Source organism: Carcharodon carcharias, chromosome 17, assembly GCF_017639515.1.
Source record: "Carcharodon carcharias isolate sCarCar2 chromosome 17, sCarCar2.pri, whole genome shotgun sequence".
In the NCBI taxonomy this organism is placed as follows: domain Eukaryota; kingdom Metazoa; phylum Chordata; class Chondrichthyes; order Lamniformes; family Lamnidae; genus Carcharodon; species Carcharodon carcharias.
In genome coordinates this window covers 2,237,594-2,381,772 of record NC_054483.1, presented here as the reverse complement: position 1 = coordinate 2,381,772, position 144,179 = coordinate 2,237,594, and the positions used below count along the sequence as shown (strand labels likewise).

The 144,179-nt window shown below is 46.3% G+C and overlaps 1 protein-coding gene across 1 annotated transcript; it reads left to right on the top strand.

The window, feature by feature from the left end:
• Nucleotides 1-27,550: 27,550 nt before the first annotated feature.
• Nucleotides 27,551-122,927, top strand: pax8 (paired box 8). The gene is made up of 9 exons (XM_041210195.1): nucleotides 27,551-27,786; nucleotides 29,627-29,824; nucleotides 31,277-31,362; nucleotides 50,664-50,792; nucleotides 99,332-99,504; nucleotides 102,008-102,131; nucleotides 115,549-115,650; nucleotides 121,198-121,284; nucleotides 122,851-122,927. The coding sequence occupies exons 1-9, from the start codon at nucleotides 27,551-27,553 to the stop codon at nucleotides 122,925-122,927; spliced, it is 1,212 nt and encodes a 403-aa protein (XP_041066129.1).
• The last annotated feature ends 21,252 nt before the right edge of the window (nucleotides 122,928-144,179 follow it).

Genomic DNA, 144,179 nt, shown 5'->3' with positions numbered 1-144,179 from the left:
GGTGGGATGGTTCATAACAGCAAGGAAGTGTCTTTTGTTGAGTTCATGTTTGGTGAATTTTACACTTTCGCGGCCGAAATCAAAACTCACGGCCAGAGCGCAGAACTAAAGCGTAGGTCAAAATGATTTTCACCACAGCAAATAGTTTTCAGTTAGTGCTGAATTTCAGCATGGACCTTGTGTAAGTCTGTGTGAGGAGGGGAGAGGACGGGGGTCTTTTAAAGGTAACCAATTAAGTGAAATCATCGGCTTTGTCAAAAAAATAATATTTGTTTTGTAAGGGATTCAGCAGCCCAGCGTTTCCACTCTGTTGCTTCGGTCTCTGTGATATTCCAGCCTCTGCCTAGGTCTCATTAAGAGCCGGATTGGGCCCAGTTTGTGTCAGTAGGTTGTTTGAATCTTGTTGAGATTTACACAGATGTAACATCACTGAAATCAGGGAAGGAGAAACAATGAATTCGCTCCCCCCACTTTCTTCAACCCCCTCCATTCAATCATTTATTCGTTTGCTCGCTGATTGATTTATTAGCGTCGTGGATGCAAATGACATTTTAAGATGGCACCTTCTATTATTGCGCACGGTAAGATCCCACCGCATTTAATCGATTGCAACGGTAAAAAAAAAATTCCCGAAAGCCGAGGGAGTTGAGCGGGAGGTTGGATTGGAGCAAACTCCCACAAGTGCAGAATCTGTAGGTTTGAAAGGATTTGTGAGAGTTTTTTTTTCCCCTCCATTTTTTTTTTTGGTCAGCGGCGATAAACAGTTTCGTTTAAAGCAGAACAATCAAAGAATGAAACAATTCGGATAAAGGAATGTTCTCTCTGACTCCAGGGAGAGTTGCGCAGGGTAAATGCCGCTGTTAACAGTTGCTCGCAGGGTAGTTAACCGGCTGAGAACTGGATGGACTCAGCACTGACTGAACGGGGAGGTGGTCTGTGCACCAGGCTTCGGTTCTGTACGGGTTTAGGAGGGCTGACTGACCTCTTTCAAACGGACAAATTGACGCTTCCGATGCCGTTCCCCGGGATGTGTCCGGTTCTAGTCGGGCACGGATTTGTTTAAATAATCTGTAATGGATGAAAACAAAAGCGGACCCCCTAGAGGGGAGGGGAGGGGGGGGGGCCCTCAAGGCTGCCTTTTAACGGATGAAACAGGTTCCCTGGTGTTAGCCGGCTCCAGCTCCTCTCCTGTTCATATTTAAACTATTAAGTAACACAGGTAAGGCTAGAATATATCTCAACCACACAATAATAATAAAAAAGATTCAGAGCCTTCGTCCAGAGGCAATTGGAAATAGAACCGGCTGATATCTGGGGCAGAATAAATGAACCGAGCCGGTGTGTGAAAAGGGGGAAAAATTGTGGCTCCATTAATAGAAACATAAGATTCATTTGGCGAGATTAAGTACACGAAGCGGGGTGATGCTGATCTATTAAACTTGCACAATGCTTGGTAATAAATATCCCACCAGGTTGATGTAGCCACTGTTACCCTGGGTACACGGAAATTAATCAGCGGTCCTTACATTTCAACAGAAACAGTCTTTAAACCTCGTTACAAGTTGTAGAGATCCTTCTGACTGAATTGTTGACGGGAGTATTAATCGGCAGGCGGGTACTGGACTTATTTTTGCCTCGTTTAAGGGAAACGAATGTGAGCGTGAAATGAAAGCCTGCGTTCGGACAACGGCCAGAGATGTCCCGGTTTCCAATGTGCGAATATTTCAGGCCGAAGGAACATCCAAACGCGGTGCTGGTTGTGGGCGCTGGACCCACATTGCCGGCTCAGTTTGACCCTCACTCCGCGGCACCCACAGGATCATTTCTAAATTCTACACGGAATTCTCAGGGACAGGAATGGAGTGTTTCCACATCGGTTTGAAGCTGTCTGCTTCCCGGGGCCGGCTCGGTGCCGCCGTCACATGTGATTTAACCGGACTTGCCTTATTTGTTGGTGACTTGCCTGTTGCATTTTGTGGAATTTGCAATCAGTGGGGATGTTGGTAAGAGAGATTCCAGTTGGCCAGGTTAGATTGTTGGGAAAAGTAGACAGGGGCAGATAGTCAGGATATCTGGAGTGCAGCTCAGAGCATACACTCAATCGAATTACCTGGATTCATTTCCAGCGTTTCCAGTTCGTTTCCCCAATGCACAAGTTCTGCTTATTCGGTGTTTAGTTGTCAGGATACTTGGAATTCCCCCTTCGGTTGTAATTAATGCTCATTTTTAAATGTGCGTTTTCCCAATTACAAATGGGTTTGATTGAAAATGTGCGGGTTTGGGGGGTGGTGAGGGGCGGTGTTAGAGTGAGTGGGGTAGGTGAGCCAGATTTTGTGTTTGTAAACTGTTAGAAGGAGGGGGATAGACCTGTCCTCTTTCTGATAGATCCCGATACTCGAAAGCTGCAAACTCTGGCACTTGGTGTGTGTGTACATATGTGTGTGTGTTTTTATATATATATGTGTGTGTGTGTGTGTGTGTATGTATACATAAATGTGTGTGTATGTGTGTGTATATCTATGTGTGTATGTAGATATATGTGTGTATATATGTGTGTGTGTATGTGTGTATATGTATATGTATATGTGCGTATGTGTATATGTGTGTGTATATATGTGTGTTAGTTAATCGTAAACAGTAGTTATTTCAAGAGAATGACAAAGTGATTTACCAGCACCCGGGGCCCGCTTTGTATGAGAACAAGCAGGCAAATTTTGTTTGTGTGTATATATATATATATATATATATCCTGTTTACGAAAGCAAACTGTTCAGGTACCGATTCGCCCTAAATTTAATTCCAACCTCGAGCGGGGTTAGAATGCGGATCCGTTGGCAATGCTCATTTTGAAACCTGCAAACTGGTTCAGCTTCCAGAGGTATTTCAGTAAAGTTTACCTCGGGGGTAAGGTCCACTCTTTGGCTCCCCAGCTTCTGAAGGGGGGGGTGGGGGGGGGGATTGTTTTAGAACATTTGGGTGTTGTCTGCCCTGCAGCCTAACCGAATAACATTCGTCAGCCGAACAGCGCTAGCAGATAAGAAGCAACGGTCCTCTTTGTTTACCTGTTAGAAATCGGAAATAAACTGGCAGGTGCCGGGCTGCCGAGTAGGTCAGTCGGCACCTGAAGGCAAGCAGACAGGTTAGCGTTTCTGGGGAACATCCGGAACTACTTTCGGCACTCGGCTTCGCTGAAACGAGATGCTGATCGACCTTGGGCTCTCTACTACTCCCTACACTCGAGCGGAGAGTTCGTTAGCTGAATGGAAAGTTTAACTGACCCCCTTCCCAGTGCGGGCAAAGCAACAAGTCTCGGCTGCTTCGGGGGCACAAGTTCCTCAAGATCCCTGCTGGAAATTCCCAGTTCTTGGATCTCACCTTCTAACAGTTGCGAATTCTCCTCAAGAGGTCATTTTCAAAGCGACGTCTCTCGCCATTATAGAGGACAGGTGCTGTTACACACACGCCCTCAGCTACTCCGAGAGGCTTCGTCTCTCCCCACAGGATTTAAATGTAATTAAAATTTAATATACAACCTGCAGGATCGCCGAAAGTCGTTCACTGCACGAAAAATAATTGCGAACAATACAGTTTGTACCTGTACAATAATCCACTCCCTCTTAATATCCAACGCGCTGTGACAGTCTAAGACGGAAACTGCTCTCCTAACCCGTTAGAATAAATATCCGTGGATTTGTGGGGTGTTTATGAACTATAGAACAGGGATGGGTTATCAGGAAGTATAAGTGTACATTAGATTGAATATAGTAAGGAACCAGAGAGCCTGTACTTAGAGTCGATGACTCTAATCTCCTGCTGTTGTCGGTCCACATCTGGCATTTAGACAGCACATTGAGCTGGGCAAGGAGCTGAGAATTTGGGGATACCACATCAATTAAAAAAAAAGGATAAATGAGCAATTCGATAACGTGTTTATAAGTATCTTGTTATAATATAAGTGACACGCGGCTCTAGGCAGGCTTTAGGGCCGGTGTTGATGTGGATTTGAAAGTCAATCGCTGAAGTTTGACCATGGTCTCAGTACAGTCCATGGGGGCATTCCCTGCTTTGCTCCCTCTCCTTCGGTAAGCGGCACCTTCAGCGCCCGGTAGTGCTCTGTGCCCCCAGCCCCCTCAATGCGATGCCCTCGGTGTAAGAGAAGCGGCTGAAACGTTACTTTTCGAAAGATAAACGAATACATGCGGGGAACTGGGAGGCGGTCGGATGTGCAAGAGGAAGGGGCTGGGACCTTTTTGGTCCCCAGTTCTACACGAGGTCGTCCCGGACTCATTTCAGGACAGAGAGACGCCGGCACTTCAATGCTTCTCACGTCCAGATTAATTAGCAGTGCCATCCTCCCTCTCCCCAGCACCTCTCCATTTTAATTTGCCAAAAGCAGTGAAGTTTTGGAAAGGGTTATTCAGACCAAAGAAGCCTTTCTGTCGGCAGGACACACCGCCTGCAATTTCACTGAAACGAGATTGAGGAGTGAGTTCGGGTTTGGTTACAGGAACAATTCTATTTAGCTACGAGAGATATAAATCTACACACACCGGTATGTTTATTGCGGGGAATGTGGTCGCACAATCCAAACCCGCAGGGTTCGGGTAGTCATAGGGCTATGCAGCACAGAAACAGACCCTTCGGCCCATTGTGTCCACCAAGCGCCTCTCCTATTGGATTTATTAAGGAATCGCACAGGCAGCAATGGGGTTTTAAGAATGCGTCGGGCGGAAAAAATAAAGTTAAAAACAAAAAAAAAGACTGCGGATGCTGGAAATCCAAAACAAAAACAAAAACAAAGTGTCGGCTGCACCAAACAGATGGAGCAGGTGTATGAGGTGGGCAGGAAGTGTGGTGTGCTGCATGCCCAGGGGAGACTCTCTCTCTCTCTCTCTCTGTGTGTGTGTGTGTGTGTCTATTCAGGCCGGCTCCTGCTGCTTTTCCCCTCGGGTTCTGGTTTCTTCGCCAACCCTCTGATTTCTCAACCTTGCGACGAGACAAGTGACAAGTGTCAGGTCAACCCAAGCCCCCCACACCGCCGCCCCCCCCACCCACCCCAACTTTTTTTTAATATATATTTTCGTTTAATTTCCGCCAGGCTATTGAAATGGAAATCAGTCCAGCCGCACAGGAATGGGTTAACGAGGCAGCGGCGGTGGCGACCAGTGAAGTAGAGAGGAAGCGAATCTATCAAAGTGAGAGTAATTAGAGAGAGAGAGAGAGAGAAAAAAAAACAAGAGGGTGGGGGTTGTGAGCAGGGAGAAACAGAGCGATAGAGTTGGAGGGAAAGAGAGCAAGAGAGACAGATGAACAGATATAGCAAAAGCAAACACAGAGGAAAAGACAGAAACAGAGACACAAAGAGAGAGAGAGAGAGAATGGACTGATAAAGGTGTCAGGAAAAAGATAAATAGTGAAAATAAATGAAATAAAATTCAGGCCGGAAACATATATAAATGGGAAATAGAATCATAGATTGACCCAGCACAGAAGTAGGCCATTCGGCCTATCGAACCTGTACTGGCTCTTTGAAAGAGCTTTTCAATTCGCCTCACTCTTTCCCATAGATGCACCAATTTCCCTCTTCACGTATTTATCCAATTCACCTTTGAGAGTTATTATTGAATCTGTTTCCAGCACCTCTTCAGGCAGATCACAATAACCCACGGGATACATTTTCCCCCCTTATCTTACCTCGACCTCTTTTGCCAATTATCTTAAATCCATATCCTCTAGCTGCCACTGGAAACAGTTTCTCCTTCCTTATCCTATCAACGCTTATAAGGAGAACCCTAGAATCTTATTTTTAAATTATTCATTTAGCCCAGATGCAGTATTACAGCAGATTCTTAAAATTTCAGTTTGCATACCAAATCTTCATTCAGCTTCTCCCATTTAACTTGGGGTCACCACAGTGCTGGTTGATCATTTTTCTCCCTGTCAGTCACCCGCTGGTCTCCAATCCCACTGCCTTTAAGCCTCTCGCCACCGCATCTTTCCACTTGGTTTCAGGCCTGTCTCTTCTTCCTGGCAGCCCCATCTCCATCATTCACCTCACCACATTTCCTCTCTCTCTCTCCACAATAGAGGACCATAACACTTCAATCTCTTCCCTTTCTTTGCTGCTCCCACAATCTTCACCGACTCCCTGATGTGCCGGTTTCTGATCTTGTCCTTTCTTATTACTCCACACATCCATCGCAGTTTCCAAATCTCATTAGTATCCAGTCGTTGTTCCTCTCTTCTTGGTGTTGGCCAAGTTTCTGAATTATATAACAAAACCCGTCTCACAACTATCTTGTAGATTCTTCATTTCAGCTTTAGTGAAATCTTTCTGTCACCTAACACTCCACTGCATTTCTTCCAGTTACTCCAAACAGAGCTAATCCGTTGCTTTATTTCCATTCCCATACTTCCACCTTCTGCCACCACTGACCCCAGGTACCTGACTCCCTCCAAGCCTTCACTAAAAATCTTTACACTTCCACTCCAATCCTCTTCCGCAGACTCAAACTGAGGCCATATGTTGGGTCCTTGGTCTAATGATCTTCCCATTCCATCTTCCAGTATTTTACTCCAGACATGTTCTCATTGTCCCTGCCACATAGCTCAATGTGAACTGCAAACATCGTTGGCCATGGTGCTTCTTGTCTCGCTTTCTCAGCTAAAACACCCATGGCCATCAGGAAAGGGAAAGGGGTCAGACCCGATCCTTGGTGCAATCCCGCTTTAACTTCAAAGTTGTCACTCTCCCTTGCCACAATGCTTGATTCCCTAATAGCAAGGAGCTGCAATCCCATCACTATTTGAAGAAAAGGTGCGATCAGCTTTCTCAGTGCTGACTTAAGCCTAATGTCAACCAACTTCATGTAAATTTTCTATTTCTTTTGGACCTAATTAAGCCAAGGGGTAAACTAGCAGGGCAGCATTTGCAGATAGCTTAGGAGTTTGATTGAGTATGGGCATGGTGTCTTCTCTGGCAATGTCCAGCTGAGGTTCGAGGGTCAAACCTTGTACACAGCCAGGGAAGGCTTGTGGTGGCTTTGGGGTGACACCATTTCATGGAGCTTGTTCTAGGTCACAACCATCGGGCAATCAGCTCACCTCACTGGCTGAATATCTTTTAATGATGTGACAAGTAAATTCCATTGGAATTCTTTAATTTTCCCCTTGATTTCCCCTGACTCCTTCTTCTCCTGAAGTTATTGATGTTCCAGAGTCTGATTCTACAGCTATGGATGGATCTCCCATAAATTGCCAAGTGACCATTGGATGCATGTAGCTTCATTAGGTAGAATCTGACCATGACCTGGACAAGTGATCAACACTAGATTCCCACACCCTGGCTGATTTCCACCCTCTCCCCTTTCAAACCTGGGCCTATGGCAAACCTCTTAAGGCCAGATAATTGGGCACAAGGGGTGCAGGGCCAGCAGGCAGTCCAAGCTGGAAGGGGCTGCAGAAGATGCCACTATCCTGCTGCCAGGGTTTACAGGCGGTGAAGCAGCTTCCTCAATATGTCCCAGGTGCAATACTGAAGGAGGCTCCACCTCTCAAGGGAGAGCGTGACCTCCATTTGTCAAATAATCGGGCCTGAGATCAATTCCGACTGTGTGGGTGGACACCCCATGCCAGTGACTCTGAAGGTCACAGCGGCCCTCAACTTCTATGCTTCTGGCTCTTTCCAGGGGTCAGTGGGGGATCTGTGTGGAGTGTCCCAACCAACTGTCCACAGTTGTGTCAAGCTGGTGACAGAAGCTCTGTTCAGGCAGGTACTGACCTTTATTCTTTACCGTATAGATGATGCCAGCCAGGCTGAGTGAGCCAGAGAGTTTGCAGTGATTGCTGGGTTCCCTCGTGTCCAGGGTGCTATAGACTGTACACATGTGGCCATCAAGGTGCCAGCGGATCAGCCGGGTGCCTTCGTCAACAGGAAGGGCTTCCACTCCATGAACGTGCAGATAGTGTGTGACCGCAAGATGCTGATTTTGCCAGTCTGTGCAAGGAACCCAGGCAGCTCCTATGACCCTTATACCTCAGACACTCCCAGGTGCTAAGGCTCTTCAGTGCACCAGCCCGAATGGATGGATGGCTGCTGGGTGAAAAGGGCTATCTGTTGAAGAGGTGGCTCATGACACCTCTCCACCACCCAAGAACAGAGACAGAGAAGCATTACAATATAAGTCATGCCTCCACAAGGGCAATGGTAGAGAGTACCATAGGTCTTCTCAAGTTGTATTCCGATGCCTGGACTGTTCAGAGGGAGTGCTACAATACCCCCAGAGCGGGTGTCACTGATAGTGGTTGCATAGTGCACACTCCACAATCTGGCACTGGCAAGGGGGAACCCACTGGAGGAAGAGGATCTTGACACAACTGCACAGACACAGTTGATGAGCCCAGATGTGAGTCAGAAGAGGAGCACAGTGAGGAGAATACTGAGGGTGTGGAGCCAGACCTCGGTAACCTCCGGGGAGGCAGGGACACCAGGGACGCCTTGATCCAACGCTCCTTCACTAGGCTGCCAAATAAGAGCTACCACCTCATGCCAGGGCTGCTGCCTCCATCCCAGATGCCCAGAAGGACCCGTCTATTTGAAAGCAAGGAACATTCAGTGCCTGTGCAATAAAGTTCAAAGCCACACGTGCCCAGCATTACATACTGGCGTACCCCTCACCAAAAAAATCAAAAGCATACTCAGGCCATGATGACAAAAACAAAATTTATCTCATTTTGACAATTCCAAACTATTTACATAAACTTCTCTGGTCTTCATTCCCAAACCAGTATAGATAAAGTAAATATAAAATCACTCCTGACTTGTTCCTCTTGTGCTCATGGTGCCCTTAACTTGTGAGTTAATTTGTGGGAGCTACGTCCATGTGTGCTGGCACTGGCAGTGGAGGCAGCCAGCTCACTCTGCTGCCCTGTTGGCCTTGATGACCTTGGTGATCATCCCCTGGCCAGTGGAGCCTGTGCTGGCTTCGTCCGGGAGGGAGCAGCCACTGCCCACCTCCCCAGTCACCACAGCCTCATCAGATGCCAACGTCACTGGCAGAGGGGTGGAGGAGCTGCTGCCATCTTCCAGAGCGCCCTGGGAGGAGCCGGCAGGGATACCAGGCAGGTCCTGTACCAATGTAAGGTCACCCTGGACCTCCCTGCTCACCATTGATGGATGGGCACCTAGCTGGGATACCTGAGTGGTCATTGCCTGTGCGAGGGCTTGCAGGTCTGAGTGAAACCCCAGGAACCCCTCATTCTGTCCCTGGATCTGACTCCCTATGAGAGCCACCACTCTCTCAATGGAGGAGGCAGTGTGCTCAGCCAAGAGGGTCAACACAGTGCTCATGCTCTGCATGGATTCCTCCATAATGGAGACCATGGCTACACAGATCCTCATGGATCTCTGCCAGATCCTCCCATACATCCCGCTGGACATCCAGCTTCTGCCACCTAATGGATGACTCCAGAGGCTCATTGTCAGCCTTCAACTGAGCATCACCTTGGTCCCCAGCAGCCCTCCCACTGCCGGCGCCCTGGGCACTCTCTACCTCCACCTGCACCTCAGGTGAGTGTGAAGTACCCTCACCAATGTGCACTGAGATACTAGCTGCTGAACTAATGCCCACTGAGGTGCTGGTATCTGTGCTGGTGCTTGCTTCAGAGAGCGGGTGTGACACAGGTGCAACAGAAGCTCAGTGGTCCTCCAGGGTCATTGGTGGCCCTTCGGTGTCTGGAGAGCGAGTGCATGATGGTGAACTTAAAAGGGAGAACAAGGACATGTCTTCAGTTCAAGTCATCACACTGGCACTGTGCATGCCAGGTACCTTGCTGAAGACACTGGAGATCTGCATCATGGTGCTATTGTCTTGCAATGATCAGTGGTGACTGTAGGTTAGATGCTCACATCAGTGAAGAGACTACACTAGAATGGTTGCACAATCTGAAACTCTTACTGTGCTCTTTCCTTAGTCTGGCATCCCCGCCTCTCCACACCTGGTTGCATGTAGAATCTGCTGGCTCTCAAGCTCCAGGGTATCTTGCTGAGACAACAGGAGGTTGCAGAACCTGCTGAGCAGCAGGAGGTTGGGCTGCCCTTTGCCTATACGTGCCCTCTCTGCCTGGTTATGACTTGCCTTCTCCTGAAAGGACAGAGAAGTGTTAATTAGTTCACTCGCTACCTCCAGTGCCATTGCAGCCTGGCCAAACCCACCTGAGGTACACCTCACAGGCCACACCTGAGTCGTGGCCCTCCAGCCACAAGGCACTCAGTCCAAGCAGCCAGGGCTCACTCCCTTGGCCAGCTCCAGCGTCATGGACAGTTGGCACTCAGACTCTCGCACCCCTGAGGTCCACAGTGGGGCCAGCCACACCCTAACACTTCCGCACACTGACCCATGCCAACATGGTGCTCACCCTTCCTGAGGGCAGCAAGTCTTTGAAGTGCTTGCGGCACTGCACCCATGCGCACCACACCATGTCGTGGCTGCTCAGCGTTGGTGCCAGCTCCTCTTATGCTCTTTTTGTTAGGTGCGGCGGCCTCCCCCTCCCATCTCTGGGGACAATGGTGTCCCTCCTAGCAGCCATTGCCCCCCCCACCCCCCCGCAGGAGGACGGTGAGGCACCTGTCGCAAAAGCGAGGGGGGGTGGGGGGTCGAGTGCCCTGCCCGCCTGCCATGGACTTGCCCTCCTGCCTGCCATGTCCAGCCACACTCGGCTCCATTGGGAATGCTGAACACACACACTTCCATGACAGCCTTCCGGCCTGGGCCATTGTTAAACCAGCCGCTAGGTTGCCATTGGATCCAGCGGCCGACAGGATACCATCCTCCCTGCCCCTTCCCAGCCAGTGCAGAGTCGCATTTCACACTGAGTGGGTCTTAATTGGTCCACCAATTGCGACGGGAGGTGGAATGTTTCTTGGCTGCTCCCAGGCCTACCCACCCAACCACTGCAAAACCCTGCCCACAGTGAGAGCGCTGTGTGCAGTCCTGGTCATCATATTATAAAAAGGATATAGCGGCACCGGAGAGGGTGCAGAGCAGATTCACAAGGATGATCCCAGAAATGTGTGGGGTTACATATCAGCAAAGGATTGACAGGCTGGGTCTCCTTTCTCTCGAAAAACGGCAGCTGAGGGGGTGACATTTAAAACTCTGAAAGGTTTTGATCGAGTGGATACAGAGAGAATGTTTCCTCTTGTGGGGAAGAGCAGAACTAGAGGCCATCAATATAAGATCGTCACCAAGAAATCCAATGGGGAACTCAGGAGAAACTTCTTCACCCAGAGAGTGGTGAGAATGTGGAACTCGTTCCCACAGGGAGTGGTTGAAGTGAATAGTATCGATGTATTTAAGGGGAAACATATGAGGGAGAAGGGAGTAGAGGGTTAGGATGGTAGATTTAGATGAGGAAAGATGGGAGGAGACTCAGGTGGAACATAGACACTGGCATGGACTGGTTGGATTGAAAGGCCTGTTTCTGTGCCTTTTCAATCCTCTCCAACCTCCTCCAATCTTTCCTCATCTAAATCCCATTACAGCAACTTGACAATTTGAACTCAGTTGAAATAATTGGAAATAAGAAGCTGCTATCAGTAATAGCGACCATAAAGCAATTGGTTTGCCGTTTAAAAAAAAACAACTGATTTATTCATGCTCTATAGGGAAGAAAATCTATCACCTTTACTTAGTTATCTGTCCTTCTACACGACTCCAGTCCCACAACAATATGGTTGACTCGTAATTGCTCAAGAATTGATCTCAGGAGCCGCTCGCTTGTCTCAAAAGAATATTACAGTGGTTCAAGCAACCTTCTATTAACTAGGGATGAGCAATAAATGCTGGCATTAGCACATCCTGAGGCTTAGGTTATGTGGTAATTAATTTAAGAACAGCATTATCAGAGCACAGGCAATGGGATTTCATCCACCCGCACTCTGTAGCACAGGAGTTTTAAGAATCGAGGGAAAATCACACTGTTTTGCCTTTATTACTTTACCTGGTTTTGGAGGAGAGTCATATTAGACTCAAAATGTTAACTCTTATTCTCCCTAGTGGATGCATTGGTGGTTATCTTTCAAAATTCTGTAGACTCTGGAAAGGTTACTGCAGACAGGAAAGTAGCGAATGTAACCCCACTTTTTCAGGAGGGAGGAGAGGGACAAGGAAGGGGGAGAATGGAGAACAGCAGAACTGTTTGTCTGCTGCCTGTAGTCACAAAAATGTTAGAATCTGTTATAAAGGATGTGATAACTGGACATTTAGAAAAGAATAGTAACATTGAGCAGAGTCAATATGGGTTTATGAAAGGAAAATCATGTTTGACAAACTTGTGGGGGGTTTTTGAGGATGTTATTTGTAGCATTGATAAAGGTGAACTAGTGGATGTGGTGTATTTGGATTTTCAGAAGGTTTTTGATAGGGTCCCATATAGGGGTTAATAAGTAAAATTACAGTGCATGGAATTGGGGGGAAATATACTGGTATGGATTGAGAATTGGTTAACAGACAAAAATCAGAGCACAGGAATAAATGGATCATTCTCAGGATGGCAGGCTGTTTCTAGTGGGGTACTGTAAGGATCAGTGCTAGGTCCACAGCCATTCACAATCTATATAAATGATTTGGATATGGGGACCAATTGTGATAATTCCAAATTTGATGATGATACCAAAGTGAATGGGAATGGAAGTTATGAGGAGGTTGCATGGAGACTTCAGGAGGACTTGGATAGGCTAAGTGAATGGGCTAGAACGTGGCAATTGGAATATGATGTGATAAGTGTGAAGAAAAAACAGAAGGCAGAATATTTCTTAAATGGAGAGAGATTGGGAAGTGCGGGTGTCCAAAGGGCCTGGAGGTCCTTGTTCATAAGTCACTTAAAGCCAGTATGTAAGTGCAGCAAGCAATTCAGAAGGCAAATGATATTCTTGCCTTCATCATGAGGGGATTTGAGTACAGAGGAAAGATCCCTTGCTGCAGTCATTCAGAGCCTTGGTCAGACCTCACCTGGAGTATTGTGCACAGTTTTGACCCACTTATCTAAGGAAGGATATACTTGCCATAGAGGGAGTGCAATGAAGGTTCATCAGACTAATCCCTGGGTTGGAGAGATTGTCATATCAGGAGAGATGAGGAGACTGGGTCTGTATTCCTTAGAATTTCAAGAATGAGGGGTCACCTCATTGAAAATTACAAAATTCTTACAGAGCGTGACAGGGTGGATGCAGATTAGGTATTTTCCTGGCTAGTGAGTCAAAAGCCAGCAGATTTAATCTCAGGATAAGGGCTAACCATTTAAGACTGAGTTGAGGAGGAATTCCTTCACTCAGATGGTGGTGAATATTTGGAACTCTCTACCCCAGAGGGCTGTGGAAGCTCTGTTCAAGACAGAAATATCAGAACAGAAAGTCAAAAGATTTATGGAGGCTAATGACATCAAGAGCTTTGGAAATAGTGCGAGAAAGTAGCATTGAGGTAGATGATCAGTCCTGATCTAATTGAATGGCGGAGCAGGTTCAATGGGCCAAATGGCCTACTCCTGTTCCAATGTTCTCCACAGATGCCACTAGACCTAGTGAGATTTTTGTAGCACTTTGTTTTTATTTCAGATCTTCAGGATCCACAGTATTTTGCTTTAACTTTACCTAGAATCTTATTCTATGTGTTGATTTCTCTTTCTTTGAAGACATTTTTCTTGATTATGTATCCTATTTCTATTCTATTTTGAGAATTCTATTCTGTTTATATCCTATTTTGAACCTGTTACACTCCTGCTGTTTAATATTCTGCGTTAATCTTTTTTATACCCTTAACAATCTTTTAAACCTCTGGGAGATAGCCTCTCAGGAGTCTACGTTCCAAGCTGGAAAGAAATAATAGGGGTTGGGTTTTGTGGCTGTTCTCTGCATTACATCAATGCCTTTCTTGTCTCTCAGTGGCCAGGACTGGATACAGTATTCGAAACACAGCCTGACTACAACATTATAAAATTTGACCCTTACCTCCTCTAGAATTTATTTCTATTGTTTTGACTATGGAGTTCAACATGATGTTGGGTTTGTTAGTTGCTATTTTGCACTAGTCAGACGTATTGTTACACAGTCTCTTAAGAAAGACTCTTGCAACAACAACAGCACAACTCATATTTATGTAGTAACTTTAACATGATGAAACTTTCCAAGGTGCTTCACAGGAGCATTATGAAACAAAGGATGGCACCAAACCACATAAAGAGATGTTTGATCAGATAACCATCAACTTGGTAAAAGAGGTAAATTTTAAGGAGTGCTTGAAAGGATGAAAGTGAGGTAGAGAGGCAGAGTAGTGCAGGGAGGCTGGGGAGTTTGAGGCAGAGGCATGATTACCAATAGTGGAATGATTATAATTGGGAATGCACAGAGGAGTGCAGATATCTCAGTGGGTGGTGGGGCTGGAGAAGATTACAGAGATAGGGAGGGGCAAAGCGAATTTGAAAGGTTGAGAATTTTAAAATCAAGATGTTGTTTGACCAGAAGCCAGTGTAAGTCAACGAGCACAGGGGTGATAATAGAACATGACTTGCTGTGAGTTAAGACACAGGCAGTTGGGTTTTGGATAACCTCAAGTGTATGGAGACCATTCACATTCAGCTTTATTCTCAGCTATTTCAACAATGACAGATGCATGTTGCCTGATTTTTTCTTCCTGTGTACCATTTTACATCTCTCTGCCTTAAATTTCTTCTGCCCATTTACATATTTTGTCCAACTCACTGTAGTTTCTAACTTTTTAAATTCATTCACGAGATGTGGGCTTCGCTGGCTGGGCCAGCATTTATTGCCCATCCCTAATTGCCCTTGAGAAGGTGGTGGTGAGCTGCCTCCTTGAACCACTGCAGTCCATGTGGTGTAGGTACACCCACTGTGCTGTTAGGGAGGGAGTTCCAGGATTTTGACTCAGTGACAGTGAAGGAATGGCGATATATTTCCAAGTCAGGATGGTGAGTGACTTGGAAGGGAAATTTTAGGTGGTGGTATTCCCATCTCTCTGCTGTCCTTGTCCTTCTAATGGTAGTGGTCGTGGGTTTGGAAGGTGCTGTCAAAGGAGCCTTGGTGAATTCCTGCAGTGCATCTTGTAGGTGATACATACACTGCTGCTACTGCATGTCGGTGGTGGAGGGAGTGAATGTTTGTGGATGTGGTGCCAATCAAACGGGCTGCTTTGTTCTAGATGGTGTTAGGCTTCTTGAGTGTTGTGGGAGCTGCACTCATCCTGGCAAGTGGGGAGTATTCCATCACACTCCTGACTTGTGCCTTGAAGATGGTGGACAGGCTTTGGGGAGTCAGGAGGTGGGTTACTCACTGCAGGATTCCCAGCCTCTGACCTGCTCTTGTAGTCACAGTATATATATGGCTGGTCCAGTTCAGTTTCTGGTCAATGGTAACCCCCAGGATGTTGATAGTGGGGGATTCAGTGATGGTAATGCCATTGAATATCAAGGGTCAAGGGTAGATGGCTGCATCTTTTAATACCACAGCCCTATCTACCTTGATATCCTCTACAACTTTAACCAATTCACATTGAATCCTGTCACTCATGTAACATAGAAACAGTAGCATGGTCCCAGCACAGAACCCTAAAGCAAGTCTACCTCATCCATCCCACAGCCAGCCCACTCTGACATAACTCCCCAACAAGTATCTTAACCTTCAACTCATTTCTTATCCATTCCAAGATCTACCCCGAATCCCTCCAGCTCGGAGTTTAATTAATAGCTTTGCATGTGGAACTTTGTTAACAGTTTTTGGAAGTCAAGGTACAATGCATCATGGCACTTTCCATAAACCATTTCGATTGCTACTTTCCCAAAACATTAGAGGTGGTTTCTCAGATCCTTCCCTAGTCCATGATTGCTGATAACTCTGTTATATGATTCTATTCTCGTGTAGAGGTTTACTCCTGATAATCAATTCCGTTATTTTACATGGAGTGGAAGTAAGACTAATATATGCAAGTTAATGGAAACCCAGATGCAGTTAAGACTCCATGGCATGTAGTCAAGTGAGCACAGGTCAAAACACTCGGATACATCTGCATCAGAGGATTGCTAATTAAGGGGTAAAAAGTAGCTTCTACCTTATTTGATTAAAAGAAAAAATGGATATTTTTTTTAAGTCTGTTCCAAGAGAAATATTTGAAATGACGCTTACATGATTCTGTACACCCCTAACATCTCTGTGCCAGGCTGTTTGCAGCCCAACTTAAAGACCAATGCCCAGGAATTTTTAGGTTATTTTTGTGGAGTCCAAGAGTAGCAGAAATGCTCCTATTGGGCCCACAAAATATATATGACCCCACCCAGCCTTTTCAAGAACCCCTCCGGGAACACTTCTTCATGCGGAAGGCAATGGTCAAGAATCAGAGGGCACAGATTTAAGGTGAATGGCAAAAGATTCAAAGGCGACATGGGGAAAAAACTTTTTACCTGCGACTGGTTGGGATCTGGAGTGCACTGTCTGAGAGTCTGGTAGTGGCAAATTCAATTGTGGCTTCCAAAAAAAATATAAACAATTACCTGAAACAAAAGAAAAATGCAGGGCTATGGGGAGAAGGCTAGGGAGTGGGGCACGATGAATTGCTCTTGCAGAGACCCAGCATGGACACCAAAGGTCAAATGGCCTCCTTCTGTGCTGTATCCATCCTATGATTCTCTATGTTTCAAGTCTAAAGCTTGATGCAACAAGACCACAATAACTGAGTGCTGTATGACAAAGCTGTTTTTTCAAGGGTTATAAAGCTAGCAACAAGTTACATGCAGCAAAGTCAGTGGTTTCTCTTCCATTACTCCATGTCTGCCATTGACTAGATGGGACCACTGTCCAAATACGCAGTCCTAATGCTGAAATCAAAAGTCTCCTACTCTTAACTCATTCTCCTCATTTCCCTGTCATCTGAGAAGCTGAAGTTTGGTGTTACTCAATCTATTTGCTGATGTACCTTATTTTTCATTTATTCTTTCATGGGATATGGGCATCGCTGGCAAGGCCAGTTGTCTGCTCAGCTATTGCGCAGGGCAGTAAAGAGTCAACTACATTGCTATGGGTCTGGACTCACTAATCGGCCAGGCCAGTTAAGGATATCAGATTTTCTTCCCTTTAGGACATTAGTGAACCAGATGGGTTTTTACAACCATCAATAATGCTGCTACAGTCATCATTACTCAGACTAGCTTTAGATTCATTAATTGAATTTAAATTCTACAAGCTGTCATGATGGGATCTGAACCCATGCACCCAGACCATTAGCCTGCATTGCTAGACCAGTGAAAGTACCACTACACCACCATCATCACTCCTCCTACCTTCTGTTTCTTCCAACCTTGCTGGTGCCCAGTCCAATGGGTGTCAATCCTTTACCTCAATTTCTCAACTAAACATAACTTGTTTGGGTACACCAACAAAGTGAACCAGAACTGTGGGAGCCAATCATTACTTCATGTTTGACCAGGAACCATTAGCAAGCTGTAACATAAGCAGGAATTTGACCTATAACCAGAAGCAAGAGGAGTACCACATCTGGAGCTCCATGTGACCAGTCTCCAGAACCACGGAAGCCAGTGACCAGATCTCCTCGTTGGGTTTTTGTTTCCTCTGCAGTGAAGCACATAATGTTATGAGAGTAATTTTTTGGTACAATGACGTGTGACACTTTAAACACTCGAGCTATTCATGAGTGCACTTACTATATCAACAGCCTTTCAGATCGGTGACTTCAGTCACTTAAAACCTACCAAGTCCAGAGAGAGAAAGTGGCTTGCCATGAAAGTTTTTCTTGTAAGTGATACCACTAATGAACTGATTGCTTCATTTTGGCTGACAATTACATTTTAGAAATGCTCGCAGGTCAGCCAACAGTTTCCTACCCTTTTCAAATGCTGCAGGAAAGGCTCGGTGTCATATCCGTGTCCTTTTTACCCTCCTCCCCCAGCTCATCCATCATTCCCTTTCCTTCAGCTATGTACAATGCTTGTAGTTTTGACAATGTATGAATATATATGAAGATTTGTGGAGAAAAAGTCAACTGCCTAAGGAGTTTGTTCCAATGCTGCTCAAGCATTTCTTTTCTGGTGTGAGAGGGTGGGGTTTGACTGAAAAAGGGATTGAGATTTTTTTTTAACGCAGATATACGTCCTGAAGAAAATCACTTAGGGAGGTGGGAGGGTTTGGGTGTTTAGAGAGAAAATATGGGGAAAGCAGCTTTCAGGGTAATGTAGTGTGAGGTGTGTGGATGTTGGATTATTATTTCTGCCAAATGACTTTCAGAGATTCCAGATGACCCTCAAATCTTTTATTTTGTATTACGAAGGTTACAGAACATTTTGTGCAATTGGGAAGATTTGCTGGGGCACTGGGATTGTGTGAGGATTCCCTGGGTTTATTGGTATAGTTTTACACAGGCTGGGTTCAGTGCCTGTGCTGCTCAAGGCCTTTTGCTTATGCCCTCCTCTCAAACAGAAGAAGGGGAGCTGCTCATGTAGGTTGACAATAAAGTGTCCTTTCCCCTTCTCACTTTTCTGTTCAGTGGTACAACACACATGGATAAACCAAATGAGATGTGAGTCAAAAATGCCTGAAGCAATAAAGTCAGTAAATAACATCCAATAATATTGGTATTGAGCATCAACAGCCTGGAGAACCTGTTGACTCTTTTATAAACAAATTATACAGATTGGCTTAAAGCTGTCACAACAGTGATCTTAAGTCAGAATTCATGAGGGACAGAATTGTTGTTAGAGTGGCTGACAATGCCCTTTCTGACACACTACAGGCCAAGGAAGATCTGACTATAGAAAAGGCCATCCAAATAGTCAGGGAGTCTGAAATCCGCCAACAGCACCTATCTATTTTACAGGGTGAAAGTGAGCCAAGGTACAGGTCAGCCCCAACTGTTCAGTGAGTGAAACAACAGAGGGGCAGAGAGACTCCAGGCGAATGAAGTCAATACCCAGAGAGACCACAAGAGGGTGGTAGACTATGACAGCGCTGTGGAGTCAAGCGATCTCACAGGCGAGAAATGTCCAGCAATCCCTGTGCAGTGTTTCAACTGCAACCGCCTGGGACACTTCAGAAAGCTGTGCAAAGCTTAGACACCCAGGCGGGCAGAGGACCTCAAGACAATCATGAGATTGAGATACTGCACCAGGAAGAGAGCCAGCTGTGCATCTTGTTGCAGTCAAGGATCCTGAGTTCTCTTTTTGGAGTGCGGACATCTCAGTAAATGGTCACCTCAGCAACCTACAATTGGACACGGGAGCCGATGTCATGGCCCTCTTGGAAAAGGAACTGTGGCTGAGAGACCTCTGGCTATGAACGATGGACATGCCACTCTATGGGCCTGGAGAAATCCAACTTCCGCTCATAGGAATGATCCTAGAACCTCTAAGGCATGGAGACAAGCAGATATTCAAAGTCATGTACATCATCCTTTCTCTCTTGAGCGGAGATGCCGGTGTTGCCCTTGACATTCTTAAAATGGCAGAAGCAGTCAAGACAACTCTGTCATCAACTACATGGAAGTGCAAGTTCCTGAGAGACCCACTAGTCAAGAGACTCTCAGCTGGGACAGCAGCTCCGAGTTGTCTCCACTCTCCTCAGAGCTAGTTTTCCAATTTCTTTGCAAGCAGCAGAATCTCCTCCTTGGTAAGACCAGCCAAATCTTCAGATAATCACCACTGTATCTTGAGTGGAAGATGCACAGGAAAAGGACCAGCAGCAGAAAAATGGGCCCCATCCCCAGACTCCAACAGTTGCTGTAATCTATCTGTAAATACCACAGCACAGGCACTGAAACCTCCAGCCAAAGCGCAAAGCTGCAAGATAATGCTGGAGCAGGGAGCTAACAACCACACCTCAATGAGGCACGGACACACACAGGAGAACACAGTGTCATGATAAAAGCCAAACTGCAAGGTGAGCCCACTGACGAGGAGCATCCAAACAACAGGGAGAGACACCTTCAACTCCCACAAAGATCACAGTGGATCACATGGAAAAAGCAAAACTGGGTCCGTACCACAAATGAACAGAGTGAGCGCTCTCTCCGGTAAGAAAGGGACAAGCCAGCGGTCCCTGTGCAGAGCAAGTGAGGAGTTGACAAAGAGAAGTTCAACTCCAAGGAGCGGAAACAGTGTATCAAAAGTAGGCACCAAGTGCCGGAAACACAGGCTACAACTCAAACTCCAAATCAACAAAGGTTGTCCAAATCAAGAGAGCCGATCGCTCCTCTGAATGTGACCAGAATGAGACCTGGATAAATTGTCAAGCCTCCAGACTGTCTGAGTTTATAAAGTCAGAGACTTGACGGGGTGGGGGTGCGGTGGTTAAGGGGCAGTATGATTGCAATGTAAATACATTGGGGAAAGATTTGAGGGGGGGGGGTTGTAGTATAAGAGTATCTGGCATAGCAAGGGTTAATGTAGGCCTGGGAAAACAGTACCACCCACAGTGTGATGTATAGAGACACGTAGTCTGAGACAAGGGTCAGTTGTAGACTGCACAGATACCAAATAGAAGCAAGCAGGGAGTTAGCTCATATCCTGGGCTATACACAGTATATATACACATAGTTATATGTTATCAATAAGCACTTAATATTCAACTATACAAGATCAGAACTTCTGCATGAGATCTACTGAACATGCAACACAATTCAGAACTCCTGCACACTGAAACAAGAAAACAAATAATCTACAACTAGATTTTAAAAAGAAGCCACCTTTTATTTATGTTCCACATTGTGAGCAGCATTAATGCAAGGGAACACTTTGATTTCAGGTGCCCAGTCTCACCATCAAGCTTTCCCACAGCAGGTACATCATGGGTTAGAGAGAATAAAGCTCCCTCTACTATTATCCAAAGTTGTACCTCAGCTCCAACCTCAGGAGAATGCTCCTCACTATCAGAGATATTTTTCTATTTTCCACATGAGGTTACCAATTAGTGTTAGAGTGACGCAATTTTACATTACGACAATAACTCTGAACAGCACTTGGTCTATACAGATAATGTGAATGCTGATGCTGAGAACCACACTCTGCTTTCCTCGATCCTATTTCCACTAAACTGCTGACCAATGTTGACTCCTGTATTAGCTGACAATGGGACATCCCTCTCTCTTAGAACTGTTTCTCTCCTTCAAATCAACTACCAGCATCCCTCTCCTCAAAACTGTGATCCTTCCATCCTTGCAAACTGTTGTCCCATTTCCAATTTCTCATTCTCCAAAGCCTTTCAATGTTGATGCTTCCCAAATCTATGTCCGTCTTTCCCGGACCTCCATGTTTGAATCCCCCCAGTCAGCTTTCTGCCCCTGTCATAGTACTGAAACAACTCTTATCAAAGTCACAAGTGACATCCTATATACCCTAACTCCAAGTCCTGGTCACCCTTTGTCCCCTGTGCTCGCTGGCCTACACTGGCTCCCAGTTGAGCAATACGTCAATTTAAAATTCTCATCCATGTTTTCAAGTCCCTCCATGGCCTCGCCCCTCCCTTTCCCTGTAATCTCCTCCAACCCTAAGGTGCTCTGAGATCTTTTCGCTCCTCTTGAGCATCCCTCATTTTTAATTACTTTACTATTGATGGCTGTGCCTTCAGTTGTCTAGGGCCTTGAGGCCTAAGCTCTGGATTTCCTCCCATAGACCTCGCTGTCTCTCTTTACCGTCCTTGAAGATGTTACTTAAAGCCTACATCTTTAACCAAAGCTTCTGGTCATCTGTCCTAATATCTCTGTATAAAGCTCGGTGCTAAGTTTTATTTGATAATGCTCCTGTGAAGCACCTTGGGATGTTTAGCTACATCAAAGGAGTTACAAAAATGCAAGTTGCTGTTGGGTGTGAATAATAGTTATCAGGATATGTATGGAATTGCATGAAAATACCTATTAGGATAAACTCAGTTTCCATCCACACTGGAGATTTGTAGCCTCAATAAAATGCTCTGTAACTCTTTAAACGCTTACATAGACTTTAGGATTTGCTGAGAATGATTAATTCATTTTGATTCACGGAAACTATGTAGAAAAGAGTTAATTTTTAACTGTGTGCTGCTAATGGGGAACTTGTGCACAGGGAGCACACTGGAAAATTAGCCCTACCGACTGCCCACATTTGCTGAGTTCTAGTGCACATAGCTTTTAGAGATCAGATATTTTTAGTAAAATGTCAAGTGAAAGATATTATTATGTACAATGCTGAAATATGGAATCAGGGTGTGGAGCTTAAGCAGAGAATAATGGATGCTTGGGACTGATTTACTTAACTATGATCTATCGACATCACAAATCATTGCTCAACAATGTGATTGGGGGAGAATTTTATGGCGTATTTGCAGATTGGGGAGGGGGGGCATGTAAAATAAAATAGGCGATTAGCTCACCGCCTTCCTGCCCACTCCTGAACTGTGCCTCATGTTACAGTGGGCAGGTGAAGAGTCAGCCAGCCCACCTGCCCTTTGACCCTATCGAGGCCCTCAACTGGCTAATTATTGACCACTTAAGGACCACCTCATTCCACCTCCACCACAATAATACATGTAGCTGGGGAAGGTGGAAGGAGCTCAAAGGAAGTCAGCCCACTCCTTCTGCAGCTCGGACGAAAGGTAGGAATGAAGGGGGTGCCTCCTCTGGGGTCTCCTGTGCCCATTGGGGCAGCTCCCCAACATGATGCCCCCCCCCGTCCTTCATGCCTCTCCCCCTGACCAATCAGATTGGCCGGCAGCTGTCAAGAGCAGGACTTCCTTCCCTTGAAGGATAAAAGTCCGACTCTCATCCTGTTAAAGCGTCACCAGCGTATTATTGCTGCAGGGCTGCCCTTTTCAAAGTCAACGAGCTGAGACCAATTTCTCTACCGGGGAAAGCGAGCAATATGTCCCTCCCCGTAAACTTTGTCCCCAGATTAAAAACTACAGCTCCCTGCCTGCCACTATATTTTCCTAATTTTTAGTGTTTTTAGTAATTGATGGGGATTGATGATTATTTGCCAGTTTCCTCTCTCCTCCACTAGCCACTGACTATTGGTGGGCTGCACTCCCATAGGCCTTTCCAGTACCTTATCCAAGTGGTCATTCTGACCACCTGTGCCTATGCTGTCAGTAATGGCAAGCTTTTCAATGAGGGAGTGTCACAGTTGAACCTACTCCCAACTTCACCTGATGTCTACACACGAACAATTTACAACAGGGTTGGCTAGATGGAGATTGGCTAGATGGAGGTAATGTGAAGACTGAATATTGAAGATTGTTCACTACGATCCAAGGATACACCAACACCCACTGGCCACATTCGCAAACTAACATTGACCACTTAGGCAAGGCCCTACAAAACTTCCAGCATTGTGGAACCAAACCCCATCCCCCAACAAGTAGTTCAGCAACTTTTCAGGAGTGGATAAAAATTAGAGGGGTGAGAAGAGTCTCAGAATTGCACAGAGGTGATTAAATCTGTTTAGGTAAACTAATAAAAAGTGGGATGAGTGAGGTTTGATCAGGCTGAGAGTGCATCCATAATTATATCACCTTCAGCATATTGTGATGCTTTCCTTTCAAAACTAATCTCCGATCGTTTAATGTTCAGCTCTACACTGGACAACCAACTTAACTTGTGACCTCATCATTAATTTTCCAAATCTATAGCTTTGTTCAATAAAAACTACAGCTTTGTTCCAAAGCTACACTTTCCACATCAGTGACATTATGATTACATCTATTTTTCTGGTGCGTGTCAATGCATTATTGTCATTTTCCTGCCCCACCTCTCAGATACTAATGCTTTCAGCTCCTCAGTAAAGTGGTCAGCGTAACACCAGTTTACTCCTGTAACAGGCATTGGACTGGGCAAATGGCTAATTTTATGAGGAAATTGCAAAGTGTCTTTGTTACTGACATATTCAGACTGCAAATCACAGTGACAATAACACAAATATGTTGATAATGGTCTGTCCATCATCATGCTGTATGGGCAAGGTGGCTGCCTAAAGTTGCAACTTCCTTCTCTCTACTTTTGTTCTCAAAACAGCCGATGCCTGATGTTCAGTAGCAAAGACGTGAAGGAGGGTTTGAAGAGTTAGGTTCTCCAACCTAGTCTGGCTTGTGATTGCTGAAGCCAAACTCAGAGGCGAGGCAGCTCAGTGGTCGGAGCTGCTAAAGACTGGATCTGCCACTAGGAGATCAAATCATAGGCCTAGCCAACTCCTCAAAATGTTCTCAGTCAGTTGAGACGGACACTTGCTCGTTGTGCTAATGAATGGAACTCCCTTATGCAGGGTGATCAAAGGTCCAAGAGGAAGCCCATATTACAGTTTATTTTCCAAAGCAAGTTGTGAGGAGGACACAAAGAGTCCAAAAAAGGGATAAAGATAAGGTTAAGTGAACGGGAAAAAATTTGGCAGAGGGAGTAAATGTGGAAAGAATAGAAAGGCAGAATATTATTTAAATGGGGATCAACTGCACAATGTTGCAGTACAGAGGGACGTGGGCTTCCTTGTACATGAATCACGAAACCTTAGACCAGAAATTTCCGACCCTGTTGGGGATATGAGGGGACAATATGGAGAAAAGGCAAAAAATTGCCATCGTGAAACCAATTTGAGATTGTTCGCTTCACCCATCAATGGGTGAGTCGCATTTCCCACTGCCGCACATTAGGAATATTATTTTAATACATTTGCATCTAATTATAATCCCTGCTCGCTGGAATCATCCCCCCCACATCAAATTTACTGCCCACATCAGCGTAACTCCAGAGTGGCGAGCTTCATGGCTGCCTTTAAGAGGTGTGTGCCTGGTGACCTGAACTTCAAAGGGAGATCAGAGGCATGTGCACATCACCTTGTGCAGCGCTCGCAAGCATCACCCGTGGGACATCAAGAAAGACATGAAGGCATGAAGACAGGCAGAGAGAGGGTAAGCAGGGCACCTGCCAGGCCAGATGAGAAGGGTGCCTGGCATGTGTGGGTGGTGAGTTGTGCCATGGATGGGATGAGTCCAGAGCTGGAGGGCAGATGAAGCTACATGTGAGAGAGTGAATGGTGATGTCCCTTGAACTGAGTGAGTGAGATCCCTATGGACGTGTGATGAGTTTGGGAGTGTGTGAGTTGAAAGTGATGAGAAGAGTGACTTACCCTGGTGGAAGGGAGGAGATCATTCATCCTCTTTTGGCACTGGGTGGCTGTCCTCTTTTGCAGGGCATTGGCACTGACCACCTCTGCCACCATCTCCCACGCTGGATTTGTCACCTTGCTTGCTTGTCTTCACCCAGGTAGAGTACTTCATGGTGGACCTGCACTGCTTCCAGTAGGCACCCAAGGGAGCGTTGCTGAATTTGGGAGCAGCATGTCTCCTCCCTTTGGCAGCCATGATTTTGCAGAAGCTTCTGGTTCCTTAAAGGGTGCTAGCTCTGTGCAGGGGTGCCCTTTAAATATGGAGCGCAGGTTACTGAAGGCCTGAGGTGACATTGGGCCAGGCAAATCAGAGGCTGCCCCACCAGTGATCCGGCATGTTTCCAGGAATGCATTATTAATGAAGCAGGATGTGTCGGGAATGGGACCATTTTTAAAAATTCATTTATAGGATGTGGGTGTCGCTGGCTGGGCCCAGCATTTATTGCCCATCCCTAATTGCCCCTTGAGAAGGTGGTGGTGAGCTGCCTTCCTGAACCACTGCAGTCCATGTGGTGTAGGTACACCCACAGTGCTGTTAGGGAGGCAGTTCCAGGATTTTGACCCAGCGACAGTGAGGGAGCAGTGATAGAAGAGCAGCGAAGTCAGGATGGTGAGTGGCTTGGAGGGGAACTTCCAGCTGGTGGTGTTCCCAAGTGTCTGCTGCCCTTGTCCTTCTGGATGGTAGCAGTCGTGGGTTTGGAAGGTGCTGCCTAAGGAGCCTTGATACGGTGCAAGAACCCATCATTGTCGCCGTTGGGTTAAAATGTCCTTTTTCCCTCTGGCTACCACACTTTGTGCAAATCTGGAACAATTGCGCCCTTAGTTTCAGGTACAGCAAGTGATTAGGGAGGTAAATGGAATGTTCGCCTTTATTGCAAAGGGGATGCAGTAGAAGATGGAGAAGCCTTGCTAAAACTGTACAGGGCATTGGTGAGATCACACCCGTGGCTGAATTTTACACCGGGTGGGGGGGGATTTTACGGTCCCACCAAAGTCAATGGACTTTAGGGCAACTCAGGGCTGTAAAATTCCACTGCACCCAGCCCCCTCCAGAGTACTGCATACAGTTTTGGTCATCTTAGTTAACATGGACTCATATTGGGGACATTTCAAAGAAGTTTCATTAGGGGTTGATTCTTGGGATGAAGGATTGTCTCATGAGGAAAGTTTGAGCAGGGGTGGGCTGATACTCATTAGGAACTTAGGAAATAGGAGCAGGAGTAGGCCATTCATCCCATTGAGCCTGCCCCGCCATTCAAACAGATCATGGTGGATCATCTACTATCTGCTATCTCCATAATCCCTTGATACCATTAGTCTCCAGAAATCTATAGATTTCTGTTTCAAACATGCTCAATGGATGGGCTTCCACAGCCCTCTGGGATAGAGAATTCCTAAAATCCACCACCCTCTGAGTGAAGAAATTCCTCCTCATCGCAGTCCTAAATGGCCTGTCCCTTATTCTGAGATTGTGTCCCCTGGTTCTAGACTCACCAGCCAGTGAAAACATCCTATCCACATCTACTCTGTCACGCCTGTAAGAATTTTGTAAGTTTCAATGACATCACCCCTCATTCTTTGAAACTTTAGTAAATACCAGCTCAGCTTCCTCAATCTCTCCTCATAAGACAATCCCAGGGATTAGTCTGGTGAAGCTCCATTGCAACCCTCAATGGCAAATTCGCTTGGCTGTTTAGAAGAATGAGAGGTGATCTTATTGAAACATAAAAAATTCTGAGCAGGCTCAACAGTGTAGTTGTGCAGAGGATGTTTATCCTTGTGGGGAAATCTAGAACAATGGGGCACAATTTCAAACTAAGGTGTCACCCATTTAAGACAAAGATGAGGAGAAATATCTTAGTGTTGTTAATCTTTGGAATTCACTGTCCCACAGAGCAGAGGAGGCTGGGTCATTGATTCTATTCAAAGCTGAGTTTGACAGATTTTTGATTGACAAGGGGGTCGAGGGTTATTGGGGGGGTGGGTGGGGGGCGGGGGGTAGACAGGGATGGAGGGTTGAGGTTACAGTCAGATCAGCCAAGGGCTTAGTGAATGTCAGAGCAGGCTCGAGGGGCCAAATGGCCTACTGCTGCTTCTACTTCCGATGTTCCCCTTTCAGGCCAGAGAAATGTTTAGCAGTGGGCAATCTGCAAAGGTGGGGGGGGTGTGGGGGGTGGGTGGGGGAAGCAAATGGGGAGAGTAATGGATATGCTGTACTAAAGGAAGATTTGTCCAAGGCTGGGTCTGAAAGGTGAGAGGAAAACAAGAAGACCAATTTTCATGTAATGTGGAAAATAATCACGGTAATGCTTCACATCATGTAATTTAACAAAGGAAAAATACTGTACCCACAATGCTCGTGAAAAATAACTTCAGGCAGCCAACTAAATCAGGTCTAAATGGACTGTGCTCTTTCCTTTCAGGACACGGTGGAATAAATCAACTGGGAGGCATGTTTGTGAATGGAAGGCCGTTACCTGATGTAGTAAGGCAGCGGATTGTGGATCTCGCACATCAGGGAGTGCGACCCTGTGATATTTCCCGACAGCTCAGGGTCAGCCATGGGTGTGTCAGTAAAATCTTGGGCAGGTAAGAGTCAGCATTCTTCTAGAAATTAACCCCCAGTGAAATTAATATTCTTTAGTTGATGAATGATGGAGAAGGACAAGTCCCAAAGTATTGGCCACCAAAACCTGGATATAACACCATATTCAACGGTAAAGAAGCACATTGGGTGTGAATCCCAGTCTGTGCCAAGCCAGTCTGATCTCAAGTGGGGTTAGCAGTAGGAATGCTACAACTGGCCCTACTACTCTTTGGTAGGGAAGGATAAAAGCCAGCTAGAGTTTCCCTTCCAGAAAGCTAGCCAGTAGCCTACTAAACCCAATGGCCAGGATTACTGGATTGATGAGTGTTGACAATGGGCTTGGTTGTGCTGATTCTGTTGTTAAATTTGCTGCCTAGAGTCACTGTTTCATGAATAATTGACACTTAGGTGTGAAGTGACTGGAGGAATGCCTGCTGAGTATTTCCAGCATTTTTTAAATTCACTCACAGGACATGGGCTTCACTGGCTAGACCAGCATTTATTGCCCATCCCTAATTGCCCTTGAAAAGGTGGTGGTGAGCTACCTTCTTGAACCGCTAAAGTCCATGTGGTGTAGGTACACCCACAGTGCTGTTAGGGAGGGAGTTCCAGGATTTTGTCCATGTGGTGTAGGTACACCCACAGTGCTGTTAGGGAGGGAGTTCCAGGATTTTGACCCAGCGACAGTGAAGGAACGGCGATATATTTCCAAGTCAGGATGGTGAGTGGCTTGGAGGGGAACTTCCAGGTGGTGATGTTCCCATCTATCTGCTGCCCTTGTCCTTCTAGATGATAGAGGTCACTGGTTTGGAAGGTGCTGTCGAAGGAGCCTTGGTAATTCCTGCAATGCATCTTGTAGATGGTACACACTGCTGCCATTGTGTGTTGGTGGTGGAGGGAATGAATGTTTATGGATGTGGTGCCAATCAAACGGGCTGCTTTGTGTGCCTGCTCTTGTAGCCACAGTATTTATGTGGCTAATTCAGTTCAGTTTCTGTTCAATGGTAACCCCCAGGATGTTGATAGTGAGGGATTCAGTGATGGTAATGCTACTGAACGTCAAGAGGCAATGGTTAGATTCTCTATTGTTGGAGATGGTCATTGCCTGGCACTTGTGTGGTGCGAATGTTACTTGCCACTTGTCAGCCCAAGCCTGGATATTGTCCAGGTCTTGCTGCATTTAGACATGGACTGTTTATATTTTAGATTTTCAGCATCTACAGTACATTTCTCTCCTATTATAGGCTCCATGCTGAGCATTTGTAAGTATGATAAGTTTTAATTTGAAATGAAAAAATATTTATCAGTCAATGCAAAGTATAATTTTTCTGTTATCAAAGCCCATTTTTGTGGTTAGAAATAGCACATTATTGTAGATGAATTGATTGATGCTAATTTATTGGAAGCTTTTTTCATTTTTAAACATGAAACTAAGAGCCATGCACCAATAGGATTTGTCGCTGTTAGTTCAAGATATTGTCATTTGTTCATGGGATTGTTGTTTGTGGTGCTTGTGATGTTGCAGTCTTTTGGGTGCTGCTGTCCAGATATTGCACAGGGCCAGGTTCAAAGAATTGGGGCTGGCTGCATAACATGAATGACTAAGTTGTGTGTAATTGTCTGACAAAGCCATGGTTGTAAGGTGTATCATACTGAAACCAGAGCTTTCGATGGACTTTATAATTAGAGGCATAGAGAACAAAAGCTAAGAAGTTTTGCTAACCTATATAAAACTGTTCAGCTCCACTGTGACTAAAGTTCCCAATTCTGGGCACATGAAGGCTGTGAGGGGGAGATCCAGCCATATGCTGTTTTACCCTTTGACTCTGAAATGTGTCACAGGTACTACGAAACAGGCAGCATTATGCCAGGAGTCATTGGGGGCTCTAAGCCCAAGGTTGCTACACCGACAGTGGTGGAGAAGATCGCAGAATACAAGCGGCAGAATCCTACAATGTTCGCATGGGAGATTCGTGACCGGCTACTTGCAGAGGGAGTATGCAATAATGACACAGTGCCTAGTGTCAGCTCCATTAACAGGTAAGAGTTGTAGGTTGCTACATCTGAGGGAAAATCTATTTTTCTGTCTGTGAAATTCATGCTTAGAAAGATGAAGGTGGTCAGAGCTGAGGAATGGAACGCTTTCCACTTGAGACTGTCAAATACATCCAGGTCAGACACAGCAGGGATTAAACACTAAGGTAAAGCTCTCTCCACAGTTTCCCACCAAATACTCCCAGGTCAGTTAGAGACAGAATAAAGCTGCCTCTACACTGCAAAATCTGATCACAGTCCAATGGCACCCCGCTGAAAAATGTGTCTGGACTGAGTTGGGCTTGGTTGTGAATTGGCTGCTAATTCTCACTTCCGAGACTTACACAAGATATTGCCACTGCCCATGGAATCCAAACCCCAGCAAGAGTCTTTCAGGAATGGAGAGAACCTGGAAAACAATGACATCAGACCTGTATATATATGGTTGTGCTTTAAACGTTTAATAGTCGTGAGAAATCTAAAGTCTAAATTCCCAAATTATAGAATAATTATAGCAGAGAAGGAGGCCATTTGGCCTGTCATTTCCCTGCTGGCTTTCTGCAAGAGCGATTTAGCTAGTCCCACTCCCCATCCTTTCCCCACATCCGTACAAGTTTTTTCTCTTCAGGTATTTATCCAATTCTCTTCTGAAAGCCCTGATGGAACCTGCCTCCATTCCCCTCTCAGGCATTCGAGGTCATTGAGTAAAGACGTTTCTCCTTATGTCACCTCCTTTTGTGATCACCTGACATCAATGACCTCAGGTTTTCCATCTTTCCCTGAATGGAGACAATTTCTCTGCAACTCCTCTGTTTAGATCCCTCAAGATTCTGAAGGCCTCAAATAGGCTGCTCTATGATATTCCTCCGATAAACAAGTATAGATTGAGTCAGCTCAGCAAAAGGAACAGTTTCATGCACAATGACTGTCAGGTTGTGGGAGAAGCATTTCAACTGCTCACTGCCAGGATTTTTGCTCTATCTTGTTATCAGTCCCTACGTGATCAAACATTTCAGTTTGGTAGATTAACGTGTTTCAGGCCCTGTGTATTCAGACAGCAAGAGTCAAAGATTTCCATTGAAAATGAAATCAGGTGGCAACCATCAAACCCAGTGCCTGAAATGGGCAAAAAGACGTTGAGTCTGGTGAGATCCGTAATTGGTTCCAATGGCCAGTACCATTGTTATTAACTTGTCTCAGCTGAGTGCCAGTGCTGGTTACAGTCTACATGGAAGTGAAGTCTTCCAGCTGCTACACAGCAGCAGCCCTTTCTGTTGCTAATAGAACAGGATTGATGATGAGTAAGGAGACATCTGCTCATGTATCTTCTTGGCTTAAGTGCAAGAGAATGTGTGACAGAAGCAGTGAAAAATAAGGGGAAAGAAATAAAGAATAGGAACAGCAGCTTAATAGGAAGAGCAAAATTGGAAAGCTAAATAATTCCCTTTTCATTGTCAGAATTATAAGAACCAAAGTGCAGCAACCATTCCATCTACCTCTCGAAGACCATTCTGGTACGAGGCTCAGTCCTGGACACACGCTGGGTAAGCAAAGACCAATATTTTTAAATCACAGAGATAGCCAGCACACCTTCTGGTGTATTTTATTCTCGAAAAATCACATCAAATTGTTGTTTGTTCTGTGACGTGCTCATAGTGGAGTGTTTGTTCTGTGTTGTGCACACTGTGCAATGCTTTTCCTGTGAAGTGCGTGCAGTGTGGAGGTGTTCTTGTGATGTGCATGTGGTGCAGTGTTTTCTGGTGATGTGCGCTTAGTGTAGGGTTTTTCCTTTGAAGTTGTGCATGTGGTGCATGTATTGTTTCTCTTTTTAATGATGCACACAGGCCGTCGACATTGTAGCTGAGCTAACTTTATCAATAAGACATGAACACATACCTGCAGTGTCTGAACTCTGTCGAGATAGGCTCCAACATGTGTTATCTGATCTTCAACCCCCAGGTCAGGTGACTCTGTATATAATACAGAGTACTGTACAGTATCTAATACTGAAGTCCACCATCACAATCAGTTATTACCATGACATTTCCTTTTTTAAAAAAACTTTTATACAACTCAAGGACACAAAGTCTCTTATCTATTCTTTCTCTGTTTTGATCAGTCTGTTTTGCCTTTTATTCTTGTGGCTTTTTTCACAATTCTTTCACTGGATGTTCTAAATGGTGACAGAGGTGATCTTGAAGGACAAGGGGCCTTCTCCAGCTCTGCGCCACTATCACCCCTCTGATAGTTTTCAGGACTCTCAGGCACTGTCAGGTTATCTGTTGCTTCACTGGTGCGTTCTGGTTTTGGACCTTCAGCTACGCTTCCTGGTTCAGAGCAGGGTCACGTTTTATTTATTTTCCGTAAGAATTTCCAGCTTCTCCTGTACTGTTGTCCGTTTGGAGTCTGCACCATGTAAGACCTTGGTTCTCCTGTGATCCTTGTGGCAACAGCAGGATTTCAGATCCCGTCATGCTGAATCCTCTCTCTCTCTCTCTCCCATGTTCAGGTCAGGCAGAGGTCAGGCGCCTCGATCAAAGTCCGGCTTCTGCTTCTGCTGTTTCAGTTTGAGCAGGGTCCTGCACGCTGTAGTTCACTGGCTGGCGTGCAGTTGGAAGCTTGGTTCTTAGTCTTCTCCCCATCAGGAGCTGTGCTGGAGATGATCCAATGCTCTCCAATGGAATATTCCTGAAACCCAGCTGAGACCAGGGGTCTCTTCCATCTGCCTTTGCCTTCTCCAGCAGGTGTTTTAAGGTTTGCACAGTGCGTACCACCATTCTGGTGGATTTTGGATATTTGGAACTTGACGTTGTGTCAGTCCTGTGCAAATCTGTGAAACTCAGTGCCTGAGAATTGTGAACCGTTATCTGAGATGAGCACTTCAGGTAGGCCGGGCGAGCAAACATCGATTTTAAATGATTTATTACAGTGATGATCTTACTTCCATTTCTCAGCAGCACAAACTCAAAAAAACTTTGAGTAATAATCTACTTCTAGCAGGTACTCACTGTTGTCAAATGTGAACAGGTCCACTCCAATTTTCTGCCAGGGCCTGTCTGGAACACCGTGTGGTTGAAGTGGATCTTTTTGTGATTTACTGTACTTTTGGCACACTGCAGACGTATTCACCATTTTCCCGATTTGTGGTCCCATTCCAGGCCAATACACCACATCTCGAGCTCCTCTCCTGCATGTTTCTGTGCCAAGGTGACTTTCATGTTTGCGCTGCAGCTATTCCTTCCTCAGTGTTGCCGGAATTATGATCTTTTCTCCCTTGAAAAGTATTTCTTCTTCTGCTACATGAAGTTCCTCATGAAAGTCCCCGTGCTCTTGTACAGCAGAAGGGGCTTCGCTCCGGTGTGTGGTCCAGCCAGTTCGCACAGTCTGCTGCAGCTTCCTCAGGGTGGGGTCGTTCTTGGTCGCTTCCCTGATCTCATCCAGTTTGGTTACAGCTACAGGTAAGTTCTTTGTCAGCTTGTGAACCTGTGCTTCTGTTTCTTTATCCTCCTCCTCCCTGATGGGTAGGTATGCACGTGACAGAGTGTCTGCGATGTACTGCAGACGCATTAGTAATCTTTGGATTCTTGGTGGTGCACAGTTTAGGGTCTTTTTAACTATAGTTTCCAAAGGGGTATGATCATACTCTACCTCCAGGTCTTTGCCATAGATAAACTGGTGGAAGCGTTCTAGGCCAAACACAATTGCTAGCATGTCATTTTCTATTTGGGCGTGCCGCTGCTGTGTTTCAGTCCTTGCCTTTGAAGCGAATGCCACTGGTGCCTCGTTTTGCAAGAGGTCGGCTCCCAGGCCAGTCTTTGAAGCGCCCACTGAAACACCTGCTTCACTGCTCTGTGGGACACGGCTGGAACTGAATTAACACCAAAAGGTAAGCATAAAAACCTGTACCGCTGATATGGTGCACTGGAGGTACAGAGATATGAGCTGCGTTCATTCAGCTTGATCTGTCAGAAGCCTGAACTCGCATCCACGACTGAATGGTATTTGGCATCAGCTAGCTTACCTGTGATCTCTTCCAATGTGTGCAGCTGGTGATGCTGTCTTTGTACTGCCTGCTTTAGGTCTCTGATTTTTCTACAATTACATTTGGATTAACCCACTTTGTCGGTTTGCCAATTTTCTTGATGATGTGAAGTTTCTCCAGTCTGTTCAGCCCTGCTTTCAGTCAGACTCTTGGAATTACTGGGGCTGAATTTTAACCCCCCCTCCCCCCCACCGTTTCGGTGGGGACAGGGCTGTAAAATGCATTGAGCCATTATAAAACCCATTGAGTTAAGAGGGAACGTAAAATCCCACTGTCCTAAAATCCTGCCTCTGGTATTTTCCTGAGCACATGTATTTTGGTGTCATGGTGTGATCAATCTTGATGATGTGTTCTCCTTTCAGGCAGCCTATTCCCTGGAACATGTCTTTATACTCGCTCAGGATGTCATCAGTGGTGACAGTCATTATTCTCTTGATTAGCTTTAAGTTTTCACAAGCTTTGATTCCAAGAATAGGTTTTACATCAGTTTTCACCACTGTGAATGGAAACGCTTGAGGCTGTTTTTTTATAATTCACTTTAAGTGTGCACTTGCTTTCTACTGCAATTTTTTCACTTGTATATGTAGACAGCTTCATTTTTGTTTTAGTTAGCTGTTTTTCTTTGCTTACCTTACGATACGGGCTTATGAGAATGACATTTGCTTGTGCCCCTGTGTCAAGCTTGAAATTCACTAACATACTGGCAATTTTTAAATCGACCTTCCATTCATCTTCTTTGCAATTTGTTGTTATTGTACCAACGAGAAGTTCCGTCTCAGTGTCTATGTCATCATCTGCAATCGTGTGCACTTTCTTCGATTTACACATCTTGGCCAAGTGATTTAGTTTATCACAGTTCTTACACTGATTTCTGTAGGTTGGACAACTAGTTGGTAAATGCTCTGTTCCACATTGGCTGCATTTTGATGGCAGTTTTATTCTTTTTACCTTCAGGCTGTCTGTTTGTTGCTTCTGTTTAGCTACATCTAACTGCTTGACCGTGTGTGGCTTGTAATCTTCTGTCATCTGTTTATTCTGCCATTTTGTTGTCCCTGCCACTCTGTAGATACTTATTGCTTTCTTCAGCATGAGATCCACTTCTCTCAAAAGCTGTTCTCTCTCAGAGTTATTTGCAATCCTGCAAGTTATCCTATCTCGGATGAGTGATTCCTCAAGCTCTCCAAGTTCACACAATTTAGCTCGGTTTCTCAGATCAGTTATGTGCTGACATGTGTGCATGTAAAAAAAATCGGTACCTGTCATAAGTGATGTTTTTCTTAGGGCTGCAGTAGGCTTTGAATTTTTCCATTATTTCTTTCAAGTCATTTCATTTTTCATCATTTTCAAATGTGAAATTGATATAGAATTCTAGGGCTTCTTCCCCCTGCTCTGTAAAGAAAGCTGGAAGACTGTACCTGCCCATCACTGTGAGGTACAGTTCAAATCGCTGCCAGAACCTCTCCAGTTTTTGGTGAGATTTCCCTCCAAACTGAGCTCTGTCGGTGGTTTCAGATCCTCCATTGTTGCATCTAGTTTAGTTCTGATAACATGTCTTGTTTCTGTTTTTAATGGGGCACACAGGCCATCGAAATTGTAGCTGAGCTAACTTAATTGACAACACATTTTCCTGACATGAACACATGTCTGCAGTGCCTGAACTCTATCAAGACAGGCTGCAACGTGTGCTACTTGACCTTCAACCCCTAGGTCAGGTGACCCTGTACATAGTGCAGAGTACAGTATAGCATCTAATACTGGAGTCCACAACAATAATCAGCTGCTATCATGACAGTGCAGTGTTTTGCTTATGATTTGTGCCTGTTGCAGTGTTTTCCTGTGATATCGTGCATGTGGCGCAGTGTTTTTCCTGTGACGTTGTGTTACATAATGCAATGTTTTTCCTGTGGCTTTTGAGTGTTTGGTGCAGTTTGGTGCGTGGGGTGCAGTGTTTTTCCCTGTGACATGCGCTTGGTGCAGTGTTTTCCATGTGACATGCTTGTGGTGCAGTGTTTTTCCCTGTGACATGCGCTTGGTGCAGTGTTTTCCATGTGACATGCGCTTGGTGCAGTGTTTTTCCTGTGACATGCACTTGGTGCAGTGTTTTCCATGTGACATGCTTGTGGTGCAGTGTTTACCCTGTGATGTGCGCGTGGTGCAGTGTTTTTCCCTGTGATGCGCGCGTGGTGCAGTGTTTTCCCTGTGACATGCGCGTGGTGCAGTGTTTTTCCCTGTGACATGCTTGTGGTGCAGTGTTTTCCATGTGACATGCTTGTGGTGCAGTGTTTTCCCTGTGACATGCGCTTGGTGCAGTGTTTTCCCTGTGACATGCACGTGGTGCAGTATTTTTCCCTGTGACATGCACGTGGTGCAGTGTTTTCCCTGTGACATGCGCATGGTGCAGTGTTTTCCCTGTGACATGCGCATGGTGCAGTGTTTTTCCCTGGGACATGCGCGTGGTGCAGTGTTTTCCCTGTGACATGTGCATGGTGCAGTGTTTTTCCTGTGACGTTGTCCGCATGGTGCAGTGTTTTTCCTGTGACGTTGTGCGCATGGTGCAGTGTTTTTTTGACATTTTTGTAGAAGCGAGTATAACAAAAAAATCCACATCTAACCACCTGTGAGTCTTAAACTTTCAAAACATTACAACCTCCATGGTGTTATATATGTTATAGCAGATTGGAGAACGAGGCCCAAATGGACATTTTCCTTTTTAGCGTTTCACCTTATCCACTATTCAGTAAGATTTGAAGTGCTGTTTCTAGGTTGTGAGGATAAAAATCCTCTGTGCCTTTAGCGGGGTTTCCAAAGTGAGACTGACTTGGCAGGTTGGGCTACATGCACACTGAGCCCAGGCTTTCAAATCACCAGAGAACCCAGGGGAGCTCTGCTCGAGATGACTGGCAACACTGTGTGGCTGTATTCCAATAGAAACCAAGGTTCTATTCTTGGCCCTTCATTTACATGCTACCCTTTGGAGATATTATTTATAGACAAATAGTCAGTTTTCATAAGTTTGCAGTGGGCACCCAATTCTACATCCCTATCACCGTGTTGATTCCACAACCACCTCTGCGTTGTTAGGCTGCCTATCTGACATCAAGTCACGAATGAGCTGCAACCTCGTCCAATGGGTCACTGAGAAAACTGCTCCCAGCTAAAACTCCACACCATTGCTCCTGACTGAGTTCTTCTTTCCAGCCAATCAATCAAGTTGAACTAAATATGGGGCTTTGGTCTCCTTTTCTGTCAGCCCTCCTAACCAAGACCACCTACTAATAACTTCACAAAACAGACCCTCTGTGATCCTACCTCGCCTCACTCTCCTGAAACTTTTGTTACCTCGAGATGCAATTTCACAAATGCCCATTTCAGCTCCACCTACACAAATTCCAGTTTGTTCCAAAAGGTCACAGTAAGATGGCTTGCCCCCACTAGCCTCCACTCACGTCCCCCTACCTCTTAAACCATAACTGACCCAAGTCCTCCAACTCTGACATCCTGACATTCCTTGCTCCCAATCTTCCTCAATCTGAAACACAGGTTTCAGTCATCACGGTTCTAATACCTGCAACTCACTTCCAAAACCCTCTCCCTTGCTGCTTGTCATGAAGCATCTCCTCAAAACCTATCTTTTTGACTATATCCTTCAGCCGGCTCTCCCAATTTTTCTGCATGTTTGAGTATCAGGGCTTGAGTACAAAAATCAAGGCTCACATTTCAGCGCGGCATTGAGGAACTGTTGCATGTGGGAAACACCGTCTTTCACAAGAGACATTAAAACCGAGACCCCACCTGCCGGCTGGGTGGGAGTAAAAGGTCCAACGTCACTATTTCGAAGAAAAGCAAGGGGATTCTCCCTGTTGTCCCGGCCATTATTTATCCCTCAACCAACATCACAAAAAACAGATGATCCAGTCATTATCATGTTGCTGTTTGTGGGATCTTGCTGTGTGCATATTGGCTGCTGTGTTTCCTACATCACAACAGTGAGTACACTTCAAAAAAGTACTTAATAAAGCACTTTGAGGCATCCAGTGGCTGTGAACAGCACTATATAAATGTAAGCCTTCCTTTTTTTTATGGTTTGTTCTCTCCTACCTGAAGCACCTTGGTTATGCTAAAGATTAATTTTCAGCATTGAAAGTGTGCGCTGTTCCGGGAAAAACACTAAATCTCATGTTCCTGTTTCTCTGATTTATCACTGAAATCAACGTTACCGGTGTGTACTGGCCCCCAATAAGAGCAGATTAAACTTGCTGGTACAGATTGGTGCTTTTTACAGGTGCAGAGTAAATTTATAGAAAGACAAGATATATATCAGAGGTTGTAAGCCTGGAAACTCCCAGCACTAGCAGTAGATTCTTTTTGGGCCATGATACTGATTGACTGCCAGAAAGACCCGGATCTGGAGTGACTTGTGACCAGAGACACTGCAAATTGATCCCTCTAGTCAGGCCATACAGTTCTTTAACAAAAACAGCCTGTACGTAATAACAAAAGTGAAGAATTTATTAACATTCATTTTGATGGCAATGGGTTTATTTAATAACATACTTTTGAGTTTTTCCTCTTTGACAGAATCCCACTGTACCTTGGACAGGACAGGCCCCTTCTCTAGCAAGGGACCAGAAGTTTTAAAAAAAATTTACATTTCCAAAAATAGATGATTGTTATGTTTTAAGTATAGTTTAACTTATTTTTTTAAATACACTATGTCAAAACTGCCCCTTGTTCTGGGCATTATTAGGGAACAAGTGATGAAAAGTACATCAGATAACATATTTCCATCATTTGCCTGGCACTCAAGTATATCTGCACATATTTAAGAGCAGGAGGAGCCCATTCAGCCCCTCAAGTCTGTTCCGCCATTCATTTGGATCATGGGTGATCTGTATTGTAACTCCATTTACCTGACCTGCTTCCATATCCTTCAATAACCTTGACTAACAAAAGCCAGCAATCTAAGGTTTGAAATTCTCAATTGACACTCAGCAGCAACGACTTTTTGGGGATATTTCCACTATCTCCTGACATGGCAGCTTTGGCTGCCTTTGTCCCTGCCACCCAGAGAAAATAGTTTCTTTTTATCTACCCTATCAGATCCTTTAATCGTCCTAAATATCTCAGTGAGATCACCCTTTATAGTCATATTCTGTGCAACCTGTCTATATTTTTAACCATTTGTAACCATGGTACAATTGTGGTGAATTTGCACTGCATCTCCAACAAGGCCAATATATCATGCATATAATGTCCCTTACAACAGAAAACACCTAGAATTAGAGAGTTGTGATGTGGGTTGGGCTAAGAAATGTGTCACTCACAGAGAGCTGGAGAGACCAATCCATGCTTGTAACAAATATTGATATATTTGTATCCTGCATGGAATAGAAGTGATGTTCTGAGATCATTTTGTGCTCCCCAATAGCTAAATAGGGTACAGTAACTGAGTACAGGCAATTAGAACTGGTTGTTTAGAAGTAGTACTGAGCCTTTGCTGAAACCTAGGAAATCGGACGAGTACAGAACTTACTCAGTACGCTGTGGAATAAAGGAACCTTATTGCACTGACCACAATCCTCCAGTTCAAGCTCTGGGTGACTGAGAAGAGCTGCCAAATAGAGGCCTGAGGTGTTTCCTGTTCTATGGTTGTATGTTGTCTCTACTACTGCCGTATGACTTTCTACATTCCAGAGCACCCTAATATTCCACTTGGTCCCAAGTCTTTACCTAAAGGCATTTACAACAATAGTTACACGCTACCCTTCTGTTCCCCAGACTTTACAAATTCAGACCACCTGGATGCTTTACGACTCTTCCAGATCTCATTCTTTGCAAGTTCGGAGGAGTGGTAGTCTCAGCTGCTTTGGGTGACTTTGTTGGTCTGAAGTTGAAGTTGCAGTACTTGGTATTTCAAATACTTGGGTGTTAATATCTGGTTCACTTCTTGTGTTCCTTAGTGTTGTAATTTTCTTTGTCGAAAATCTGTCTTCCTTGGTTGTATACCATGGATTTATCAAATATATGAAGTAGGAGGAGTAGGCTACTTGGACCCCTTGAGCTTGCTCCGGCATTCAATATGATCATGGCTGGTTGAATTTTAACCTCAAATCCACATTCCTGCCTGCCCCCAATAACCTTTCACCCCCCCTGCTTATTGAGAATCTATCTACCTCTACCTTTGCTCAACCATCTTTTAAGGGAGAGAAGTCCAAAGTCTCACAACCCCCTGAGAGGAAAAAAATCCTCCTCCTGGGGAGACACCTTATGTTTAAACAGTGACCCTGAGTTTTAGATTCTCCCACAAGAAGAAAGAGTTTTTCCACATCCACCCTGTCAAGTCGCCTCTTACTCTTCTAAACTCCAGCAGATACAAGTCTAGACTGACCAACCTTTCATCATAAGACAACCCTCCCATTCCAGATATTAGTCTAGTAAACCTTCTCTGAACTGCTTCCAATGCATTTATATATTTCCTTAAATAAGGAGACCAATACTGTATACAGTATTTCAGATGTGGTCTCACCAATGCCCTGTATAACTGAGGAATAACCTCCCTAATTTTGTATTCAATTCCCTTCACAATAAACACTAACACTCAATGAGCTTTGCTAATTTCTTGCTGCACCTGCTTACTAACCTTTTGTAATTCATGCACTAGAACACCCAGATCCCTCTGCATCTCAGAGCTCTGCAATCTCTCACCATTTAGATAATATGATTTTTTATTCTTCCTGCCAAAATGGACCTCACATTTTCCCACATTATACTTCATTTGACAGATCCTTTCCCACTCAATTAACCTATCTATATCCTTTTGAAGCCTCCTTATATCCTCTTCCAATTTACTTTCCTACCTATCTCTGTGTCATCAACAAAATTAGCAACCATACCATCAGTCCCTTCATCTAAATCATTTACATAAATTGTAAGTAGTTGAGGTCCCAGCACTGATCCATGTGGCACACTACTTGTACCCACCCATCCTGCCAATCAGAAAATGACCCATTTATGCATACCCTATGTTTCCTGGTAGCTAGCCAATCTTCTATCCATGTCAATATAGTACCCCCTACACCATGAGCTTTCATTTTCTGCAATTAACTTTGATGTGGCACTTTATCAAATGCCTTCTGAAAATCCAAGTACAGTACATCCGCCAGTCCATTTTTATCCACACCATATGTTACTTCTTCAAGGAACTCCAATAAATTGGTTAAACATGATTTTCCTCTCATAAAACCATGTTGACTCCGCCTGATTAACTTGAATTTATCTAAGTGCCCTGCTATAACATCTTTAATAACAGCTTCTAACATTTTCCCTATGACAGATGTTAAGCTAACTGGCCTATAGTTTCCTTATTTCTACCTCCTTCTCTTTTTGAATAAAGGAGTTACATTAGCTATTTTCCCATCCACTGGAATGTGCCGAATCTAGTGAATTACAGAAAACTAAAGCCAACACATCAACTATCCCCTTAGTCACTTCTTTTAAGACCCTAGGATGAAGTCCATCAGGACCCAGTACTTGTCAACCTGCAGTTCCAACAATTTGCTAAGTACCACTTCCCTGGTGATTGCAATTTTCTTGAGTTCTCCCCTTCCTTCCAGTTCCTGATTTACAGCAATTTCTGGGATGTTACTCGTATCCCCTATTGTGAAGACCAATGCAAATTACCAGTTCAATTCATCTGCCATCTCCTTATATTCCATTATTAATTCCCAGGCTCACTTCCTAGAGGACGAACCTTCACTTTATTAACTCTTTTCTTTTTTAAAGATCCATAGAAACTCTTACTATCTGTCTTTATATTTCTAGCTAGCTTTCTCTCGTACTCTAATTTTCCTCTCCTTATCAATCAGTCATTCTTTGCTGTTTTTTATATTCTAAATCCAATCTTCCAAATCCAGTTCTATCTTCTGACCTGCTACCCATCTTTGTGCAATTGAATGTCTTTTCTTTAAATTTGATACTATTTTTAACTTTTTCAGTTAACCACAGATAGTGGGTCCTCCCCTTGGAATTTTTCTTTGTTGGAATGTATCTATTCTGTGTATTCTGAAATATCCTCTTTAATGACTGTCATCGCATCTCTATTGACCTATCCCTTCAGCTAATTTGCCAGTTCATGTTTGCTAGCTCTGTTTTCGTGCCCTCATAATTGACCTTATTTAAGGTTAAAATACTAGTCTTAGACCCAACTTTTGTCTCTCTCAAACTGAATATAAAACTCAATCATATTATGATCACTGCTACCTTGGGGTGCATTCACCATGAGCTCATTAAGTATTCCTATCTTGTTGCATAATACCAGGTCTCATATAGCCCAAATGGCTCCAGAATGTGCTGAAATAAGAAATTATCCCAAAAACATTCCATGAATTCGTCATCTACGCTACCTTTGTCCATATTATTGTTCCAGTCTATATGTAGATTAAAATCCCCCGTGATAATCACCGTACCTTTCTGACAAGCTCCCACTATTTCTTCTTCAATACTCCATCCTACCATGTGATTACTGTTAGAGGGCCTGGACACTACTCCCACATGTGACTTCTTGCCTTTATCAGTTTTCTTATCTACCCACACCGCTTCTATATCCTGGTTTCCAGAATTTAGGCCATTCTTCTCTATTGTGCTAATGTTGTCTTTAATTAACAGTGCCACCCCTCCACCTTGTCCTAACTTCCTGTCCTTCCTAAATGTCACATACCCTTCAGTATTCAGGTCCCAATATATGCCATCCTGCAGCCATTTCTCTATAAAGGCTATTAAATTATGCTTAATATATCTCTATTTGCACTATCAGTTCATCTGTTTTGTTTCGAATGCTACGTGCAATTCAGATACAGAGCCTTAGGTTTTGTCCTTTTATTATTTTTGTAACCTCTATCCTTATCTGTTGATTTATTCTTAGATTTCTATTCTCTGTACTGTCTGTCCCTCTCTGTCACGATCTGTTTATCATTTCCCATATTAGTACCTTCCTCTCTTACCTTGTCTCTATTCTTTGATATACCACATCTTTCTACATTGGATTGCTTGCCCTCACTATTTAGTTTAAAACCCTCTCTATTTTGCTATTTATGGGGTTTGCAAGAACACTGGTCCCAGCATGGTTCAGATGTAGACTGTCCCAATGGTACAGCCTCCACATTCTCCAATACTGGTGCCTTTGCCTCATGAACCTGAACCCACTTCTCCCACACCAGTCTTTGAGCCATGCATTCATCTCTCTCATCTTATATGCCCTATGCCAATTCGCACTCACGTAATAATCCAGAGAATATTACCTTTGAGGCTCTGCTTCTTAATCTGGTGCCTAGTTCCTCATACTGACTATGCTGAAATTCTTCCCTTGTCCTGCCTATGGCATTGGTACATTTACAGATATGCCAGCTTCCCAAAGTTTGAATCCAGGATGCTTAATTTCTTCCAAGAAGCATTGTCGGATTTCTTTGTGTGGTTCATCTATCTCATGGACTCATTTGGGATTCTCCGCACATCTTGCAAATCTGAACCTACACATCTTTCCAAAGCGTCCCTAGGTGGTTGCAGCAAAAGTGCTGCACAGTGGTTGCTGGAGACTGCTCGCATTGTGAGGTCTTTTGGTGCCACAGTGCTGACATGGTCTGCCACTATCTTGTGTTTTGCTTGGGTATTGCTCTCCTTGTCCTGGAGTCTCTATCCCTTTCTGTTGCTTCATGAGCTGGACTGTTGGGGCTGCTCTGTGCCATGGTTTAATTTTGCCACGCAAAATGGATTGGTTTTGCTGGTAGACGTCCAATTGTCTGACTATTTGGATGGCTTTTTCCAACGTTAGCTCTTCTTTAGAGTGGAGCACATCCAAAAGAGTATCATTGGCTGCTCCCACTACTGTTTTTGGTCCCTATGAGCTATGACTTAAGGCCACCATAATCACAGCTTTCAGCCAATCTGTATAACTCATTTATGAAAGAGTTGATGGGTTCCCCGGGCTTTTGGACTCTCTTGTTATATTTTGCTCACTCCAAAATTTTATTGCTTCTTAATTTAAAGTAGGTGTCTAAGGGTTTCAGAACCTCTTCAAAGTTATCGCAAGATTCACTTGTTTCTTGTCTGGCAATTATGTTGTGGGCTATTGGACCTACTGAATATAATAGTGTATTCACTTGTTCAACCTCTGTTTTCTTATTCAAGCCTGATGCCGTCATATATCTTAAAAATCTTCTTCTCAAAAATTTCCAATTTTGCACCTGGTCTGGCCCTTCCATCTGTCTTGATTGGTCTGGCAGTTTTGACTTACCATCCATGGCTATTTTCAGCTCAGGAGAGTTCAGTTTTAAAATTCTTCCCACACTTTTTGGGATTTGATGAGCTTCCCTAGTGGTTATGGATCTGTTTTTCAATGATTCTGCAGAAAACCTTTTGAATGAACCATTTTGGCCAGCTAGTTGCATTCCTGAGCTTGGAGAACTGAACTGAAATGGATTTTTTGCTCTGACTTGTGTTAAGATATTTTCCCTTCATACACAATGCAATGGCACCGACAATGGGTCCAAGCTTCAGCGTTCTTCAAGCCACATTTGTTAAACAATTGGTGCTGCACGATTATTGTGCTGAATTAAAAAGCTTATTTCAGCCGGTGTTTTTTGAAGCTTGCTCACCCTTTTGCGATCTGGCTAGGTTCTTTGACTCTGCTTTCGATCAGGTCTCGCAACAAACCTCTACGTGCTCTGGTGGAGTTCTTTGGTGCTACACAGTGGATCTTTCTTCTGCACCTGTAATGGAGCTTCTTAGGCCATCACCAGCAGTATATTCAAGGTCATCAAACTAGGCGCACTTACCTCTGGTCAGACTCCAGTTTCTTTACTTCTTCATTCTTAGGGATTTTGGGTAAACAGACCATGACAGGAAGGGACAGAGAATACAAATCTAAGACTAAAACAGCAGATAAGGCTAGACATTACAAAAACAGTAAAAGGACAAAACTAAAGGCTCTGTATCTGAATGCAGGTTGCATTCAAATCAAAATAGATGAAAGGGGAGTGCAAATAGAAATAAATAAGTGTGATCCGATAGCCATTACAGAGACATTGGCATAGGATGACATAGATTGGGAACTGAATATTGAAGGATACATTGATAGTTAAGAAGGACAGGAAGCTCGGAAAAGGTGCAAGGGTGGCTGTCTTTATTAAGGATGGTAATAGCACAATAGAAATGTATGACTCAAGTTCAGGAAACCAAAATGTAGAAGCCGTTTGGGTAGAGATGAAAACTGACAAAGACAAGAAGTCACTTGTGAGAGTGGTGTACATGACCCCTAACATTAACCATATGGTAGGACAGGGTAAAAAAGAGGAAATTATGAGAGCTTGTCAGAAAGGTATGGCGATAATCATGGGGTATTTAAACCTATATATAGACTTCAAAAATCAGATGGGCAAAGTTATTCTAGATGAGGAATTCATAGAACATTTTTGGGATAGTTTCTTAGAAGATCACGTTTGGGCACCAACCAGGGAGCAGTCCATACTAGACCTGGTATTGTGCAACGAGATAGCTTTAATTAATGACCTCACAGTGAAGGCACCCCTAGGCAGCAGCAATCATAATATAATTGAGGAAGACATTCAGTTTGAGGGAGGAAGAGTGGGCCTAAGACTAGTATTTTAAACTTAAATAAGGGCAATTATGAGGGAATGAAAGCAGAGCTAGCTATAGTGAACTGGCAAAGTAGGTTAAGGGATAGGTCCATAGAGATGCAGCTGCTGTTATTTAAGGGGATATTTCAGAATACACAGAATACATTCCCATGGGAAATAAAAACTCCAACAGGAAGACCCACCATCTGTAGTTAACTGAAAAAGTTAAAGATGGTATCAAACTTAAAGAAAAAGCATAAAATTGTACAAAGATTGGTGCCAGGTCAGAAGATTGGACAGAATATAAAGAATGGCAAAGAATGACTGATTGATAAGGAGGGAAAAAGTATGAGTATGAGAGAAAGCTAGTGAGAAATATAAAGACAGCTAGTAAGAGTTTCTATAGATATTTTAAAAATGAAGAGTTAATAAAGTGAGCTTTGGTCCTATAGAAAGTGATTCTGGGGAATTAATAATGGAAAATAAGGAGATGGCAGATGAATTGGACAGATATTTAGCATCCGTCTTCACTATACAGGATACAAGAAACATCCCAGAAATAGCTGTAAATCAGGAAACGGAATGGAGGGAAATCAGGAAAATTAAAACCACCAGGGAAGTGGTGCTGAGTAAAAGTTGTTGGAGCTGACAAGTCCTTGGGATGGATCTGATGGACTTCATCTTAGGGCCCTAACAGAAGTGACTAGGGAGATAGTTGATGCTTGGTTTCAGTTTTCCAAAATTAAGGAAAGGTGGAATATAGTGAATGTAGCTCCTTTATTCAAAAAGGGAGGGGAACTGAAAAGTAGGAAATAACAGGCCAGTTAGTTTACCATCTGTCACAGGGAAATGTTAGAAGCTATTATTAAAGAAGCTATAGCAAGGCAGTTGGAAAAATTCGAGGTAATCAGGCAGGGTCAACACGGCTGTGAAAAGGAAATTGATTAATTCGAGCTCTTTGAAGAAGTGGCATATGCTGTGGATGAAGGGGAATCAGTGGATGTACTGTACTTAGATCTCCAAAAGTCATCTGATAAGGTGCCACATTAAAGATTATTGCAAAAAATGGAAGTTCATGGTGTAGTGGGTAACATATTGGCATGGATAGGAGATTGGCTAGCTAACAGGAAACATAAGGCATGCATAAATGGGTCACTTCCTGATTGGCAAGATGTAACAACTGGTGTGCCACAGGGATCAGTGCTAGGGCTGCAACTTTTTACAATTTTTGTAAATGACTTGGATGAAAGGACCAATGGTATGGTTGCTAAATTTGCTGATGAGGCATAGATAGGTAGGAAAGTAAGATGTGAGGAGGACATAAGGAGTCTACAAAAGGATATAGATAGGTTAATTGTGTGGGCAAAGGTCTGCCAAAGGGAGTATAATGTGGTATTCTCCTAACCCACAATGCAAGGCTTCACTGTTAGCTTGAGCCATGATGATGCTGGTCTAAACCTGCATAAAGACATTGCAAGGGGCTGTGAGCACCTCCATGTGCCTTTCACAAGGGGATTGTACAATTCGCCCCCAGTCACCCAATGGTTCTGCTGCCCCCACATTAATTTGTAGTCTGAACCCAAGGGGTGAAAGGGAGGATTTGGTAGCACTTTCATGCTTTTGCATTCCTTGAGTAGGCCGGAAGGCTTCAGAGACTCGATCCCAAGCGTCTCAATGGAGCAGCTGCTGAAGGGTCTCAGCTGTGGAAGAACGCTCGCTTTTGACAAGATTTTCGAAGGGCGTGGACACTTCCCTGACCCCCACACCCCCCCCCTCACCCCCATCCCTACCCACCCCCGGTATGTGCTTGAACATTGCCTGTAGCCTGTGCTGCCTTGTCACCACCCCCCAACCCTGCTCCATACTGAATGCCAGCTGGGAAAAAGCGACATGCCTGTGCCCAATTCACCCTGCCCTCCCCACCACCGCCCCCTCCCCCCAAGCCCACCATCCTGAATGTGCCACGGGTGATGCCCACAAGCGCTGTGCCAGGTTGGGTGCACTCACCTCTGAGTTCCCCTCGATGTTCAAGTTGTCAGGAAGGATGCTCTTCCCAAGTCACACTGAGGTGGGCGTTAAACCTGACATGGGGGGTTGGGGAGGGGGATGATTCCGGCCTGAAGGGCTGGTGACGAGACGTGAAAGTGTTGAAATTAGGTCCCCGACATGTGGTGGAGGGAAACGCGGCCCCCGCCGTTGACGGGCGGAGTGGACGATCGCAAACTGGTTTCGTGAAACCGGTTTCTGGGCCTTGCTGCCTTACTGTCCCTGCCCACCGCCCACTGCCCACCGCTCACCTTGGTGCCCACTCCTCATGAAGGTGCCCACCACTCACCATGGTGCCTGCTGCTCGCCATGGTGCCCACTCCTCACCTTGGTGCCCACTCCTCACGAAGGTGCCCACCACTCACCATGGTGCCCACTCCTCACCAAGGTGCCCACCACTCACCATGGTGCCCACTCCTCACCAAGGTGCCCACCACTCACCATGGTGCCCACTCCTCACCAAGGTGCCCACCACTCACCAAGGTGCCCACTCCTCACCAAGGTGCCCACTCCTCACCATGGTGCCCACTCCTCACCAAGGTGCCCACTCTTCACCAAGGTGCCCACCACTCACCATGATGCCTGCTGCTCGCCATGGTGCCCACTCCTCACCTTGGTGCCCACTCCTCACCAAGGTGCCCACCACTCACCATGGTGCCCACTCCTCACCAAGGTGCCCACCACTCACCATGGTGCCCACCACTCACCAAGGTGCCCACCACTCACCATGGTGCCCGCTACTGACCATGGTGCCTGCTACTCGTCATGGTGCCCACCACTCACCATGGTGCCCGCTACTGACCATGGTGCCTGCTACTCGTCATGGTGCCCACCACTCACCATGGTGCCCGCTACTGACCATGGTGCCTGCTGCTCACCATGGTGTCTGCCACTCACCATGGTGCCCACTCCTCACCAAGGTGCCCACCGCTCAATATGGTGCCCACTCCTCACCAAGGTGCCCACCGCTCACCATGGTGCCCACTCCTCACCAAGGTGCCCACCGCTCAATATGGTGCCTGCCGCTTGCCATGGTGCCGCTGCCAATGGGACTGGAAAATCCAGCCCAAAATCTTTGAATATTTTTAAGGCAGGGTAGATAGATCTTTGAAAGGCAAGGGGCGGGTGGTGTGGAGGAGGTTCTAGGAGGGAGGTGTGGGGTTGAGGTGACAATCAGATCAGCCATGATCTTATTGGATGGCGGAGCAGGCTCGAGGGGCCGAGTGGCCTCCTCTTGCCCCTAATTCGTATTTAGCATCACCTGAGTGGGGTAACCATACTGTTCTGAGAGTGAATAATATCCTTCCATTCTGATGGCACCTAGCAGTGAGACACCATCCCCTTCCCACCACCTCATTCCTCAGTAATGGCTCAATGGGTGAATGTATCACCTTGTCTGACAGTGAGTACAGATAGGGTTAGGCAGTGAGTACAGATAGGGTTAGACAGTGAGTACAGATAGGGTTAGGCAGTGAGGACAGATAGGGTTAGGAAGTGAGTACAGATAGGGTTAGGCAGTGAGTACAGATAGGGTTAGGCAGTGAGTACAGATAGGGTTAGGAAGTGAGTACAGATAGGGTTAGGAAGTGAGTACAGATAGGGTTAGGCAGTGAGTACAGATAGGGTTAGGAAGTGAGTACAGATAGGGTTAGGCAGTGAGTACAGATAGGGTTAGGCAGTGAGTACAGATAGGGTTAGGCAGACAGTCGCAACAGTTGATCAGCCTAATATTTAGACTGCAATGAAGATGGTACCTGGGTCAGAGGCTCTCAATCTTTTAGCTTCCGAGTCCTCCCCCTCTTGTGTTAGAAATATTTCACTGACTCCCAATGCCACTATTTCTTCTCTGCATAAAAAAAAGGTCATGTGTACAATTAAACAAATGTGTTTTATTATTTTTGTTTTCCTTAACGCGAGACTTGGCTGATTGAATTAAGGTGGGCTAGCTGGACTATCCCTGCCATCATTAACGTGATTTAGTGGTGAGGCGTGAGGACCCACATTTTGTTCACACGCAATAAGCTTAGTCAGAATTAGAAGCAATGCTCCCAAAGCATTTAGTGGGCAGGCTACAGAGAAACCCGGGCACACGGTGACCATGACACTCCTGAGCTTGTGACAGTGTGGGAAATTTTCTACAGCTTTCATCGTAGAATTATGGATAACTCATGTGTCTAATCCTGGGCATTAGCAGAGATATCTATAATACAGACTTTTACCTAACAGATAAAAAAAAAATCAAAACTCTGAAAGGGGTTTGTTAATTTTTGATTGCTGGCAAGTTTAGCGTTGGTGCAGGATACAGTAGAGGAAGACAGAGGAAGATAGAGGAAGTTTAGCGTTGGTGCAGGATACAGTAGAGGAAGACAGCAGCCATGTTTGCAATACACATAACGTCTATTGCTGTCAATTAAAGAAATCTTTCTGTACGTATCCAGATTGCATTCCAACTGTTATTAATTTGAAATCCTAGAAATCCAGTTTTAATAAAAACAGAAGCTGAAAAATTATACTTTATAGGCAGATTAATTCATTGTGGTTCCCGCCCCCCCCAGCTCTGATTGTATTCTCCAGACTCTGTACCAGGTTCCTGTGTATTCAGCTCCCAGCTGAAGTCAGCCCTTGGGTCAGGGTCAGCACTTCAACCCACATGGCTAAATCCGCATTGTTGAATTCGACACCAAGGTGTTGCGCTGACTCCTCATCCACCTCAGTCAGGGTGAGAGGTTCCGACCGCTCATGTCAGCCTGTAGTTATGTTGTGGCTGCACTGTCGCCTGGCTGCACTCAGTATCTGCGGGCTGGAAAAGTGGCTGTGCTATAGCTGCGGAAGATCCTACCGATTTACGACAGGGGGGTGGGGAAGGTGCTTAATCCCCTGGGGGCTGTGGGCTTCACAGCTCCGTCTTGCCACTCTAACTAAGGGTGCAAAGGGCAGTCAGTGATAACAGGTCATGCTGGGCAGTGGGCAGTGTGAGTAGGATCTTTATCCTTGGCGGACCCCTTGACACTTTCCTGTGGGCTCCTAGGGGGTTGTGGATGCCACCTCCGCAGTGAGAACCCTGCCTCGGGTAATTGTGAAGGAAACACATTTTAATCTTTTAACTCTGTGCTCTTTTTTTTTCCAGTCCCCAACTCAACAGTTACACCACCTGAATCTCCTCCAACCAGCGACTCCCTAGGCTCCTCCTATTCCATTAATGGTCTTCTTGGGATTGTACAGTCTGGCAATGAGACCAAGAGGAAAGTGGCTGAAAGTAAGGAAACCGGACTGGGGCTGAAGTGAAATGCACCAAGAACGCACTCTTTACTGTGATTTCTCAGTCAGATTACTAACTGCTGCTGACAGATCTGCCAGTTTATTTCTTTAAGCTTCTTGCAAAACTGATGCTGTTAATATGGTGATTCCCCTCATGGTATGATGTGCTGCCTTAAAATGAGCCAATCATAGCCGGACAGGGTGTGGGTTTGAACTCTTGCCCCAGACAGCTGGGAGTAGGGCGGACCCCCCCAATTCTCAAATCAGAGCAGGAGCAGGGTAGGGAAGAAGATGTGAGCTCTGATTACAAACTCTGAGCGACCTTTTATACCTAACGTCTCCAGCCCATTGCCACTTAGAAGGAACAGGGGGATATACACTTAGACATTTAAAAACACAAAAGGACCAAATACTGCAGATGCAACAAGTAGTTAGGATTGGTACTGTACCGCTCAGTTGAATGGTGGACACAGATTCATTGGTAACTTTCAAAAGGGAACTGGATATATACTTGAAGGGAAACATTTACAGGGATATGGGGAAAGAGCAGGGGAGTGGGACTAATTGGAATCTCTTTGAAAGAGCCAGTGCAGACACAATGGGCCGAATAGCTTCCTTCTGGGCTGTACAATTCCATGATTCTATATGTTCATATTTATGAATCTTCCTTTCCTGAAAATGTTGACTCTTTGCTCGGGTACAGGGATCCTGTATGATTTCTCCTTCTGTAGTTTATGGGCATAATGTAATGCTGCCTCTCTGGCTAAGATCAGCGAATACAACAAATACATAGACAAAAGATCAAAGCTGAGGCTAAGCTAGTTGGTATGGCCCTATGGTCCAAATGGGGCAACATCTAAGCGCAGCCTGTAATTCCGATAACATCAGTGGCATGATACAGTGGGTATGATGCTGTGTGTAGGAGAAAAGGGCACAGGCAGTTTTAACTTTCAATCACAGTAACTATCAATGACTCAAGGGGAAATTAGTCTGATGATTAAGTGTGGGTTAATGAAACATGTTCAATTTAACTGATCTAATCCTTTGCGTCAGTGGCACTGGCTCAGAATTGCAAATAACATTTAATGAAAGATAGAAGGGAGTTTCCTTTCTCTTGTACACCCAGCCTATGTTCTGTAGGTTTTCTCTATTGTCCTGCAGCTTTATTCTGAGTAAGTGTCCATGTCTATAACTCTACATTGTGATCTTCAGTATTAGAATTCCAGAAAGTAGTTTTAGCTGCTGGTTTATGAGTGATAAGAAATAAACCAGGTGAAAGGCGAAATCCCCTAGTGCCCTTCAAAAGGTAAGCTACTAGACCTCGCCCTCACCAACCTACCTGTCATCGGATGCACCTGCCCATGACAGAATTCACAATCGTACAGTCCTTGTGGAGACAAAGTGCTGTCTTCATCTTGAGGATACCGCTGTGCTAAATGGGATAGACTCAGGACAGATCTAATAGCTTAAATCATTCATGGGCAGAATTTTCACCTTGTTGAGTGGGTGTGCGCCCCACCCACTCGAGAGTGAAGTGACACGCGTTGGCGTTGAGCGAGTGCCCCGATGTCAGCGCGCAGTCACACGGTGGTTCAGTTGGTGGGCGCGCTGCCAATTCCGCCTGTTTAGAGTATCAGTCGCTAGAGTATCAGTTAAGTTAAATTTTTCACTGCCTTGTCCGACCTTACAGTTGGCGGGCAGGCGAAAAGGCCAAGCGGCCTTTGCATTCTTTTTTGGAAACCTCATCCACGGGCGGGATGAACTTTCCAACATCAAACAAAAATAAAAATAATTTTTAAAAAAATTTCACTTCTAACATGTCCCTGTTCATGTGACAGAGTCACATTGAGGGGGCATGTTTCATAACATTTCTCACATCTTGGTTATTTTTTTTTGAAAACTCTTCATCTCCCTGAGGCAGCTCTAACCCTCAGGGAGATTCCCAAGAGCACACCCACGTGCATATGCGAAGCTCGTTCTTGCCCCCCTCATCCACCTCCACCACCACCACCACTCCCCCACCCCCCACAAACCCGGACAGGCAGTGCTGAGTGCTGCCACTCACATTTTACACTGGGTGGGCCTTAACCGGCCCGCCATTGTGAAACTGCCTTCCAACCTAGAACCACGGACAGCAGTTGGCTTCCTGACCACCCCCAGCCCAGCCCGCCCGACAAGGGCTAGATTCTGCCCCATGAGTTTCTGTGGGCCATCAGCAGCAGTATCCAACAACAATCTATAACCTCATGGCCCAGCATATCCCCCACTCTACCATACCACCAAGCCAAGGGATCAACCCTGGTTCAGTGAGGAAGTCGAACAGCATGCCAGGAGTAGCACCATGCATGCCTAAAAATGGTGAAGCTACAACAGAGGACTGCCTGTATGCTAAACAGCAGGCGACAGACAAGAGCTGAACGATCTCACAATCAGTGGATCAGTTTGAAACTGCAGCCTGGCCACATCAAGTGGTGGGTAATTTAGCAGCTACTGTATCTACTTGTGCAAAGGTCATTTCTAAGACTAAATTTTTAGCCAAAAAGTAGGGGGTCCACTTTTAAGTGAGTAACAGTATAGAAGGGTTGAAATCCACCCTTTCCTTTCATATCACTATCGCAGAGTTCCAGGTCGGAGTAGCCTAAAATGAGTCCAAAAGTATTTTAGTATTGAATTTTTATTTATATATAAATAATAACCTCCGCGGAGTTAGGCATTAGTTTGTGTACACTAAATTAACCAAATTTATCAAATTAATCAAAAACAAAAGCCATTTGCACACATTTATACAATTCCTTTCAGCTTTTTTATAGTACAGAAAAGAATGCTACTTAGCAGCAGAGCATTCACTGAATGTGTATTAAAATCCATAAGAGTCGCCCTCCTCCTCATGTTCAGGAGCAAATAAAATGTCTCAATCTGCTTCTCGAATGGCATCATCATTTGGATCATCAACATCATCATTATTTTGTGGTATGGTTTCAACGACGAATAGTATTTGGATCTCTCTTTGGGTTACTTGTGACCTAATCAGTATTAGGAAGGTTTCTCTTTACTCATGAGTGACTTAGGTCTGACTCAGGTAGCTTCTTCAAAACTACTTTGCTTACACGATGTAGATGATAAGCTTCTAGGTAAGTACACCTTCTTTGTGTAGAGACTATTCCATCTCTCTACCGAGTCTCCAGCACTGCTGATGTCACTGTTACATCATGAAATGTCACTATCTCATTTCCACAGCTATTAGCCATTATGCTACATCTCCTTCAAGTAAATCTCAACTTTTTAAATAACAATCTTAAGCTATTTTCTTAAATTATTTACATTACATTTTCAAACTTTTGTGACCTCCTTTGCTGGTACAGATTCTATCCTACGCCAATTCCTACTCTTTCCCCCCCCAACCCCCCCACCACTCTATCGCCCCCTGACCCTCCCACCAAGCCCCTGGGAGAAAGGCTTCAATCTCCCACAGTATTTTTGGCTCTTTGGGTGGACGTTATGGACATGTGCGGTTGCTCATCTTTTCCCTGGAGGGCAACATCACTCCTGGATTGGAACAGCAGCTTTCCAGGAAATTATCTGCTGGTAATTGGACTTTGATCTCCAAGATAACTGAGCTGTAAGAATTGTGGAACATTTTCAGTGAAAGACTGGTCCGAGAGAAGGCTTAGAGCATGGGCGGTTAACCTCGCTTGAACTGGAAGAGGGCAGATGAGCATTCGCTCAGGAAATTTCTGCTCCATCTTAGAAACACTGGAGAAAGACCTGAGAAGGTGAAGTATGTTCAGCTGCGATGAAGAATTGCACAGCTATATCATTCACTGCTGAATTGAGGATGATAAGGTATTCAATATCTGAGATTTGAATGAATCTGGAAGACATGAAGGAGAATGGTGAAAATCCTATAGGCATGGCAGGTTATGATGACAATGTGTCCCTACAACACGTTGTAAACTATTTTCACTTTTTGTAGGTAGTGGTAACATTGCCACATTTACTTTAGCGTGAGGTTGCTCTGCTTTAGACAATGGGATGATTGTGTCATCGTAACAAGGTAAGACAACACCATTTCTAGCAATGGAATGAATCTCCAGAGCTAAATTGAGATGAAATTCCTGTACAGGACTCTTCAGCTGTAGAAGATCTGTGCATTTGGCCTCTGCTTCTCCACTGAAGGATAACTTTAGTGGGAGGATGACTTGCTGATGAGCTTGAAGTGTGAGTGTCAACTAACTTTCACACAAAGTAATAGGCTCTAACTTTGCTCTAGCAGTGCGATCCATCTTGGAATCAAGCATTTTGTTCTCCCTGGACAGCTCACTATGGTCAGGCAGTGAGATACAATGCATCTTATTGATGGATTCAGTGGGACAAATGCACAAATTCAGCTGTTCAACAGCAAGCACAGCTGACTCATGGAAAAAAACAAGAGATTTAATATGCTTTGGCAGTAGATTCAAAGAGCGTACCAATCTCTAGGACCTTCCAACAGACTACTCATTACTACGACAGTCTCTTTCTCATAACCTTCTTCAGGAAAGAGCCAACCTAGGTCTAGAAGGTTCTTTTGCGGATCGTCACCATCTTCTTCAATGCCTTCTGTTTCTACCCCTTCCAGTCGATCTTCGAAAACAACTAGAGGTCTACAAACTGCTCCTGAGCTCCAGTGGATGGTGCCTCTGTAATGGAGAATGACCCACCACTGAATGAATAACCCTCGCCATCTGCTACTGAAAGGAAAATCACATGTTCTGCACCCAACTTTGGAACTCCCTCCATGAAAGGTACCATTTGACCTGCTGTAAGTCTTCATCTACAGTTTCCAGAATGCCCAGTTGTATACATGCATTTCCACTCAGTTAAGATATGCTTTAGGGCCATAGAGTCATAGAGGCCTACAGCACAGTAAAAAGCCCTTCAGCCCATTGAGTCTGTGCCAGTCAAACAAGTACCTAACCATTCTAATTCCATTTTCCAGCACTAGGCCCATAGTCTTGTATGCCATGGCATCGCAAGTGCACATCCAAATACTTCTTAAATGTTATGAGGGTTTCTGCCTCTTCCACCCTTTCAGGCAGTGAGTTCCAGATTCCCACCACCCTCTGGGTGAAAAAATTCTTCCTCACATCCCCTCTAAACCTCCTGCCCCTTACCTTAAATCTATGCCCCCTGGTTATTGACCCCTCCACCAAGGGGAAAAGTCCCTTCCTGTCTACCCTCTCTATGCCCCTCATAATTGTATACACCTCAATCATGTCCCCCCTCAATCTCCTCTGCTCCAGGGAAAATAACCCCAGTCTATCCAATCTCTCCTTATAACTAAAACTCTCCAGGCAAGGCAACATCCTGGTAAATCCCCTCTGCACTCTCTCTAGTGCAATCACATCCTTCCTGTAATGCGGATTCCAGAACTGCACACAATACTCTAGCTGTGGCCTAACCAGTGTCTTATACAGATCCAGCATGACCTCCCTGCTCTTATATTCTCTGCCTCGGCTAATAAAGGCAAGTATCCCATATGCCTTCTTAACCACCTTATCTACCTGTCCCGCTACCTTAAGGGACTGATGGACATACACATCAAGGTCACTCTGATCCTCGGTGCTTCCCAGGGTCCTACCATTCATCGTGTATTCCCGTGCCTTGTTTGTCCTGCCCAAGTGCATCACCTCACGCTTATCCGGATTAAATTCCATTTACCACTGATCAGCCCATCTGTAACCTCCTGTAATCTAAGGCTATCCTCCTCACTACTTACCACCCCACCAATTTTCCTATCATCCATGAACTTACTGATCAACCCTCCTACATTCAAGTCCAAATCATTTATATATACCACTAACAGCAAGGGACCCAACACTGATCCCTGTGGAACCCCACTGGACACAGGCATCCAGTCACTAAAACACCCCTCGACCATTACCCTCTGCTTCCTGCCACTCAGCTAATTCTGGATCCAATTTGCCAAATTGCCTTGGATCCCATGGGCTCTTACCTTCATTATCAGTCTCCCATGTGGGACCTTATCAAAAGCCTTGCTAAATTCCAAGTAGATTACATCAAATGCATTGCCCTCATCTACACACCTGGTCACCTCTTTGAAAAATTCAATCAAATTGGTCAGACATGACCTCCCCTGAACAAAACCATGCTGACTGTCCTTGATTAATCCCTGTCTCTCCAAATGTAGATTAATTCTGTCCCTCAGAATTGCTTCCAATAGTTTCCTCACCACTGAGGTTAGACTGACTGGCCTGTAGTTTCCTGGTTTATCCCTTCCTCCCTTCTTGAATAACGGTCCCACATTGGCTGTCCTCCAGTCCTCTGGCATCTCCCCTGTGACCAGAGAGGTATTGAAAATTATTGCCAGTGCCCCTGCTATCTCCTCCCTCGCCTCACTCAACAGCCTGGGATACATTTCATCCGGGCCTGGAGATTTATCTACTTTTAAACCTGCCAAACCACTTAGAACCTCCTCCCTTTCTATGCTAATTTCTTTAATTATATCACAGTCTTTCTGCCTGATTTCTAAATCCACCTTGTCCCTAGCACTTGTGAACACCGACACAAAGTATTCAGTTAGAACCCTACCTACATCTTCCGGCTCCACACACAAATTACCACTATGGTCCTTAATGGGCCCCATTCTTCCCCTAATTATCCTCATACTCTTAATGTACTTGTAAAATAACTTTGGATTTTCCTTTATTTTACCTGCCAACGTTTCTTCATGCCCCCTTTTTGCTCTCCTAATTTCCTCTTTGATGGTGTATGATATAGAGGGTGCCCCTTGTGGTGAAGGCTGGCAGCTATCTGACTTTTTACTTGAACTTCCTAACCACCTGGATCCTGCAGTTTAGTAATTGATGGCTGGATGTCTACTGCTTTAACCCATTCCAACTGCTCAGCCAGCTCGTGTCAAGTTTGAAATCAGTTTTAGAGCCTTTAACTTCCAAAGTAACTGACTAAAATTCTTGTTCTTGATTATTTATCCTAAGCAAACTACAATCTAATTTCTTTCCTTATTGCCAATTTCTTGATTTGTCTTCATTTCATTGACATTCTCTTGCTTTCTTCCATTAATTAAATTTTTAGATTTACAGAACTGCTTGAAGTGTCTTGTGTTTCTACATTGGAAAACTCTGCACCTACTGCTGGACAATCTTGCCTTCTGTGCAGTTTTTCAGCACTGCAGCATGGGCCCCTCAAGGTGGCTGCTATGGTGTTTAAAGCCCTTTTGCCAGTTTTAGCAGGCTTTTGATTGGGTGCAGCTGCTGTCTTTAGGCCTATCCAATTAACAGACTTGTCCGAAATCTTGGTATTTCCACAAACTATAGCTGAGCTTCATTCCCTAAGTTCGACCTGTTTAGCATATTGAACTGCTTGTTTATCTTTACTCATTCATGGGATGTGGGCTTCGCTGGCTGGGCCAGCATTTATTACCCATCCCTAGTTGCCCTTGAGAAGGTGCTGGGTGAGCTGCCTTCTGGAGCCGCTGTAGTCCATGTGGTGTAGGTACACCCACAGTGCTGTTAGGGAGGGAGTTCCAGGGTTTTGACCCAGCAACAGTGAAGGAACGGTGATATATTTCCAAGTCAGGATGGTGAGTCTCTTGAAGGGGAACCTCCAGGTGGTGGTTTTCCCAACTATCTGCTACCCTTGTCCTTCTAGATGGTAGTGGTCATGGGTTTGGAGGGTGCTGTCTAAGGGGCCTTGGTGAGTTTCTGCAGTGCATCTTGTAGATGGTACACACTGCTGCTACTGTGCGTTGATGGTGGAGGGAATGAATGTTTGTGGATGTGGTGCCAATCAAGCGGGCTGCTTTGTCCTGGATGGTGTTGAGCTTCTTGAGCATTGTGGGAGCTGCACTCACCCAGCAAGTGGGGAGTATTCCATCACACTCCTGACCTGTGCCTTGTAGATGGTGGACAGGCTTTGGGGAGTCAGGAGGTGAGTTACCCATCCCACGATTCCCAGCCTCTGACCTGTTTGCGAGTTAGGTTGTCTTTTTTCCGCAAAAAACCTGACAGCTTTTTATCACGGACTCTGACAACAAAGTGGTCATGAATAAGTTCAGCTTTCAATGCATCATCCCCGCAACAGCTGACTAGCCTATACAGGCCTGTGGGAAATAATCAGACCGATTCCCCTGGTCTTTGGGATCTCTGATTGAATCACGTTCGGTGATTACGAGGTTCTGTTTCGGTCTGAAATACGCATCGAATATTTTTAGGATGGTCTCGAAGTTTGCAGGGGTCTCTTTCAGCCCCTCTCTTTGGAAGGCATCATCAGCAACAGGCCCCACTAAGTAGAAGAATGAACTAACCTGGTGCTTCTGCTTTTGGCAGGGAAACCCAACGCACTCAATACTTCAGGGAGCCTTTTTCCTACAACTCCCAGCGCTGGCCTCTCTGAGGGCCTTGAGGTTTCTGAATGGTTGTGGAAGGAGCAGAAACTGCTTGTCTCCTGCTGACATTGCCACCTATTCTCAGTGTGCCTCTCACCAAGATTTCCTGAACCTTCTTTAGAAAAAGTGTTCTGATTTCTCCCTGTGGGTGTTCTGTCGAAGGCACCAATCGTTGTTAGGTTGGTGTCACCATCACAGCTACCATGTTCCGTGGTCACATGGGGGGATATGTTTTATAACATTTTTAATTTCTTTATTATTTTTCTTTAAAACTCTTCATCCCCCTGAGGCAAGATTATCAAGCGTGGACTCGGGCAGCTGTGTGAAGCTCCTGCTCACCCTCCTCCCCCGACCTTAATCGGCCTGCCAGCGTGAAATGGCCCTCCGGCCTCGATCGCGGGCAGCGATCAGCTTCCCGACTGACCCCATCAAGCCCACCCGACAAGGGCAAGATCCCGCTCCATGTGTTGACATGTGCAGACAGGAAGAGCTAAAAGCTGCCTCCAATGGCATGCTACTCTATGATTCTATGAATGACTAGTTTTGCACCAGGGCAAGTTTGACTTAAGCAGCAAGGGGGTGGTAAGTACAAGGAGTTTTGATTTTTTTTTTGTCTCAAGGTCAGGGATCGACTTATACACGAGATATATAAAAAACGAATGATGTTTTTGGCTAAATGTTTGGGGTCAACCTTAACTCAAGGTTGACCATTACTCAAGTATATACGGCACTCGATGTGCAGTAAGCAATCCAGGAGGCTGCATAAATAGCATCACCCTCAATGACAAGGGAGCCCAACACATCAGTGCAAAACACAAGGTGAAGCATTGGCAACCATCCTTAGCCAGAAGCTATTAAAGCAATATTGATCAATTTAAGCCTCTTCCTGAGGTCCCAAGCATCACTGCCAGCTGAGTCCCCTGTCAGATCAGCCATGATCTAATTGAATGGTGGGCCAGGCTTGAGGGGCCTAATGGCCTACCCCTGCTCCTGATTTGTATGTTTGCATATCCTTCAGGCAATTTGGTTCACTCCCCCTGATATCATGGAATGGCTGAAGGTGCTGGAGACTGCGAAGGCCCTGGGCCTTGACAACATCCTGGCTGTAGTGCTAAAGGTGTGCACTCTGGAACTAGCTACGCCTCTAACCAAGCTGTTCCAGTGCAGCTACAACACTGGTAACTACCTAACAAAGTGGAAAATTGCCCAGGTGTATACTGTCCACAAAAAGCAGGACAAATCCAACCCAGTCAATTAACCCTCCATCAGCCTACTCTCAATCTTCAGTAAAGTGATGGAAGGTGTCACTGACAGAGCTATCACAGGTGTCACTGACAGTGCTATCACAGTGCTATCACAGGTGTCACTGACAGGGCTATCACAGGTGTCACTGACAGTGCTATCCCAGCTGTCACTGACAGTGCTATCACAGTGCTATCACAGGTGTCACTGACAGTGCTATCACAGGTGTCACTGACAGGGCTATCACAGTGCTATCACAGGTGTCACTGACAGGGCTATCACAGTGCTATCACAGGTGTCACTGACAGGGCTATCACAGGTGTCACTGACAGTGCTATCACAGGGCTTTCCCAGGTGTCACTGACAGGGCTATCACAGGTGTCACTGACAGTGCTCTCACAGTGCTATCACAGGTGTCACTGACAGTGTTATCACAGGTGTCACTGACAGTGCTATCACAGGTGTCACTGACAGGGCTATCACAGGTGTCACTGGCGGTGCTATCACAGTGTTATCACAGGTGTCACTGACAGTGCTATCACAGTGTTATCACAGGTGTCACTGACAGTGCTATCACAGGTGTCACTGACAGGGCTATCACAGGTGTCACTGACAAAGGTATCACAGGTGTCACTGACAGGGCTATCACAGGTGTCACTGACAGAGCTATCACAGTGCTATCACAGGTGTCACTGACAGGGCTATCACAGGTGTCACTGACAGAGCTATCACAGTGCTATCACAGGTGTCACTGACAATGCTATCACAGGTGTCACTGGCGGTGCTATCACAGTGCTATCACAGGTGTCACTGACAGGGCTATCACAGGTGTCACTGGCGGTGCTATCACAGGGCTTTCCCAGGTGTCACTGACAGGGCTATCACAGGTGTCACTGACAGTGTTATCACAGGTGTCACTGACAGGGCTATCACAGGTGTCACTGACAAAGGTATCACAGGTGTCACTGACAGGGCTATCACAGGTGTCACTGACAGGGCTATCACAGGTGTCACTGACAGGGCTATCACAGGTGTCACTGACAGGGCTATCACAGGTGTCACTGACAGTGCTATCACAGGTGTCACTGACAGTGCTATCACAGGGCTATCACAGGTGTCACTGACAGGGCTATCACAGGTGTCACTGACAAAGGTATCACAGGTGTCACTGACAGGGCTATCACAGGTGTCACTGACAGGGCTATCACAGGTGTCACTGACAGTGCTATCACAGGTGTCACTGACAGTGCTATCACAGGGCTATCACAGGTGTCACTGACAGGGCTATCACAGGTGTCACTGACAAAGGTATCACAGGTGTCACTGACAGGGCTATCACAGGTGTCACTGACAGTGCTATCACAGGTGTCACTGACAAAGGTATCACAGGTGTCACTGACAGGGCTATCACAGGTGTCACTGACAGGGCTATCACAGGTGTCACTGACAGGGCTATCACAGGTGTCACTGACAGTGCTATCACAGTGCTATCACAGGTGTCACTGACAGGGCTATCACAGGTGTCACTGACAGTGCTATCACAGGTGTCACAAACAGTGCTATCACAGTGCTATCACAGGTGTCACTGACAGGGCTATCACAGGTGTCACTGACAGTGCTATCCCAGCTGTCACTGGCGGTGCTATCACAGTGCTATCACAGGTGTCACTGACAGGGCTATCACAGGTGTCACTGACAGGGCTATCACAGGTGTCACTGACAGGGCAATCACAGTGCTATCACAGGTGTCACTAACAGTGCTATCACAGGGCTATCACAGGTGTCACTGACAGGGCTATCACAGGTGTCACTGACAGGGCTATCACAGGTGTCACTGACAGGGCTATCACAGGTGACACTGACAGTGCTATCACAGGTGTCACTGACAGTGCTATCACAGTGCTATCACAGGTGTCACTGACAGTGCTATCACAGGTGTCACTGACAGTGCTATCACAGGAATATCACAGGTGTCACTGACAGTGCTATCACAGGAATATCACAGGTGTCACTGACAGTGCTATCTCAGTGCTATCACAGGTGTCACTGACAGTGCTATACAGTGCTATCACAGGTGTCACTGACAGTGCTATCACAGTGCTATCACAGGTGTCACTGACAGTGCTTCACAGGTGTCACTGACAGTGCTATCACAGGCTATCACAGGTGTCACTGACAGTGGCAATCACAGGTGTCTCTGACAGTGCCTATCACAGTGCTATCACAGGTGTCACTGACACGTGCATCACTGTGCTAACACAGGTGTCACTGACAGTGCTATCACAGGTGTCACTGACGTGCTATCACAGGGCTATACAGAGGTGTCACTGACAGTGCATCACAGGTGTCACTGACAGTGCTATCACAGTGCTATCACAGGTGTCACTGACAGTGCCTATCACAGGTGTCACTGACAGTGCTATCACAGTGCTATCACAGGTGTCACTGACAGTGCTATCACAGGTGTCACTGACAGTGCTATCACAGTGCTATCACAGGTGTCACTGACAGTGCCTATCACAGGTGTCACTGACAGTGCTATCACAGTGCTATCACAGGTGTCACTGACAGTGCTATCACAGGTGTCATGACAGTGCTTCACAGAGCTCACAGGTGTCACTGACAGTGCTATCACAGTGCATATCACAGGTGTCACTGACAGTGCTATCACAGGTGTCACTGACAGTGCTATCACAGTGCTATCACAGGTGTCACTGACAGTGCTATCACAGGTGTCACTGACAGTGCTATCACAGTGCTATCACAGGTGTCACTGACAGTGCTATCACAGTTGTCACTGACAGTGCTATCACAGGTGTCACTGACAGTGCTATCACAGTGCTATCACAGGTGTCACTGACAGTGCTATCACAGGTGTACAGTGACCGTGCTATCACAGGTGCTCACTGACAGGTGTCTCTGACAGTGCTATCACAGGTGTCACTGACAGTGCTATCACAGGTGCTCACTCACAGGTGCTCTACAGTGCTATACAGGTGTCACTGACAGTGCTATCACAGTGCTATCACAGGTGTCACTGACAGTGCTATCACAGGTGTCACTGACAGTGCTATCACAGTGCTATCACAGGTGTCACTGACAGTGCTATCACAGGTGTCACTGACAGTGCTATCACATTGCTATCACAGGTGTCACTGACAGTGCTATCACAGGTGTCACTGACAGTGCTATCACAGTGCTATCACAGGTGTCACTGACAGTGCTATCACAGTGCTATCACAGGTGTCACTGACAGTGCTTTCACAGTGCTATCACAGGTGTCACTGACAGTGCTATTACAGGTGTCACTGACAGGGCTATCACAGGTGTCACTGACAGTGCTATCACAGTGCTATCACAGGTGTCACTGACAGGGCTATCACAGGTGTCACTGACAGTGCTATCACAGTGCTATCACAGGTGTCACTGACAGTGCTATCACAGGTGTCACTGACAGGGCTATCACAGTTGTCACTGACAGTGCTATCACAGGGCTTTCACAGGTGTCACTGACAGGGCTATCACAGGTGTCACTGACAGTGCTATCACAGGTGTCACTGACAGTGCTATCACAGGTGTCACTGACAGTGCTATCACAGGGCTATCACAGGTGTCACTGACAGTGCTATCACAGGGCTATCACAGGTGTCACTGACAGGGCTATCACAGGTGTCACTGACAGTGCTATCACAGGTGTCACTGACAGTGCTATCACAGGTGTCACTGACAGTGCTATCACAGTGCTATCACAGGTGTCACTGACAGTGCTATCACAGGTGTCACTGACAGTGCTATCACAGTGCTATCACAGGTGTCACTGACAGTGCTATCACAGTGCTATCACAGGTGTCACTGACAGTGCTATCACAGTGCTATCACAGGTGTCACTGACAGTGCTATCACAGGTGTCACTGACAGTGCTATCACAGTGCTATCACAGGTGTCACTGACAGTGCTATCACAGTGCTATCACAGGTGTCACTGACAGGGCTATCACAGGTGTCACTGACAGTGCTATCACAGGAATATCACAGGTGTCACTGACAGTGCTATCACAGGTGTCACTGACAGTGCTATCACAGGGCTATCACAGGTGTCACTGACAGTGCTATCACAGGTGTCACTGACAGTGCTATCACAGGGCTATCACAGGTGTCACTGACAGGGCTATCACAGGTGTCACTGACAGTTCTATCACAGGTGTCACTGACAGTGCTATCACAGTGCTATCACAGGTGTCACTGACAGTGCTATCACAGGTGTCACTGACAGTGCTATCACAGTGCTATCACAGGTGTCACTGACAGTGCTATCACAGGTGTCACTGTCAGTGCTATCACAGTGCTATCACAGGTGTCACTGACAGTGCTATCACAGTGCTATCACAGGTGTCACTGACAGTGCTATCACAGTGCTATCACAGGTGTCACTGACAGTGCTATCACAGTGCTATCACAGGTGTCACTGACAGTGCTATCACAGGTGTCACTGACAGTGCTATCACAGTGCTATCACAGGTGTCACTGACAGTGCTATCACAGGTGTCACTGACAGTGCTATCACAGTGCTATCACAGGTGTCACTGACAGTGCTATCACTGTGCTATCCCAGGTGTCACTGACATTGCTATCACAGGTGTCACTGACAGTGCTATCACAGGGCTATCACAGGTGTCACTGATAGGGCTATCACAGTGTCACTGACAGTGCTATCAAGGTGTCACTGACTGTGCTAGCATCATTGCTATCACAGTTGTCACTGACAGTGCTTATCCACAGAGTTTCACTGACAGTGCTATCACAGGTGTCACTGACAGTGCTATCACAGGTGTCACTGACAGTGCTATCAAATTGCTATCACAGGTGTCACTGACAGTGCTATCACAGGTGTCACTGACAGTGCTATCACATTGCTATCACAGGTGTCACTGACAGGGCTATCACAGGTGTCACTGACAGTGCTATCACAGCGCTATCACAGGTGTCACTGACAGAGCTATCACAGGTCACTGACAGTGCTATCACAGTGCTATCACAGGTGTCACTGACAGGGCTATCACAGGTGTCACTGACAGTGCTATCACAGCGCTATCACAGGTGTCACTGATAGTGCTATCACAGTGCTATCACAGGTGTCACTGACAGTGCTATCACAGGTGTCACTGACAGTGCTATCACAGGAATATCACAGGTGTCACTGACAGTGCTATCACAGGTGTCACTGACAGTGCTATCACAGTGCTATCACAGGTGTCACTGACAGGGCTATCACAGGTGTCACTGACAGTGCTATCACAGTGCTATCACAGGTGTCACTGACAGTGCTATCACAGGTGTCACTGACAGGGCTATCACAGGTGTCACTGACAGTGCTATCACAGTGCTATCACAGGTGTCACTGACAGTGCTATCACAGTACTATAACAGGTGTCACTGACAGTGCTATCACAGTGCTATCACAGGAGTCACTGACAGTGCTATCACAGGTGTCACTGACAGTGCTATCACAGTGCTATCACAGGTGTCACTGACAGTGCCATCACAGTGCTATCACAGGTGTCACTGACAGTGCCATCACAGTGCTATCACAGGTGTCACTGACAGTGCTATCACAGGTGTCACTGACAGTGCTATCACAGTGCTATCACAGGTGTCACTGACAGTGCCATCACAGTGCTATCACAGGTGTCACTGACAGGGCTATCACAGGTCTCACTGACAGTGCCATCACAGTGCTATCACAGGTGTCACTGATAGGGCTATCACATGTGTCACTGACAGGGCTATCACAGGTGTCACTGACTGTGCTATCACATTGCTATCACAGTTGTCACTGACAGTGCTATCACAGGTTTCACTGACAGTGCTATCACAGGTGTCACTGACAGTGCTCTCACAGTGCTATCACAGGTGTCACTGACAGTGCTATCACAGGTGTCACTGACAGGGCTATCACAGGGCTATCACAGGTGTCACTGACAGGGCTATCACAGGTGTCACTGACAGTGCTATCACAGTGCTATCACAGGTGTCACTGACAGTGCTATCACAGTGCTATCACAGGTGTCACTGACAGTGCCATCACAGTGCTATCACAGGTGTCACTGACAGTGCTATCACAGGTGTCACTGACAGTGCTATCACAGGGCTATCACAGGTGTCACTGATAGGGCTATCACATGTGTCACTGACAGGGCTATCACAGGTGTCACTGACTGTGCTATCACATTGCTATCACAGTTGTCACTGACAGTGCTATCACAGGTTTCACTGACAGTGCTATCACAGGTGTCACTGACAGTGCTATCACAGGTGTCACTGACAGTGCTATCAAATTGCTATCACAGGTGTCACTGACAGTGCTATCACAGGTGTCACTGACAGTGCTATCACATTGCTATCACAGGTGTCACTGACAGGGCTATCACAGGTGTCACTGACAGTGCTATCACAGCGCTATCACAGGTGTCACTGACAGGGCTATCACAGGTCACTGACAGTGCTATCACAGGTGTCACTGATAGTGCTATCACAGTGCTATCACAGGTGTCACTGACAGTGCTATCACAGGTGTCACTGACAGTGCTATCACAGGAATATCACAGGTGTCACTGACAGTGCTATCACAGGTGTCACTGACAGTGCTATCACAGTGCTATCACAGGTGTCACTGACAGTGCTATCACAGGTGTCACTGACAGGGCTATCACAGGGCTATCACAGGTGTCACTGACAGGGCTATCACAGGTGTCCTTGACAGTGCTCTCACAGTGCTATCACAGGTGTCACTGACAGGGCTATCACAGGGCTATCACAGGTGTTACTGACAGTGCTATCACAGGTGTCACTGACAGTGCTGTCACAGTGCTATCACAGGTGTCACTGACAGTGCTATCACAGTACTAAAACAGGTGTCAGTGACAGTGCTATCACAGGGCTATCACAGGTGTCACTGACAGGGCTATCACAGGTGTCACTGACAGTGCTATCACAGTGCTATCACAGGTGTCACTGACAGGGCTATCACAGTTGTCACTGACAGTGCTATCACAGGGCTTTCCCAGGTGTCACTGACAGGGCTATCACAGGTGTCACTGACAATGCTATCACAGGTGTCACTGACAGTGCTCTCACAGTGCTATCACAGGTGTCACTGACAGTGCTATCACAGGTGTCACTGACAGGGCTATCATAGGTGTCACTGACAGTGCTATCACAGTGCTATCACAGGTGTCACTGACAGGGCTATCACAGGTGTCACTGACAGTGCTATCACTGGTGTCACTGACAGTGCTATCACAGTGCTATCACAGGTGTCACTGACAGGGCTATCACAGTTGTCACTGACAGTGCTATCACAGGGCTTTCCCAGGTGTCACTGACAGGGCTATCACAGGTGTCACTGACAATGCTATCACAGGTGTCACTGACAGTGTTATCACAGGTGTCACTGACAGTGCTATCACAGGTGTCACTGACAGGGCTGTCACAGTGCTATCACAGGTGTCACTGACAGTGCTATCACAGGTGTCACTGACAGTGCTATCACAGGGCTATCACAGGTGTCACTGACAGTGCTATCACAGGTGTCACTGACAGGGCTATCACAGGGCTATCACAGGTGTCACTGACAGTGCTATCACAGGTTTCACTGACAGTGCTGTCACAGTGCTATCACAGGTGTCACTGACAGGGCTATCACAGTATAAAAACAGGTGTCACTGACAGTGCTATCACAGTGCTATCACAGGTGTCACTGACAGTGCTATCACAGGTGTCACTGACAGGGCTATCATAGGTGTCAGTGACAGTGCTCTCACAGGTGTCACTGACAGGGCTATCACAGGGCTATCAAAGGTGTCACTGACAGGGCTATCACAGGTGTCACTGACAGGGCTATCACAGGTGTCACTGACAGTGCTATCACAGGTGTCACTGACAGGGCTATCACAGGGCTATCACAGGTGTCACTGACAGGGCTATCACAGGTGTCACTGACAGTGCTCTCACAGTGCTATCACAGGTGTCACTGACAGGGCTATCACAGGGCTATCACAGGTGTCACTGACAGTGCTGTCACAGTGCTATCACAGGTGTCACTGACAGTGCTATCACAGGTGTCACTGACAGTGCTATCACAGTACTAAAACAGGTGTCACTGACAGTGCTATCACAGTGCTATCACAGGTGTCACTGACAGTGCTATCACAGGTGTCACTGACAGTGCTATCACAGTGCTATCACAGGTGTCACTGACAGGGCTATCACAGGTGTCACTGACAGTGCTATCACAGTGCTATCACAGGTGTCACTGACAGGGCTATCACTGTTGTCACTGACAGTGCTATCACAGGGCTTTCCCAGGTGTCACTGACAGGGCTATCACAGGTGTCACTGACAATGCTATCACAGGTGTCACTGACAGTGCTCTCACAGTGCTATCACAGGTGTCACTGACAGTGCTATCACAGGTGTCACTGACAGTGCTATCACAGGGCTATCACAGGTGTCACTGACAGTGCTATCACCGGTGTCACTGACAGGGCTATCACAGGGCTATCAGAGGTGTCACTGACAGTGCTATCACAGTGCTATCACAGGTGTCACTGACAGTGCTATCACAGGTTTCACTGACAGTGCTGTCACAGTGCTATCACAGGTGTCACTGACAGTGCTATCACAGTACTAAAACAGGTGTCACTGACAGTGCTATCACAGTGCTATCACAGGTGTCACTGACAGTGCCATCACAGGTGTCACTGCCAGGGCTATCATAGGTGTCACTGACAGTGCTATCACAGGTGTCACTGACAGTGCTATCACAGTGCTATCACCGGTGTCACTGACAGGGCTATCACAGGGCTATCAGAGGTGTCACTGACAGTGCTATCACAGTGCTATCACAGGTGTCACTGACAGTGCTATCACAGGTTTCACTGACAGTGCTGTCACAGTGCTATCACAGGTGTCACTGACAGTGCTATCACAGTACTAAAACAGGTGTCACTGACAGTGCTATCACAGTGCTATCACAGGTGTCACTGACAGTGCCATCACAGGTGTCACTGCCAGGGCTATCATAGGTGTCACTGACAGTGCTATCACAGGTGTCACTGACAGTGCTATCACAGTGCTATCACAGGTGTCACTGACAGTGCTATCACAGTACTAAAACAGGTGTCACTGACAGTGCTATCACAGTGCTATCACAGGTGTCACTGACAGTGCCATCACAGGTGTCACTGCCAGGGCTATCATAGGTGTCACTGACAGTGCTATCACAGGTGTCACTGACAGTGCTATCACAGTGCTATCACAGGTGTCACTGACAGTGCTATCACAGTGCTATCACAGGTGTCACTGCCAGGGCTATCATAGGTGTCACTGCCAGGGCTATCACAGGTGTCACTGACAGGGCTATCACAGGTGTCACTGACAGTGCTATCACAGTGCTATCACAGGTGTCACTGACAGGGCTATCACTGTTGTCACTGACAGTGCTATCACAGGGCTTTCCCAGGTGTCACTGACAGGGCTATCACAGGTGTCACTGACAATGCTATCACAGGTGTCACTGACAGTGCTCTCACAGTGCTATCACAGGTGTCACTGACAGTGTTATCACAGGTGTCACTGACAGTGCTATCACAGGTGTCACTGACAGGGCTGTCACAGGGCTATCACAGGGGTCACTGACAGTGCTATCACAGTGCTATCACAGGTGTCACTGACAATGCTATCACAGGGCTATCACAGGTGTCACTGACAGTGCTATCACAGGTGTCACTGACAGGGCTATCACAGGGCTATCAGAGGTGTCACTGACAGTGCTATCACAGTGCTATCACAGGTGTCACTGACAGTGCTATCACAGGTTTCACTGACAGTGCTGTCACAGTGCTATCACAGGTGTCACTGACAGTGCTATCACAATCCTATCACAGGTTTCACTGACAGTGCTATCACAGGTGTCACTGACAGTGCTATCACAGGTGTCACTGACAGTGCTATCACAGTGCTATCACAGGTTTAACTGACAGTGCCATAACAGTGCTATCACAGTGCTATCACAGGTGTCACTGACAGGGCTATCACAGGTGTCACTGACAGTGCCATCACAGTGCTATCACAGGTTTAACTGACAGTGCCATAACAGTGCTATCACAGTGCTATCACAGGTGTCACTGACAGTGCTATCACAGTGCTATCACAGGTGTCACTGACAGGGCTATCACAGGTGTCACTGACAATGCTATCACAGGTGTCACTGACAGTGCTCTCACAGTGCTATCACAGGTGTCACTGACAGTGCTATCACAGTGCTATCACAGGTGTCACTGACAGTGCTATCACAGGTGTCACTGACAGGGCTATCACAGGGCTATCACAGGTGTCACTGACAGGGCTATCACAGGTGTCACTGACAGTGCTATCACAGGTGTCACTGACAGGGCTGTCACAGGGCTATCACAGGGGTCACTGACAGTGCTATCACAGGGCTATCACAGGTGTCACTGACAGTGCTATCACAGGTGTCACTGACAGGGCTATCACAGGGCTATCAGAGGTGTCACTGACAGTGCTATCACAGTCCTATCACAGGTTTCACTGACAGGGCTGTCACAGGTGTCACTGACAGTGCTATCACAGTGCTATCACAGGTGTCACTGACAGTGCTATCACAGGTTTCACTGACAGTGCTGTCACAGTGCTATCACAGGTGTCACTGACAGTGCTATCACAGTCCTATCACAGGTTTCACTGACAGGGCTATCACAGGTGTCACTGACAGGGCTATCACAGGTGTCACTGACAGTGCTGTCACAGTGCTATCACAGGTGTCACTGACAGTGCTATCACAGTCCTATCACAGGTTTCACTGACAGGGCTATCACAGGTGTCACTGACAGGGCTATCACAGTGCTATCACAGGTTTAACTGACAGTGCCATCACAGTGCTATCAAAGTGCTATCACAGGTGTCACTGACAGGGCTATCACAGGGCTATCACAGGTGTCACTGACAGGGCTATCACAGTTGTCACTGACAGTGCTATCACAGGTGTTACTGACAGTGCTATCACAGTGCTATCACAGGTGTCACTGACAGGGCTATCACAGGTGTCACTGACAGTGCTATCACAGGTGTTACTGACAGTGCTATCACAATGCTATCACAGGTGTCACTGACAGGGCTATCACAGGTGTCACTGACTGTGCTATCACAGTGCTATCACAGGTGTTACAGACAGTGCTATCACAGTGCTATCACAGGTGTCACTGACAGGGCTATCACAGGTGTCACTGACTGTGCTATCACATTGCTATCACAGTTGTCACTGACAGTGCTATCACAGGTTTCACTGACAGTGCTATCACAGGAGTCACTGACATTGCTATCACAGTGCTATCACAGGTGTCACTGACAGTGCTATCACAGGTGTCACTGACAGTGCTATCAAATTGCTATCACAGGTGTCACTGACAGTGCTATCACAGTGCTATCACAGGTGTCACTGACAGTGCTATCACAGGTGTCACTGACAGTGCTATCACATTGCTATCACAGGTGTCACTGACAGGGCTATCACAGGTGTCACTGACAGTGCTATCACAGTGCTATCACAGGTGTCACTGACATTGCTATCACAGGTGTCACTGACAGTGCTATCACAGTGCTATCACAGGTGTCACTGACAGTGCTATCACAGTGCTATCACAGGTGTCACTGCCAGGGCTATCATAGGTGTCACTGCCAGGGCTATCACAGGTGTCACTGACAGGGCTATCACAGGTGTCACTGACAGTGCTATCACAGTGCTATCACAGGTGTCACTGACAGGGCTATCACTGTTGTCACTGACAGTGCTATCACAGGGCTTTCCCAGGTGTCACTGACAGGGCTATCACAGGTGTCACTGACAATGCTATCACAGGTGTCACTGACAGTGCTCTCACAGTGCTATCACAGGTGTCACTGACAGTGTTATCACAGGTGTCACTGACAGTGCTATCACAGGTGTCACTGACAGGGCTGTCACAGGGCTATCACAGGGGTCACTGACAGTGCTATCACAGTGCTATCACAGGTGTCACTGACAATGCTATCACAGGGCTATCACAGGTGTCACTGACAGTGCTATCACAGGTGTCACTGACAGGGCTATCACAGGGCTATCAGAGGTGTCACTGACAGTGCTATCACAGGTGTCACTGACAGTGCTATCACAGGTGTCACTGACAGTGCTATCACAGTGCTATCACAGGTGTCACTGACAGTGCTATCACAGGTTTCACTGACAGTGCTGTCACAGTGCTATCACAGGTGTCACTGACAGTGCTATCACAATCCTATCACAGGTTTCACTGACAGTGCTATCACAGGTGTCACTGACAGTGCTATCACAGGTGTCACTGACAGTGCTATCACAGTGCTATCACAGGTTTAACTGACAGTGCCATAACAGTGCTATCACAGTGCTATCACAGGTGTCACTGACAGGGCTATCACAGGTGTCACTGACAGTGCCATCACAGTGCTATCACAGGTGTCACTGACAGGGCTATCACAGGTGTCACTGACAATGCTATCACAGGTGTCACTGACAGTGCTCTCACAGTGCTATCACAGGTGTCACTGACAGTGCTATCACAGTGCTATCACAGGTGTCACTGACAGTGCTATCACAGGTGTCACTGACAGGGCTATCACAGGTGTCACTGACAGGGCTATCACAGGTGTCACTGACAGTGCTATCACAGGTGTCACTGACAGGGCTGTCACAGGGCTATCACAGGGGTCACTGACAGTGCTATCACAGTGCTATCACAGGTGTCACTGACAGTGCTATCACAGGGCTATCACAGGTGTCACTGACAGTGCTATCACAGGTGTCACTGACAGGGCTATCACAGGGCTATCAGAGGTGTCACTGACAGTGCTATCACAGTCCTATCACAGGTTTCACTGACAGGGCTGTCACAGGTGTCACTGACAGTGCTATCACAGTGCTATCACAGGTGTCACTGACAGTGCTATCACAGGTTTCACTGACAGTGCTGTCACAGTGCTATCACAGGTGTCACTGACAGTGCTATCACAGTCCTATCACAGGTTTCACTGACAGGGCTATCACAGGTGTCACTGACAGGGCTATCACAGGTTTCACTGACAGTGCTGTCACAGTGCTATCACAGGTGTCACTGACAGTGCTATCACAGTCCTATCACAGGTTTCACTGACAGGGCTATCACAGGTGTCACTGACAGGGCTATCACAGTGCTATCACAGGTTTAACTGACAGTGCCATCACAGTGCTATCAAAGTGCTATCACAGGTGTCACTGACAGGGCTATCACAGGGCTATCACAGGTGTCACTGACAGGGCTATCACAGTTGTCACTGACAGTGCTATCACAGGTGTTACTGACAGTGCTATCACAGTGCTATCACAGGTGTCACTGACAGGGCTATCACAGGTGTCACTGACAGTGCTATCACAGGTGTTACTGACAGTGCTATCACAATGCTATCACAGGTGTCACTGACAGGGCTATCACAGGTGTCACTGACTGTGCTATCACAGTGCTATCACAGGTGTTACAGACAGTGCTATCACAGTGCTATCACAGGTGTCACTGACAGGGCTATCACAGGTGTCACTGACTGTGCTATCACATTGCTATCACAGTTGTCACTGACAGTGCTATCACAGGTTTCACTGACAGTGCTATCACAGGAGTCACTGACATTGCTATCACAGTGCTATCACAGGTGTCACTGACAGTGCTATCACAGGTGTCACTGACAGTGCTATCAAATTGCTATCACAGGTGTCACTGACAGTGCTATCACAGTGCTATCACAGGTGTCACTGACAGTGCTATCACAGGTGTCACTGACAGTGCTATCACATTGCTATCACAGGTGTCACTGACAGGGCTATCACAGGTGTCACTGACAGTGCTATCACAGCGCTATCACAGGTGTCACTGACCGGGCTATCACAGGTCACTGACAGTGCTATCGCAGGTGTCACTGATCGTGCTCTCACAGTGCTATCACAGGTGTCACTGACAGTGCTATCACCGGAATATCAAAGGTGTCACTGACAGTGCTATCACAGTGCTATCACAGGTGTCACTGACAGTGCTATCACAGTGCTATCACAGGTGTCACTGACAGTGCTATCACAGTGCTATCACAGGTGTCACTGACAGTGCTATCACAGGTGTCACTGACAGGGCTATCACAGGGCTATCACAGGTGTCACTAACAGGGCTATCACAGGTGTCACTGACAGTGCTATCAAAGGTGTCACTGACAGTGCTCTCACAGTGCTATCACAGGTGTCACTGACAGGGCTATCACAGGTGTCACTGACTGTGCTATCACATTGCTATCACAGTTGTCACTGACAGTGCTATCACAGGTTTCACTGACAGTGCTATCACAGGAGTCACTGACATTGCTATCACAGTGCTATCACAGGTGTCACTGACAGTGCTATCACAGGTGTCACTGACAGTGCTATCAAATTGCTATCACAGGTGTCACTGACAGTGCTATCACAGTGCTATCACAGGTGTCACTGACAGTGCTATCACAGGGCTATCACAGGTGTCACTGTCAGTGCTATCACAGGTGTCACTGACAGTGCTATCACATTGCTATCACAGGTGTCACTGACAGGGCTATCACAGGTGTCACTGACAGTGCTATCACAGCGCTATCACAGGTGTCACTGACCGGGCTATCACAGGTCACTGACAGTGCTATCGCAGGTGTCACTTATCGTGCTCTCACAGTGCTATCACAGGTGTCACTGACAGTGCTATCACAGGTGTCACTGACAGTGCTATCACCGGAATATCACAGGTGTCACTGACAGTGCTATCACAGGTGTCACTGACAGTGCTATCACAGTGCTATCACAGGTGTCACTGACAGTGCTATCACAGGTGTCACTGACAGGGCTATCACAGGGCTATCACAGGTGTCACTGACAGGGCTATCACAGGTGTCACTGACAGTGCTATCAAAGGTGTCACTGACAGTGCTCTCACAGTGCTATCACAGGTGTCACTGACAGGGCTGTCACAGTGCTATCACAGGTGTCACTGACAGTGGTATCACAGGTGTCACTGACAGTGCTGTCACACTGCTATCACAGGTGTCACTGACAGTGCTATCACAGTGCTATCACAGGTGTCACTGACAAAGATATCACAGGTGTCACTGACAGTGCTATCACAGGTGTCACTGACAGTGCTATCACAGTGCTATCAGAGGTGTCACTGACAGTGCTATCACAGGTGTCACTGACAGGGCTATCACAGGTGTCACTGACAGTGCTATCACAGTGCTATCACAGGTGTCACTGACAGTGCTATCACAGGTGTCACTGACAGTGCTATCACAGTGCTATCACAGGTGTCACTGACAGTGCTATCACAGGTGTCACTGACAGTGCTATCACAGGTGTCACTGACAGTGCTGTCACACTGCTATCACAGGTGTCACTGACAGTGCTATCACAGTGCTATCACAGGTGTCACTGACAAAGATATCACAGGTGTCACTGACAGTGCTATAACAGGTGTCACTGACAGTGCTATCACAGTGCTATCAGAGGTGTCACTGACAGTGCTATCACAGGTGTCACTGACAGGGCTATCACAGGTGTCACTGACAGTGCTATCACAGTGCTATCACAGGTGTCACTGACAGTGCTATCACAGGTGTCACTGACAGTGCTATCACAGTGCTATCACAGGTGTCACTGACAGTGCTATCACAGTGCTATCACAGGTGTCACTGACAGGGCTATCACAGGTGTCACTGACAGTGCTATCACAGTGCTATCACAGGTGTCACTGACAGTGCTATCACAGGTGTCACTGACAGTGCTATCACAGTGCTATCACAGGTGTCACTGACAGGGCTATCACAGGTGTCACTGACAGTGCTATCACAGTGCTATCACAGGTGTCACTGACAGGGCTATCACAGGGGTCACTGACAGTGCTATCACAGGGCTTTCCCAGGTGTCACTGACAGGGCTATCACAGGTGTCACTGACAATGCTATCACAGGTGTCACTGACAGTGCTCTCACAGTGCTATCACAGGTGTCACTGACAGTGCTATCACAGGTGTCACTGACAGGGCTATCACAGTTGTCACTGACAGGGCTATCACAGTGCTATCACAGGTGTCACTGACAGGGCTATCACAGGTGTCACTGACAGTGCTATCACAGTGCTATCACAGGTGTCACTGACAGTGCTATCACAGGTGTCACTGACAGTGCTATCACAGTGCTATCACAGGTGTCACTGACAGTGCTATCACAGTGCTATCACAGGTGTCACTGACAGGGCTATCACAGGTGTCACTGACAGTGCTATCACAGTGCTATCACAGGTGTCACTGACAGGGCTATCACAGGTGTCACTGACAGTGCTATCACAGGTGTCACTGACAGTGCTATCACAGTGCTATCACAGGTGTCACTGACAGTGCTATCACAGTGCTATCACAGGTGTCACTGACAGTGCTATCACAGGTGTCACTGACAATGCTATCACAGTGCTATCACAGGTGTCACTGACAGTGCTATCACAGTGCTATCACAGGTGTCACTGACAGGGCTATCACAGGTGTCACTGACAGTGCTATCACAGTACTATAACAGGTGTCACTGACAGTGCTATCACAGGTGTCACTAACAGTGCTATCACAGTGCTATCACAGGTGCCACTGACAGGGCTGTCACAGGTGTCACTGACAGTGCTATCACAGGAATATCACAGGTGTCACTGACAGGGCTATCACAGGTGTCACTGACAGTGCTATCACAGGTGTCACTGACAGTGCTATCACAGGGCTGTCACAGGTGTCACTGACAGTGCTATCACAGGTGTCACTGACAGGGCTATCACAGGTGTCACTGACAGTTCTATCACAGGTGTCACTGACAGTGCTATCACAGTGCTATCACAGGTGTCACTGACAGTGCTATCACAGGTGTCAGTGACCGTGCTATCACAGTGCTATCACAGGTGTCACTGACAGTGCTATCACAGGTGTCACTGTCAGTGCTATCACAGTGCTATCACAGGTGTCACTGACAGTGCTATCACAGTGCTATCACAGGTGTCACTGACAGTGCTATCACAGTGCTATCACAGGTGTCACTGACAGTGCTATCACAGTGCTATCACAGGTGTCACTGACAGTGCTATCACAGGAGTCACTGACAGTGCTATCACAGTGCTATCACAGGTGTCACTGACAGTGCTATCACAGGTGTCACTGTCAGTGCTATCACAGTGCTATCACAGGTGTCACTGACAGTGCTATCACTGTGCTATCACAGGTGTCACTGACATTGCTATCACAGGTGTCAGTGACCGTGCTATCACAGTGCTATCAGAGGTGTCACTGACAGTGCTATCACAGGTGTCACTGACTGTGCTATCACATTGCTATCACAGGTGTCACTGACAGTGCTATCACAGGTGTCACTGACAGTGCTATCACAGTGCTATCACAGGTGTCACTGACAGTGCTATCACACGTGTCACTGACAGAACTATCACATTGCTATCACAGGTGTCACTGACAGTGCTATCACAGGTGTCACTGACAGTGCTATCACATTGCTATCACAGGTGTCACTGACAGGCCTATCACAGGTGTCACTGACAGTGCTATCACAGCGCTATCACAGGTGTCACTAACAGGGCTATCACAGATGTCACTGACAGTGCTATCACAGTGCTATCACAGGTGTCACTGACAGTGCTATCACAGTGCTATCACAGGTGTCACTGACAGTGCTATCACAGGTGTCACTGACAGTGCTATCACAGGAATATCACAGGTGTCACTGACAGTGCTATCACAGGTGTCACTGACAGGGCTATCACAGGTGTCACTGACAGGGCTATCACAGGTGTCACTGACAGTGCTCTCACAGTGCTATCACAGGTGTCACTGACAGTGCTATCACAGGTGTCACTGACAGGGCTATCACAGGGCTATCACAGGTGTCACTGACAGGGCTATCACAGGTGTCACTGACAGTGCTATCACAGTGCTATCACAGGTGTCACTGACAGTGCTATCACAGTACTATAACAGGTGTCACTGACAGTGCTATCACAGTGCTATCACAGGAGTCACTGACAGTGCTATCACAGGTGTCACTGACAGTGCTATCACAGTGCTATCACAGGAGTCACTGTCAGTGCTATCACAGTGCTATCACAGGTGTCACTGACAGTGCTATCACTGTGCTATCCCAGGTGTCACTGACATTGCTATCACAGGTGTCAGTGACCGTGCTATCACAGTGCTATCACAGGTGTCACTGACATTGCTATCACAGGTGTCACTGACAGTGCTATCCCAGGTGTCACTGACATTGCTATCACAGGTGTCACTGACAGTGCTATCACAGGGCTATCACAGGTGTCACTGACAGTGCTATCACAGGAGTCACTGACAGTGCTATCACAGTGCTATATCAGGTGTCACTGACAGTGCTATCACACGTGTCACTGACAGTGCTATCACATTGCTATCACAGGTGTCACTGACAGTGCTATCACAGGTGTCACTGACAGTGCTATCACATTGCTATCACAGGTGTCACTGACAGGCCTATCACAGGTGTCACTGACAGTGCTATCACAGCGCTATCACAGGTGTCACTAACAGTGCTATCACAGGTGTCACTGACAGTGCTATCACAGTGCTATCACAGGTGTCACTGACAGTGCTATCACAGGTGTCACTGACAGTGCTATCACAGGAATATCACAGGTTTCACTGACAGTGCTATCACAGGTGTCACTGACACGGCTATCACAGATGTCACTGACAGGGCTATCACAGGTGTCACTGACAGTGCTATCACAGGTGTCACTGACAGTGCTCTCACAGGTGTCACTGACAGGGCTATCACAGGGCTATCACAGGTGTCACTGACAGGGCTATCACAGGTGTCACTGACAGTGCTAAAACAGGTGTCACTGACAGTGCTATCACAGTGCTATCACAGGTGTCACTGACAGTGCTATCACAGTACTATAACAGGTGTCACTGACAGTGCTATCACAGTGCTATCACAGGTGTCACTGACAGTGCTATCACAGGTGTCACTGACAGGGCTATCATAGGTGTCACTGACAGTGCTATCACAGCGTTATCACAGGTGTCACTGACAGTGCTATCACAGGTGTCACTGACAGTGCTTTCACAGTACTATAACAGGTGTCACTGACAGTGCTATCACAGTGCTATCACATGTGTCACTGACAGTGCTATCACAGGTGTCACTGACAGTGCCATCACAGTGCTATCACAGGTGTCACTGACAGGGCTATCACAGGTGTCACTGACAGTGCCATCACAGTGCTATCACAGGTGTCACTGACAGGGCTATCACAGGTGTCACTGACAGTGCCATCACAGTGCTATCACAGGTGTCACTGACAGGGCTATCACAGGTGTCACTGACAGGGCTATCACAGTTGTCACTGATAGGGCTATCACAGGTGTCACTGACAGGGCTATCACAGGTGTCACTGACTGTGCTATCACATTGCTATCACAGTTGTGACTGACAGTGCTATCACAGGTTTCACTGACAGTGCTATCACAGGTGTCACTGACAGTGCTATCACAGGTGTCACTGACAGTGCTATCAAATTGCTATCACAGGTGTCACTGACAGTGCTATCACAGTGCTATCACATGTGTCACTGACAGTGCTATCACAGGTGTCACTGACAGTGCTATCACATTGCTATCACAGGTGTCACTGACAGTGCTATCACAGGTGTCACTGACAGGGCTATCACAGGTCACTGACAGTGCTATCACAGGTGTCACTAGCAGTGCTATCACAGGTGTCACTGACAGTGCTATCACAGGAATATCACAGGTGTCACTGACAGTGCTATCACAGGTGTCACTGACAGTGCTATCACAGTGCTATCACAGGTGTCACTGACAGTGCTATCACAGGTGTCACTGACAGGGCTATCACAGGGCTATCACAGGTGTCACTGACAGGGCTATCACAGGTGTCACTGACAGGGCTATCACAGGGCTATCACAGGTGTCACTGACAGTGCTATCACAGGTGTCACTGACAGTGCTCTCACAGTGCTATCACAGGTGTCACTGACAGGGCTATCACAGGGCTATCACAGGTGTCACTGACAGTGCTATCACAGTGCTATCACAGGTGTCACTGACAGTGCTATCACAGGTGTCACTGACAGTGCTGTCACAGTGCTATCACAGGTGTCACTGACAGTGCTATCACAGTGCTATCACAGGTGTCACTGACAGTGCTATCACAGGTGTCACTGACAGTGCTGTCACAGTGCTATCACAGGTGTCACTGACAGTGCTATCACAGTGCTATCACAGGTGTCACTGACAGTGCTATCACAGTGCTATCACAGGTGTCACTGACAGTGCTATCACAGGTGTCACTGACAGTGCTGTCACAGTGCTATCACAGGTGTCACTGACAGTGCTATCACAGTGCTATCACAGGTGTCACTGACAGTGCTATCACAGGTGTCACTGACAGTGCTATCACAGGTGTCACTGACAGTGCTATCACAGTGCTATCACAGGGGTCACTGACAGGGCTATCATAGGTGTCACTGACAGTGCTATCAGAGTGCTATCACAGGTGTCACTGACAGGGCTATCACAGGTGTCACTGACAGTGCGATCACAGTGCTATCACAGGTGTCACTGACAGTGTTATCACAGGTGTCACTGACAGGGCTATCACAGGTGTCACTGACAGTGCTATCACAGGGCTTTCCCAGGTGTCACTGACAGGGCTATCACAGCTGTCACTGACAATGCTATCACAGGTGTCACTGACAGTGCTCTCACAGTGCTATCACAGGTGTCACTGACAGTGTTATCACAGGTGTCACTGACAGGGCTATCACAGGTGTCACTGACAGTGCTATCACAGGGCTATCACAGGTGTCACTGACAGTGCTATCACAGGTGTCACTGACAGGGCTATCACAGGGCTATCAGAGGTGTCACTGACAGTGCTATCACAGGTGTCACTGACAGTGCTATCACAGGTGTCACTGACAGGGCTATCATAGGTGTCACTGACAGTGCTATCACAGTGCTATCACAGGTGTCACTGACAGGGCTATCACAGGTGTCACTGACTGTGCTATCACAGTGCTATCACAGGTGTCACTGACAGGGCTATCACAGGGCTATCAGAGGTGTCACTGACAGTGCTATCACAGTGCTATCACAGGTGTCACTGACAGGGCTATCACAGGTGTCACTGACAGTGCTATCACAGTGCTATCACAGGTGTCACTGACAGGGCTATCACAGTTGTCACTGACAGTGCTATCACAGGGCTTTCCCAGGTGTCACTGACAGGGCTATCACAGGTGTCACTGACAATGCTATCACAGGTGTCACTGACAGTGCTCTCACAGGTGTCACTGACAGGGCTGTCACAGTGCTATCACAGGTGTCACTGACAGTGCTATCACAGGGCTATCACAGGTGTCACTGACAGTGCTATCACAGGTGTCACTGACAGGGCTATCACAGGGCTATCAGAGGTGTCACTGACAGTGCTATCACAGTGCTATCACAGGTGTCACTGACAGTGCTATCACAGGTTTCACTGACAGTGCTGTCACAGTGCTATCACAGGTGTCACTGACAGTGCTATCACAGTCCTATCACAGGTTTCACTGACAGGGCTATCACAGGTGTCACTGACAGTGCTATCACAGGTGTCACTGACAGTGCTATCACAGTGCTATCACAGGTTTAACTGACAGTGCCATCACAGTGCTATCACAGTGCTATCACAGGTGTCACTGACAGGGCTATCACAGGTGTCACTGACAGTGCCATCACAGTGCTATCACAGGTGTCACTGATACGGCTATCACAGGTGTCACTGACAGGGCTATCACAGGTGTCACTGACTGTGCTATCACAGGTTTCACTGACAGTGCTATCACAGGAGTCACTGACATTGCTATCACAGTGCTATCACAGGTGTCACTGACAGTGCTATCACAGGTGTCACTGACAGTGCTATCACATTGCTATCACAGGTGTCACTGACAGGGCTATCACAGGTGTCACTGACAGTGCTATCACAGGTGTCACTGACAGTGCTATCACAGTGCTATCACAGGTGTCACTGACAGTGCTATCACAGGTGTCACTGACAGTGCTATCACCGGAATATCACAGGTGTCACTGACAGTGCTATCACAGGTGTCACTGACAGGGCTATCACAGGGCTATCACAGGTGTCACTGACAGGGCTATCACAGGTGTCACTGACAGTGCTATCAAAGGTGTCACTGACAGTGCTCTCACAGTGCTATCACAGGTGTCACTGACAGGGCTATCACAGGGCTATCACAGGTGTCACTGACAGTGCTATCACGGTGCTATCACAGGTGTCACTGACAGTGCTATCACAGGTGTCACTGACAGTGCTATCACAGGTGTCACTGACAGTGCTGTCACAGGTGTCACTGACAGTGCTATCACAGTGCTATCACAGGTGTCACTGACAGTGCTATCACAGGTGTCACTGACAGTGCTATCACAGGTGTCACTGACAGTGCTATCACAGTGCTATCACAGGTGTCACTGACAGTGCTATCACAGGTGTCACTGACAGTGCTGTCACACTGCTATCACAGGAGTCACTGACAGTGCTATCACAGTGCTATCACAGGTGTCACTGACAGTGCTATCACAGTGCTATCACAGGTGTCACTGACAGTGCTATCACAGGTGTCACTGACAGTGCTGTCACAGGTGTCACTGACAGTGCTATCACCGGAATATCACAGGTGTCACTGACAGTGCTATCACAGGTGTCACTGACAGGGCTATCACAGGGCTATCACAGGTGTCACTGACAGGGCTATCACAGGTGTCACTGACAGTGCTATCAAAGGTGTCACTGACAGTGCTCTCACAGTGCTATCACAGGTGTCACTGACAGTGCTATCACAGTGCTATCACAGGTGTCACTGACAGTGCTATCACAGGTGTCACTGACAGTGCTATCAAAGGTGTCACTGACAGTGCTCTCACAGTGCTATCACAGGTGTCACTGACAGTGCTATCACAGTGCTATCACAGGTGTCACTGACAGGGCTATCACAGGTGTCACTGACAGTGCTATCAAAGGTGTCACTGACAGTGCTCTCACAGTGCTATCACAGGTGTCACTGACAGGGCTATCACAGGGCTATCACAGGTGTCACTGACAGTGCTATCACAGTGCTATCACAGGTGTCACTGACAGTGCTATCACAGGTGTCACTGACAGTGCTATCACAGGTGTCACTGACAGTGCTGTCACAGGTGTCACTGACAGTGCTATCACAGTGCTATCACAGGTGTCACTGACAGTGCTATCACAGGTGTCACTGACAGTGCTATCACAGGTGTCACTGACAGTGCTATCACAGTGCTATCACAGGTGTCACTGACAGTGCTATCACAGGTGTCACTGACAGTGCTGTCACACTGCTATCACAGGAGTCACTGACAGTGCTATCACAGTGCTATCACAGGTGTCACTGACAGTGCTATCACAGTGCTATCACAGGTGTCACTGACAGTGCTATCACAGGTGTCACTGACAGTGCTGTCACAGGTGTCACTGACAGTGCTATCACCGGAATATCACAGGTGTCACTGACAGTGCTATCACAGGTGTCACTGACAGGGCTATCACAGGGCTATCACAGGTGTCACTGACAGGGCTATCACAGGTGTCACTGACAGTGCTATCAAAGGTGTCACTGACAGTGCTCTCACAGTGCTATCACAGGTGTCACTGACAGTGCTATCACAGTGCTATCACAGGTGTCACTGACAGTGCTATCACAGGTGTCACTGACAGGGCTATCACAGTGCTATCACAGGTGTCACTGACAGGGCTATCATAGGTGTCACTGACAGTGCTATCACAGTGCTATCACAGGTGTCACTGACAGTGCTATCACAGGTGTCACTGACAGTGCTATCACAGTGCTATCACAGGTGTCACTGACAGTGCTATCACAGTACTATAACAGGTGTCACTGACAGTGCTATCACAGTGCTATCACAGGTGTCACTGACAGTGCTATCACAGTGCTATCACAGGTGTCACTGACAGTGCTATCACAGGTGTCACTGACAGTGCTATCACAGTACTATAACAGGTGTCACTGACAGTGCTATCACAGGTGTCACTGACAGGGCTATCACAGGTCTCACTGACAGTGCTATCACAGTGCTATCACAGGTGTCACTGACAGTGCTATCACAGGTGTCACTGACAGGGCTATCACAGGTGTCACTGACAGTGCTATCACAGTGCTATCACAGGTGTCACTGACAGGGCTATCACAGGGGTCACTGACAGTGCTATCACAGGGCTTTCCCAGGTGTCACTGACAGTGCTATCACAGGTGTCACTGACAGTGCTATCACAGGTGTCACTGACAGGGCTGTCACAGTGCTATCACAGGTGTCACTGACAGGGCTATCACAGTGCTATCAGAGGTGTCACTGACAGTGCTATCACAGGTTTCACTGACAGTGCTGTCACAGTGTTATCACAGGTGTCACTGACAGTGCTATCACAGTCCTATCACAGGTGTCACTGACAGTGCTATCACAGGTGTCACTGACAGTGCTATCACAGTGCTATCACAGGTGTCACTGACAGGGCTATCACAGGTGTCACTGACAGTGCTATGACAGGAATATCACAGGTGTCACTGACAGTGCTATCACAGGTGTCACTGACAGTGCTATCACAGGGCTATCACAGGTGTCACTGACAGTTCTATCACAGGTGTCACTGACAGTGCTATCACAGTGCGATCACAGGTGTCACTGACATTGCTATCACAGGTGTCAGTGACCGTGCTATCACAGTGCTATCACAGGTGTCAGTGACAGTGCTATCACAGGTGTCACTGTCAGTGCTATCACAGTGCTATCACAGGTGTCACTGACAGTGCTATCACAGTGCTATCACAGGTGTCACTGACAGGGCTATCGCAGGTGTCACTGACTGTGCTATCACATTGCTATCACAGTTGTCACTGACAGTGCTATCACAGGTTTCACTGACAGTGCTATCACAGGAGTCACTGACAGTGCTATCACAGTGCTATCACAGGTGTCACTGACAGTGCTATCACACGTGTCACTGACAGTGCTATCACATTGCTATCACAGGTGTCACTGACCGTGCTATCACAGTGCTATCACAGGTGTTACTGACAGTGCTATCACAGGTGTCACTGACAGTGCTATCACATTGCTATCACAGGTGTCACTGACAGTGCTATCACAGTGCTATCACAGGTGTCACTGACAGTGCTATCACAAGTGTCACTGACAGTGCTATCACAGCGCTATCACAGGTGTCACTGACAGGGCTATCACAGTGCTATCACAGGTGTCACTGACAGTGCTATCACAGGTGTCACTGACAGTGCTATCACAGGTGTCACTGACAGTGCTATCACAAGTGTCACTGACAGTGCTATCACAGCGCTATCACAGGTGTCACTGACAGGGCTATCACAGTGCTATCACAGGTGTCACTGACAGTGCTATCACAGGAATATCACAGGTGTCACTGACAGTGCTATCACAGGTGTCACTGACAGTGCTATCACAGTGCTATCACTGGTGTCACTGACAGTGCTATCACACGTGTCACTGACAGTGCTATCACAGTGCTATAACAGGTGTCACTGACAGTGCTATCACTGTGCTATCACAGGTTTCACTGACAGCGCTATCGCAGGTGTCACTGACAGTGCTATCACAGGGCTATCACAGTTTTCACTGACAGCACTATCGCAGGTGTCACTGACAGTGCTATCACAGGGCTATCACAGGTGTCACTGACAGGGCTTTCACAGGTGTCACTGACAGTGCTATCACAGGTGTCACTGACAGTGCTATCACAGGTGTCACTGACATTGCTATCACAGGGCTATCACAGGTGTCACTGACAGTGCTATCACAGGTGTCACTGACAGTGCTATCACAGGTGTCACTGACAGTGCTATCACAGTGCTATCACAGGTGTCACTGACAGTGCTATCACAGGGCTATCACAGGTGTCACTGACAGTGCTATCACAGGGCTATCACAGGTGTTACTGACAGTGCTATCACAGTGCTATCACAGGTTTCACTGACAGGGCTATCACAGGTGTCACTGACAGTGCTATCACAGTGCTATCACAGGTGTCACTGACATTGCTATCACAGGAGTCACTGACAGTGCTATCACAGTGCTATCACAGGTGTCACTGACAGTGCTATCACAGTGCTATCACAGGTGTCACTGACAGTGCTATCACAGTGCTATCACAGGTGTCACTGACAGTGCTATCACAGGTGTCACTGACAATGCTATCACAGTGCTATCACAGGTGTTACTGACAGTGCTATCACAGTGCTATCACAGGTGTCACTGGCAGGGCTATCACAGGTGTCACTGACAGTGCTATCACTGTTGTCACTGACAGTGCTATCACAGGTGTCACTGACACTGCTATCACAGTGCTATAACAGGTGTCACTGACAGTGCTATCACAGTGCTATCACAGGTTGCACTGACAGGGCTATCGCAGGTGTCACTGACAGTGCTATCACAGGGCTATCACAGGTGTCACTGACAGGGCTTTCTCATGTGTCACTGACATTGCTATCACAGTGCTATCACAGGTGTCACTGACAGTGCTATCACAGGGCTATCACAGGTGTTACTGACAGTGCTATCACAGGTGTCACTGACAGTGCTATCACAGTGCTATCACAGGTGTCACTGACAGTGCTATCACAGTGCTATCACAGGTGTCACTGACAGTGCTATCACAGTGCTATCACAGGTGTCACTGACAATGCTATCACAGTGCTATCACAGGTGTCACTGACAGGGCTATCACAGGTGTCACTGACAGGTCTATCACAGGTGTCACTGACAGTGCTATCACAGGAATATCACAGGTGTCACTGACAGTGCTATCACAGGGGTCACTGACAGTGCTATCACAGTGCTATCACAGGTGTCACTGACAGTGCTATCACAGTGCTATCACAGGTGTCACTGACAGTGCTATCACAGTGCTATCACAGGTGTCACTGACAGTGCTATCACAGTGCTATCACAGGTGTCACTGACAGTGCTATCACAGTGCTATCACAGGTGTCACTGACAGGGCTATCACAGGTGTCACTGACAGGGCTATCACAGGGCTATCACAGGTGTCACTGACAGTGCTATCACAGTGCTATCACAGGTGTTACTGACAGTGCTATCACAGTGCTATCACAGGTGTCACTGACAGTGCTATCACAGTGCTATAACAGGTGTCACTGACAGTGCTATCACAGCGCTATCGCAGGTGTCACTGACAGTGCTATCACAGGTGTCACTGACAGGGCTATCACAGGTGTCACTGACAGTGCTATCACAGTGCTATAACAGGTGTCACTGACAGTGCTATCACAGTGCTATCGCAGGTGTCACTGACAGTGCTATCACAGGTGTCACTGACAGGGCTATCACAGGTGTCACTGACAGTGCTATCACAGTGCTATCACAGGTTTCACTGACAGTGCTATCACAGTGCTATCACAGGTGTCACTGATAGGGCTATCACAGGTGTCACTGACAGGGCTATCACAGGTGTCACTGACTGTGCTATCACAGGTTTCACTGACAGTGCTATCACAGGAGTCACTGACAGTGCTATCACAGTGCTATCACAGGAGTCACTGACAGTGCTATCACAGTGCTATCACAGGTGTCACTGACAGTGCTATCACACGTGTCACTGACAGTGCTATCACATTGCTATCACAGGTGTCACTGACCGTGCTATCACAGTGCTATCACAGGTGTTACTGACAGTGCTATCACAGGTGTCACTGACAGTGCTATCACATTGCTATCACAGGTGTCACTGACAGTGCTATCACAGTGCTATCACAGGTGTCACTGACAGTGCTATCACAAGTGTCACTGACAGTGCTATCACAGCGCTATCACAGGTGTCACTGACAGGGCTATCACAGTGCTATCACAGGTGTCACTGACAGTGCTATCACAGGTGTCACTGACAGTGCTATCACAGGTGTCACTGACAGTGCTATCACAGGTGTCACTGACAGTGCTATCACAAGTGTCACTGACAGTGCTATCACAGCGCTATCACAGGTGTCACTGACAGGGCTATCACAGTGCTATCACAGGTGTCACTGACAGTGCTATCACAGGAATATCACAGGTGTCACTGACAGTGCTATCACAGGTGTCACTGACAGTGCTATCACAGTGCTATCACTGGTGTCACTGACAGTGCTATCACACGTGTCACTGACAGTGCTATCACAGTGCTATAACAGGTGTCACTGACAGTGCTATCACTGTGCTATCACAGGTTTCACTGACAGCGCTATCGCAGGTGTCACTGACAGTGCTATCACAGGGCTATCACAGGTTTCACTGACAGCGCTATCGCAGGTGTCACTGACAGTGCTATCACAGGGCTATCACAGGTGTCACTGACAGGGCTTTCACAGGTGTCACTGACAGTGCTATCACAGGTGTCACTGACATTGCTATCACAGGTGTCACTGACAGTGCTATCACAGGTGTCACTGACAGGGCTATCACAGGTGTCACTAACAGGGCTATCACAGGTGTCACTGACAGTGCTATCACAGTGCTATCACAGGTGTCACTGACAGTGCTATCACAGGGCTATCACAGGTGTTACTGACAGTGCTATCACAGTGCTATCACAGGTTTCACTGACAGGGCTATCACAGGTGTCACTGACAGTGCTATCACAGTGCTATCACAGGTGTCACTGACATTGCTATCACAGGAGTCACTGACAGTGCTATCACAGTGCTATCACAGGTGTCACTGACAGTGCTATCACAGTGCTATCACAGGTGTCACTGACAGTGCTATCACAGGTGTTACTGACAGTGCTATCACAGTGCTATCACAGGTGTCACTGGCAGGGCTATCACAGGTGTCACTGACAGTGCTATCACTGGTGTCACTGACAGTGCTATCACAGGTGTCACTGACACTGCTATCACAGTGCTATAACAGGTGTCACTGACAGTGCTATCACAGTGCTATCACAGGTTGCACTGACAGGGCTATCGCAGGTGTCACTGACAGTGCTATCACAGGGCTATCACAGGTGTCACTGACAGGGCTTTCACATGTGTCACTGACATTGCTATCACAGTGCTATCACAGGTGTCACTGACAGTGCTATCACAGGGCTATCACAGGTGTTACTGACAGTGCTATCACAGGTGTCACTGACTGTGCTGTCACAGTGCTATCACAGGTGTCACTGACAGTGCTATCACAGTGCTATCACAGGTGTCACTGACAGTGCTATCACAGTGCTATCACAGGTGTCACTGACAGTGCTATCACAGGGCTATCACAGGTGTCACTGACAGGGCTTTCACATGTGTCACTGACATTGCTATCACAGTGCTATCACAGGTGTCACTGACAGTGCTATCACATTGCTATCACAGGTGTCACTGACAGGGCTATCACAGGTGTCACTGACAGGTCTATCACAGGTGTCACTGACAGGGCTATCACAGGTGTCACTGACATTGCTATCACAGGAGTCACTGACAGTGCTATCACAGTGCTATCACAGGTGTCACTGACAGTGCTATCACAGGAGTCACTGACAGTGCTATCACAGTGCTATCACAGGTGTCACTGACAGTGCTATCACAGTGCTAAAGCAGGTGTCACTGACAGTGCTATCACAGGTGTCACTGACAGGGCTATCACAGGTCTCACTGACAGTGCTATCGCAGTGCTATCACAGGTGTTACTGACAGTGCTATCACAGTGCTATCACAGGTGTCACTGGCAGGGCTATCACAGGTGTCACTGACAGTGCTATCACAGTGCTATCACAGGTGTCACTGACAGTGCTATCACAGTGCTAAAGCAGGTGTCACTGACAGTGCTATCACAGGTGTCACTGACAGGGCTATCACAGGTCTCACTGACAGTGCTATCGCAGTGCTATCACAGGTGTCACTGACAGTGCTATCACAGGTGTCACTGACAGGGCTATCACAGGTGTCACTGACAGTGCTATCACAGTGCTAAAACAGGTGTCACTGACAGTGCTATCACAGCGCTATCACAGGTTTCACTGACAGGGCTATCACAGGTGTCACTGCCAGTGCTATCAAGAGGCACTTACTCAGCAACAACCTGCTCTCTGATAAAAACAAAAAAACTGCTGGAAATCCAAAACAAAAACAGAATTACCTTGAAAAACTCAGCAGATCTGGAAGCATCGGCGGAGAAGAAAAGAGTTGACGTTTCGAGTCCTCATGACCCTTCGACAGAACTGTTCTGTCGAAGGGTCATGAGGACTCGAAACGTCAACTCTTTTCTTCTCCGCCGATGCTGCCAGACCTGCTGAGTTTTTCCAGGTATTTCTGTTTTTGTTCTGCTCACTGATGCTCAGTTTGGGTTCCACCAGGCCTGCTCAGCTCCTGACCTCATTACAGCTTTGGTCCAAACATGGACAGAAGAGCTGAATTCCAGTGATGAGGTAAGAGTGACTGCCCTTGATGTCAAGACAGAATTTGACCCAGTGTGGCATTAAAACCTTCTCACTAATTAAAACCAGCGAGAATCAAAGGCAAAGCTCTCCACTGGCTGGAGTCATAATAAGTCATAACAATGGAAGATGGTTATGATTGTTGTAGGCCAATCATCTCAGGCCAGGACATTGTTGCATGAGTTCCTCAGGGTAATGTCCTAGGCCCACACTATTCAGCTGCTTCATCAATAACCATCCCTCCATCATAAGGTCAAAGTAGGGATGTTCACTGATGGTTGTACAGTGCTCAATAGCATTCGTAACTTCCCAGGTAATGAAATAGTCAGTGCCTGCATGCAGTAGACATGGAAAACATTCAGGCTTAGGCTGATAAGGGCAAGTAACATTTGCCCTACACAAATGCCAGATAATGACCACCTCCAACAAGAGAGAATCTATCTCCGCTTGACATTCAATGGCATTATCATTGCTGAATCCCCACCATCTACATCCTGAGGTTACCATTGGCCACAAACGTAACTGGAACAGCTATATAAATACTGAGCAGGTCAGAGAGTGGGAATTCTGTGGCAAATAACTAACCTCCTGAATCCCCAAAGCCTGACCACCATCTACAAGGCACAAGGCAAGAACGTGATAGAATCGTCTCCACTTGCTGGGTGAAAGCAGCTCCATCAACTCTCAAGAAGCTCGAGCTTTTGAGGACAAAGTAGTCTGCTTGATTGACACCCCATTTACCAACTTAAACATTCACTTCCTCAACCACTAGCACACAGTGGCATCGGTTGTACCAGCTAAAAGATGCATTGGAGCCACTCGCCAAGCTTCCTTTGACAGCACCTTCCACGCCCACGTCCTCTACCACCAGAAGGACAAGGGCAGCAGATGTGTGGGAACGCCAACAACTGAAAAGTCCTGTCAAAGTGACACACCACATTGACTTTGAACTGTATCCCCATTCTTTCTCTGTTGTTGGGTCAGAAACCTGGAAGTCCCTTCCGACTAGCACTATGGATGTACTTACGCCAGATGGACTGCAGCGGTTTAAAAATCTTCCCAAGGGCAATAAGGGCTGAGCAACAAATCTTGGCCTTCCCAGTGATGCTCACATACTAAGAACAAATATAAAAAAGAAACAAAGCATTTCACTTTGGTTTCAATATAACCTACGTCTTTATATGTGTCATGTATGCCCAGTTTAATCAATGAACTCCTATTCATATTATGCATCTCTCCACATCATATGGAGTGCCTATTGCATTCTCCTGTCCCTTCTAGTAATTGAAAACACTATGCCATCAGATCAATGTACATTAACATGCATTATTTAGGGACATAGAAAGGAGTGGATGACTTAGTCCGGTTACTCAGTCCACCTGGCTGGTCCCAAATATAAGCACTTTTCATTCAATCGCTCCGTTAAACATCTATCCAGTCTTCCTGTAAATTTTCCATAGTCCCAACCTGCTAGGGCAATCTAATATACTGTTTAATTTCCCTCCCTGTAAAGAAGTTCGATATAAATTGAGTGGGCATATTTTTCCTTATTCTATGTCTCAGCTCATGTTCCCTGTTCTTGGTTAATTTAAACATTTTTTTTGTGATTCAACTTATCTGTTCCTTTAAGAGCCTTTTCCATAGTACACAAGACCATACTTTTAAATCTCTCATCATAGCTCACGTAGAATCATAGAACGATAAAGCACAGGAGGCCATTAGGCCATTGTGTCTGTGCTGGCTCTTTGGTAGAGCGCTCTTCCCCCATAGCCCTGTAAATCTTTACCTTCCCAATATTTATCAAATTCTCTTTTGAAAGTTAATATTGAAGCTGCTCCCATCATCCTGTCAGGCAGTGGGTTCCAGATCATAACAGGAATGTTGTTCCATGTCGCCTCTGGTTATTTTGCCAATCACTTTAAATCTATGATAAAAGCAAAACACTGTGGGTGCTGGAAATCTGAAACAAGAACAGAAAATGCTGGAAAAACTCAGCAGGTCTGACAGCCTCTGTGGAGAGAAAGACAGAGTTAACGTTTCGAGTCCGTATGAATCTCCTTCAGAGCTCTGGGCTGCTTCCCAGATGTGCCTGCAAAAGCAAAGAGAGATAATTAGTGCATTACAGGGTGTTGCGGAACAGGGGAACTGACCCACAGATGAAAACTCTGAAGAAGAGTCACACGGACTTGAAACGTTAACTCAGTTTCTCTCTCCACAGATGCTGTTAGACCTGCTGAGTTTTTCCAGCATTTTCTGCTTTTGGTTCACCTTAAATCTATGTTCCTTGCAGGTTGCTAACTGCTCTGCCACTGGAAATGGTTTCCCCTTATTTACTTGATTGAAAACTTTCATGATTTTGAGCACCTGTCTCCTCTTAATCTATTCTGCTCTAAGGGGAATAATCGCAGCTTCTCCAGCCTTTCCACATAATTGAAGCCCTTAATCCTTGGTGGCAAATCATTTCATCATTCCCAAGGCCTTGCCATCCTTCTTAAAGTCTGGTGCCAGTATTGAACACAATACTCCAGCTGAGGCCTAACGCTCTAACCGATAAAAATCTCGCACATTTCCTAGCTTTTTCCTCCCACACCCGTATGTTTTGAGCCTTCTCAACCTGATCTTCCACCTTCACCAGTGTAGATATCCCTACGGGTCTCTCTGCTTCTGCAACCCCTTTAGAATTGTGCCATTAAGTTCATACCACCTCTTCTCAACCTTCCTACCAAAATGAATTACTTCACACTTCTCTACATTAAATTTCATCTGTCATGTGTCTGCCCATTTCATTGATCACCTGAGGTGTCCTCCTGAAATCTGTTATAACGCTCCTCATTGTTTACTACCTTTCTGAGTTTTGTGCCATCTGCAATTTTTGAAATGATGCCCTATATACCTAAATCAAGATCATTTATATAGATCAAAAATAGCATTGTTTCTAATACTAACCCCTGGGAAACACCACTGTAAACTTCTACCCAGTCTGAAAAGCAACTGTTCACCATGCCACTCTCTGCTTCCTGCCCCTTATACAAATTTATATCCCCTTAATCCTTTGGCTTTAATTTTTTTCACAGGTCTATGATGCGGTACTTTGTCAAACAGCTCTGAAAGCCCATGTACACAACATAACCACGCTTACACAATCAACCTCTACATTACTCCATCAAAGAACTCCTTAAAGTTAGTCAAACATGATTTACCCTTAACTAATCTGTGCTGACTTTCATTTATTAGCCTATGCTTTTCCAATTATCAGCTCATGTTCTCCTGGATTATGGCGGTGGTGGTGTTCCCATCTATCTGCTGCCCTTGTCCTTCTAGATGGTAGTGGTCATGAGTTTGGAAGGTGCTGTCAAAGGAGCATTAGGGAATTCTGCAGTGCAACTTGTAGATGGTACACACTGCTGCTACTGTGTGTCAGTGGTGGAGGGAGTGAATGTTTGTGGATGTGGTGCCAATCAAGTGGGTTGCTTTGTCCTGGATGGTGTCAAGCTTCTTGAGTGTTGTGTGAGCTGCACTCATCCAGGCAAGTGGGGAGTATTCCATCACACTCCTGACTTGTGCCTTGTAGAAGGTGGACAGGCTTTGGGGAGTCAGGAGGTGACTTACCCATCCCACGAATCCTAGCCTCTTACCTGCTCTTGTAGCCACATTATTTATATGGCTGGTCCAGTTCAGTTTCTTATCAATGGTAATCCCCAGGATGTTGTAGTACAGGATTCAGTGATGGTAATGCCATTGAACAAAAAGGAGCGATGGTTGGATTCTCTCTTGTTGGAATGGTAATTACCTGATGCTTATGTGGCGCAAATGTTACTTGCCACTTGTCAGCCCAAGCCTGGATATTGTCCAGGTCTTGCTGCATTTGGACATGGACTGCTTCAGTATCTGAGGTGTTATGAATGGTGCTGAACATTGTGCAATCATCAGTGAACATCCCCACTTCTGACCTTATGATGGAAAGAAGGTCATTGATGAAGGAGCTGAAGATGGTTGAGCCGAGGACACTACCCTGAGGAACTCCTGCAGTGATGTCCTGGAGCTGAGATGACTGACCTCCAACAAACACAACCATCTTCCTTTGTGCTGGGTATGACTCTACCCAGTGGTTAATATTCCCTCGCCAAGTCAGATAAACATCAAGATTTTTGGATAAATCTTTCATAGACGTTCACTATGTACTAATTTGTATGCAATTCTAGCCTCTTCAGCATCCCTGTTAGTGACCGTGGTGCCTTCAACTGTCAGGGCCCAAAGCTCTGGAGTTCCCTCATTAAATCCCTCGGTCCCTTTTCCCTCATTTTAAGATGCGCTTAGACCTTTTTCTTTGATAAAGCTTTGCTAATGTTTGCCTCTTTGGCTGTGCCTGATTGTGCTCCTATGGAGCGCCTTGATGTTTTACTATTGAAAAGGTGCTATATAAATGAAAGTTCCTCTTCTTGTTGTTGTATATGATGCGAGTTCCCAGTTCACTGGCAGAACCAAAACGAATTCCACAATTGTTATACAGACTTAAGAGCCTAGAAAGACTGCTGCCAATCGGCCAAGTTCAAAGATTTAGTGCTGCCTAGAATGCTTGTAGCATTGTCTCAGTTTCAAATACCTGCTAATATCTTAACAATGAATGATTAACTTTGCAATGTCAGAACAAAACCCCTGCATCCTGACTAATTTGCAGAGCTATCAACTTGGTTGAAATCACATCCTGCAGTTTGAAACCTAGACAGTGGTAAGTTTCCATTTTAACTTCAGCCATTTAAAAAACAGTGGCTAAAGTTTTGGATTCACTGCCAGGGATGGCAGTAGCCAGGCAGAGTAGAGGGTCACTGCGTGGGGTCAGATTCCACATGTACACTTTACTTCTCCACCACTGACCCTTTCACTGCATCTATGTTGGTCTGACACCAATTCCACATAATGCCATGTTTCTTCCAGTTAAACACTGGGAAGACTGAAGGGTAGTGTGGGAAAATGTGAGATTGCCCGCTTTACTAAGAAGAATAGAAAAGCAGAATATGATTTAAATGGAGGGGGACTGCAGAATGCTGCAGTGCAGAGGGACCTGGGTGTCCTTGTACATGAATCACAAAATCACAGTGCATTCCAAACCCTAACCACTCGCTGTGTGAAAAAGGTTTTTTTCTCGTATCCCTTTCAGAGAAGATTCACTAGGTTGATTCCTGGGATGAAGGAGTTATCTTGTGAAGAAAGGTTGAGCAGGTTGGGCCTGTGCTCATTGGAGTTTAGAAGAATGAGAGGTGATCTTATTGAAACATATCAGATTCTGAGGGGACTTGACTGGGTGAATACTGAGAGGATGTTTCCCCTCGTGGGGGAATCAAGAACTGTGGGGGACAGTTTCAAAGTAAGGGGTTTCCCATTTAAGATGGAGATGAGGGAGATTCTTTTCTCTCAGAGGGCAGTTAATCTTTGGAATTCTCTATCCCAGAGAGCAGTGGTGGCTGAATCATTGAACATGTTCCAGGCTGAGTTAAACAGATTTTTGATCCATGATGGAGTCAGAGATTATGTGGGGTGCGGAGGTGGGGGGATGGGGGGGGTGGGGGGGGTGGGATGCAGGAAAGTAGTGTTAAGGCCGTAATCAGATCAACCATGATCTTATTGAATGGCGGAACAGGCTCAAGGGCTGAATGGCCTTCTCATGCTCCTATTTCATATATTCTTTTTACTTTGGCCCCCACCACAATTACCCTTCTTTCGCCACCAATTTTGATTCCTTCCCTGGCCAGTCTCTCAGGTTCAACCAGATTCATTACTTTAGGAATCTATTTGACCCCGGGCTGAGCTCAGGACATCAAATCCCTTCCAACATCAAGACCATCGACTTCCACTGTGTCAGCCCATTGGGTGATAAAACACCATGCCCGTCACTACCAGACTCAATGACCTAGATTTTGAGTTTGTATGGTAGGCTAAGATGGATGTTTGTGAGTCGGCAACCTGGGGTAGAGTTTTGCTGTCGGCGAGCAGGGGGGTGGGACCCGCTCGCCGATGTGTAAAATGATGCGGGGTGACATCAGGCGGAACCCCCAACGTCATCCCACCCCATTTAAATTTTCAGGAAGGTGGGGACGTGTCAAAATCAGCTGTGGGCCCACCGACCTGTCAATGGCCAACTGAGGCCCTTGACAGGATCATTTAAACAATTAAAGGACCTGCCCATCCAATCTTAAGGTTAGTGGGTCAGCCAGGAGCCCCGGCGGGAACTAGAGAAAACATGAAACCTCATCCACTGGTGGGACGAGGTTTCGTTCAGGGTTCTAAAGAGTTTAATAAGAGTTTACTGTAATTTATGAACAGGTCCCGTCTCATGTGATATTGACACATGAGGGGGACATGTTAGAGATTTTTCTTTTCTATTTTTAATCTTTTTAGAAGTGTCAGCGATCTCCCTGAGGCTGCACCTAGCCTCAGGGAGATATGCTCTCTGTCATGCACATGTGCGAAAGAGCCCACTCTCGCTTTTGGGGAATCCCCCCCCACCGCCCACACAGGGAGAGCATAGTGCTTCCCACCGGACATCGTGCTGGGTGGGCCTTAATTGGCCCGCCCACATAAAATGGCGGCGGGGCCCGTTTCTCCGGCGGCAATCGGATCCCTGCCTGCCAGAGACTGGGTCGAGCGAGCTGACAGGCAGAAAATTCTGCCCCTGATTTACATCTCTTTCTATTTTAATTTCTGTTGCTTCCACCAATTTTATACTATTGCACAAGGTCAAAATCACCTGCAACTGCTCTAATGTTCTCTTGGCCAGCACCCAAATTTCAGGTCACCCAAAGCTCTGCTGCCCATATCCTTTCCCACACAAAGTTCACTTACCCATCATTCCAGGGCTTGTTGACTGGCTTCTAGCCCTCCAACATCTCAAATCTAAAACTCTTATCCTGTTATTTAAATCCATTTGTGGCCCTGTCCCTCAAAAACTTCTCCAGATCTACAAGTTTCTAAGCACCATCTCAGGCCTCTTGTGAATTTGTATCAATCGTGGTTCAGCTGGTTGTCTCAGCTTGGAGTCAGAAGGTTGCAGGTTTGAGTCCTGTTCCTGAGACTTGAACATAAAACTCCAGGCGGACTGCAGCAAGTGTTGCGATGTCAGAGGAGCTGTCTTTTATATGATGTTAAACCAAGGTGCTACTTCAAAGGAGACCAGGGGAATTGTATCATTGTCCTGGTCAATATTTATCCCTCAAGCAACATCCCACAAAAGAATAGATGGTCTGGTTATTAGTACGCTGTGGTTTGTGGGAGTGTGCTGTGTGAAATTTGTCTGTCATGTTTTCTACAGCACAACAGTGACTACACTTCAAAAGAAATGAATTAGCTGTTAAGCACTTTGGGACATCTTTGGGACAGCCCCCTTGCTTTGAAGCTAACTGAAGATTTAGGTTCAAGGCTGGGCAACTGCCTACCCCCCACCCCCACCTTTGTGGACAGAACCCAGCTCCTAGATCCGTAGGCCAACTGAATGCCAAATAATGACTCCAAGTGGCACTTCATCCAGCTGATTTCACCGGGGTATGTTTGGAGAGAACCAGCAGATGTGATTGCACAGCAACAACACAGCTCATGGAACTAGGAGACCATAACTCGAAGTATCTGGAGAGAATGAGATAGACTAAGTCGGGAAATGGAATTTTAGGGCAGCTGTACAGGTGTGCTTTTCACATTTAAATTCTAAAGACACCAATAAGGTAGTCAATAGATTCCAAGCTTGAGCTGTTTCTGGAAACAGTATTTTGAACAATATAGCATTGGGGAGAAGTGTTGTTGGTTACAAGTCTGTTATTGGGAGTAGTTTGAGGCAATGAATTAAGAGCAATACATAAGAAGCATATTGGCGCAACATTAAAGCGTAGTGGATTTAGTCTGAGATTTTTTGATATGTTGCATTGAAAGGGACACAGTAAATAAGCCCAGGAACAACACTGTTACTGAATATGTGAGACACTTTGATATCAGCACAGCTGCACAGATGATGGAGTGCACATCGAATAATGTATTTGGATTCCAGGATTAACAAGTGAATCATATTGAGAGGAGGTTCAAAGTGGGCTGGGCATTTTTTTCTGGTTGTTTTGTTGGTATATAAAGCAGCAACAGTAAATGCAAATCGTGTTGATAAAACACCAGGTTTTTTTTTTCCTTTGGCAGGTGAGCAGGACAATTGTGTGATCAGCGCCGAATCCCAGAGCAGCAGCGGAGGTCCTCGAAAGCAGCTCCGCTCCGAGGCCTTTGCCCAGCAGCTCGAGGCCCTGGACTGCGCCTTTGACAGGCAGCATTATGCAGAGGTCTTTGCAACTGCCAGCCACAACAAAGGGGAACAGGTGAGTGAAGAGCAGCTGGCAGCCCTGGCACACTCTCTGAAGGAATGGTTACTTATTGAAAGTCAGAAGATGCCATTGTGTTGAAGTTTTATTCCACCAGGATATACGTCCTGTGTGAGCTCAGCCGAATTGGCTGGCCACCATTTCAGTCACCTGACACTTGCATGACTTGGAAAACAAGCATTAATCAGAACAAATTGGTAAACTCTGCTTCAGTTGATTTAATGGTTGCCCATTCTTTTCCCTCATACAGCATTGTTTTGAATTATTCAGCAAAACTGCCCCAACAAAGGCTCTGAGACCTTGGTGTGCACCTGCCACCAGATATTGCCTTGAATTGACTAACTCTACAGGCATGACTGAACTTTTTAAATGAATTATAATGAGTAGATAGCTGTAAAAGTGAATCATTGCTGTTAAACTCCTGATAGCCAGTTGGTAAAGGGTGAAACCAGAGCTAATCTCGGTTTACATTGATTCATAGACTGAAACATTACAAGTATACATCTCCTAACTCAACCACACCATGGAATCAGTAAGTTTCCCTTTATATATGCTCAAGTGATAACCCAATGCCCTCCACTTGCATGATAGTTAAATGGCATCTTTGCCAGACACAGTGCATTGAAGATGGGACTTTGCTGTCCTAAAATAAACAGGACATCGGCAGCTGGTGGAGCAAGGTGTCAATGAGGCCCAATATGAACCAGCGAGTGAATAATTGTCACCTCTTTGTCTTACACTGGCAGAGACCTGGAAGCAGATACTTCCTCAACCAGTCCCTGAATCATGCAAACCATCTCCTAGCTGGCGTGGCAGAAATATAAGAGGAGTATATGATGATAAGGAAGGCATATGGAATGCTCTCCTTCATTGGCAGAGGTGTAGAATTTAAAAGTAAAGATATAATGTTGGAATTGTATAAAACACTGGTGAGGCCACAACTGGAGTATTGTGTGCAGTTCTGGTCACCACATTACAGGAAGGATGGAATAGCTCTGGAGAGAGTGCAGAGGAGGTTTACAAGAATGTTGCCAGGGTTAGAAAAGTGTAGCTACAAGGAGAGATTGGATAAGTTGGGGTTATTTTCCTTAGAACAAAGAAGGCTGAGAGGTGACTTGATTGAGGTGTACAAAATTATGAGGGGAATAGATAGAGTGAACAGGATAAAATTGTTTCCCTTAGTGGAGAATTCTAGAACCAGGGAACATAGATTCAAGATAAGTGGTAGAAGGTGTAGGTGGGGACATGAGGAAGAACTTTTTTATGCAGAGGGTAGTGGGTGTCTGGAACTCGCTGCCCAAGTTGGTGGTAGAGGCAGAAACTCTAAACTCTTTTAAAAAGTACCTGGATCTGCAACTTAAGTGCTATAAGCTGCAGGGCTATGGGCCGGGTGCAGGAAGGTGGGATTAGAAAGGGCATCTGGGTGTCCTCGGGCTGGCATGGACAAGATGGGCCGAATGACCTCCTTCTGTGCTGTAACTTTTCTGTGGTCCTATAATATTCCCTCAAATAATTCCCTGAAGCACCCATCAAAGAGAGAAATTTTATCCAAGGGCTGGACTCAGGCAGTTGTCTGTGCATCTGTCTATCATTTGTTTTTAACTCACTAGCCCAGTACAGAGTGGCTTTAAAAGGGGCCAGAGATTACAGTCAGCTAAAACAGAGGTCATCTCAGATGAACCAGCTTCCAATAGCTTGAAGCAGTGGAGAAGCAAGCTCTCAATTACTTTGTTTATCCCTTAGACATGGGCATATTATAAACCAACTGCCTGGAATACTGGAGAATATTTAGTCTAATTTAATACTTAGATTGAGGAAGTAGCTGCTTCCAGTAACCAGGATCAATTCCAAAAGATTCCTGTTGGAATTTAAGCACTAGGGTATCACTTTTTGTCAGTTAAACAAGGAGGCTGAGGGCACAGGGCCCCACTCTGTTGGCTAGTATGTTGGATTAAGGGACATGTGGTAAGGGATTGTACTGAAGTTGATCTTTAAAAAAGAGATGGGGTTGTGGGGCTTAATGGTCTTCTGGTTGAAGACATGGCAGAATCAGATTCCAAAGGAATAAGCAAAAGGCAATTCGATGTGAATTAAGGAAATGTTGGGGAAATGGCAGTGGTATGAGCCTAAATTGTTCAACTCTCTCAAACAACCAGGCCAAATGGTCTTCAGTGCTGTGAGATTCTCTGACTCTTATCTGTATGATTTCTTCTGATTTTCTCTGGAAGGATTGAGTTCTGATGCCTGGCAGTAGCTTTATCAATTTCTTATGCTCCCGGGATGGAAGGGTTGGCTTATTGCCATCAGCACAGAGCCATCTAGTAAGGGAGCCCCTTGAATAGTCACTTAGACTCTGCCATTGAGAGCAGGCAAGTTCAAAACCACCAAGGTAGCAATCTGAGCTTATAACACAGGTAAAATGCAGCTGTTAGCCGATGGTCACCCTCAGTAGCAAGTATCTTAAACCACAATCTTTGTTGTATTAATATTCATGTTACAGACCGCTCTGTATCCACTTTCATCCTTAAACAATGGAATGGATGAAGGGAAGCCAAGCTTGACCTCTTCTAGCACTCCAATTGGCAGAAATATCACTGGATCACAGGCATACTCGGTGGTGACAGGTGAGTACTCTTTGTAAAGAGCTCTGTGATGTAATGGCCAAACAACTGGAATGGAAAGATATGGAAATAAGAGCATGCTAAACAATACCTAAGAGATCCTGCGGCTGGTACAGAATTAACATTGGACACGTAATAATTAAATTGCAGGATACGCTCCACAATGTCAGCTTTCAGTGTTTTCGCTTCAGATCATCTTCGCCTCCTTTTAAAATCAGGTTGCACTGTTGAGCGATGAAAAAAGTGGCTATAAAGATAGTGGATGCATTGGTGATTATCTTCCAAATTCTGTAGATTCTGGAACAGTTCCTGCAGGTTGGAAGGTAGCAAATGGGGAACGACAGATCCATTAGCCTTAAATCAGTATAAGGAAAAATGCTAGAATCTAATTATAAATAATGTGATAACTGGACCATTAGAAAATAATGGTAGGATTGGGCAGAGTCAACATGGATTTATGAAAGGGAATTCATGTTGACAAACCTGAGAAGACTTTTTTGAGGATGTAACTAGCAGAGTAGATAAGGGGAGCCAGTGGATGTGGTGTATTTGGATTTTCAGAAATCTTTCAGTGAGGTCCCACACAAGGGGCTCGTAAACAAATTTAGAGAACTTGGGATTGTGGATAATATACTGACATGGATTGAGAATTGGTTAATGGGCAGAAAACAGGAAATAGGGCTAAATGGGGTTGGCAGGCTGTGGCCAGTGGGGCACCACAAGACTCAGTATTCCCATAAGCCAATTGGTAGAGACTATACCCTCCAACTATCAGAAGCAATTTCTTTGCATGAACCACCTATGCCAGTGCAATCATCACTTTGCAGTTTAATTGATCTGATAATATTTTATGCATCATTTTATCGACCACTACATGATTCCTCTCACAGAGTCCATTGTTGAAAGGGCTTGCAGCTGCAGTATTCATGACCACAATGTTCATGTTTTCATACATGTCTCTAAGCTTGTCATTGGCAAATTCCCTCCATTATCAGTCAGAAAGTTAGCCGGTACTCCAAGTCTGTTTCATTTCTATTCCTCCATGACGTTATCTACAATTACCCTTTGTCCTTGCCATGTATAAGTGTAGAAAGACCACATCTGATTGCCATGTCTATAAAGTGTAAAACAGAAATATTTCTGTCTTTGTCCCATACCTATAAATCCATGGCAACTACCCCATTAAAGTCATGTGCTAATGAACGGCCTATAATAGGACATTGACAGTGTCCTCCAATGTCATTTACATATTCCACATGTTGTAATAATCTCTCTGATGAGCCTTGTATACTCCTCAACAACCACATCTGCATTCTTTAGCAGGATTTTAATCTATGACAAGAAAGGTGAGCCAATTGCCTGGGCAACTTTAAGACAAATTGCTTTTTTTCTCTCTAATACTTATCACCTGGATGTCATTAATACTCCTCTAATGTCCTGATAAGAAATATCGGATTTTGTTAAGGGTCAAATAATGCCTTGATTGGGCAAACTGCTGATCCACTGACTTTCCAAAACCCATTACTTTATCATGCTCCCTGTCCAGTTTGAGTTGTGCCTTTTTCATGTAAGGCTTACATAACAGCAAAGGTACCTCACCAGAGACCACATCAGTGCTAATAAAGTGGCTTACTCCAGGTATTTTGTACTCTTTTTAGTGACCTCGGTGTGTTGTCATCCCTGAACCTAAAAGAAGTGAAATGTTCATACTCCCTAACCTTACATCGATCCCTACTGCTGTGTGAATCTAGGTAACGTTTTAGCCAATCTGTTCCACGTGTTGCCCATGTGCAACCACTATCTAACACTGCACAGTTAAATGAATCCATGAATAATACACTTATGTAGTCAGAAGAACTGAGGATGAAAGCAGCAGATATGGATACTACAACAGATGACAGGATTGGAGCAGCAATAGTAGTTGAATGAGCCCCAGAAATGCCCAGGGAATAATTAACAGATGCTTTAGCTGTGACTCAACATATCAAATTGCAATGAACTGCTCAAATGGAACAGCAAGGCTCTTGAAGTGATGCATGACACAGCGAATTCGGAGGCTGAAATGATGATAATGATTAGTCTGAAGGAATTGTACTAGTCACAAGAAGCTTTAGTCCAGTGAAAGAATGAAGTGGATACGTGGACATGGATCATATCCCGACCAAGGAGAAAACAAGCCATTGCCGCTTCCTAACAAAAATAAAATCCAAAGCAAAGCTTTTTTGTGAGCTGCATGCCCATCAATTAGGGCAGCTAATACCCTCTCTCAACCTCACATCGTTGGACAAGCATTCAGCAGCCCCAGGAAATATGCCCCCACCACCCCCAACCCCCACCTTTTTAAAGAGACCAACTAATTAAAGTTTAGTTCTATTAGTTTCTTCTGTCTATTGCTTCAATTCTACAAGTTTTTCGAGCTTTGTGTCATTGTTTAAAGTTATACAAGACCACAGGGAGTTTAGTAGGTGCTGAAGGAGTTTGTATTGACTTGAAGGCTGCTGCACAAACCCGTTGCTCCCGGACACAGCTCTAACAGCAAGCATTCCCCTTGGGATGAGTTGGAGAGTGACCAGAACAGGACAAACTGCTGGAAGAGGTTTCGGTGGTGGGGGGTGGTGGGGGCGGGGGGTGGGGGAGAGGGGGTAGTTGTGGGAGCAGAGCTCCCAGAAGGAAGGGTGTTCAGAGAGCAATTCCCCTACCAGAACCTCAGCTCGGAACAATATGTGCAACGTCTGTGCTTCAGAAAGGACACTCTTACTGAGACCTGCCACCTTCTGCAGCTGCAACTGCAGCCTGAGTGCAGACAAAGACTGCATTACCATGGCCTGTGGAATGTGCTGAGCGTTTGTGGCTGGCTCCTTCCAGACTGGAGATGGGGCCGTTTGGAACATCTCACACTTTGCCGTCCACTGTCAGGAGGTCACTGAGGCTTCCTATTCAAACAGACACCGTGGCAAATCGAAGGGTGACCCCTGGGCTATCTGCTGACCACATGGCTGAGGACCCTGGTGAGCAACCCACGAAGCTGTGTGCAGTTATGCATACAATAAAAGCCAGGCTGCCACCCAGAGTGTGATGGAGAAGACCTCTGGTGTGCTGAAACAACACTTCCACTCTCTAATCTTTATGAACGGACCCTACATGAGGGGGCAGCTCTTGCCACCAGCTGTGCAGCAAGTAGCTGAGGGGGAGCAGCACAAAGAGGAGGAAGAGAAAGGGAGGAGGCAACCTACCTAGACCTTTTCTGGCTGGACTGACTGTGAAGAACTCACTTAAGAGCAATGCCAGTAAATGCACCTCTAATTCCCCACTTGGTCACAGGCCCACAGTTTCCCTTCTCTCGCCACTGACTATCACAGCGTCCACTTGATCACAATGCAAAATTAAAGCCCACCGCAAAATAAATATTCTAAACCAAACATATAAGTAAAGTCATGTTATATTCTGTATAGAAGTCAACCAATCACCCTTGTGCATTCCTGTAGTACCTGATTTCTGTGAGGCTTGGCTTGTCCTAGTGCTCCTACGCACCGCTACCCCAGTGACTGCAGCATGGCTGGTAGAAGGCTTGGGCTTTCACTGAGGGAGTTTCTGAATGGCCTTGGAAGATGCGCTGGAGCAGCCCTGAGCCTACAAGGCCCAGCTGTGAACTACCCCATCTGGGCATGGGAGGCAGCAGTCCGAGCTGGCACTTATTCATTGGGTGTCTTTTGCTTGTGCCTCAGTGAAAGCTGAGAGATTGGCCACCAGACAATGCACAAACCCACAAGCGTGCAGATAGAATTGGCTGACATATCCATGCTGCAAGTGAAAAGCTGTAAGCTCTGTCCTGTGTCAAGTTTTCTTGTGGACTCCTCCATGTGCCTTGCTATTGATGGCAAGCGTTTTGACAGGTGCCTCAATTCACCAAGCATTCTTGTGCAGTAACCCTCTTCACCCGGCTGTCCCAATGGAATTCTCATCCCAGTCCTATGCCATAAAATTTACTTGCGATCTCTGGCAAGCTGGCACTTCTCCCTGCAGCCCACTCATGCCCAGTTACTCACCACGAGCAGACCCTGCCTCTATGCTATACTCTAAATTCCACGCAGTCAGTATTTGAGTTGGTGGCTGCAGCATGAAATTCAGTGACGCTGTGTGGTCATTGTCTGCTTGCTTTTCCACCACTGTCTGGCCAGGTATCTGAAAGGAGAACAATGCAGATTAAGGTGTGTTGCAGGGAGTGGTGGTGAGGGAGGAAAGTTGCAGGTACCTGTGTCTACCATCTATGACTTAAATCTGAAGAGAGTGTGGGATGAGGGGGAGGCGAGAAGGAGGATGATAATAAGGTCATCCATATTGGAGGAAATGGCATAATGGTATTGTCACTGGACTAGTAACCCAGAGGCCCAGGGTAATGCTCTGGGGACCTGGGTTCAAATCCTGTCATGGCAGATGGTGCAAATTGAATTCAATTAAACAATCTGGAATTAACAGTCTAATGGTGACCATGAAACTATTCTTGATTGTTGTAAAAACCCATCTGGTTCACTAATGCCCTTTAGGGAAGGAAATCTGCTGCCCTTACCTGATCTGGCCTACACGTGATTCCAGACCTACAGCAATGTGGTTGACTCTTAAATGCCCTCTGAACTAGGGGGACAACTAGGGATCGGTAATAAATACTGGCCTGGCCAGCGATGCCCACATCTCATGAATGAATAAAGAAAAGTTGCAGGTACCTGTGTGTATCATCTATAACTTAAATCTGAAGAGAGCGTGGGATGAGAGAGGAGGTGAGAAGGAGGATAACAATTTGGTCACCCATATTGGATGGTGTAGTGGTATTGCCACTCGATTAGTAATCCAGGGTAATGCTCTGGGGACCCGGGGTTAGGACATGCATGCGTGCTTGTTCCCCTCCTCGTGCTAGCTTGTGTTGGTCTTCAGATGTGCGCTAGCTGTTCTGCAAGAGAGAGGGAAGTGTGTCAATGAGTGTCATGCAACCTGCTTGCATGACATGGCTGTCATGGTTGAATAGCTGGCAGTGTGTACAAGCTGGGTGAAGAGTGTGTGAGGCTACAGTGAAGTATGTGAACATGAAGGCTGAATCCTGATTGATAGATTATTGGTAGCTCAGTGATGGGGCTGCGGGTGGATGTGGTGAATTGAGCAGTGTCTGAAGCTAGTGCTGCTGTTGGTAGGACACCACATTTAAAGACACATTCACCGACCTTGACCGTTCGTGTGAGTTCACTGAGCTTCTTGTGACACTACATCCAGGTCCTTGGAGCTTGACTCCTGGCATTGACGTCCATTGCTATCTGCTCACACTGCTTTCTGAGAGTGTGTCCTGAGGGCCTCCGAACATAGGACATTTCTCCTTCTTTCCAAATCATCAGCAAAGCCTCCAATTCAACGTTTGAAAACCTCACAACCCGTTCTCTCCCATTGTTGTGCCATTTCTTCAATATTTTACAGGCCAGGGTCACTTCCTGGATGACTGCGAGCACCTGCTCCATCCACAATGCACCTCCCCTTTAGGAAGGGCAGGTTAGCTTTAAATGGTGCTAACCACTCACAATTTTGCCGTTCCCCTCAAGCACCCAACCTATCAACAGCGCAGTTAGCGCTGGCTGGCTGGCTGGCTGCGGAAATCATTGAATTGAGCAGGCAGCATGTGTCACAAGTGTCGGGCACTGGTTAATATGCAGTGAAATCCCTATGCCCATTTTTGGATGCTATTGAATTTAGCCCCAGGCCTTCTCCCTGTGCCTGTATTGACATGGCACATTTATTATAGAGCGGGTTCCTTTTTGATGGGGAGTATTGGTAGTACTCATCTCCATTACCATGAAACCATCATTCATAAAAGTCCCAGGACTCTCAGGACAAATTCTACTGGTGTCTCTGGATGAATTCAGGTGACCCTAAAAACTTTAACTAGTATTATAAAAGTTTAATTATTATTATTATAAAAGTAGATTAATCCAATCACCTGAGTTTTGGGATCAAATCCAAGCAGATAGATAGAATTAAAACCTCTATTAGTTGTAAGAAACCTTTTTAACATCAATTTGGATATTAACTCATGCATGGACTTAGGTCAGAATTACCCCTATTTAAGCACTAAATTGTCAATCGCACTCAAACTACAGGAGAGCTGGTGGAGGAAATGGAAGAATATCACAATAATCTGTTTGAGGTGGGGGCAGAGCAACATTGGTGTAGAGTAGGTTTTGCTAACCCATGTTGCATCTTTGGCAGGAGATCTTAATGTTGACATCAAGGGCTTGATTTTTGCCGGGATGACTCTGGAGCCCTTTAAAAATGGGATGCTGACCCCGATTCTGGGATTCCCAACCCCATCGCCAGGGTTTCTGATTTTCATCTGTGCCTTTTAAGGGTGTGGGCTGATTCAAGTTGCAAGCCCACACCCTGGACTCACGACCTGGAACGGCTCCATTGTGAGGAGAGGCATGTCCCAATCCATGGAGTCAGGACAGCTTTTTGAAATGTCATGGCTTACCATAGTCTGCATGTGGGAACCTTTAGAAAGGTAAGTTCAAAAGAGCCTCCTCATGCCGCCCATGCAAAAGTATGTACCCCCAAAACCCCTATGGCCCTTTATTCCTCCCTTGCCAAGCTATGGCACTTCCATGCCCATTTTTACACTGTACAGTGTGTAGAACCAATGAACCCTATAGTGAGAGTAGGATGCATTAAAAAAAGCTTTAAAGAAAACAGTCATTCATTGATAACTTTCCACTTACTTTAAAAAAGTTCCTTTTTACTAAACCCAATAGCTGATCTAACTGTGGTCTCAGCTCCATTTTCCTGTCTGTTCCCCAAAATCATCTAGACCCTTTAAAGTATCAATAGCTGAAACTGCAAGCACTTGAAACCTCTCTTCCTTGACTAAATAAACATTGTGAAATTAACAGCATACACCAGAGAGCCAGAGCTGTCAATCAAGCACTCTTTTCCCTGGGACTCAGGTGTTCCAACAGGCTAATGGATTTCTGGGCTCTTAGCCAAGAATAAATAATGAAGCTTTGCTTCTATACAGTGTATGATACATGAATGGGCATGGAAGTGCCATAGCTTGGCATGGGGGGGTTTGAGGGGCTGTAGGGGTTGTTAGGGGGGGCATATCATGGCATAGAGAGCAGGAGGGGCCATATGGGTTGCCTGGGGGGCATAACTTGGCATTGGGGGCATGAGGGACCTTAGGGGATAGATGGCTGTGGACACATGAGGTGGTATGGATGGGGCATGGGTTGTGCATGGGGGTGAGGGGTTGTGAAGCCTTTCCGTCTTTATTATAACTGGAATGAAGTCCCACAGTGCTGAGGCAGGCCTTTTAAACCAATCGCCTCTGCAGGCCCCAGCTGCTGCTTCCAATCTTTATTCTCAGGCCCCTGCCCCTCGACAAACAATGAAAATCTTGTCCTGGTGAGCACTACCTGCCAAAGTAGGCAGGCTGAACTGGGGAGTTCCTGACTCCTGCCTCGAGGATGAAAATCCAGCCTCTAACGCCTGAAGTTGGAAAATGTTTTGCTTCTCAGCAGTGAGGCTCCTTTAGTTTGCTATGTGAACAATGATAAACAGCCTGGGTAAGTCATAACTATAACATGGATCAGAGTTAGAAATCAAAGGGTGGGATTTTCCCACACCCACCCACAATCGCCCAGTCCCACTGCAAGTCAATGGACTTCCCCATTGGTGGGTCCCACCCGTATCCGGGCTGGAAAATCCCGGCCAAATCTTTAGGAAGGGAAAGCGAGTGAAGTCCCGGTTTATTTTGTTGTCTGTTCTGTTTCACTGTCTGCCATATGATCTGTGCTTGATTAAACTGAAAACATCCCTTGGTTATTTTCACTGATTTTTTTTCCTTTGAATCATTTCACTCGTTATATTTTTTGTCATTACTGCATTGACAAAACCATCGCTCAGTACCTGTTAGCACTAAGCAATAGCCCTGTGGTAACACCCGTATCACCTGTGCTTCTGGCTCTTTGACAGGCCCAAGGCTTCTTGAATTGCACCCCATTTAGAGAACTGTCTGTGAGGCAGTTTCCCCACTCCAATGCTTTAGTCCATCACATGTAAATGGACGGTTTGCAGGCTAAACTGTTATTCCAAATACGGTAACACAATTTTTTCAGGCAGTTCTTCTTCCTATCACAACTCCCCTTGGGGAATTGGAATCCTAGTATTCTATAGGAACTGTTCCCTCAGATACCTCAGTCTCTGGATACTGCTACTGTTATTCCTACTATATGTTAAGCCAACACACAAAAGGGACAACACCAGGATTCATCGTGTAATAATTCAGAAATAGCCATAAATGATTCCAATGCTACATCTTTTGACAGGTTAGTGGGAGTAGGCAGGAATGTGGAGTTGAGGTTACATTCAGATCTGCCCTGATCTTACTGAATGGCAGAGCAGGCCTGAGGGCCTGAGGGGCCTACTCCTGCTCCTGATTGATATGTTCATATCTAAAAGCTTAAAATATCTCAAAATCCTCAGTTTGTTCTGGGTTTATAAGATTATAAGAAATAGGTGCAGGAGTAGAGTAGTCCCATTGTTCCTGCTTTGCCATTCAGTAAGATCATGGCGGATCTGATTGTGGTCATAACTCCATTTTCCTGTCTGTCCCCCACGATCCTTGACTCATGTCGATCAAAACTCTGTCCAGAACAGTCGTAAACTTTTTGTTTTCATTCTTTCATTGCATCGCTGGCTAGGCCATTGTTTTCATTGTCCATCCCTAATTGCCCTTGAGAAGGTGGTGGTGAGCTGCCTTCTTGAGCTGCTGCAGTCCATGTGGTGTAGGTACACCCACAGTGCTGTTAGGGAGGGAGTTCCAGGATTTTGACCCAGCGACAGTGAAGGAACGGCCGATATATTTCCAAGTCAGGATGGTGAGTGGCTCGGAGGGGAACTTCCAGGTAGTGGTTTTCCCATGCAAGTGTATGACCCAGGCTCACTGCTCTCTTTGGAAGAGAATTCCAAAGACAAACAACCTTCTGAGATAAATAATCCCTCCTCATCTCCATCTTAAATAGGAGACCCGTTAGTTTTAAACTGTGCTCCCAGTTCTAGATTCCCCCATGAGAGATTTGCTAATCTCAGCTCATGCAGAAAGCAGAATCCTTTGCTTAGGGAGGGGATAACATACAAGATTCCCATTCTTTATTGCTATCCAGGGACCCCTGCTGTAAACTGTGCGAATGTTGGTAGAGGTCAGGGCTGGGTTTAGTTTTCATGACCCTAACAGCAACGCAAAGGGGAGGGTACCCAACGCCCATGTCATCACTTCTAGAGGACAAAGGGAGAAAAGGAGAAAATTCTGGGTAAAATGTTTAGTTTGGTGGGTGGGTGTGAGCCCAACCCAACCAAGTGTAAAATGACGCACGATGACATTGGATATGTATCCCAACGATATCAGGCACTTGTGCAATATTTTGGTGGGTGGGTGCGTGCCGGAGTTGGCAGTGCGCCCACCAACAATTAAAAGACCTATTAATACCATTGAAAAGATAATTAAAAGACATTTTTCGCTGCTTGTCCAACCTGACGGGCAGGCAAAAAGGCCAAGCGGCCTTTGCATTTATCGGAAACGGGCCGGGTAAGGTTTCCAAAGCAAACAAAAATCAAATAAAGCTTTATTTTTTCATTCATAACCTGTCCCTGCTCATGTGACAGAGTCACATAAGGGGACATGTTTCTTAACATATATAAAATTTTAAATTTTTTTTTTAAATCAGTTGATCCCCCTGAGGGAGAGCGCGTCCCGACTGCTCCAGCCCACCCCTGCTGAGCCCCGCACGCCGAGGGCAAAATTCTGCTCTGTGTCTCAAAACGGTTTAATACGCGTCAAATGAATGTGACGCCTCCGATATAAATTCACTGTTGCACACTGTAGAGCAGTTTCCCAGCTTCTCAACATTTGATTTAGAGGAAACAAGAACCAAAGGCTGCGATATCGTTACAATTAATCTCACTCACTGTGAGAGATTTGTAGGAGACACAACATATTTAGTTTTAGAGTGCTCCTGATAGAGAAGATGAGTGTTGTATCACGAGAGTTCTCAACTGACAATCCACAAGAAGTTTTAAAGGGCTCCGTAAAAAATATCCAACGGAAACTCTCGTTTCATTCGCCTTGATCTGCAGCCCTCCTGACCAATAGTCTTTGCATTTCAGGCTTAGGTGCATTCAACCTGGTTGTTCGATTTATTCGCTGCTTTGGTCGGGTGATGCAAAACCAATCAGAGTTGGGTCGGGGATAATATTGTGCTCCGGACTTGGCTGAGCAGGACAGAGTGACCCAGTGCAGAGAGAGGTACACCAATAGAGAGTACATTGAGGTTAGCCCAACAAAAAAGATAACAGACTCCCTCAGTTCATTCAGCAAGGAGCAACAACCAGTGAAAAAAAATAACCAGAAGTAACAATTGAGTCACCAAAGGGCAGCTTCCTCTTTACATCCAGCCCACTGTGGTGGCTGACAGTAATCCTAGGATTTTGGGCCAGATTCAGGTCATATTCTGTGTTAGTTTGTCTCTGAATTGACGATAGTGAGAAAAATAAAATTGTATCTCATTGCATCTAATTTCCAGCTATCGATTAAAGGGAGTGGGGTTAATATCTGATTGGGTTTTAAATCATCAGTGTAATAAATAGACTTAACAACTGTGCATATATGAAAGTGCATTTTCCCATTCAAAAATGCAACTATAAATATCACAAGATTCTTTTACACTCATGAACGAGCTTGCTGAATGAAACAGCACTGTCCTGGAATCCACCAACGGAGTATCTGCAAAAAGACTTTCATTTATCTAGCACCTTTAATAACCTCAGATGCCCCCAAAGCGTTTTACAGCTAATGCAGTGCTTTTGAAATGTAATAGCCACTGGAGGAAACAGGGCAGCTGAGTTTGTGCACAGCAACCTCCCACAAAGAGCAATGTGCTAATGGCCAGGCAATCTGTTTTTGTGATACTGAATGGGGGGTAAATTCTGGGAAATAACCCCCCTGCTCTTTTTGAAATAGTTCTATGCAATCTTTTATGTCCACATAAAAGGGCATATTAGGCCTCAGTTTAACATCTCATCTGAAAGACAGCACCCCCTCAGTGTCAGTGTGGATTTTTGTGCTTACGCCCTGGAGTGGGTTTTGAACCCACGACCTTCTGACTCCGAGGTGAGAATGTTATAAACTGAGTCACAGCAGACACAAATCTCTTAATTCTTCACCATCTGTGTCTAATAGTGCATCACAAGACCTTCTTCACCCCCCCTGGCAGGGCACAAAAGTTCACCCCTCGTTTCCACCTCTCTCTGAAAGTGGCACCCCGTTCGTACTGCAGAATACAGCCTGGGCTTTCATCCTTAATTCAGGCAGCAAGAGTCGGGAAAATTCTGGGCTCAGACCGCCCGCCTCGGCTGTGGGCTGGAGTCGGGCCGGACAATGCAGGAGAAAGGTTGAAGGCAGCCACAGGGGCTGCTGGGTGTGAAGACGAGTCGTTGAAGTGGCCCTCCTCAGTACTACAGGACTTTGTCTCAATTAAAATAGAAACAGAAAGGCCTTCCAACCCTCACCCTTCACACCCCACACACTCCCCATGCCCCATCCATGCCACCTCATGCCACCTGCCCTCCATGACACCTCATACCGCCCATGACAAGATTGGCCCCTTAAAACAACTCCTATGACCCCTCATGCCCCCCATGCCAAACTATCCCAACCCCACCCACAAAACCCTTGTAGCCACTCAAGCTCCCATGCCAAGGTATGCCCTTCCACCCAAGCCCCACCATGGCCCCTCAAGCACCCCCATGCCAAGCTATCGCACTTCCATGCCCTTTGATTCTATACACTGCAGTGTATCGTGGATCAATGAACTCTGAAGTGACAATAGTGTGTGTAAGAAAAAACTTTTTTAAAAAGTCATTCATTCATAACTTGCCACTATGTTAGAAATTCATTTTACTACAGAGCAATAAAAGTGTCAATCATCCAAACCATTTAAAGTTTCAATAGCAGAAACTGTAGGCACTTGAAACCTCTCAACCTTAGAAATAAAAGTTGTGGAACTGACAAGAGAGGTCAGGGAGCTATAGCTGTTAAGCAAGCAATGTTTTTACCTGTCTGCAGGTGTTTTAACAGTCTAATGGCTTTCTGGAAGCTCATGGGGGTGGGTAGAGGGGCATAGCTTGACATGGGGGGGCATGAGGGGCCATAGGGGTTGTTTGGGGGCATACCTTGGCATGGAGGTGTAAGAGGAGGATCCTTTGAACTTACCTTGTAAAAGGTCTGCTCATGCAGACTATGGTGAACCACGACTCTTAAAACCTGACCAAACTTCATGAAAATTGCAGAGGACTAGACATGCATAGGCCCTGCAATGGAGCCAGCCAAGCCAGGAGTGCAGGGTGCAGGCTTCTGACCCCAACCAGCCTGCACCCTTAAAGGTCACCCCTGGAAATCGGAAACCTAGGGGATGGGGGGTCAGGAAACCCGGAATCAGGTCCTGGCCACTGAATTTAAAGGACTCTCGAGTCATCCCGACTCAGTAAGATTCCAAGACTATGTGGCCAACCTTCCAGTCACACAAAGTAAGAAACAAAGGTAATAATGAACATGTTTAATTGTATATCTAATTTTTATACAAAAAGATAGTTGCTTTGCATTGTGTGGTGCTTTTATAACCCTGCAGTGGAGCTTCATATAAACAATGTTCCCACTAAGCTAAGCAGTTGTGAGAACACGCAAAAAAAATTAAATTGCCGTGCACTGAAATCTGGCTACGCACAACAACTAAATTTTTAAAGGAACATTGTTTGAGAACCTCTGCTGTATTAGACTTATTATGACAATGAAGGGACATTATACCTGGTTTGAGCAGTATAATTTCCAACCATTTTCTGTCAGTTTTCTTTTATCTCTGAAGATGCTGACTTTGTGGTTTCATGGGCTACTGCTGCCCTATCCCTTTCTGAGGTTTCAGATTTGCTTGTTGGTCTACACTTCGTTAACTGATCACAGCCAGGATGGTAGAAAGCCCTCCAATTGGCTTCAGTATCCTGGGCTTGGAAAGGACAACCCAGTTAAAGTTTCTGCTCCTGATCACTATCCGGTGACCCCTTATCGTAAAGCTCGCGTCCATAGATATTGGGTGGAATAGCTGAGAAATCCCAATGGCTGACCAACTCGCAATCTTATTTCACCAAACGATACTCACAGTAGGTCCTGATGAGCCGCTAGCACCCCTGAAACAGGACCCAGTAAGAATCAGCACCTTCAGGGCAGAAAATTAGTGGGGAAGAGGTGAAATAAAAAGAGAGTGCTTTATTTAAGCATGTAACTCATTTGAAGTTGGATTGATTAAACAAATAAAGTAGAACTTTACATTATGTTTTCTAGGGCGTGAGATGGTAAGCTCGACACTACCAGGGTACCCACCTCACATTCCTGTAAATAGCCAGGGCAGTTACACGTCATCTGCCATTGCTGGAATGGTGTCTGGTAAGCACACTGTCTCGGCTTATATCCAGTTATTCATTTTGCGTCAGTACTTTGGGTCTCAGTAGCCTAGTCCTGTATCCTGCAACCAGGTAAATGATTGCACAGAGCATTTTCTGTGCCAATGGCAATAAAAAAGGGAGAATTTATGTCTCTACAGCATCTTTATGTCCTTAGGATATAGTGAAACTTTTCATAATCAACGGATTAATTTTTCAAGTGCAGTCACTGTTGTTATAATCAGCAAATGCAGAGGGATTAATGTCATGGAAGAGGCCATCTGGCCCATCAAGACTATACCATCCTTCCTTGAGAAATCCAGTCAGCCCCATTCCCGCACTTTGCCCCCAGAGCCCTGCAACTTTATTTCCTTCAAGTGTCCACCCAACTTCCTTCTGAAATTGTTCATCATCTCTGCTTCCACCATCCCTGTGAGCAGTGAATTCTAGGCCATTGGGACGTTCTCCCTCACATCCCTCCCCCATCTTTTGTCCAAAGCTTTAAATCCTTGCACCATCAGCCAATGGGAACAGCTTCTCTTTGTCTACCTTATCCAAACCTGTCAGAAACTTGTCCACCTCTATCAAATCTCCCCTCAATCTCCTTTGCTGCAAGGAGAACAACCCCAGCTTCTCTGTCCCAACCTTGTAGCTAAGACCCCTCATCCCTGGAACCATTCTGGTAAACCTCCTCGGCACCCTCTCAAGGACCCTCACACCCTTCCTAAAGTGTGATGACCAGAAAATAACACAATACTCCAGCTGTGGCCTAATCAGAGCTGTAGAAAGGTTCAGCATAACTTCCCTGCTTTTGTACTCAATACCTCTATTTATGACACCCAATATCCCATTTGCTTTGTTAACCACTGTCTCAAAACATCCTCCCACTTTCAAAGACACATGAATCCCCACCAGCTCTCTCTGGCCCTCTTTCGAACTGTGCCATTAAGTCTATATTGCCTTTCCTTCTCCTTTCTGCCAAAATGCAACACAAATGAATCTTCTTATCTAATATGTAACTACAAAACTTACGTTCCATGTTTTGTAACTAAATATTCTTTTGCTTCCTTCTAATTTTCTTCTATTCTTTTCCTAAAGATGATCTGAAATCTGTTTCACTACTGGTGTCTACTTGCCCCTCCATCTGGCGACATGTTTCACCCAGTTTCCCAACCAGGTTGCTGTGGCTCTCATCCCCAGGTCTCACTCTCACCTTTTTCCCATCTGAACCACCTCTCCCTTCCCAAGGTCCAGCAGCCTCAAAATCCACTGAAATCTCCCTGATTTCCTCACCTCACTCTACTTGCTGAGCAACAACCTACCTTATTCTTGGTGACTCAACAATCTATACCTAAATTCCATTCGCTCTTCTGTTTTCTAAGTGGCTTCAATCCTCGCCCTGCACATTGAATCTCCCATCCATAGCCATGATCACTCCCAGATCAACCACAGAAACTTTGGAGGTGGCAGTCAACTGTAAAGGACATTTCCGGTCCTTGACTTGTTTCTTTGTTAACTTTCCTTCATTCGCATCCAACCCTACTATCCTCACTTTCATTCTGAGAAACAAAAAGCCTTCTAGCTTTGTTTTCATTTGTTCTCGGGTTGTGGGAGGTCTTCTTAACTATCCCAGTCCTTCTGATGGTGATGTTCTTATTTTGACTGTTCCAGTTCAGGCCCTGGTTAGCATGATCACCAAGATGTTGATGGTCAGAGAAATTGTTGATTTTTGAAAAATTAATTTATGTAATGTTGGCATCGTTGGCATGGCCAGCATTTATTACCCATCCCTAATTAGCCTTGAAAAGCTGGTGGTGAGCCACCTTCTTGAACAGCTGTAATCTGTTTAGTATAAGTACAGTGCTGTTAGGTAGGGAGTTCCAGAATTTTTACCCAGCAACGATGAAGCATTTCCAAGTCAGGATGGTGAGTGACTTGGAGGGGAACATCCAGGTGGTGGTGTTTCCATCTATCTGCTGCTCTTGTCCTTCTAGATGGTAGAGCTTGTGGGCTTGGAAGGTGCTGTCAATCAAGCCTTGGTGAGTTTCTGCAGCACATTTTATAGATAGTAAATATTGCAATTGTGGAAGGAGTGAATGTTTAAGGTGGTGGATGTGGTGCCAACAAGCGGGCTGCTTTGTCCTGGATGATGTCAAGTTTCTTGAGTGTTGTTGGAGCTGCACTCATCCAGGCAAGTGGACAGTATTCCATCACACTCTTGACTTGTACCTTGTAGATGGTAAACGAATTTGGAGAGTCAGGATGTGAGTTACTCGCCACAGGATCTCTAGCCTCTGACTCATTCTTGTAGCCACAGTATTTATATGGCTGGTCCAGTTAATTTCTGGTCAATGGTAACACCCAGGATGTTGATAGTGGAAGATTCTGCAATGGTAATGTCAATAAATGTCATGAGAGGTACTAGCCTGTCTTGTTGGAGATCGTCAATGCCTGCTACTTGTATGTCTCTTGCTGCTTATCAGCAAAAGCCTGAATGTTATTCAGGTCTGGCTGCATGTGGGCACAAACTGCTTCATTATCTCCATTTTGAATGCACTGAGGACTGTACAATCTTCAGTGAACAGCCTCCTTTTTGATCTTATGATGGAGGAAAGATCAGTGATGAAGCAGCTGAAGATGGTTAGTCCAAGGATACTGCCCTGAAGAACTCCTGCAGCAATGTCCCGGGGCTGAGCTGATTGGCCTCCAACAGACACAGCTTCCTTTGTGCCAAGTATGTCTCCAGCCTGTGAAGAGATTCCCCTCATCTCTCGATTCCCATTGACTTCAATTTTGCTGGGCTTCCTTGATGGTCGATTTTCCCTGGAGCTTAGAAGAATGAGAGGTGATCTCGTTGAAACATTCAAGATTATGAAGGGGCTTTTCAGGGTAGATGCTGAGAGGTTGTTCCCCCTGGCTGGGGAATCTAGAACAAAGGGGCACAGTCTCAGGATAAGGGGTTGATCATTTAGGACTGAGATTGGGAAAACTTACTTCACTCCAAGGGTTGTGTATCTATGGAATTCTCTACCCAAGAGGGTTGTGAATGCTCCATCATTGAATATATTTAAGGCTGGGATAGACAGATTTTTTGTCTCCTAGGGAATCAAAAGATATGGAGAGTGGGTGGGAAAGCAGAGATGAAGTCCAAGATTAGCCATGACCATATTGAATGGCAGGGCAGGCTCTACTTAAGATCTACTCCTGCTCCTATTTCTTGTGTTCTTATGATGCCACTGTTGTCAAATGCTGCCTTAATGTCAAGGGCAGTCACCCTCACCTCACTCCTGGAATTCAGCTTTTTATCCTCTGTTTGGATCAGGGTTGTTATCAGGCCTGGAGCCTTGTGGGCCTATTGCAACCCAACTTGGGCTCCGGTGAGCAGGTTATCAGTAAGTTCTACACAATAGCATTGTCGACAACATTTTCCATCACTTTGCTGATGATTGAGAGTAGACTGATGGCGTGGTAATTGGCCGTATTGGATTTGAAGCTGAACACCATGGGATTATCAGGAAACAGCCCTTCTTCATGATGGAGATATGGCTTTGGATGAAGCAGCTGAAGATCACTGGGTCGTATCCAACAGTAATGTAGAAGTGTCTTTGAGGTTGAGACACTTGGTTGGGACAAAGGAAAAATATTTTTACTCTGCAATTAACTCATTCTATACTTGAACCAGGAGCATTTAATGCGGCATTTAATGGCAGCTTTATTCTATTTTTGACCTATGCTGTACCTGACCTTGGAGTTTTTAGTGCAGTTTGTGTAGAAGCTTTATCTTGCACCTAACCGGTGCTGGACCTGCCCTAGGATTGCTTGAGGGGGCAGTATAGAGGGAGTCTTATTCTGCATCTAACTCAACTGACTTACTGGTGTCAGCCATGACTTAGTTGGTAGCATTCTTGCCTCCTGGTTGGATTTGTACCGCTGACACTTGAGTGCAGTGCTGCATTGCTGGAGGTGCAATCTTTCAGATGAGATTTAAACCGGTGCTCAGTTTGCCGTCTAGTTGGACATAAATGATCCAGTGGGATATTTCAAAGAGGGGCAGGGGAGTTCTCTCTGGTGTCTTGGTCCTCAACCAACATCACAAAAAACAGATCAGCTGGTCATTATTACATTACTCTTTGTGAAACTTTGTCACACATAAGCTGACGGCTTTGTTTCCCTACCTTGCAATAGTAACTGCATTGCCAAAGTATTTCATGGGCCACGAGGTATTTATACAACAGTTCATTCTTTGACTTAGGAATGCTTGATACTCAAATGGGGTGCCCATTCCCCAGTTTTGACATCTTTTACCTCAACCAGCATATAGTTCACTAAAAAATAGTAAAGGAGTAAGGATCAAAGGATAGAATCAAAGACAGTTTAGAAAGTAGATTCCATGGGTGGCTGAAGACTGATCAGTCTTTCTGAGGAAGAGGAATTACTTTATCTGGATGAATAAGATACATTTGATACAACTTGCTCCCTCTATTTTAGACACTGATGTTAAATGACCTATATAGCCTTCAGTGGCTTAACCCTTAATTGTCCAAAAGACATGCTACCTTTAACAATGGGCAAAATATCTCCAAGGTATATTAAAAGAAAAGTTATGTTTACATAATGCATTTCATGACCAGTAGACGTTCCAAAGTGCTTTACAGCCAATGAAGTACTATTGAAGTGTAGTCACTGTTGTAATGTAGGATATAGGCATGGAACTGAGCCAAACTGGCCAGAAGGTCCCATGTTCAATTTTGAGTTAATGCTGAGTTATTTCTCAGCTGGAGAACTGTTAGACTACATAAATTGCCCTGAGCGAGGCTAGTGAGCCAGGTTTCCGGCTCCTGATCATTACTTGCAAGGTTTCAGATAGGTCATTGGTGCAAATCAGGAACACCCTCAGTTAAGCTTCCTGCATGGCTGAGTATCTGCTGAAGTTCACTGAATAATCTCAGTGACTAATGTCCACTGGTGGCGGATGCTATGGGACTCTCACCCTAGTGCTTTCAGGGGTGGAGGTGAAAACACTCAGACAAGTAAAAAGAGAATCACAGTTTCTTTAATAAAATGGCCAGGAATGATTTAAAGAGTGTGCACGGCTTCGAGAAATTAAAGAATTTTAAATAAATTCTGTTTGAAATTGATCATTAATGCAAAAGTCACTTTCCTCCTGCTCCCAGTAATAATTGTCATTCATCAGAGTTTCCACTCCACAACAGGCAGTTAATGATTGAACAGGCCTTTAGCTGACCTGTTGATTTTTGTTTGGATGCGATTAAGTATTTTTGCAAGAGACAAGATGAAACATGCATGTACTGGGCAGAAGATGTTCCCCTTGTTCCTGCTGACCTGAATTGTTGATGTGTTGCTTTGGTAACACAATATCTTTCTGTCAGCCATGAAGTGTGAGGGCCAGTTTGAACATCCTGTTCAAAGATGACAAAAAAAAAGGACCCCAGGGTGGACAATTATATAAGTCACTCAATAAAACTGAACCACTTTTTTTGCTCAGTGCTTGTAATCGTTAAAAGAATTTCATTTATTATTCTGATTCCAGGAAGTGAATATTCAGGAAGCCCTTACACTCACTCCCACTACACATCTTACAATGATGCCTGGCGCTTTACCAATTCCGGATTAATAAGTAAGCAAGCTGGAATTTACCTGTTAAATTTTGATTCTTTTTAACAAGTAGGTTGACTACTATCGCTCATCTTTGTCACTTGTTTTTCTGACTGTGCCCTGACTTTCCTGTATGATGCTCCTTTTATGGCTTTCATAACATACAATTTTCTGGTAGTCTTTCAAGTAGATTGTTGTTTGAAGTAGATTGGGGAGGTATGTGTGTAGCATCGTCCCGAGAGCTAAATAACACGAGTTAAATATATTGAGATAGCCAGTGTCATCTAGGATGATAGTGTAGGTGCTTTAAGTGACCTCATTGCCCTGACTGGGGCCGAGTGGGGAAAATCAGCCTCGGTTCCCACTTCTGATCATGACCTAGTGGGGAAGGGATGAGCAGAAATACCTTCTGATTAAATATCGCAAGGCTAAAGCCATTGTTTTCAATCTCCACTCCATTCCCTAGCTACTGCCCCTCCCTGGTAAGTCTGAGTTTAAGCCAGTTTGTTCACAACTTTGATGTCACAGTTGACACCGAGATGAGCTTCCAACCTCAAATTTACACCATCTATAAGACCATCCATTTCCACCTCTGTAACACCTCTGTCTCCTACTTTATCCCTGCCTCAAGCTCACTGGCTGCTGAAACTCTCATCCATTCCTTCGTTAACACTTGACTCAATTATTCCAATGCCCACCCAGCTGGTCTCCCCTCTGTAAACCTGAGCTAACCCAAAACTCTACTGCCCATGTCTTAACTTGCACCAAGTTCCACTCCCCTATCACCCACTGTGCTCGCTGACCTACAATGGCTATTGGTGAAGCACCATCTTGCTTTCAAGTTCCTCCATGGCCTTGCCCTCCCTATATCTGCATCTGCTGCAACCCCCCCACAACGCTCCCCTAATTCTGGGCTCTCGATTTTAATAAATCCACCATTAGCGGCCACGCCTTCAGTTGCCGAGGTCCTACACCTCTCTGCCTCACTTTCTTCCTTTAAGACGCCCCTTAAAGCCTACGCCCATATCCAAACTTTTGACCTAATATCTCCTTATGCGGTTCAGTGTTGTACTTGGTCTTATAATGCTGCTGTGAAGCACCTCAGGACATCCCACTATGTTAAGTTGCTGTTTGGTTGGTTCCACTGGGAAAGTACATGTGGACATTGGGTAGGGACAGGGTTGGGCTGTGCCAAGGTGCCCCATTACAGGATAGTCTGGGGTTGCTTACCATGTAGTTACATCAATGAAAAGTGGCCAGCTATCTGAGGTACTGGAGAATTGCTGAGAGCTCTGGAAATTACCCCAATGGAAGAGAGAAATGTGCATGAAGAGCAAAAGCCGCTTTATAGATAACAGTAGCTTTTCCTTGCTGCAGTAATAATGATGGAAAGTGCCCAGTGAGCTCCAGCTCTTCAAATCAGTTGATGGATGCTTGAGTTTCTCATTTCCTATAGTTTAACCGTTAAAAAGCTACTTCACAGAGTTTCAGCTTTGCCACAAGATCGGAGCGATGTTAAGACCTTTGTTTGTTTCTCATTGTTATGTTCTTCCAACAGTCTCTTTTTTTTTTGTCCGTTAACTTTCAGGTTCCCCTTATTATTATAGTTCCGCACCAAGGACCAGCGCACCTCCCGCTGCTGCCGCTGCCTACGACCACCTCTAGTTTCCACAGCAACCAGGGAACTATGCAGAGCGATGCCCTGGGGTTTCATGTTCTGTCAGTCTAATTGATTTGAGCACAAAGGAATGTGGAAAACTCTATTTATGAATGAAATATGAAGGACGGGCAATAATTTCACCACCGGATGTTTCCATAACATGCCAGAAAGGATCCTACAATCAGTTCAGCAGAGAGTTGCCTTCTCTTTCCCATTCTGGATCTACAGATAACTCACAAGAACAAAAAGCCATAGGCCATGGCTAGATAGAAATTGCTTTTGAACAATAAGGAATGCAAATGCACTATTAGTATTGTAAATTATACATGGATTTTGCATATTACACTCAGTCTGGGCTACAGACAATGTTTGTACACAAGGCTCTAATAGGCTCATTACGTGACTTTAATTATGAGTGTGATGAGTTGAAGACATAATAATGTGAAGGGGGATCCTTCCCTAGTTAAAGACGGAGCCACAATTAACAGTAACTGAATGCTACAGTGCATGGCTTCAGCAGACTAGAAACAGAACTTCTGAAAATTACCGAAAGCTTACCCACTCTCTAGACAGAAAGACTGGCAATCTTCATTATAGAATGAGCAAGAAACCCAGTGCACCATAGAGGCATCATTATCATCCCTGCCACTCAACGGGAGTCCGTGATGAAGAAACAGGCACTTCAACCAATTAAATGTCTCTTCACAAAAAGCCTTTACTGGGTAGAGGCAGTTTCTCAGTGTCTCCACCACTGTTCAAGACTTTACATTGAAAATACGAATAGTTTAGAGACACTGATACTGACAAAGAGAACAAATTGCAAAATTTCATCTTGAAAATTCAGCTGGTATTTGAACCTGGCCCTGTGGGGGGGCTGAATCTTTGATTTTCCTGCTCAGTGGGAGTTACCCATTTTGCTTGTAATTGACTTTTCACATGCAGCAAAGTATCAAGATGAACAAAATTTAAATCAATAAATGCATTACAATTAGTTTGTCAATGTGTACCAAACATAAGATAAATCTTTTTTAATTTTTTGATATTTAAACGGGCTGATTATGTGAAACACATTTACTACACGCTGGAATTTCACATTACAGAAACAGGTTTTGGATACGTGAGGAAATGTATAATATATAACACTCAGCTACCACAGAGTGACCGCTCATTGTTTTGCAGGACCTATAGCAGCCCAGACCCAATACCAGTCTCTCGGTCTTGTTTTACAACAGCTCACTGATTTTGGAGGGACTGCCTATGTCCCAAAGGCCTGGGACTTTTCCTTTGCTATGTACGTATGTAAACTACGAAACTATCACAAAGAAAAAAATATTTTAATTCAGTGTAGCATGATTTTAAATCTTGGAAATAAAATTTGTTGACTGTAAAGATTGTTTGGGAAATGATTTTGTTGTGTTTCTGCTGACAGTGGCATACAACCCTCAGCAAGTAATAGCCTTACTGATCACACAAACTGGGTGGTGGTGGTGGGGTAAATCATCATTGAAATCCCTGACCCATGGCCAAATACTGGCCACTGCTGAGCCTCGAACTGCACTGCCAATACGTTGCTCCAGTGTTAATATTCAGTCTCCAATAGTTTCTGCCATTCTTATTAATTTCAGGGCCAGATAAACATCTTAACTTCTGGTAGAGGCAGGAACCCTCACAACATTTAAGAAGTATTTAGATGAGCACTTGAAACGCCAGAGCGTACAGGACTATGGGCCAAGTGCAGGAAAATGGGGTTAGAATAGATAGGTGCTTGATGGTTGGCATGGACAGGATGGGCCAAATGGCCTGTTTCTGTGCTGTATAACTCTATGACTATGACTCTATGACTATGACTGCAGCAAAGAAGACACGGCCCCAAAAGGCAAGAAGACTGCAGCCCCAGAGCACCTTTTGGACCCTGCGGCAGCCGCTGTGATGTCCTCTAAACCTGACTGGCCACAGGAGGGGCAGATACATCACCAATCCGGCTTGGTAAGCGATGGCAGTGGTGATCAGTGCCAATGTTGTACAGAAGAGGTTGGCCATCCAATGCAGATAGAGGATGACTGATCTCATCTGTGCAGCCAGGGTAAGGCAACCATCTCACCACTCTAAACCCACACACTCAAGCCCATCACACGTTCACTGGCATCTTACTCACTGCCAGCTCAAGGGACATCACCAGGGTACATCACCCTTTCACACACACCCTCACATCTCCATCTGCCCTCAGCAACTCCGGAGACTGCCTCCTCAGCCCTCACCATCTTGAGGCCACTTGCACAGATCAACGTGTGCCCCCATAGAGACTAGGATACCCCCCTTCCCCAGTACGGCCCTCGCCTGCAGCTTCTTCCCTTGCCTGAAGCCACTTCTCCCCCTTCCCCAAGGAAGACCTTATCCTGCAGCCATTGAAAAGCCCCCCACATGTGGCTGATCTGGTAGGTGGAGACCTGCCAGTGAGGCCCCACTAACAGTGACGTGGTGCTGCCTGTGAATCCTGGCACTGACGACTGTGAGTGCTGACCTAAGCAAGGTAGGGAAACAAACCTCAGAGTCCTGAGTGAAGTGCAGCTCGCCAGGTGCATGCCTTATTTCTGCTGTTGTGAAACACGTCTGCATTGTTTTCCTGCTGACGTGGGTGGACAATCCAGCCGGGCCGGGGGTGGGGGTGGGGGGTGGGGGTGAGTCCGGCGGGCTGGCCTCATAATGATAGGCTGATGTATTATAATGAGGTTCCTGACCTCCGATGGTGGGGAATCCGACAGCCCACTGTCGGAGGGTGGAGCGGACGATCGCAAATGATGTCGTGAAACCGCTTTTGGGCCTTCTCGGTATATTATCCGCTCACACCACCGAACACGCCCGACACCGGCGGGCACAGAAAATCCCAGCCTAAGAGGCCTGGAGGCTTGTGCAGTTAAACATTAACTGTTTCTAGTTGACATGCGACTATACACATATCTCCAAAGTACTGCCCTATTGAGGTGCTACCTTCATGCCGACTTCTCTCAGAATCTCTCCAAACGGTCTAATATCATGTGATTGTTTACATCGCAATGTGGATGGCACTGGTCTCCAATCCCATATTAAGCCTCGCGATGCCAAATACCCTCACACTACAACTTAGGCCTGAATTTTCATCCTTGAGGTGGATATCAGGAGTCAGGAGAATTCCTGGCTTGGCCTGCCGGCCTTGGGAGAGAGTTTGCTGGGGGTGGGTGGGGGGGGGGTGGGGGGGTGGTGTTGCGGGGTGGGTGTGGTGGGAGCTGGGGGGGGTGGTGGGGGGGTGGGTGGTGGGTGTGCAGGCTAGAATCACCCCAGCCAACCTGGGAAGAGGTTTGGAGGCTGGTTTAAGGGGGGTGGGACAAGTAAAGCTGGATAGAGGGCCATTGATAGGTGGAGATAGTTCCATTGTTCCAGTGAAGCTCAACGCAAACTGGAGGAACAGCACCTCATCTTCCGACTAGGCACTTTACAGCCTTCTGGACTGAATATTGAGTTCAACAGTTTTAGATCATGAACTCCCTCCTCCATCCCCAACCCCCTCTCTGATCCCCCTTTTTTCCAATAATTTATATAGATTTTTCTTTTCCCACCTATTTCCATTATTTTTAACAAAAACAAAAACAGAATTACCTGGAAAAACTCAGCAGGTCTGGCAGCATTGGTGGAGAAGAAAAGAGTTGACGTTTCGAGTCCTCATGACCCTTCGACAGAACTTGTGTTCAAGTCCAAGAAAGAGTTGAAATATTGAAAGCGGGTTTTAGTAAACACCTTGTCAAACACCAGGAGGGAAATGGAAAGCAAGGAAGGTGAGCAGGGCATCCACAGTTTTTTTGTTTTTATCTCTGTGTTTAATTGACTGCCACTGCTCTTCAAGAAATGCCTACCTCCTTGAAGAAGTTCTGTTCTTTTCTGCGACAAGATTTCCGTTCCTCTCTTTTGCCCTGCTCACCTTCCTTGCTTTCCCTTTCCCTCCTGGTGTTTGACAAGGTGTTTACCAAAACCCGCTTTCAATATTTCAACTCTTTCTTGGACTCGAACTCAAGTTCTGTCGAAGGGTCATGAGGATTGGAAACATCAACTCTTTTCTTCTCTGCCGATGCTGCCAGACCTGCTGAGTTTTTCCAGGTAATTCTGTTTTTGTTTTTGTTTTGGATTTCCAGCATCCACAGTTTTTTTGTTTTTATCCATTATTTTTAAATGTATTTCCATCCATTGTTCTTTCTCTACCTTTTAGCCAATTTCAATCCCTTCCCCCCACCCCCACTAGTGCTATCTGTACCTTGTTCGTCCTGCTTTCTACCCTTAATTAGCACATTCCTTAGATAATATCACCACCTTCAACACCTCTTTGGCCTTTTGTCTATGACATCTTTTGGTTATCTCCACCTATCACTGGCCTTCTATCCAGCTCTACTTGTCCCACCCCCGTTAAACCCACTTATATTTCACCTCTTTTCTATTTTTACTTAGTTCTGTTGAAGAGTCATATGGACTTGAAACGTTAACTGTGTTCCTCTCTGCAGATGCTGCCAGACCTGCTGAGTTTCTTCAGTTATTTTTATTTTTGTTTTGGATTTCCAGCATCGACTGTTTTCAGCTTTTATCAGGAGTTTGGAGGCAGCCACAGGGGCTGCTGGGTTCGGAGGGTGGGCTGTTTATTTTGCCTACCTTGGTACAGTGGGGCCTCGTCCCAGTTATAATAAAACACAAAGGCCCTCGACCTCACCTCTCACACCTCCTCATGCTCCAAACACTCTCCGGGCACCATCCATGCCACTTCATGCACCCACCCACCCCCAGTGACCCCCTCCTACCTCCACTGCCAAACATTCTCTAGGGCCCCTCATGCCCCCTATGCCAACTTTCTAGCATGTTGAAAAAAAATTAATTTTGATTCGAAGGCAATAAAAGTGTCAAGCATTCATGAAGCTTGGCTGAAAGGCCAGACATCCATTACGCTTGTTGAGACAGCTGGGCCCCAGAAAAAACATTGTTTGTTCAGCAGCCCAGGCTCTCTGATCTCTGCTGTCAATTTCACAATGTTTGTTTACACAGCATTAAGTGATTTCAAGGATTTGTGGTTTTTGTTATTGACACTTTAATTGCCTTCTAAGTGAAATTACTTTCTTTTGTAGAAAGTTATGAATGAATACTTTTTTAAAGCCCTTTTTTACACATCCTATGTCACAATAGGGTTCATTGCCATACTATACACTTTTTGGAACCAATGTGCATGGAAGTGCCTGAGCTGGGCAGCGGGGGTATAAGATACCATAGGGAGTGAGTGGAAGAGCAAAGCTTGGCATCGGAAGTATGAGGGGCAATAGGGGATAGGTGGAAGGGCATAGCTTGGCCTGGGGTGGAAGGGAGGGGAGGGGGTGCATGAGGAGGTCTTTTTGAACTTACCTTTGCAAAGGTCCCCTCATGCAGACTAGACTAAGGTTCATGACTCCTCTGAGGAGCCATTGACCACAGCTCTTTAAAAACCTGGCCTAACTCCATGAAAATTATGGAGGCTTAAAACATGCCAATCCCACAATGGGGCTGGCCAGCTCAGGATTACCGGACGCGGGCTTTTGACAGGAACCGGTCCTGTACTTTTGAAAGGTACCCCTGAAAATCAGACAACCGGGAAAGGGGTTTGGGATCCGGGAATTGCAATCCCCCTGCCATTTTTAAAGGGCTGCCGAGTCACCCTGACCTTGTGAAAATCCAGAGCTCAGAATGGTGATCGTAATGTACCTGCAATAACTTCAAAACAGGCAGCAGTCAGAGAAACAGTGCGCTCTGGCTTCAGCTGAGGACAGTGTATGTGGGAAAAGGTTTTATCCAAATTGGTCTTGCTCTTCAAGCAAGGGGGGATGTGAGGAAAAACTTTTTTACCCAGAGGGTGGTGACGGTCTGGAATGCGCTGCCTGGGAGGGTGGTGGAGGCAGGTTGCCTCACATCCTTTAAAAAGTACCTGGATGAGCACTTGGCACATCATAACATTCAAGGCTATGGGCCAAGTGCTGGTAAATGGGATTAGGTAGGTAGGTCAGGTGTTTCTCACGTGCCGGTGCAGACTCGATGGGCCAAAGGGCCTCTTCTGTACTGTGTGATTCTGTGATTCTGTGATTCACCCAGGCACTCCTTGTTGGGCCCTGTGGCTGCAGGCGTGTTCCATACATGTTGAGTGGGTTTGAAAGGGTGCTGGAGAGAGGGACAGAGAGAGAGAGAGAGTGGAGAGAGGGACAGAGAGAGAGAGAGAGAGTGGAGAGAGGGACAGAGATGCTGGAGAGAGGGACAGAGAGAGAGAGAGAGAGAGTGGAGAGAGGGGCAGAGAGAGAGAGAGAGAGTGTGTGTGGAAGGCTCCAGACGACGTGGTCCATTGTTGGAATTAAAAAGTTAGAAAAGAAAAGGCAAGAAGCTAAGGGTTAAATTAAAGGGCACAACCTGGAATGATTTAACCTCTATTATTACCACAACAAAATTAGTGTCGGGATAAGCGAATTAAGGAAGTAAACATGTGGCTGAAGAAGTGGGGTGGGGAAAGGGGGTCCATTTCAGGGACACTGGAGAAGAATGAACTGTGTCGTTGGGATGGGCTCCACCTGAACAAGGCCGGGGCCAGAGTCTGAGTGGAAAGGGCACGAGGAGCGGAATTGCTTCCCCCCCCATCCCCCCTCCCTGTCACTAGCAGTGGGGTCTGTGGCAGGCGGAGCGGAGAATGTCCCGGAAGGAACCATATCACTTTCCCGAAGGTGAGAACTTGTGATCACTAAGGTCCTGGCAGGTCACCTCTCTGGCTGAAGATCGTCGAGAGCCACATTTGGGTCTCATAAATTTAATTTCAAACGAGCAGGAGATGGAAATCCTCCCCTCCCGGGCATTCCCTCTGCCTCACCAGCGGGAATTCATGCCGGACAAAGCTGGTGTGCACAGGGCGAGGGAGTTAAGGGCTCTGAACGAAGGAACACCGGAGAGCCACATAGCCCTGGGTACGGTGTGTACCAAGGAAATGACTGGGGGATTGGTGTTGGCAGACGCAGGGTGTGGTGGTGGCGGGTGGGTGTTGGGGGGGGGTGGGGGGTGATGGTGGGTGGAATCAGAATGCACGGTTGGAAGGTGCTGGAGGACACCTATTGGATTGGGATTTACAGGGCGGTGGGGAGTGGTGGTTGTGGGAGGCACGGCAGTGTGAATCACGAAAGCTTGGGGGGGTGGGGGGGGAGGTTTGAAGCCGGTAACGGGGGGGAGGGGAGGTGAACCACAGGGTTGGGGGGTAAAGGGTGGATTACAGGAGGTTAAAGGGTGCTGGACACTGCCTGGAAGGTGACAGGAACTATCCTGAGGCAAAAGCAGATCAGGCTGTCGATGCCTTCGGTGTCCAACTGAAAAACCTCGAGGAGGAGGGAGGGTGGGCGGAGCTGAATTTCCACTTAACTGGGCAAATAAAGGGGAACCCTGGCAACCCACCCTGGCAAGGCAGAGGTCTCTCTAGAGGGCAGTGGAGGGAAGGGGATAGTGTGAGTGGGGGGGTTTCACGCACGTGGGCTTTCATGAGCCTTGGTAAAAAACGGTCCCTCAATGCGCAGGCATTATTCAGGGGGACCCTAGACGCAGCCTGGGTCCCCCCCAGAAGGTGGGTGGAGCGCACACAGCCAATAACACAAGGCACAGCAAGAAAAACCCAGGACACACTCCATTATGTGGAATGATTGATACATATACAAAGGCGCTAAAACTACGTACAATGTTTGTACACCCGTGCTGCCAATATTAACGCAATACATCTCAATTTTCCTCACCTTACCACTGCATCTAGGTGTTTCCCTGACATCTGCAGCAGATGTGGGGGCAGCCTGCTGACTACTCTGCCCTCTTGTCTGTGATAACTTTGGTGGACGTCCCCTGCAGAGCTGAGGCCTGGTGGGCTCTGGGCATCTCTGGGTCTCCTGCTGTGGGGCAGGTGCATCCTCTCAGTGGTCTCAGAGGCTGGAGCTGATGGGGTCACAGCCAGAGAGGACTCGGAATGCATGGACACCCTTGGAGAGCCCCAGCGAAGTCCGCCTGATGCCACTCGTCCCTTTGGATGCCCGAGTGCCCCTCCCTGACTCCTTGAGGGGAAGGCACCAGGTCGAGGTGCCCAACCCCCATCTCACGTAGCTACTGCCAAAGCTCACCCATGGACACATGGATGGAGTGCAGGTCTGAGTGCACCCCTGGCAGAGGCTGGGCATTCTGATGGACCAGGGCCTCCTTGGCATCTGCCATCCTCCCCATGGAGACTTGGATGAGCTCGTATGTCAGAGCCACAACATTACAGAGCATGCGGACTACCCCTCCGGCTTCTGTGCCACTCTGCTGAGAGCCTCTGCCCAAAGTTTGCCGGCCTCTCACTGACACTCCAGCATCTCCTCCATGGCTGCTTCCAGAGGCTCTTTATCCGACTCAGCCTTAGCAGGGCCCCTTGTCTAGCCGTCCTCCAGACCTTGGCTAGCACTGCCTCCTCCTGCTGTAGACGTGTGCCTGTGCCTGAGCCTGAACTAGATCTATGAGCCACCAAGGTGGGTGGCTCTGGGCTGGTGGAGGGTACAGGTGAATGCTGTGCCAGCTGTCCCGGTGTGAAATCATCCTGGTCCTCTTCCAAGGTATCCTGTGGCCTGGGGCTGACTCTGGGTGTAGTGTCCGGCCTCACCTTCTTCCTGTTGGCACCTGGAATGGAGAGAGGGGAGAACAAGTGACCGGCTAGGCCGGTTCAGACTTGGCACTCACCAATCACCTAGGTTTTCTGAGGGAATCAGGATTGAGCATGCTTCCTCTCTGGATGGTTGGGGGATGCCAACTGCGCTGTTGGCACGGTAACGGTCCACCCCTGTCAGCTTGGCAGCCTGCTGCTCACATTGTGTGAAGGTCCGTATTTCAGGTGCACCCCCTCCTGTCTTCTCTATCTCTCGCCTCTTGTCTTCCCCTGCATGAAGATAGTTTGATAGATTGTGAGCACTTCAGATGCAGGAGCAGGCGACCTGCTACTAATTCTGTGGCCGATAAGTGACCTCCTGACTCCCCGAAGCCCGTCCATCATGTTCAAGGCACACGTGAGGAGAACTGCCCACTTGCTTGGATAAGTGTAGCTCCAACATTGGGCAAGAAGCTAGACACCATCCAGGATGAAGCAGGCTGCTTGATCGACTCCCCATTCGGTACCCTTAATATTCAGCACCTCCAGCACCCACCCATAGTGCCAGCTGTGTGAGGTGTATGAAAGAGTGGCTAGCCCCCGAGGCTACTTCAGCTGCCAGCTCCAAGCCTGCCCACTCCAGCAGCTAGAGGGACAAGGGGCAGCAGAAGCATCTGCTTTCAACCTCCACCTCCCCCAATCTCTGTACCTTCAGTGTGGCTGCAACAGTGTGGTTGCCCCTCTACCAGCAGCCCCCATGGACTGCAGTGGGGCAATGAGGCAACACCCCAGCACCTTCTCAAGGGCTTTTAGGAATGGTCAATGTGACGCCAGCCTTGTCATTGACATGCACATCCCATGACAGATTCAGAAAATGGTGAGTTGGGTATGGAGAGTAGAAGGTTCGCTTACCCTAGTGGTGCACATTAATCATTTATGCATTTTCTGCGCTGCATGGCAGTCCTCCTTTGCATCCTTGTGGAACTGCTCACTCTGGACCTCCTCCTAGACTGCTGTGGTGAATTGGGTGGCCTCCTGTGCCCATCCCTGGGAAAGCGATCGTCCCATCTGTCATCCACGGCCTAGAGGGAAGTCTCCAGGAAGGCATCACTGGACCTTTTCCCAAGGCCACCTCGGTTCTGGTGCACTGAATCACTGGTTCTCCGGGTGCCTTTTAAATATGACACCCAGGCATGATGGGAAATTGTGCCAAATTGCGCGAGGCTTGACTCATTAAAGGCGCAGCTAGGGATTTCCCCACGTTTTAAGTGGTGGGGCTGGCAAGATGTTGGGTGCCATCTGTCATATCCAGGCACCATATTTAAGAAGCACCCAGACAACTGCCGCTCGAGGATCCACATTCCAGCTTCACCTTCAGCTCGAGACTCACACCCTGGAACCACCTTTAGCCCGAGGATCCACTTCCTAGAGCCACCTACAGCTTAAGGATCTACATCCTAGGACCACCTTCAGCTCAAGAGCCCATGTCCTAGAGTTACTTTCAGCTCAAGGATCCATGTCCTAGAACCACCTACAGCTCAATGAAGCACATCCTGGATACACCTGCAGCTCGAGGGTCCACGCCCTGGAACTAGGTGCAGTTCAAGGATCCACTTGACAGATGTTCCACCCACCCACTGCTGCATGTGATCTTCCAGGGTCCACAGTCACTGAATCCTTCCATCTTCCACTCTCCACAATCTGTCCCAGGTCTTCATCCAGTTGAGCGCCAATGGCGGGGTGGGGGCAGGGTGGGGGGGGGGGCGGGGATGATCGTACGATAGAGCAACATTCAAGTTGGGGTGCATTTGCATCCCGACAGTGGAATGCAAAAAGGCTTCCCGATGGCCTCTGACAGGAATGGTGATCCGTAATTATCCCTCCACGATGGGCAGGGCTGCAAGTTCTCATTCCCACTGGATCCATCGGGAATCTGCTTTTATAGTTCCTGTAGGATTGTCCGCACCCTGCAGCACACCACAACTCCCACCAGTGGTGGAGGGGGGGCTGATTCCACCCAGCAAAAATGGGAGAAAGGGAGGGTTCAGGTGTAAAAGGTGCTGTAGCTAATAGTTCAGAAACAAACAAAAGGGAAACTAGTAGAGTAACGCTCAGGAGTTGCATGTTTATCAGTCTCGAGTTATGTTCAGGTTAGTGTTCTGCAATGAGAGGGGAGGCTGCCTTAGACTTAGTAAGGAACCAGGTTTAGTTAACAACCTGAGAGTGCCTGAACCTTTATCTAATTGTGATCATTGAGCTCAATGTAATATTTGAAAGGGAGAAATGTCAGTGATAAAAATTCCAGATGTAGAGATATGATTTCAATGGAATAAGGCAGAGACTGCCCACCGCAAACTGGACAAATCTATCATTGCGTGAAATGATGGCAAGTCATCATTTTGACAAGAAGTGTTGAGAAAAGAATTTAACCTGAGGTGGGGTGGAATTCTCCCCTCCTGCCTGCAGTGGGTGCTGTGGTGGGCCGGAGTGGAAAATTCGGGGCTAAACCTTTAGCTCGTTGGGCGGGCATGCGCCTGATCTGCTCGAGCGTGAGATGACGCAGGTTGCCATCGGCCAAGCGTCCTGGGTAGTCACGCGATATTTCGGTCGGCAGAGACCCCGCCGACCACTAAGGCCATTTAAGAATCGATTAAGTTACATTTTTCGCTGCCCATCCAGCCTTACGATTGGCAGGCAGGAGAAACAGCCTTCACATGTTTTTGGAAGCCTCATCCACGGGCCAGATGAGGTTTCCAAAAGCCAATAAAGATAAAGTAAAAGTTGTAAAATTTAATTAGTAACATGTCCCTGCTCGGGCCAGAGTCACCTGAGGAGACGTGTTTTATTACATTTTTCAAACCTTTATTATTTATTTTTAAAAACGCTCCACCTCCCTGAGGCAGCTCTGGGAGATTTTCAAGCTCTCGCTTGCGCATGTGTGAAGTCGGCTCTCGTCCCACTCACCTTCCTCCTCCCCCTCCCTCCAGCACAGGCAGCGCTGAGCGCTGCTGCTCACATTTCACGCTGGGCAGGCCTTAATCGCCCAGCCAGCGTGAAACCGCAGTCCGGCTCTGGCCGCGGGTGGCGGTCGGCTTCCTGACTACCCCTCCCCACCCCCCCCACCCCCCCGCCGAGCCCACCCGACATGGGCTAAATTCTGCACTTGGAGGGAGCCCTAAAAATCGGATTCCCAGCAGCGGGGAAACAGGTTGCAATTTTAACCCTTTTTGGACTCAACCAAATAATCCAAATTAACAAAATCAGGGACAAAATAAACACAGCCCCTAAATTAGGGAATTGCAAAACCAAAGGCAAAATTTAAAGGAAACTTACCAACATCAAATCAAAATGTGACTAACGGGGTCGATAAAACACCCCAGGCCCCGTGGTGCCCACCGTGAACAGAAGGCCTTGACGGTGCCCGGCAGACACCACGTGCTCCCTCTCCAGGGACACCCGGCTGTGAACGTAGCCGTGGAAGAGGGGCAGATAGTCGGGTCGGACGACCCACTCTGCAATTTTACACTAATCTCTTTCATGGTAGGTTGAAGGCAGGTTGGGTGTCCCGCTGACCAGTGACAGGAACACCATTTGCATTCATTACCATGCCATGAATGCTCATTAAATATGCCATTACATGTTGCTTTCCAACCTTGTGTCATGCCAGCAGGAACTCAGGTCGCTCGCTCTGTTTCACGTTTGAAAAAGTGTGGCATGCATCAGTCAGCCCTCATTTCACTCGTGACTTCGAGGCAAGCGCAACATTCAAAGCCACTTCAATGGGTGACAGCGGGGTAGACGAATCAGTTCCCGATCCTGCCATGTGATTCGGAGAGAGAGTCGCCTACAAATAATTAATTTTTTCTTCACTCTTTATTGAATGTTTATATTTGTGTCCAGTGTTGTACTCACCACTCTGCGGGACACGTAACATAGGAGCAGGAGTAGGCCATTCAGCCCATCGAGCCTGCTCTGCCATTCAGTACGATCATGGCTGACCATTCACTTCAATTCCTTTTAGCCACACTATCCCCATATCCCTTTATGTCATTGGTACTTACAAATCTGTCAATCTCTGCTTCAAACATACTCAATGACTGAACTTCCACATCCTCTGGGGTAGAGAATTCCAAACAAATTCACAACCCTCTGAGTTAAAAAAAAAATCTCCTCATCTCGGTCCTAAGTGGCTTTCCCCTTATTTTGAAATGGTGTCCCCTGGTTCTAGACTTCCCAACCAGGAGAAACATCTTACCTGCATCTGCCCCATCTATTCCTTTTAGTAGGTTTCAATAAGATCACCTCTCACTCTTTAAAACTCGAGAGAACACAGGCCCAGTTTCCCCAATCTCTCTTCATAAGACAGTCCCACCATCCCCGGAACAAGTCTGGTGAACCTTTGTTGCACTTCCTCTATGGCAATAATGTCCTTTCTGAGGTAAGGGGATCAAAACTGCACACAGTACTCCAGGTGCGGTCTAAGCAAGCTTCTATACAACTGAAGCAAGTCTTCACTACTCCTGTACTCCAATCCTCTTGTTATAAAGGCTAACATTCCATTAACCTTCCTAATTACCTGCTGCACCTGCATGTTAGCTTTCAGTGACTTATGGACAAGGACACCCAGGTCCCTTTGTACACCTACACTTTCTAATCTCTCACCATTTAAGGAATACTCTGCACATCTGTTCCTTCCACTAAAGTGGATAACCTCACATTTTTCCACATTATATTCTGTCCACCATGCTCTTGTCCACTCACTAAGTCTGTCCAAATCCTCTTGGAGCCACTTTGCACCTCCCTCACAACACACATTCTTGCCTGGTTTTGCATCATCCACGAACTTAGAAATATTCTATCTGGTCTCCACATCCAAATCATTGATATAAACTGTGAACAGCTGGGGCAACAATTACTGATCCTTGCAGGACCCCACTAGTCACAGCCTGCCAAGGCGAGAATGATCCATTTATTCCTACTCTCTGTTTCCTGCCTGTTAACCAATCCTTAATCCATATACCCTCCTGTCCATGTGCTTTAATTTGCTAACTAACTTCATGTGGGGGACTTTATCAAAAGCCTTCTGAAAATCCATATATACTATGTCCACCTTTATCCTTCATCAATTCTGTTAGTAACATCCTCAAAAGACTTCAACAGGTTTGTCAAACATGCTTTCCCTTTCATAAATCCGTGTTGACTCTGCCCAATCAGATCATTATTATCCAAGTTTATCACAGCCTTTAGGATAGATTCTAGCTTTTTCCCTACTACTGATCTAAGGCTAACAGGTATGTAGTTCCCTGTTTTCTCTCTCCCTCCCTCCTTAAATAGTGGGATGACATTTGCTACCTTCCAATCCATAGGAACCATTCCAGAATCTATAGAATTTTGGAAGATGATCACCAGCTATCTCCATAGCTCCCTCCTTCAACACTCTGAGATGGAGAATATTAGGTCCCGGGGACTTATCAATCCCCAGTCCCATTAACTTTTCCAATACAGCCTTCTTACTAATATTAATTTCCTTCAATTCCTCATTCTCCTGAGTGCCTGGGAAATTTCTTATATCTTTCTCAGTGAAGACAGACAAAAAGTTATCATTTAGCTTCTCTGCCATTTCCCTGTTCCCCAGTATAAATTCTCCTGATTCTGCCTGTAATGGACCCACATTTGTCTCAGCCAGAGGTTTCTTTTCTACATACCTATTGAAGTTTTTAAGGACCGTTTTTATGTTTTTTACTGGTTTATATTCATATTCTATTCCCCCTTTCTTTATCAGTTCCTTGGTCTTCCTTTGCTGTATTCTAAAATCTGCCCAATCCTCAGGTTTACTACTATTTCTGGCAACTTTCTAGGATTTTTCTTTTAACCTTATACAACCCTTAACTTCCTTTCTACTGACTTTTTCTGCTTTTTGTGCCTTGAAGGAATGTATAATTGCTGTAAACGATGTAATAATTCTTTAAAGACTATCCGCTGATGTACCGTCATACCTTTTAATGTATTTTCCCAATCTACCTCAGCCAATTTGCCCCTCATACCTTCATAATCTCCTTTGTTCAAATTTAACATCCTGACTTCAGAATGAACTACCTCATTTTCAAAGGTAATGTAAAATTCTATCATACTATGGTCACTCATCCCTAAAGGTTCTTTTACAACAAGATTATTAATTAGCCCTTTCTCATTACTGAATACTAGGTAATTACTAGAATTACTTAATCCTAGATAATACTAGAAGATAGCCTGTTCCTCAATACTACTCTAGGAAACCATGCCGAACACACCCCAGAATCTTGTCCACCACAGCATTAGTGTTCATTAGGTTTACCCAGTCTATATGTAGATTGAAGTCATGATTAGTGTATTACCCATGCTACATACTTCTCTCATCTCCTGATTAATACCATGCCCCACACTAACACCTCTGTTTTGTGATCTAGAAACAACTCCCACCAATGCTTGCTGTCCCTTGCTGTTTCCCAGCTCCACCCAAACAGATTCCACATTTTATTCTTCTGATCTGAGATCCTCCCTCACTAATGGACTAATCCCATCCCTCATTATTGGCACAACACTGCCTTCGTTTCCTTTTTACCTGTCCTTCCTAAATGTCGAATATCTTTGAATATTCAGTTCCCAGTCTTGGTCACCCTGTAGCCACATTTCCAGAATGGCAATTAGATCATACTATTTACCTCTACTTGTGCCTCTAAATGACCTACCTTGTGGTGAATGTTGTGCTCATTCAGGTGGGCCCCTAACTTTATCTTTTAAAAAATGTTTTATTCTTTCACAGGTTGTGGGTGTCGCTGGCTGGACCAGCATTTATTGCCCACCCCTAACTGCCCTTGAGAAGGTGGTGGTGAGCTGCCTTCTTGAACCGCTGCAGTCCCTGTGGTGTAGGTACACCCACAGTGTTGTTAGGGAGGGAGTTCCAGGATTTTGTCCATGTGGTGTAGGTACACCCACAGTGCTGTTAGGGAGGGAGTTCCAGGACTTTGACCCAATGACAGTCTTTTTGCTATTATTCCGCATTCTAAGCTGAGTTGATGCTCGTCTTTGTTTTGCCTGCCTTTTAACTGTGGGTGCTACTTTTCTACATCGTGTTACTATCTTTACTTCCTTCCAATTTGAGCTACACCCCCCCCTCACCCCTTGCAGGTTCCCAATCCTCTGACAAGCTAGTTTAATGGCAAAGCTTGCAGGCTCAGCAGGCCCTCCCTTCTATGCATTGTAAAGGACTCAGAAGAACTCAAAGCCCTGTGAGAACTCTTCCAGCCAACACCCTGAGATGGACACACATCTGGGCAATATTAACACTGCCCTATAGGTTCCTCATTTTATTACCATTGAACCACCTCCCCCAGCCACAGCCAGGACACCAGGTCTTTCCCACTTCACTTCTCCATGCCCCCTCAACCCTACCCTCTGTCTCCCCAATCCCTCTTCCCTCCTCCATGCCCCCGACCCCATTTCACCATCCCCCTCACCAATGACTCACCATTCTCTGGCCCCGAACCTCCATGCAGGCTGCCATTCTTCTGCTCCCCTCCCCTTGTGCCGTAGAGTTAAACAAAGAAACCCGCTGACCTTACACTCAGCCGCTCAAGACCGACTGGTTTTATTTATTGAGCGAATGTAAATCCCCAGAACCAAACAATCGCCTCCTCATTAGCTGAATTTAAGGTGATTAGTCCACCACTTAGTTTGTGTGGGAAAACTCCTCGGTAATGTGCAGCATTGTTCTTGTCTCTCCACAAATGCACTGAGACCTCAGCAGTGGAGGTTGGCTGCAGAGGGTCACTGGCTTGTCCCGAACCTGTTTAGCAAGGACCACCCCTGCCATGGTAGATCCATCCTGCCATTTGACAGCTTATTAGTGACTTCCCATAGTCCAAAGAATGTTTGCTGGTTGACCTTGCTCAGGGAGATCACTCCACATGGGGTGGGCAGTAAGTGGATTGAATACACCATGATGGAGTGGTAAGGGAGGTGGGTCACAGATGTTTTCAACCAGCCTGTGGGCTTTCATCAGTCGGTGGATAGCTGGGGGAGTGACTTTTGCAAGGACAGGAAGCCAGGGGAGAGGTATGGAGCGGAGAGTTCCAGTTATGATGCACATTGTTGCATTCAGTTGAGTGTCAACAAGATGTGCGTGTGTGATGACATGTGCCAGTCAGGTGCACAGTGCTCTACTGCGGAGTACGATAGGGAAAGCGCTGAGGTCCAGAATGTTCTGGCAGCTGCTCCCACCACCCCCCCAGCCCAGTTTGGTTAACAAGTTGTTTCTGGTTTTGACCTTTGCTGCTGTTTCCTTCAGATGTTCCCGAAAGGACAGAGTCCAATCTAGAGTGACTCCCAAGCAGGTTGGACTGGGGTCACGCTTTATGTTCTGACCATCCATGTAAATAGGCAACTCAAGGCCACCTTTTAACAACCATGAGCTGCGTTGCCATGAGATTCTCCTGTTCTGCTGACTTTACCCTGAGAGTAGGACTTTGTTAAAACCTGTTCCATGCTAATGAGTATTCATGACATTCGAATGTATTACAAGTACGAACAGAGCGACGCAATGCTCGGAACGCCTCAGACATGACACCGACTTTATCCCTGCATCTCATCCATCATCGGAAAATTGAAATCTCACATCCAGCCTAATCAAGTCATCCAGTCCGTGCTCTTGTGGCTTCAGTCTTTTAGCAAGTAGCTGGGATTTCAAATTTTGTCTACTTTTAAAGGAAGTTTTAGTCTCCACTGAGATCGTAACACATGCCATGTCCCAAAACAGCATCCACTATCCCAAAATGTTGTTTACTGGAGGAGTCTGTGGGACCCTAGAATGGCTCATTGAATATTTTTGAGGCAGAGGTAGACAGATCCTTGACTAACAAGAGAGTCAAAGGGCATTGGGGGTTGGCAGGAAAGTGCTGTTGAGGCCACAATCAGGTCAGCCATGATCTTATTGAGTGGTGGCTCAGGCTCAAGGGGTCGAATGGGCTACTCTTGCTCCTATTTCTTATGTTCTCATGAGGGACTTCAGTTATGAGGACAGTTTGGAAAAGTTAGGACTGTTCTCCTTGGAACAGGGAAGGTTAAGAGGTGACTGGATAGATGTTTTCAAGAAGATGAGAGGTTTTGATAGAGTCAATAGAGAGAAAAAATATTCCCTCTGTTGAGTGGGTCAATAAGCAGAGGTCATAGGTTCAACATCAAGAGAAAGAAATCTAGAGGGGAGTTGAGGACAATGTTTATTCACTCAGTGACGGGGCTGAACACTCGACCTGAAAAGGTGGTGGAAGTTGATTCCATAGATAGTTTCAACAGGGGTCAAGTTGGTACTTGGGAATGAGGAATCTACAGGCAAAACTTATGGGGCAGGATTTGAAGGTTGTCAGGTGGGCACGGTGAGCAGGCTTGGGAGCAGCAGGGAAAGGGCCCGCAGCCTGTAACCAGCCGCTGACCACGATTTCACGCTGGCTGGCCAATTAACGGGCAGCTAGCGTGAAAGGTGCGCTGAGAAGCTCAGCGCTGTCGGGTTGGGAGGATCGCGAGCGCTGAAGTCTGCGCAGGCGTCGGGGGAGCGCTCAGCGAAAACTCCCCGAAAGCGGAGAGCTGCCTCAGGGAGCCGAAGAATTTTAAACCAATGAATAAAGTTTTTAAAAATCCGGAAAAAAAGGTGCCCACAGCGGACATGCTCACCTTAGCTTGCATATTTGGAAAATTCTGCCCCCCAGTTTTAAAAAAAAATTTAATTACGAAGACCCGCTCCGCCCGTGGATGAGGTTTCCCCTGGCCGATTCACCCACCTGCCAACCGTAAGGCTGGACGGGCGGTGAAAAATAGCACAATTAATACTTCAGCGGCCTTAACGGGCCTCGGAATTGTCGGCGGTTGCGCTGCCGACTCTCGTGCCCGGCAACCAACCGAAATGTCGTGCGAGCGCGCGACGATGTTGGGACGCTGGCCCGATGCCATCGCCCGCTATTTCACGCTCGGGAATGTCGGGCGCACACCTGCTCGCCAAGCGGAAAATCCCTGCCCAGGGTTACGGACAGAAAGAGAGGGTGTGAGCCAAAGCAAAAACGCTCTTTCAAAAAGGCAAGATAGGCACAAAGCCAAATAGGCTCCTTATATGATTCTATGGGTTGCGTTTGAATGGATCGGTACAAACTGCTTCCTCTGTTGCCTGGGACAGCCTGTTTCACAGGTTGACCACTCGCTCACAGACATTTTGTTTCCACAGATTAGTTTTGAATTTCAAATGGAGATGTATCCACTGGTTGGCAATAATGACCTATTTGACAAGGTACTAATCCCTGCATAAAACCGCAAGTAGTTTAACTACCAATGGAACAGTCAAAAGAACCATGGAAAATCACTGCTTGGTCCTTTCTTAGAATATGTACAATCTCCCTTAGTTGGAGCAGCAGAGAAGAGCGAGACCAAGAGCAGGGGCATAAAGCAGTGCAGAGAAGGCAAGGGTTCAGTAGGGCCAGCTACATATATAGCAGCTTTCAACAAAGAGTCCATAAAGTAAGGTTAAGGCACAGAGAAAAGCTCGGCCACATGGAATGTGCACCCTGTGAGGTGGGAAATTACGGTTGCTTCCCTTGGCCCAGGTAACCACATGTGCAGGAAGTGTCACCAGCTGCAGGAACTTGAGCCCAGGTTTCGGATCGATGGCTGAAGTCACTGTGGCACATCCACTAGGCTGAGAACTATGTGGGTAGCACTTTTAGAGAGATGGTCACACCGCAGGTTAAGAGAGTGCAGGCAAAGAGGTGATAAGTGACTGCCAGACTAGGAGAACCAGGAAGGTGGTGCAGGAATACCCTGAGTCCATCTCGCTCACTAACTGGTTTTCCATTTTGGATATTGATGGTCCCTCAGAGGAGTGCAGCCAAAGCCAAGTCTGTGGCAATACGAGTGGCTCAGCTGCGCAGGAGAGGAGGAAGGAGAGCGGAACAGCTATAATGGTAGAGGGTTCATTAGTTAGGGGAACAGACGGGCATTTCTGCAGCCATAGACATGACTCCAGGATGGTATGTTGCCTCTCTGGTCTCAGGGTCAAGTATGTCACTGAGCAGCTGCAGGATACTCTTAAGTGGGGATGAGCAGCCAACAGTCGTGGTCTACATCGGTGACAACGGCATAGGTAGAAAGAGGGATGAGGTCTCTAAAGCAGATTTTAGATAGTTAGGAAAGAGATTAAAAAGCAGGACTTTAAACCCCCAGTGCCACCTGCTGGTGAGTCCAGAAATAGGAGGACAAGACAAAGAGTGTATAGCTGGAGATAGGGTTCAAGAATCTTGGCTTTACATTTCTGAGGCATTGGGGCCGGTTTTGGGGCAGGTGCGGCCTATACAAGGAGGACGGGTTGCACCTTAGCTGGACTGGGACCAAGATCCTCGCAGGGAGATTTACTTTTCCAATGGGGAGGGTTTAAACTAGCTTGGCAGGGGGATGGGAACTTGGTTCGGATGGGAGAGAAACAAAGCTGGTAATGGTAGGAGTGAAGTAGAAAGTGGAAATGGGAGTCAGCAGAAACAAAGGCCTGCATCAGATAGGGTCAAAATACAGAAAAACATTAAAGGAGCTCTATCTGAATGCATGTAGCATTTGCAACAAGCTAGATGAATTGATGGCACAAATAGAAGTGAACGGCTATGATCGAATTGCTGTTATGGAGATGTGACCGCAGGATGACCAAGGCTGGGAACTGAATATTCAAGGATATTTGACATTTAGGAAGGATAGGCAAAAAGGAAAAGGAGGTGGGGTAGCACTGTTAATAAAGGATAAGATTACTTTACTAAGAGAGAATCTTAGATTGGAAGGTCAAGATGTCGAATCAGTTTGAGTGGAGCTAAGAAACAGCAAGGGGCAGCAAACATTGGTGGGTGTTGTTTATAGATGACACCAAACAGTAGTGGTAATGTTGGGCATGGTATAAATCAGGACATTAGAGGTGCATGTAACAAGGGGAATACAATAATCATGGGGACTTCAATCTACATACAGACTGCGTAAACCTAATTAGCACTGATGCTGTGGAGGACAAGTTCCTGGAATGTATTCTTGGGTGGTTTTGCAAAACAGTATGTTGAGGAACCAACTAGAGAATGGGCTATTCTAGATCTAGTATTGTGCAATGAGAAAGGGCTAACTAATAATCCCGTTGTAAAGGAGCCTTTAGGGAAGAGTGACCACAATAAAATGCAATTTTGCATTAAGTTTGAAAGTGATGTAGTTCAATCCAAAACGAGGACTTTAAATGCAAACAAAGGAAATCAGGAAGGTATGAAGGGCTGTAGTAGATTGGGAAACCACATTAAAAGTTATGACAGTAAACAGGCAATGACTAGCATTTAAAGAATTAATGCATGGTTGCAACAAATATACATTCCTTTGAAACACAAACCCAAAGGAAAAGTGTTTCAACCTAACAAGAGAAGTTATAGATTGCATTAGATCAAAGGAAGAGGCTTATAAAGTTGCTAAAAAAGTAGCAAGCCTGAGGATTGGGATCATTTTAGAACTCAGCAAAGGAGCTAAAAGAAACTGATAAAGAAAGGGAAACTAGAAT

Excerpts from the sequence above, each read along its gene's own strand:
- pax8 (XM_041210195.1), top strand. The coding sequence starts at position 27,551 with ATGCTCGTGAAAAATAACTTCAGGCAGCCAACTAAATCAGGTCTAAAT. Across the intron at positions 50,793-99,331 it reads CAAGAGGAAAGTGGCTGAAA|GTGAGCAGGACAATTGTGTG; the intron begins GTAAGGAAACCG and ends TTCCTTTGGCAG. Across the intron at positions 121,285-122,850 it reads TACCAATTCCGGATTAATAA|GTTCCCCTTATTATTATAGT; the intron begins GTAAGCAAGCTG and ends GTTAACTTTCAG.